Source organism: Xenopus tropicalis, chromosome 8 (assembly GCF_000004195.4).
Source record: "Xenopus tropicalis strain Nigerian chromosome 8, UCB_Xtro_10.0, whole genome shotgun sequence".
NCBI classification, from domain to species: Eukaryota; Metazoa; Chordata; class Amphibia; order Anura; family Pipidae; genus Xenopus; species Xenopus tropicalis.
In genome coordinates, this window is record NC_030684.2 from 87,376,027 (window position 1) to 87,494,619 (window position 118,593).

Consider the following 118,593-nt stretch of genomic DNA (forward strand, 5'->3'; position numbering starts at 1 on the left):
AGTTACAATTGTATCTAAGTGCAGGTTTAGCTTGTTTAGTTTTCTGGGCTCTCTGCCAAAAGCTACTTTTTTTAAATAAGGCTAACGTCAGACCAGGCGTATGGCGTATATTTTTGGCAAGCTGAAAAACGCTTGCAGAAAACCCCGATACGTCTCCTACCTGTGCCTGCACCGGAATGAATAGAATATGCTCGGGTGCAGGCACATTTAGCCGATATCCGCATAAAAACACAAGAGATTGCAAAAATACGCATTTTATGCGTATTTTGACTACATGTGCCTGCGCTAGAGTGTATTCCATTCATTCTGGTGCAGGCACAGGTAGGAGGTGTATGGCGGGATTTTCAACAAGCTTTTTTCAGCTTGCCGAAAATATACTCCATACACCTGGTCTGACATTAGCCTTAGCATTCAGTGCAGGAGATCAGTGCAGGAAAATTATTACATTACATTAACATTTATTTATAAAGCGCCAACATATTCCGCAGCGCTGTACAATAAGTGGGTTACATACATTGGACATACAGAGTAACAGGTGAAGAGGGCCCTGCCCAAAAGAGCTTACAATCTACAAGGAGAAAGGGTTGAGACACAAGGTGTGGGAATGGGCATGACCAGAGTTGTGAGAGGTGGGGCACAGGGTATTACTTTTCAGTAAGAATCCAGGACTGCGGGCTGAGCTGTTAAAATTGGGACTGTCCCACAAAAATCTGGACAGTTGGAAGGTATGCCGCTCGTACTTTGCAAGCGTGGAGCAGAAGAGAGGGAGCAGAAAGCTCAGGCTGCAGCAGCCCCACGGCACAGGATCCGGTGTGTGCACAAGGAAAGAATAAAGGCAGGAGATCCAATGTGCACTGAAAATTTTTTATTTAGCAAAAGATCCACAGCACATGGTACAGTAAAGACAGAGTGAGACATGGTACATAACAAGAATGGTCTAGGTACTGAATGAACAAGGATAGGATTATAATGTGAGAGATACAGGGGTAATTACAGGCCCGGATTTGTGGTGGGGCCATAAAGGCACCAATTCCCAGTGCTTCGTACCTGACAAAAGAAATTTGCTCATGCAGGGTCGGGGCAATGTGCCGAGATGAGTACCTAGGGGAGCCCAATATACAAAGCCTGGGTAATTATGCTCCCAGTGGTCTTAAAGCAGGTGCTTAGCAGAGCCTCCTGTTGGCTTCCATTTCACATATGGGCTGCCAAATAGCCAATTACAGCCCTTATTTGGCACCCCTAGGAACTTTTTTCATGCTTGTTTTGCTACCCAACTCTATATATATTTGATAGTGGCACATGTGTAAAAACGATTTGGGACCCTTCACATAAGTGGTATTTTCTCTGTTGGTGCTTTTTTTTTTTTAGAAACATTTCTATCCTGCAGCTGGGCACTACTAAGGAACTGAACCTGCTACCTCCCTCTCATTTCCAGTTGGAATTGCCTGACATAGGTATAGGTCTGATTCTCTAAAGATGATGTTAGGCAGTTTACATTGGGTAGAGCTTATTTTATTTCAGTGATTAATAATGAAGTATTGACATTGTTTGAGAATATTGTATATAAAGAAGTGAAAAAGCTTTGGGAATGTGTTAGAGTCTCCAAAACAAGGTATAATCTTCCTAAAGATGAATTTAATGTGTGAATGCTTTACAAAATAACCATGAAATCATAATTAAAAATAGCAGACAAAAGGGTGCTGTTGTTAATGAATAACAATGATTACAAGACTGAAGACCTTAGTCAACTTGATAATTGTAACAATTATAGGAAAATTAGTTATGATCCTGGCATGAGGTAAAAAAATAGTATAATGAAAGTATACATTGAGTATTGAGTATTGAAGAATCTCTGTTTAAATTTGTCCCACCCTTTTTTTGAATTGATTGTTTAAATTACCATGGAACATTCAGAAACAAAAATTAATTTTCTAGATTTGAGATTAAAAAATTGGTCAATATGTACCCACTTACATATTGATAGTTTTCATAACCCCAATGTTTTCAAAGCCATACCAAAAGGTCAGTTCTTTAAATCCCAGAAAATTGAATCCACAGACTTGAGTTTTGAGGATGCACCATTTCCAATTGAGAGCACTATTGCTTGTTCTGCACTAAAAAAATGGAATTTTTAAAAAATGGAAATGTGCCTCTTTTATGTTAACAGAGGTCATTTTTGATAGAAACTAGCCACTCACTACAGCCTAAAGGTGGCCATACACGCACCAATAATATCGTACGAAACCCCTATATAGTAGGAGGCTGCTGATATCAGTCGACTCGCCGATCGGCCAGATTAAAAGATTTTGATCGGGCGCCATAGAAGGCACTTATGCCTGTTTAAACGGTGTCTGCTGCTCCTCTATCATAACAGGTCCTACTGTACAACATCCCACTAGAGGCCATAAGCTCAAGCCTGAAATGCTATTCCACATGTAACAGCAAACAGGTTATTTATATGTTACAATACACATGTGGACAGGTATATGTCAGTCAGATGTTAAGACCTATAAAAGAGAGGATATTTTCTTCAGATACTTCCAGTGTCGGGCTGGCTCACAAGGAAACCAGAAAAACTCCCGGTGGGCCCAGCTGTCAGTGGGCCCTCCTGTTTCTAACTATTTGGCCTAATTTATGGTCATTTCCTATTTCTTTAGGGGTACAAATTGACTAAATATAAAGAAGAATAGATTATAGTATGTAAATAAAAAAACTAGGAAAATATAGAGATTGAATGAGAAGGGGATAAAAAATATTTTGAAGAGTGTGGGTCCATGGTCTAAGGCAGGGATCCCCAACCTTTCTTACTCGTGAGCCACAGTTGAATCTAAAAAGACTTGGAAAGCAACACAAGCACCATAAAAGTTCATGGAGGTTCCAAATAAGGGCTGTGATTGGCTATTAGGCAGCCTCTATGCACACTATCAGCTTACAGGAAGCTTTATTTGGTAGGAAATCTTGTTTTTATTCAACCAAAACTTCCCCACAAGTCAGGAATTCAAAAATAACCACCTGGTTTGGGGGCACTGAGAGCAACATCCAAGGGGTTGGTGAGCAACATGTTGCCCCCAAACCACTGGTTGGGGATCACTGGTCTAAGGTTTTCTGGTGGGCCCCTGGCATCCAAGTCTGACACTGGATACTTCTTTCAGTATTAATACCATAGCTCTCAGTTGAAGTAGATGGTGTTAGAAACTGTGGAGAAGCACCCCAGAGAGGGTGACACTAGGTTAGCTCTACTGCAGAAGGAAGCTAAATGGATCAGCATTTTAGACTGTCTGCAACAAAAAGGAGTAAATGATTACTTAAGTTTGAAATGTTTCTTTTGACTAACATGTTTACCTTCTCAGGCTTTAAAATTGGTTAGAATATGGATCACCTGCCCTGAAATGAAAGAGTACTGGAAAATTGAGGCAGAAAGTGAGTATGCCCATGACCATAATACATTTTGTCCTGCATACTGTGTCTTTAGATTACAGCTCCTGACAGGCTGTTAGCGGCAGAGTCAGTAATTTTATTGATTAATAGGCATTATTTTGCTTGCAGTTTCTCTTTTTTAGGGAAGACATGTATCCTTATGGAACGGGCTTTACTTAGACTGGTCCCCTTTATGGGCTATATGGACACTATCACTTTAAGAATGGACTCTGGTGTGCTCAAGGTGAGAAAGGGATGGGGGGATAAATACTCTGTATCACTGGAGTTTTGATACTTAAAAAAAGAGCTCGGTCTCGAAACATGTTGTGTAAGTTGTCCAAATAAAGAGAATTGCGGTTTAAAAGCACTGCAGGGTTTTGCTCATTATTGGTTATTAAACAGACCTTAGCGGTGGGGCTGAAACTTCGTGTATCACTCAGCCCTTTTCTGGTAATAAACTGTTAACCCCTGCGCACCCATGAAGCAGCGGAGCAGGGGCTTTTGCTTGGCTGCACTGATTGGCATGTGCAGGAGCATGTAAGTGGGTGTGTGTGTGGGAGGAGGGGGAGGAGGAGAAGGAGGAGGAAGGCGCCCTCCCTGCCAGGGATGAGAGCTCTGTGCGCTGGAGGAATAGTGAGTCTCACTGGCACTAAGCCGAGCCCTGGCAATGCTGTGTGGGACTTTACATTGCACCTTGCGCTCAGCTGCCTCCGGCTGCCCCGGGAGATTGCCCTGAAGCCCATTTCTACTCTTCATTCCTGCGTGTGGTATCTGGCGTGTGGTATCTGGCTGAAACATGAGGGACAGAGGCGCGGGCATGTGCAGCCAAACCGGGACACAGCCTCCCAGGTTTGGGAAGAGAAAGAGAAGGGAGAGGATGCTGCAACAGGGCACCTTCATCTGCTCCCTCCTGTTTGCTGTGTGGTGTGTCTCCCGACTTCTCCAAGGCACAGGTACAAAGCTTCATTCTCTCTTGGGCTCTGAGGCTGAATCTCTTAGCAGGTGCACAGTGGCTACTAAACACAGGGCTCTGGCACAGAATGAGGGCGCCAGAAGGTGGCTGGGGGTTGGTAGTCTGGCACATTTTCTATATTCTCTGCCACTATAATATTAATGGCTTCAGCCTCTAGTCTTTAACATAAGCAGCACTGGTCTGGCTCTCAAACATTTCTTGTTTAATGCAGTCCAGATATTCAGTATTGGCACCTGTGCCCAGGAGTAGATGCTTAATATGGGGAAGATCAATTTAGTATATTGATCTGGAATTCCCTTTTCCCTGCAGCACCAAGAACACTCAGTGAATCTGATTCTAGATAGATAGATGATAGATAGATAGATGATAAATAGATAGATAGATAGATAGATAGATAGGTAGACCGTACCTGTCTTTTAGTCCAGAGGGGATGCTGTACCATTGTCATTCATAAAAAGAACTATTGCAAACTTGCAGATTGTGACTTGGAAACATGTATTTGTAGCCTATATTTTACCATACTAATACATATATGTTTATAGTAGTTATATGACGAGTGTAGAAATAAGGAAAGTATAAAATGTAGAGAAAAGGTGAGAAAAGAATTGCCTTACTCTGAGGAGCCATTCTGTTTTTATGCTAGTGACTGTGCTGTCAGCTAGGCAAAATATAACTGTAGTAGTGAATGTAAGTTAAATAAAGGAGGAAATGGAGGAATAGGTTCTGAACTGGGTCCTTGTTTCACCCCCATTCCCCTCCACCACCATTTAAAAGAAAAGAATCATGTGATATGTGTCTTGTATATACAGGGAATATACAGAAATGGAACCTGCATCACTGTGTGCTAGGAAACTTGCAGACTCCAAAGGTGTATTTTATGTTTTTTTGCTGGATATTTTTACTTATCTGCAGAATTACTAGATGTTGGTTGATTGTAGGAATACCAAGACCCTGTATCATTTTGTAAAGGTTAATGGTTATTAGTGATTCCTCTCTGAGCCTCACGTTTTAGATCCATGCAGAGAGTGGAGGCTCAAACATAATTAAATGGCATTTGACCTTCCTGTTATGTAATACAGATTGGGATCTCTGTAAAACCTTTCTCTGAAGTCACGGCTTGTCCCTGCCAATACAGACAGAGCTGGATTAACTTTGTGGCTTTGATTCAAATATGAACTCAAATGAAAATCCATTCACACCATTCGTGGGAGCTGTTGTGTGCACTACTTGAACTGTATGAACATTCCTTTGTACTTGCTTGTTGGAAATTGCACCTTCGCATTCATTTACAGAATATTAGATGTATTAAAATATTATACACTATTATTATACACTATATTGCAATGCAATTTGCTTCCACAGTGCAGCAGCTAATGTGTTATCCATAACCACCTTTATGCAAAATGTAAGTGAGGTTTCAGAGACTGCCTCTTATGAAATCTTACCAAAAAAAAATCTACATTGGTGGTTTCTTCCTCTAATCCCACATGTAAAATTTGTTTCTTTGCCAGAACCAGACTGTTAATTAGATAAATGGAAAGAACAGTTAGAGAAAGACACAAAATACTAGGGAAATCCCAGGCTAGTTTTTGTGCTATAATATACACTGTAAATGTTCACAAGCAAGAATGCACTGAATCCAGAGTTGTGCTAGGGATTCAGCCAGAGCCCACCTTTTTTATAGGATTCAGCTTTGGGTAAAGCCTTAGGGGCAGATTTACTAAGACACGAACGCTTAGAGTGTTCATTCGAACGCTCTGAGCTTATTTTCACCGAATTTTTCGTCGCCTGTGCGACTTATTCAATGCCTGCGCAACTTTTTTGTACGCTTGTGCAACTCTTTTGTACGCTTGCGTGAAAAAATCGGCAAGGTTTTCCTGCTGTTAACAATCGTTCGGTACGAAAATTTCGTGCCTTTCAGATTGCCAATACGATATTATCGTGACTAATACAATTTTTTTCGGAAGCATTTTCGTGATATTTGCAATCTTCAGAAAGAAGATCCAATCCGAATTTATCCCATTCGGGATTCGAACTTGTGATTTCATGAATCTGCCCCTTAGTGTTCAGGTGAATCAAATCTGAGTCCTTAGCCATATGACTTTAAAGTACTGGCCAACTGAATGCTTCATTTATTTATAGATTTGTTGAGATTTACTAAGGTTTGAATGGATTCAGTATGATATGTGCTAATTCTTTCTGGAGCATTTGGTATATAAGTGAATCTAAAATATATAGATCTCTATTCACAAGGATTTGGAGTAGCATTACAAAATAAAGGAGGGCATTTATGCCCATCAGTTAGCCCAGAGGCCCTTATGTGCAGTTGCTGCCCCATGCAGTGGCCCTGTAGCTATTGTTGAATGACATCCCAGAGTATGTTACAAAGTGCAAAAAATGGAGGGCTGCCTTTATAATAGTACTGTACAAATATTTTTTTATTCCGACATTCCCATCCAGTATCTGTAAAAATACAAATAATATTTATAATTATTTTTAATACATATTTTTGATACTCCTTTTTTTTTTTTAAATCTATCTTTTCTCTCTCTTTAGCATGCTATTGCTCCTAATCTGTACTTATTGATCACCATTAAGTGATATGTATGATGTCTGTAGTAATTAGTGTAAACTGGAAGATAGGATGTGACAGTCTGAATTGAAAGGGTAAGGGCTAAGCTGGGATAAGTTATCTGCTTTAAATGTAATCACTTGTGCGACACATTACAAGCTTCCATATGGGAAAGTAAGCAAACATTTTGGTTTCTTTCACGTGAGCAATGATCGTTGCATTTTCCATCACACTTCTCTAGAGGGCACCATAAAATATTTCTTTTGATAGTAATGAGTTATTTCTGCAGATGAGACTTTTATTTATGAGCGTCCAGGTAAAGCATGATAATTTATAGTGTGACTGAGAAATATTTTGATGTAAATATCGAATGTTGACAATTTTTACCTACTTATAAAGTATTATTATCAGCTTTAGAAGAAACTGGTTTGATATGTTATCAATATATGAAACTGTCTTTAAATAAAAAGCTGATGGCAGGTTTTGACAGGTATTGCTTTGTCCATTGTGTTTACATATAATATTCCCAGATGAAGTGAAAAATTAAGCACATTTTTCAATTTAAAAGCAACTACTAATGTCTATATATACACTAGCTGCTTATAACTGCTATATACTGCTTATAACTGGTAACTGCATTAATTGAGGCGGATCCCCGTTTATCACATCAAAACCTTAAATTACATGTATATTACAATGCGTTGCTTGAGAGGGCTGTAGGGCAGCAGGCACAACATTTTCAGTGCTTGTTACACCATGATTTACACCACGTTTTAAACTTATACTGACTTGTTTCTTGCATACTTGCTTGGCATAAGGCAGCCAAAGCCAAAGTGGTACTCACTTACCAAGGCTACTCATTAAACCAATATGCTTTTAAGGACTGGACCAGATAAGCTCCTTTCTTGTGGTATTTATCCTTAAGAAACAGCAGCTGTTATGTACTAAACACATAGCTGCCAATGTTTAAAAATAATTTTCAAGGAAAGCTTTTTGTGCCATATGAGAATTACCCTAAAAAAAGTTGCATAATGTCCCTGCCATATATACCATGCATAATAGTTATAGTAATATATATTTAAGCATATGGTGTGTAAATACAAGACAAAAAGTCTGAAAACTTTTGCCTTATTGGGATATAAACATTATCTGGGTGTTGAGGTCATGGGGTTATTACTCCAATCCAAGAGGATGGTGAGGAGATAAGGTATAATATCATTGTCCTGGTAATAGTGAGTCCTGGGGACCACCACACATTTTCTGTTCAATACATAGCTACTTGCATGTGTTTTACACAACTGTGTTATAATTTTAATATAGTTACCAACCAACCATTAGTACTAACTGATGAATTTTAAGACTGACAGAATCCAAATACTGATTGGTTTCTATGGGTTACAGATTATATATTACATCTTCTTTGTAACCCCCCCACCCCACCCCCCACCCCCCAGTGACAATCTTTTTAAATCCTAGGATATATTAGGCTGCAGGATTTTCTCACAATATATTTAGACTTCAAAGGCTTTTTGAGTATGCCACAAAAAGTCATATCCAGGTAGCCAGGGAAACAGGTATCTCTGCCCTTATGCAGTTCTCTCTCTCTCTCTATATATTATATATATATATATATATATATATATTTTACACTTTTTATTTTACAAAAAGTGACTTCATTTTTCAGCCTTTCATTTAATATATTTATAGAACAGTAAGAAATAACCGATAAAAATAACTATGCTGAATGAAAAAACATTATTTTGTTAGATCTTGATCTTTAAAATAGCATAATGCAGCTTAAAACTTCAGTGGGTAATAGGAGGTTAACATTTGGGCATGGTAATGCCCCACAGATGCAAGGTGAAAGGCACTCACAAGATGTCTTAACTGAGAATTAATCACGTAATCTTTGTGCTGATACAATTACTTGGAAAGTGCTGGATAATCATGTCCCTGGGTTGAAGGATGACAATTTTCCCTGATTTGTAGGCTGGATTTATAGTCTATTTACCAAAAAGGGAAAATACACCCAATTCACACAAAGTTTAATCTTCAATTTATTTTTTCTTTCAAATAACAGTAAAGTATGATGATAAAGTTGTGTATATTGATGTTGCATATATGCCTGCATATATGCTGCTATGTACTGTATATACGTAGGTTGGATATTTGATAAGCTTTGGTATTATCATCTATAGCAACATACATTGTAGTGGCCATGATTAGGTGTTCTGGTGTAACTAGAAGTTACTGGGCTCCACAGCAAAATCTGTTAGGCTTATCCAGTTCATACTCCTGGGGTCCCCAGCAGCCACTCTGCCTGCTTGCCTTTTGTTAGGACCATGAATAGATAGCACTTTAGAGAATTAGAGAATATTTAGTCAAGGTTGAAATGTTAAGTTTTGTTCTCAAATGAATCACCTCTTGGATTCATAAGTCCTTTGAGTACAGATTTCTTTTGTATACCAGCATCAGTTGCAGAACATAAGTAGAGGGGATCTTGGAAGAAACTGTTTCATTTAATTTTCAGACATTTAGTTGGTTTGCTCTTTGTTTTTATGTGGTATAACTATGCCTATAATGAAAGAGTGTTTGCAAACTCAGTATTTCAATGTTTTTGTTGAATTACAATACCGTTATCTTTATATACTGTTTGAATGAAGATCAAATATAGATATGCCAAAATATGTTAAAGGAGCAGTAACACTGTACTGTTGCCCTCCAGTGGTAAATCGTGTGTTTTTTTCAGAAAGACTACTATTGTTTATGAAAATAAGCTGCTGTGTAGCCATGGGGGCAGCCATCAATCTAACAAAAAGAGAAAAGTCACAGGTTACATAGCATATAGCATCTACAGATAGCTCTTTAACTATAATACAGGGGGCTCAAACTCAATTTACCTGGGGGCCGCAGGAGGCAAAGTCAGGATGAGGCTGGGCCGCATAAGGGGTTTCACAAAAAAAAGTCCATGAAGGCTTGCATTATCGGATAATGCAAGGCACGGCGGGCGGGAGCTGCTGATTGCGGAAATGAGATGGGAAGACGTTCTGTGTGCACAATTAGCTGCTAACTAAGGAGCTAATTGTGCACACAGAACGTCTTCCCATAATAACTGTTATGATGGCATAACGTCATTTCCGCAATCAGCAGCTCCCGCCCGCCGTGCCTTGCATTATCCCTTGAATTGCAATAAAAATCGTGATCCATTCATTGATTTTGCGAAGGCGTTGGTGCGGGCCACAAAATATTGTACAGAGGGCCGCAAATGGCCCGCGGGCCGCGAGTTTGAGACCCCTGCTATAATACAATGGGTTTAGGTACATAGTCAACCACTGTTAAATCTTGGCTTCCTGGGTGACTAATTTCCCTGAAATGCTTTTCCACCTGCAATAAAGTGAATTGCCTGTGGGAAGGCATATATATTGCTCTGTTTTCCAAAGTTACACAAAGTTTCAACTGCAGGAAAATGAAGCAACGTGTATGCATCTAATGCAAAAAGATGAAAGTGAAAAGTAGTAAACAAAATATAGTAACGCTTTTTCCAGTGCGAGTATAATCACTTTATGTCTAACTATACCTAACTAGGTAACTAAACACAAACAGACTAGTAGTGCACACAAACCAGGCAGTAAAGCTAATGCCACAAGGGGCAGATTTTTGGCCTGTAGATAAATGCAGGCTGAGAATTTGTCCCTATGCTTTAAAAATCTGATTGTTGTGCTGAATTCCACTTTGTGAGCCTTCACGCGGCCCAACGCAGTGGGTCTTGGTGAAGCATAGGGGTGAATTCTTGGCCTGTGGATAAACGTTTGGAATTAGCCGTAAAGGGCACCTATCACCCCTATATTGTCTCCTCCACCATTGGTGTGGGCTAATAGAGCCCGTACTCAAGTTGGGGGCTCTTGTAGACGCCAGCGCTGGGCTACCTGCACCGGGAGGGAGCTCCCGGAATTGGCTGCCATGTTGGTAAGCTATTGCCCCTGCTCTTTTACTATGCGCATGCACCTGACATAGGAGCGGTGAATGTAAATTCACTCGCTCATTTTGCGCATGCGTGTGCCCCAACATGGCTGCCTGCGCTGGGGCTCATTCCCGGTGCGGGTAGCCCAGTACTGGGAGGGGCAGTTTTTTTTAAAAGAAGAAAACTATAGTTTCCCCTATCTGGAGTGGGGACTTTATTAGCCGGCACTTATAGTGGGGGAAACAATATAGGCGTGATAGGTGTCCTTTAAAGATCTGTGCAAAAGAAATATGGCGAATAAATCCACATCTGGAAATCCCACCACCCATCCCGTATGGTGTCAATATTGTTTCTGGTAAAAAAAGCCAATTATGGCTTTATACTTCCACCACTCCCCAGACTTATATATATTCACAAGAGATCCATACATTTTTATTGTCAAAGAACTTTGAGCTCATATCCAATGTCTGTACTGGAGCCCTCTGCTTACTGCAGTGGTCCAATAAAAGTTTTTAATAAAAGTCCCTGGGTAACAAATGAGCCACAGGCTAAGGAGTTTCTCTAGATCAACAAAGTATCCAACTAATAGGCTAAAGGGCTGCATTTAATAGTAAACTGTTGTATATACAATCTCTATGCTGTAGTAAAATGATTGTTATTGTTACTAACTTGCCTCAAATTATTTTTGTGTTGTAGCAGGGGGCATGTTTTTGGGACAAGAAAAGCTTGTGTCTGATTGGAGGAATAGAAGGCTTTTGGTATCTGATAATGGAACCCAAGCAAAAAACTGCACTGAGCCAGGTAAATAAAATATCTTACGTATACACACTGTCTAAGCATACATAGATGATAGACAGATAGATAGGATGATAGATAGATAGATAGATAAAATGCATAATTATTATAAAGATCAATGTTTGGGACCTTTCAAGGACTAGAAAAAGGTCTTGAGGAAGGTCATTGAGCAGACAAGTCAGTGTGCTGTCATCTATATATTTACACAATAAAATTCTTGCAACTATACTGAGGAGACTGAGCACAACCATGTTGACATTGTATGCATGCATAGATAAGTATGTGTGAGGAGGCAGAACTTGTGATGTGGTAGGTTTCTATTTGTGATAATACAGTTCTGTGTATGGATAGAAATGTAGTGGGCTAATATACATTGGCCTCTTTAATCCTCCTTTTCACAGAGTGTGCGTATTTCGTTCTGAACAAGCATGGGATCAGCTATGTCAGTGTTTATAAAGTATACATTGTATAGGATTCAATTAAGCCTAATAATTAGAATTTAGTTCTAAGTAATCTGTAAAATTGCCCATGGCAACATGGACAATGAGGGCAGTTGTGGTTTTGTGACCACCTGATTTGTGAAAAACAAAGCTTGTGATTTTTTGTAGGATTGCATATTTCAAAATGTTCTATGTTATTAGGCATAAGCCAAACTAATTAATGGGTTCCTCTGTAATACACATAGTTATTTGTGGTAACACAGGTCTGTGTATGAATAGAAACTAAATAGGCAAATTAACATTGGCCTCTTTAGTCCTCTTTTTCACATGTTCTGCCTTAGTTCACACAAATGTGTGCATTTCCTCATGAACTCACAAGTTTCACTATGTCAGTGTTTATAAAGTATACATTGTATAGGAGTCAATAAATCCTGATAATGAGAGTCTATTTCTAAATAATGTAGAAAATTGCCCATGGCAACCTGGACAATGAGAGCGGTTGTGGTTGTGTGACCACATGATTTGTGTAAAACAAAGCTTGTGATTTTTATAGGATTTCATATCTCAAGTGTTCCATGTTAATAGGTATAAGCTCAACTAATTAATGGATTCCCTTGTAATACACATTTCTATATCAATAAACTGCAGATTTTAAGACTGTCACAGCAGCTAGTAAAACTAACATTAGAAGCATATAAAGTGCTTCTTTCTCTATAAAATGTACACTTGTTACAATGGGGAGCTTAACCCAACAACAATTATATATTATATATAATATACTACAAAAAAAAACCAGGATCACTGAGACTTCAAGTACAAAAACAACACGAATTGCGGAAAGGCCATCTTCCATAAACTCCATTTTAATCAAATAATTCACATTTTTAATAATGGTTTCCTTTTTCTCTGTAATAATAAACAGTACCTTGTACTTGATTCCAGCCAAGTTAAAATTATTCCTTATTGAAGGCAAAACAATCCTATTGGGCTTAATTACTGTTTATATCATTTTTTTTTTTGCAGACTTAAGGTAGGAGATCTGAATTACGGAAAGAACCCTTATGTGGAAAACCCCAGGTCCCGAGCATTCTGGATAAGGGGTCCCATACCTGTATATTATATATATATATATATATATATATATATATTAATATACACATATTGCTTAGCGTGTTGCAGTTCACATTAGTTTTCTCTTATTGTAAATGTTTTAATTACTAGCAGTTTTAAGCTGTTGATATCATAACTTTGCTACAGCCGAGCTGCTATGCCAGTTGGCCAGTCAGCTGGCAGCCAGAGGGTTACATGACTGATGTAGGCAGCGTCTCCAGGCAATACATTTCATAGTTCTTTCCCCCTCATTTACATTTTAAAGCTGTCTGAATATCTAAAAGAGTGAGGGAGAGAACTGTGCAGAATAGCATCTGCATGCACCAGTTATTTAACCCTCTGGTGGCTGGCTAAAAAGAATTGAAAATTAATTTAATTTGCAAAAGCGCTCAGAAGAGCACTTTGAGAAACTATGAATTAATTTTAGAGGGTTTAAATTCCCTTTGTTCATGTGTATGCTTTTCAGGTACAATAGCTCTATAATGTGTCTTTTTTAAGATTTACATTTCCTGCAGATTTCTTAATGAATAATCATGATAGTATCTGTTTGTAATAAACTGCTGTACTGTGACAAGAGCATATCCCCTGCTGTGCTGTACTGGGCTAAAAGAAAATGCCCAAAGGGACCTTGACTTCTTTGGCTTCTGGTGCTGTCTAACAAGCACGTATGTGGTAATGCAATAAAAGGCTTGCCCAGATCTAGTAACCCATAGCAACCAATCAGATGTTTGCTTTTATACAGATGAGGAGTAAATAGATCTGCTTATTGGTTGGTATGGGTTACCAGACATGTACAAAACTTCGGTCCATTTGTTAGATTACCCTATAAATTCTTAAACTGACCATTCTGTGTTAAATGTCATTGAGACAATTTACTTCCCCTGCTTCACTAAAAAGAAGCACACCCATATTTTAGTTAGCTAATTTAATACATGGTAACATTCAATTTCCTAGTCAGATACACACCTACTTATTTTTATTTTCAAAATCTGGTTGCCCCAGCTTCCATCTTACTAATCAGACAAATTCCCACATTCGAATTTGCTTATCACATATATACCCAAATTTTACTTTCCCAATCAGATACACACCTAATAACATCTGTTTTCTGCTCATATTCTAATTTCATGGCCATATTGAGATTCACTAATTAGATCTTTGCATTCTGATTCTCTAACCAAATATTTATTTGTTAATCTTTTTTTTTAAATGTAAAAATGTAAGTTTAAATTGTTATAGACTAGAATTATTTCCACTCCACTCTGTCAGTTTTTTTTTGTCTCTTTCATCCTTCAGTCTTCTTCTATTTTGTCCATCTCTTCCACTTTCATTCTACTTTTCTTATTCTACTTTCTCTCCCTTTACTGTTCTTTACTGTTTGATAATTCCCTTGGGTACACCTCCTAGTGGCAGCTTACAAAAAATGAAACATTTTCAGTATTGGAGCCTTTTAGATCAGCTCCAATTATCAGAACTGTGTGATTGCAGAGGGGAGGGCAGAAAGGAGAAATTATTTTGTGTCTAATTGTGTTCTTGGGAGAGGTTGGATTGTGTGTAGGTGTGAATATTTAGACTGAGAGGGAACACTCCCTCCATGACAAAATGTTTAATTCCAGCTGGTTCACGCTAACAGATTTATTTAGCTCTTAGGTTTTCTCTATTACTTTTTTAGTTTTAGAGTTTCAGGACATTTGTTAAGATCTGTTTTGAGAAGAACCACAAAATATCCTGAACGTTTCAGGACCGGAACGTTTCACCTTTTCTGTATATTTATACTTCAGATTTACTGAATGTAGTACAGGTATGGGATTTATTATTTGGGGTTCTTGAGACCAAGGGTTTTCCATAATTTGGATCACCACAGTCTACAAAAATATTTAAACATCAAATAAATACAATAGGATTGCCACCAATATAAATTTTTAATAGCCCAGTTACCATCATGTACAAAGTACTGTTTTATTTCTATAAAAAGGAAATCATTTGAATAAATTGAATAATTTGCTTAAAATGGGAGATAGTCTTGTAATTTGGAGCATTCTGTAGTACTCTTTAAAATATTACAGATATGTCCCAGGGTTATTTTATGATAGTTGATACTGTATTTACTTCTCTTGCACCTGTTGACAGGTTGTATTCTGTTTTGCTTGAACGGTACAGGAAGTTAGGTATTCAGAGGAAATCACTCACTGGAAACAGTATGCACAGTATATTATGTCTGCATTATTTTCATTATATTCAGAGCATTACATAAAATGACTGTTACTATGTACTTTCATGTAGGAATGCTTTGTGCATGCTTCTGTTTAGCCATTTTAACATTTTACAATATGTGTTGTATTTGTCCCTTAGGTCCATTAAAGGTGTCCTCAACCCTAAAACTATTTTTCACATAATGAGTGTAACCCCTATTTGGCTATGAAATAATTAAAACCCGGGCTAGTATGGTTAAGAGCATGGGGTATATGCGACTCTCTTAGACAGGATAGGCCTTTGCTATATGGAACAGACCATGTGGAGCAAGGAAGTAGTGGAACTACAACTCACTGTGCAGTGCAGAATAGCAAAGATGGACGCCAGAAGGTTCTTGCAGTTGAACTATAGTACAAGTTTATTGTCCAAGACAATTGAATCAGGAGGGTTATACTCACAAATGTAGATGCAGATGTTAAATGATAGTAGTACTCTGAGGACAACAAGGGAGGATGCACACTGGTTTATCCCACCTCTTTTGGAATCTGGGCACGGTAAATGCACCTGATCAGCTTGGCACCCCTTTGGAAGCAGTCAGGATAGATACCTCAGTTCTCAGGTTGATAACCCCTTGCTTGAGAGTCCTACAGCTGACTGTTTAACAGGGTTGAGATACTGCCTGTCTCCTATGTCTTAAACCGTGGCCCTATGCTGAGGCAACAGTGCCTCTATGGAAGGGTACTTCCTTTTCTACTTTCCTTGGTGGAGCTGAGCTGCTCTTGCTTCCTACCCTCTCTATCTCACTCTCCTAGAGAGTGCTCTTACAAGAGTAACTATCTAACTGGTCCTCGTTCATAGGGTCCCTGTCCCCAACTTCTCTAGAGTATAGGATGGGTACTCTAGGGCAATAAGGCTTTACTGGGGCCTATTCTGATCCCAGGCTCAGAGAAGACGTTCCTTGAGATCAAAGGACAAGGAAAGGCTAAGTCACTTGGGGGTGCCAAAATGTTAGGCACCCCCAAGTGACTTTAATTGCTTACCTTGTACCCCGGGCTGGTGCCCCTGTTAGGAGAAAATTGCACCAGCCCGGGGTACCTGTAGCGAGTGCTTTTTCCTTCCGTATTCGCGATGCCGACAAATTCCTGGGACAATCGCATGTGCAGTAGAGTGAAAAAACGACTTTATAGTTTAAGTTTGGCTTTTTCACTGTACCGTGCATGCGCCCGCAAGCGAAGCCGGAAGGAGGAAGCGCTGCAGGTACCCCGGGCTGGTGTGTCTCTGAACAGGGGCACCAGCCTGGGGTAAAAGGTAGGCGATTTAAGTCACTTGGGGGTGCCTAAGATTTTGGCACCCCCAAGTGACTTAGCCTTTCCTTCTTCTTTAAGAAGGCAGCCAAAGAAGAAGCCACACCTCCTTGCATATATATAACCTCCTTGCTTATATATAAATATATATATTCTTTTTTTAAACTACTGAAGCACATTCATGTTGTGCTAATTTTTAGCAGCGCAGTAAACCTTATATTTAAGCACACAAAAAACCCTTTCATGTCTTGGTACTGACAGACACAGCTTATCAACAGCTGGATGTGAGTCAATAAGCACCTGATGCAGTCATACTATGTTTAGGGCAACGTGGATGCAGGATTAAAGGGATATCAAATATTCTTGGCACTATCTATAAATAAATAAGCACTGAGATGAAAGAATTGTCTCCTTCCTAGTAATGTTTGGATATATACTTTATTTCACTGATGGGAATACCTGGCATTTTAATCTATGGTTTTTCCCACTATAAAAACATCATCAGATATAGAGTATTTTGAATCTCTAATGTTGTTAATTAAGAAATTATCATTTTACTTTTTAATCTTCCCCAGGCAGATTAACCTTGAAAGAAGTGTATTTTTACACTTGTTAGTAAAGGGCCCAGATTTAATTTGGAAACACATGGATAGAACCTCCTGATCGTACCAGTGGGTATATGGACAGATAATTGGTTAGTACTGGCCACGCACAAATTGGCCAGTGTTGCCTATTGGTTATGTGCACATTATAGTATGATTTTGAATTTTTCATGTCTAATTAAAACATGTTTATTAAATATATTAATAAAAATCTGATTATTTGAACCCAAACTCAGAGGCAAGCCTGGTCACAGGTGGAGGGGTTTACACCATGATGTAACAATGCTGCGAAAAAAAAAACTTTGAAGGGGTCTGGCGCACACCTACCCAGCCCTCCCTCCACCTGCCCGCCTGCTTGTGTCCCCCACTCCCTGCCCGCTCATGCTGGGTACGAAAGAGAGTGGCTTGGGAGGGAAGCTTCTTACAGCTATAGAGGAAGCACATCCTGTGACTGCAGGGTCTGTGCCCCCCCTTCAGCATTCTCAGGATCTGCTTCCTTGATAGTTACATCCTGCGTACCTGAGATTGATTGGCCAAACTGATCAAGGTGTCTCTATTTGGTTTAATTGAAATGTGACATATTTGTTGTGGTTTAGCTGTGCTATGCTAAGGGAGATAAAACAAATGGAAGTGTTTACACATGGCTCACCTCATAAGATGAAATGTTAAGCAGGAATCCTGCAGCTTAGTGTAACTTGTGTGACATGGATAAACTCTTGTTCAATTAGAAGATTAGCCAGAGTTACAGGGTGTATTGCTTCCAGCTTAGATTCATGTGTGCCAGTCCATGTGCTGTGCCATAGCTGGAGCTTACTCAAGAGAGAGAGCATTTTATTGATCATTCAAAAAAATAATCATTCATAATAACTCACCTTATCTGATTTCTGGTGGTTCTTTTGCTCTGTTCTGCAGTACAGCAATAGTGTATCAGTGTCCTTCTGCCTTAACTAAGAAAAGTATTGGTGGGGAACAAGTTCTTCTCACAACACTTGCTGTCTTTAGAAGAGCCAGAGGCATGAGTACAGCATGTTGCAGTCATGCCCAGATCGCCTGGGAACATTCTGTGTATATAGTTAGTGCCTCCACACTGTGCTCAGCCTTATGACTGAAAGACACTTAAAAGAAATCAGATTTTAAATCAGCCACTTGAAAGGAGGGAGTGTGTGCAAAGTGACCTTAATGCAAGAAAGACACACTAAACATGAAAGGTTTTCATTTTTTGTAGTCTTTTTAATTAGTTAGGTTTTTGTTATATTATTGGCATATTAACTGCTCTCTGGTTGCTAGGGTCCAGTTTACTCTAGCAACCAGGCAGCAATTTAACTCAAATGCACAGTGTGTGCACACATATTTGCAATTTGCGATTATGCCATATTTTAAGGACAATTGCATTGTGAATAAAAATTTGTATTATGTTTGGACATTAAATGCACCAATTTTGTCCATCTTTAGAAATATAAACATGGTCTGGGCAAATATATTTACTAAGTGAATCATTCTGCACTGCGCAAAGTTTATAAATGAGCCCCAGTGTGTGTGTCATCAGTAGTGTATTTCCCTCATATGTAAACTGGAATTGAATAGGAAGAGGCTACCTGCATATAGTTTCAAATTTTGGTGACTGCAGTCCTCCCTGAGAAGACCATAATGATTAAAACTCCCATATGGCATGCACCAGAGAGTTTGTGCAACGCTTCCCCAGTTGGTTCTATAGCATCCCAACATTTGAAAAATGCAAAGAGGGACAAAAAAAAAAAAAAAATGCTGCGCGTAGCCCTGTGACATTATTTGACCATGTCTATTTTTCTGACCACACCCCCTAAATACCACCTCCAATTTCGAAAATTGCGTGAGTTATGTATGTTTTAGACTAATGCCACACGAGGCGTAGGGCGGATATTTTCGGCAAGCGTAAAAGCGTTTGCTGGAAATTCCGCCCTACGCCTCCTACATGTGCCTGCACCCGAGCGTATTCCATTCATTCGGGTGCAGGCACATGTAAGAGGCGTAGGGCGGCGTACGCCTCGTGTGGCATTAGCCTTATGTGGTATTACAGTTTTGCTAATGACGGTGAAATTGCCCTTTAAGAGGCAAGTCTCAGTTCCCCCAAGAGACCTGTTTATCTTATTAGTCACAACTGTATCTGAGTGCAGGTGTTGAGTATTCTGACTCTCTGCCAAAACCCTACTTATCTAATTAAGTTTGAGAAACTTTGTATCTTTTTTGGCATTTAGTGCAGGAGATCAAAGGGAAGTGAGGGACTTTTCAATAAGAATCTGGGACTGGGGGCTAAGCTGTTAAAATCGTGACTGTCCCGCGAAAATCGGTACAGTTGGGAGGTATGCATTACTGTGTTATGTCAGTTACGAAAGTGCAATGCCAACAGCAACAGCTTTTCAGTTCACTCCAGCAGAACAGATATGCGTTTCAGTTAGACAGGTAATAGGTGTCCCCTCTGTTCTGGGGCAAGCATAACTCAGTCTGCAGTAATCACAGGATTTGACTGGTGTGTGCAGAGCCCAACCCAACATCCCCCCAGTGTCCCCTGCCACCCGAATGCTATCTAGCATTCGTACATAAACTTTAGCGTGATTGGGGGGCCCCTGCAGCCCGGCCACCCCCTCCGGAGCATGCCTACATATTACTAAACTTCAGGGTGATCACTGGTGGGAGGTCAGTGGGGGAGCAGTCTAACTCAAAGTAATAACACCGTGCAGGAGTCTTTACCGTGCACTGGTAAAGACAACACAACCCTCTCTTTCCTGAAAAATAACATTAATGTTTCTGTTTAGGCAAATGATGCACTGTATTCCACCAGTAATTATAAACAGTAAAAAAAATGGCAGACCTTTCCTCTCAATTTCTTGTTTAAGTAACAGCTCCTATATTTGCTATTCTAATTATTACCGAAGAGATTGTTCATAATTTACATCAGTCTTTTCCACAATGGTGCAAACAATCTAAATTCACCTTCAGCTTTATTGGGAGCCAGTTAACTTTCCTGTATGTCATTGGAGTGTGAGAGGCAACTAGAGTACCACTGCAGACACAGGACCAATATACAAACTTGTTGCAGGTAGTTCCCAGGTCATAATCAGGACCTTAGCGCTACAAGGTGGTCTGGCAAGGGGTGCATCTCTTGAGGTCACAATGTTTCAAGATGGTTGCTCAACAAATAACTAAGGCTATATGATATATTGTAGAAGTTCAAAGGCTTAAAATTAAACAAAATAAAGTGTCTTTTAGGAGTGGCTTGAGGAGTTCACTGCTGTTTCCTGATGATAGTGTGTGTGCCTTACAGTATAAGACAAATATGGGTGCTTTTTTTAAACTCCCCTCTGAAAAGTTGCTGAATGCGAGTTAGTCTAATGTTTCACCATGAAAGTATACTATATAAATATGCATATACATTAGAACCATCATTTTAGGAAAATCTAGGAAATCAGGGAAATGCACAATGCGTTATATGTTGGTGGGACCTCAAAAAAAGTGTAAAATGAGGAAAATATTAAAATCAGAGTATGTAAAATTGAGGCTTTACTTTAAATGTATATATATGTACATGTCAGCACATGATGCCATAATACTGGAGTTGGCACCAAATGTGAAATAATTAGATACAATATATACATTTATTTGAATAACTTATTTTCTCTTTAGAGATAACACATGCAATAAAAGTGAATAAAAGTTAGGGCTATGTCACATAAAAATGTAATTCCTCGTCATTATGTTGCATCGATATATTACAGTATTATGGGGATTTATGATGGAATTACTACAATAACACTATGCCCTTTATTCAGGCCCCCACATTCATTGTAGGCTTTTTGCTCTGAGTCATTAAGCTAGTCATTACTGATATAAGCATGTATTACTCAATTATACACTGATATAAATAGTTAAAGGAACTATTCAGTGTTAAAATGAATCTCATAAAATAGATAGACTGTGCAAAAGAAAAAATGTTTTCAATATAGTTAGTTAGGTAAAAATGTAATCTATAAAGGCTGGAGTGAGCAGATGTCTAACATAATAGCCAAAACACTTCTCCTCCTTTACAGCTCTCTAAGCTGTTAGCAGTGAGTAACCAATTAGTGATTTGGGTGGGGGGGTGCATTTGGGACATAACTGTTCAGTTAGTTAGCTTTGAATCTGACCTGCGTGCTCACAAACTAATTGGACAGTTCCAATTGTGTCCCATGTGCTCCCCCCCCCCCCAAAGTCACTGACTAACTTAGAGGTTAGAGAGCTGTAAAGAAGGAAGTAGTATTCTGGCTATTATGTTAGGCATCTGTTCACTCCAGCCTTTATAGATTACTTTTTTGCCTAAATAACTATATTAGAAATATTTTTATTTTGCACAGTCTATCCATTTTACCCAGTTTTATTTTTACAATGTGATATTGTGGTGGTTTGGGGAAAAGTAGAATGAATATGGGTAATTTAGAAATAGGCCTGACTGCTAGAGGCCAGTAAAATGCTTATAATTTCTGTTACATGTGTAACTAGGCCTGAATGTATCAGAAACTGCTAATCAAAGAGTCCCTTGTGCCCTGGGGGACCCTGGCGGCACAGACCCAATCCCCGCAGGGCGCTCCACTGATCCGCCTGGCTCCCTCCCCTGACGTGCTTTGGGGGGGGGGGGGTGTGAAGGCGGCGGGGGCCATTGGGGGTGCAGGGGTCCCTGAGGCAGAAGCCCTGGTGGGTTGATGCACAAGATGCCTCCGGTAAAGCATAAAGAGTAAATATTGCTGTTGCTCAACCTGGTGAATCCTATACTAAACTGGATTATCTGCATTTGGCCTTAGCCACATACAGTCCCAGGCATTTATTATATTTATTAGGACCCATGGAAATTGTAAGACAAACCCAAAATGCTGAAAAGAGAAAGCAAAAAGGCATTCATATCAGCCAGGCAACACTGCATTTCTATGTTGTTGCTACTGTTTGGCCAGAAATTATGTGGTTGGTTTTGGAGCCTGAAAGCACTAGGATGAATTTACAGCTTTGCAGCTAATTAGCCACTGTAAGGGAAACCTTAGATTCCTGTGAGAGACCCACTGCCCTTGAGTAGCTATTGGTCATTTGCTAATCAAGGTAGAAACTATATCTGTGGGCACTTTTTTGCAGGAGGAATGAAGATATGAGCTCAGGTAATTGAATCAGTCTTTGTGGTTTATCTAACAATTACCCAACCAGGCAAAGGCGGGTATTAAGAAACTCATTATCACTGCATGCCAGCTGGAATTCTCTAATTGAAAAAAGATACATTTCTGCTAGCAGTCTCCCTGCAAGTGATTGGCGCCTGATTTCTTTCCTTTATGGTATCTTTAAAATCATTGATTTCCTCCATCCCAATGTGAATCTGTAACCTGTTCTTACTGTTGCAAAACTGCATGGGGCCAAATAATTGCTCTGGGCCAAATAATTATTCGTCCAAGACATAAGCTGAGAATTGGGAAATTATTTTGCAGTTAAGGAGTGCTTGCTCCCAGCAAATAATATCCTTTTTTAATAATCTAATTCAAAGGGGCAGTTCACAGTATTCCAGCTGCAACTAACTGAGCTACATTAGTTGAGGGCATTTCTCTGACACTAAGGGGCACATTTACTAACCCACGAACGGGCCGAATGCGTCCGATTGCGTTTTTTTCGTAATGATCGGTAATTTTGCGATTTTTTCGGCGTCTTTAAGATTTTTGCGTAAAAATGCGAGTTTTTCGGCGTCTTTACGATTTTTGCGTAAAAACGTGAGTTTTTCGGCGTCTTTACGATTTTTGCGTAAAAACGCGAGTTTTTCGTAGCCATTCCGAAAGTTGCGCAAAGTCGCGATTTTTTCGTAGCGTTAAAACTTGCGCGAAACGCCGCGCCTTTTAAGTTTTAACGCTACGAAAAAGGCACGACTTTGCGCGCAAGTGTTAACGCTACGAAAAAATCGCGACTTTGCGCAACTTTCGTAATGGCTACGAAAAAGTCGCGACAATTTTCCGAAAAATCGCAGATTACCGATCGTTACGAAAAAAACGCAATCGGACGCATTCGGCCCGTTCGTGGGCTAGTAAATGTGCCCCAAAGTATAGCATTGGTGTTAAATATATTGCCTATTGTTTTAAGAAAGAAATATCTATGTTTTTGATTTATGCCATATATAGTACTAAAAGTTAAAATAACTACTTGGTTCTTTGGTTGTTTTAACTTCTGGGTTCTAAACAACTTGGATTTTTGGTTCTTTTAATTTGTGGAAGGAGAGTACTAGAGTTAGGATAGCACAGGGAGGCATACTAAATAAAAACTGATAACGTTTAATTACATTAAATTTTTTAAAATGTGTTGTTTTTAATTAAAACAATAGGCAGAATTTATTATTTATACACGTTCAATGTATGTTGTTTATGCTGAACATATAAAACCTAAGCGAAATACACTGGACATCTGTACATGGGTACTTTAGCAGCTTTACAGTCACACGTTCTGACATCTCATAAATAAGTATTAAAGCTAACATAATTATGGTATTTGACAGGGATGTGTCAATATAACTTCCCTTGATATTCTTTAATTACTCCCAATCAGTCATTTAATATTAATGTAAGGGCTCATTGAAGAATGCAAATGTGGATTCTCTGAAATGCATGCAATAGAGAGCATATATTAATGCAATTCATTGAGGTCCTTGTGTCTAGACATGCTCCTGCACTTTCACATGGTTGCCAATGTGTCTATCCTTCTTCTGATAAATGATGCATAGCTGTTCCTATTGACAATAGGAAACCTTGAGCTACCACCACCCTAAACCTGGCAGCAGCTTCAGGGTTCCCACAGTGGGTTACATCAATAGATAGGTCAGATGCAAACACTGTTTTGACTGCATGCTGCAGAAGTAACACACCCCCCCAACATGCAGTTGTGTCACTGTGTCAGTATGTATGTATGTATGTATGTATAACTTTATTTATAAAGCACCACAAGGGTGTGCAGCGATGTACAATCTTACAAAATACAAAGCGAAAAGACTTTGCAGATTTAGTTTATAAGGAATTTAAAGCTGGTACAAATTAAAATACAACAGCAGGTGTAAAGAAAATTTTTAAGTAGCTGTCAATATCACTTTAAAGAGAGTTAGTGAGTGTTCCCTACGAAGGGATTCAGGGATAGAGTTCCAGAGGTAAGGAGCAGCGAGATAGAAAGGTTTAAGATGAGAGAGCGCAGTGGGTGTGGATGGTGTAAAGAGATGGAGGCTCTGAGAGGAGCGGAGGAGATGACCAAGAACGTGCAGAGAGACCAGTGAAGAAATGTGGTGAGGAGCAGAGGAGTCACACTGAATTTATGGGAAATGCTGCAATATGGGTAGAAAACATTTTGTCCTTTTGTACACAAAATGCACTTTGCACTCTGCACATAAATTAAGTAGCCTTATATTGCAGTCTGTGCTTTGTGTTTGTTGTTATCAGGAAGTACTGTGAAGTTAAGAATTGAATATAAGTTTTATCTCATGGAACTAAGATGAAAAATATAATGAATTAAAAATTCTGTAATGTTACTGAAATGAGTAATTCTTTACCATTCTGACTTGATAAGTCTATGTTAGCTTTAATATAGTAATACAATATAACACAAAAAGAAAAATTGCCAAGAGGGCATAAGGGAAAAAGAAGCTGTTCTTTGTACCATCACTGGGCATCCCACACTCACACAGAGCATGCACATTCTCTCTCAGCTTAATGTCCATTTCAAGACAGCACACTGCTCAAAACTCAGTGCAGATATTGACATTGAATTTCCTAGAGAATGAATCACACTTAATTTAGAAATGAGAAATGTATGATCTCTCTCTGAGCCTGTATAGAGCTGATATGAGTCTTTCTTGTGGCCAAAAGGAGTGTAACTATTGTCTCTTGGACCTAATTGGCCTCAGGCACAAATAATAAAATCTTCCATATAGGGATACCATCCTTAATAAAGATTTGTACTAGCCTGGACCTATAGGCACAGGGACAGTGATACATTGTAGGAAGGGATTAAGGCAGATGAGGGGGCAGAGAATAGGTGGATTGGATGATGTCTATTGGGTCAGGGGTGTAATTGGATGGATTAGTGTAACTAGCAATTAAATTAGCAGCAAATTTGTAATACCAGTCCTGAGTTTATGACTGACCAGCTAGGCTGACTTTTAACTAACCCCAGCAGCCTGAAAACTATTTCTCTGCGAGCCCACAATTTTATTGTTATTGTTACTTTTTATTCTTATTTTTTTGTTTAAGTTCTCTCCTATAAAAATATTAGTCTCTCATTCAAACCACTCCCTGGTTGCTAAGGTAATTCAAACTAGCAACAAGGTAACTGCTGAAATTCCAAACTGCAGAGTTCCTGAAAAAAGTGAAATAATTGACAAAAACACGAATAATAAAAAATGAAGACCAACTGCAAAGGTGAACAACCCCTTTAACCAGTGCTCATTAATTTCCAGCACCCCAACCCCAAAGAGTCGGGGCCAGGGGATATGCCTCTGCTGCCCAACCATGAAACAAGCCTGTATCCTTTGTTTCTATGTTTGACACTGGTATTTGTTGTAAAAAGCAATGGTGCATACACCAGGGAAACAGCAGCAAGCCTTATGCAAGTATAAAGACATTTGGTTTAATAAGTAGAAATCATGTTGACAGGGCAAGCTAGGATTCAGCATATGAGACACTAGTAATGCTTTTCAATGAGAACAATTAATCTCTTAATTTGCATATCCAATCAGAAGAATGCTATCATGCCAGAAGGACAGATGGTCATTTTTCCTCATTGTCTCTTCCAAAGATATTGCCTACTTCCATCTATCTGCTCTTGTCATGTAATTGAATGGGTGCCAAAATAAACGCTAAAGGTTACAAGTTTGGCTTTCATCACTGTTTTTCTTTTCTTCAGAGTTGTTACAGGGTTAATGCAGAAGATTTGTCGTGATGCGATTGAAAAGACTTAGAGGCAAAAGCAACTAATCACAAAAAAGAGGCATCTTATTTATGCTTAAGGAAGCTATAGACAAACTGTTATTAATTTTCTTGGTCATTGTAAACCTTTTCTTCTCTGTAGTATTATGATTTAGTACTAACGGAATACAGTTTTAATCAATTGCTTAAAATTTCCATTTTACGAAAAGAATCCATATTAAATAGATTTCTGTTGCCATTTTGATGTCAGTTAACAAATAATAATTAAAACACCTGAACATTCATTTAATTCTTATACCAAATATACTCTTTGCACAGACAGGTGGGTTAAGAATCCTGTTAAATTATGTAAGTGCACAAAAAATTTCTCCACAACCATTGTGCACAACCATTCCTACTACTCTTATGGGTAGCAATAGGTTGTGTTCTTTATCAATAACAGTTAATAAGATTGAGAAAGAAAACTTAAGATGTATCTCACTGAAAGGTCCTGAAATAACATACCATTAGTTAAACACATTATTCAGTGAAATACACAACTATTTATTGGTTCAGAATTTAAACACAAAATTCAAAAAAACAAAACATACTATACCAAATGGAAAGGTACATCCCAATGCCACATGGCACCCTCTCTCCTTCCTAACGCGTTTCGAACACTAGGTGCTTCAACCAATAAATGGTTGTGTATTTCACTGAATAATGTGTTTAACTAATGTTGTGTTCTTTATGCAGACTTCCTTGCCCATTTGGCCTGTGATTGTTTTTAAGAGGCAATTCCAAATCAGTGAACTCCATTTTATGCATATGTAATGGGATGAAATAAATATTTTTATTTTATTAACGTAAATAGTTGAAGCAATATTCAGGTTAACCAGTAGGTTGCACGAAGTCTTCCTGTAAGCCTTTATAAGATGCCTTTTGGCATGAGAACATAAGAGGCAGCAGCAAGACCTTGTGGCCAGATCTACTGGGGAAGTTAATACCAAGTGAGTTCACTTTAGGGGTGAAAGGTAGAGAGGGCTAGTTAGCAAGGGCAACCTGTTGTCCCAACAAGGAGTGCTTAGAAGAGGGGTAGAGCACCTGAGTTGAAGAGAGCCCCTGGAAAGGCTAGTGGCACTTTGCCTGTGCATCCATATGGGACAGGGGTCCTGGAGGCTTCAGTGAAAAATGTTGGATGTGTGTGTGTGCGAGAATTAGATAGAGAGAGAGAATCCACAGTTATTGTATTATATTATTGTCATCCTTTGTCTGGAACCAGAGCCCAGTCTTAAATATGCCCCCCCTGCAAGAAGTGGCTGTTAATAAAGTTTGTTTGAGTTCACTGCAATTGTGTGAAGATGCCTACTTCTTTCAGCAAAGGCCCTGTATGCAATTGTGACAACAGTAAGTGGCTGCCAGCCACGGGCAGCAGCCTTACACACAGGAAACCCTGATATTTCAACTTTCTATAGAAAAGGCATTATTACAAAAGCCCTGCATCAGTTTGTGCTCTATTTACTAAACCTTTACCTGTGTCTGGTATACACTAGTTACTAACTGAGCTACAGAATGAAAAAGGGCAGTAGTGGTATTTCATTCTAAGTAAAGGGCACTCAGTTATCAAACCATCCTAATAACTAGTCTGAAAGCCTTAACAGCTGAGCAGTGTATTTACAGTGTGCAGTCTTTATGGGTTATTTACTTACTGCACATGGAGGTGACACAACTTTTCACAAATGTTAACATGTCTACTGAAACTGCACTTGGTACATGTCCCCTTGAAGCTGGAATTATGTAAAAAAAAATGGAGATTGTGCCTAAATTTGCATGTTGCATGCTGCAAAATAAATTACCTCCGTCTCCCATGGATTTATGTTACTGAACAACTGTTTGGCAAGTGTTCACTGGGCCTGTAGAGGGTACTGCAAAAGATATGCTAGAGCAGGCAAAAAGGACTACATAGAAAAAGATGCAAACTGTGTTTATTGACAAAAGTGCAATGACTCTTAATGAAGTGTGATAATAAAACTTGGCACGTGTAACAAAATTTTCAGCTGATTGTGCATAGTGCTTTTCTCCAAGATCTAACATACCCTATAAATCCATAAAAGAGGTAACTGATGTGGCCTTGCACCCTATACATTAGGGTCAAATGTAAAGGTTGATTTGCCAGTAGAAAACCAAAAGTAAATATTCTGTATCACAAAAAAGGATAAAGGATTAACTTTATAAATAGGGTTCTGACATGTTGAATTGCAGAAATACAATATACAATAATGCTGGTTTAAAGGGCATGTCAACCCCCAAAATATTTTTTTTGCATAATAAAAGAAAACATAATTCTAAGCAATTTTCCAATATGAAATAATTACAAATTTGTAGCGCTTTAAAAGTTATTTGTAAATGTAATTGCTATCAAAAGCAGCATTTGCTGAACTCCTGGTTGTTACTTTTTAAACAATGTTGCAACTGTCAGTCTCCTCCAGCAAGTCAAGTCTGTGAATCTGCTGCCTTGTGTTACATTGTTTCAACAGTCAGAGCCACCAGGGCAGAGAATAGAAAAGGACAGGCAAACACTGCTTTTAATAGCAATTATATATACAAATAACTCAAAAATCATTCTAATTTTGTAAATTTGGTATGAAAAGGACCATTTTGAATTTGCCACAGGACCAAAGACATCATACCATAAGGTCACCCCCACAGCAGCTTCTTGTATTAAAATTACATGGTAGGAGATAAGGGGTTTATAAGGAGCTTTTGACCAGCCTGCAGGTTGCTTAGGCAAAGTTTTGGTGGAAACATGATAGCTCTTGTTCTATAGTAGCTTCCAGCACCATCAATTATGATGAAAAGCATACACACCTTTACTTCAAATCATTTAGAACTCAAAGAAATCCAACATTTTAAAAAAAGTTTTCCGTATGAAACTAAAATTTATCTGGATTCCATTTTATGCACAAGGTTTTAGATTTCTCTGAAGACACATTAATGATGTAAATGGTGGCACTTGTACTTCTTGTAAATCTTGTGAATTGTGTTGGTCTTTAAATAAGTAATGAAATAATGGCAGAAACTAATTTTAGTTAATTTGCTTTTCCAAATATTATTTTTAGGGATGTACCGAATAAACAATTCTTAGATTCGCATGACCATCAAATCGTCCACCAAAGATTTTACCAAACTGAATTCCAAATCTTTAGTTTGCCTGTACGAATATGAGTAACCCCCAAAAAATCCTAAATATGAACTGATTTAAACTTTCTTGGGTATTTGAATTTCTTATTTTTAGTGGTTTCTACAATATTTTCTGTTTAAGGCCATTTAGACTGCTAATACCAGGCTTTTAGCTAAACAGCTCGCTATTAAGATGAGAGTGTCTGTGACCCTGCCTATGCATTTTCTATGCAGTTCCTGTATAGTTGGAAAAAGCTAGGGTTGCTGACCGTGACATTCAAGAGAGAGTTGCAAAGCGGAATGCCTGGTATTAGTAATCTAAAACTGCTAATATTGCAGAAACCACAAAAAAAAAATATTGCAAAAGTGCACAGGAAAGCAATCTGAGTGGAATGTGACCTCCAAAGAATTTGGGTCTACATATAAGCCAAATCTGACCTGAAGTGGAGGATTTCACATTGTGGCCACTTGCCCTGCAAAAAACTGCCCTTGGCTGGTGTGATTTTTGTTTAGTAGAGTGCAATACTGGGGTATGAGGAACAGATTAAAGTCTCTGAGGGGGGTTTCTAATAAACTGACTTTACATTTCCTTGTCCTTTAAAGCAAGTGTGTAATACCTAAAATTAAACATGATTGGATACAGGCATGCTGTTGGAACGCCAATGGACAATACGCTACAAATCTTCCACCATATAAAGTGAATGGGAATCTGTATGATCATGCCTTGTCATGTCTAGTGAGATGTGCATTGTTCAAAAATGTGCGGCCCTTCATTTTAAGCGATGCATGTCTGTTACTAGACAGGACACAGTGTAATAGCAGTGTTTCCTATTAATTTTGAATGGGGGCAGATTTGTAGCATTTTGTGCCCCTTCCACAGTATGACAATATGCTGCAAATCTCCCCATATGCCATTACCCTAATAAAATAATTTTCGTTGTAGAGGTGTAGAGTGCACAAACTGTTGTTCATTACACAATTTTACTTCCTCCTACAAATGCCTCTAGTATTACTTACTGTAATACATTTATATATTAATGTAAGAGTCAAAGACTTTGAAAGGGTAGTTCCCCTATAAGTTAACTTTTAGTATGATATAGAATGGCCTGTTAGCAATTTTTCAGTTGTTCAATAGTTTTTGAATTATGTATGTATGTATGAATTATTTGCCTTCCTTTTTTTTTACTCAGTTTTCAAATGGGGGTTACTGACAACAAATGCAATTGTATTGTTATTGCTACTTTTTATTGCTTATGTTTCTATTTAGTCCCCTTGCTATTCATGTCCCAGCCTCTAATTAAAGCCATAACTGCGCATTGATAGTTTTTGACAAATCAAATACAGAGGCAATGTGTGTTTCTTCTTTCATTTTAAATAACATCTTTAAACCTATGTATCAAGCATTTGGGACAACCAATTTCCCCCAGATGTAGGTCAAGGGCAGGTGGCAGGCCATATTAGCCCCCAGGCCCTCACCAACCTTTCTAGGTTGCCCCATCCCCACTAATGATGTTGCAACACTTACTTATATGCTCATCCCATGCAGTGGCATCAGAGATGGGGCAAGAGATGGATTTATAAACGAGCGTGGCAGGTTATTCACGAGTTGGGTTAGGGTGGGTTAAGGTTGGCCACAGGTCAAAAATCTTCTACCGCCATGTAACCAGTGGTAGTATACTACACACCAGACACAAAGTAAGCACTTTGTAACACAATGTTTTTTTGTTAGGAGGTAACGAGGTAACAAAGTACTTCATATGTTTTTTCACAAGTCATTTCCTTTAAATCACTAGTGTCACACAGTTTGAGTCACCTGCAAATCTTTTAAAGGGCTAGTCCACCTTTAGCTTACATTTTAGTATGTTATAGAATGTCCTGTTCTTAGCAATGTTTCAATTGATCTAGCACTTTGAAGATTTCGTTTAACATTTTATATGATGTGAAAAGAAAGAGGGAAAGAAGGTGCAATAAAGGGCAAGCTGGAGAAAGAGAGGACCTAGGCAACAGAAAGAGTTAGGCATTTTCATCCAATCAAAATTTCCTGGAAATCCTTTTACCTTTGAAATGTTTTCTTGCACAGAGATGTATAAAACATAAAAGTAAGTTATTATAGATTTAAAAAAAAATGTGTTCTACTGCTTCTTGTGCTCTCGTTTCTATTAACAACACTAAGATATAAAAGTAACTAAAAGGCAATTCTGAGCTTTAGCTAGTCCAAGTCAATTTTGCACTTGTTGTTACTGTACCTACATCAGCCTACAGCAGCAGTAGTATTAATAGTTTTCTCTCAGCTTTCCCAACTAAAGTTCCAGTGACATAGCTAGAACTGAACATTAGACTGATTAAATTATTCGTGCATGTTATTAACTGGTCAGTGAAAATGTTAATTCCTTCAGCTGTAGAGATGATTAAGTGCCAATGTTACATTATGCCCTCTCTTGTACATTGGTTGTTATTACAAATAATTATGTACTATATGCTCCAATGAGTCCCTGACAGCTAGCTGTTTGTATACAGATGTATACGTGTTTGGTAGGATTTCTGAAGGTTATCACTCGACTAGCATCATCAGATCTGCAGAAACATCTCTTTGAGTTGGCTGCCTGGCTGTCATTTTCATGCACAGCTAAAAAATGCCTTTCTTCTTCTAATGAGCTGCTGCCAACATCCGCGGGCTGTTTCACATTTTTACTACTGGTTACTGCTTTGTCAGTCATGCATTTTTTTTACAGCCTTGGATAAAGAAACAAATATTACGCAGAATTTAAGCTAGGCCCTGAGGAAACCTTCATGAATTTTACATGTGTCAGGGAGCTGAGGCTGATAAACAGAGAACAAGAAGCTTTTTTTCCAGGAGCTGCTACAGCAGCCTCAAAAAAACTGAATAAAACATGGTTATTATATAATAATTTTCAGTCTAATTCCTACCAAGGGAATGAACCCCTTTCCGTTCAGTCAATTGCCCGTTAAATGCCTTTGTAAAATATTTACATTTCAATTGAAAAGTGAAATGGCGTTCTGAAACATCAACAAGGAGAAGAAATATGGAACCTGGCCCAAATGTGTAGAATAGCAAACCAAAACTTGCTTGCTGGTCACTTATGTTTATGGTGATGATCCTTATTCTAGATGACAAAGCAGATGGTCATATAGTTAACTCTTTAGTGTGAGGATGGAAAGCCTCCTTGACGTGAAGCTAAAGCAAAGTGAATGGAGAAGATTTGTATAATCTTCTCTAAAATTAGCAAAGAGCAAAAGTACTAATTATCACCTGATTTCTATTTAACCTCCCTCACTTGCCCTTTGCGATGCATCTCAAGTCCCTGGGCCATTAATAGGATTAGTGTCACATACTTGAGGTATTAACACATGTACCGCATAGTGGCTGCAGGATTTTCTGCTAAGCAATATTGGCATGTTCCCATAGAACACAGAGGTTTAAAACTTTGTTAAGACCTGTACAGTCACTGCCAAAAGTAAAGCTGTAAATCTTATCTAGCTGTGGCTTTGTATGGTTTATGCAGGTCTGGACTGGGATTAAAAAGAGGACCATACAGCCCCCCACCAGCCCAATAAATAGTGACTGTCTGTGGCATCTTACAGCAGCCCCTCTGGCATTTGCCAGAATCCCAGATTACATGTCCAGGCCTGGCTCTGTTGCATTTGGGGGGGAAATTTAATTGATTGAACTGAAATAGAACGCAGTCAAATATGAGACTTACACATGGATGGGTACTCTTAAATATTATAGCATAGGAAAAAGTGAACTGAGAAGATATAAAGGTTTTGTAGGGAGTTGTTTTGGAAAAAATGTTTATATTTATATTAAACATTTCAACATGTGCTTACATATTTCCTAGTACACATGGGCCTTATACTTAATTTCAGTCATAAAAATAATATTACAAAAATATTATAAAGTGAGTGTAACACACTACACCCCGCTACAGATACCTTGTGTTGAGGTCTAGTTTAATAATTATTAAACTCCAGAGTGTCCTCTTTTGTTGTAGACTCTTCAGAAAAGGTCTTATGGGGTATAAGCTTAAAGAAAGAGAAAAAAAAATTGTAATATTATCAGCACAACATTAGAATCATTGAATCAGTTTGCAGTATCTAATAATAAAGTGACCACCAATTTTACATTTAGTTCTTATAACAATCCAACACCCTTAGGGGCTGATTTACTAATCCACGAATCTGAATCCGAATGAGAAAAATTCGGATTGGAGAACGAACATTTTGCGACTTTTTCGTATTTTTTGCGATTTTTTTCGTCGCCGTTACGACTTTCGTGAATTGTCGCGACTTTTTCATTGCCATTATGCCTTTCGTGAATTGTCGCGACTTTTTCATTGCCATTATGCCTTTCGTGAATTGTCGCGACTTTTTCATTGCCATTATGACTTTCGCGAATTGTCGCAACTTTCGTATTGAGAGCTCGAAAAAGTTGCGACAATTCGCGAAAAAGTCGCAAAGTACCGATCATTACGAAAAAAACGCATTCGGACGTTCGTGGATTAGTAAATGTGCCCCTTAGTGTTAATTCATCAGGTAAAATTCAATAGTGCCACTTTCCAAACACAAAGTATATCCTTCTCCAACTGTGCATCTACCTGCAGACCAAATTTAGTCATAAAATGCTCATCAATCCACCGGTAAAACTAAAGCTCTCCTTTCCTCCTCCACCATCAGTAGTTTAGGCTTTACTGCAGAATAAATATGCATTGATGTAAAATCTCCTCCAAGTTTTAATATCCGTATAATTTAAAAGAAACACAAACATCTTAAGTGCCTTTCGAGAGTCTCTCACTTCCTGGGCTTGCAAGTATTGTTTGCTCTCTCCTGGTGTCCAGGCTTCTTTCGAGCAATATAATTCTGGTTGGAAAGTGGCACTTTTGAACTTTAAATATTAGCTGATGGATTAACACTAAGGGGCTGATTCATTAAAACATGAGTTCGGATCCCGAATGGGACAAATTCGTATTGGATACGATAATTTCTGAAGATCACGAAAATGCTTACGAAAAAATCGTATTAGTCACGATAATATCGTATTGGCGATCCGAAAGTCACAAAATTTTCGTACCGAACGATCGTAAAATGCAGGAAAACCAGGAAATGCAGGAAAAATGCAGGAAAACCTCCGACTTTGATCCTTCTGTGCATGATTTTGGAAGCCTCCCATAGGACTCAATGGCACTCTGCAGCTCCAACTTGGCCCAAGGAAAGTCACGATACCGAAGCTTGAAGGAATCTGAAACTTTCGTACTCGGCGCGACAATACGATTTTGTCACGAAAATTTTGGCGCAAAGTATGAAAAAGACGTGAAAACGGCGAAAAAGTCGCGCTAGGTATGAGATTGTCGCAGAAAACATGATGATTACGAAAAAAATGCATTCGGGCGCATTCGGAGCGTTCGTGCGTTAATAAATCTCTCCCTAAGGGTGTTGGATTGTTAAAAGGACTAAATGTAAAATTGGTTGTAACCTTATTATTAGAAATTGCACACTGATGGTGATTCTAATGTTGTGTTGACAATATTACACAATTTTTTTTCTCTCTTTTTCTCTTTTTTCTTTAGGCTTATACCCCATAAGACCTTTTCTAGAGATTCTATAACAGAAGAGGGTGCTCCAGAGTTAAATAATTGTTAAATAATTTCAGTCATGCTGGAGGGCCATAGTATGGATAGCCCTGATGGTGTAACGATAGGGGGTACAAAACCTAGAGGGGGGGAGAGGACCCAATGAGAATATGTTTTGTTAACAAAGAAATCTGAATTCCTTCACCCATAAGCCTGTGCCTGCATACCTCCCAATATTTGAAAATCAGAAAAAAGGGACAAAATGGTCTGACCACACCCATTTTGTTTCCGCAACCCCTAATACCATTACAAATTTAGAAAAAACACAACATTTTCTCTGCTGCAAGTAGCAGTACCAGATGCATAAAATGCACTTGTGTTTTAAGACAAAGTTCATACCTCCCCGCTCTCTTGATTTTTACAGGATGCTTTTCATGCCACATCCCATATAAAGCCAATATTTAAAGAATTACTCTACAGACATCAGAAAATGTCTGCAATACGACCAAGTAAAGTCCCAAGGGCTGAGAGGAGGGAGGTGGAAACAATACTGAAAGCTGAAGAAGTGTTAAACTGCTTCAAAGAGCAGCATGTTTACCATTAAACCCCCAAGGCAGTTGCCATGTTTTGCTCAGTAAGAGTGAGAATAGTGTAGTTGTGTGGGAATTGTGAGCACTCTTTTCTTTACATCAGTGACCCTCAACCAGCGGTTTGTGAGCAATATGTTGTTCACCAACCCCTAGGATGTTGCTCTCAGTGCCCCCCACCAGTTATTTTTGGCAAGTTTCGGTTGACTAAAAACAAGATTTACTACCAAATAAAGCTTCATGTAAGCAAAGTGTGCATAGAGGCTGCCTAATAGCCAATCTTAGTCCTTATTTGGCACCTCTATGAACTTTTTTTATGCTATTGTTGCTCTCCTGCTATCCTCTATGCTTTAGTCAAGATTTTTCCCATGTAAAATACCCTCTCTGACCTTTTTTATAACAGGCCCTTTAAAAATGTACATTCCTGAATGTAGGGTGTCATTTATAATAGGAAACCTTATTGTGGAATTTAATCACGTGTAACAATGTTATGTTATGTTATAAATTTAAAAGAATTCAATCCTTTTAAGAATAAGATTATAGTCTTCCAGCTGCTGTAGACATGATTTTCAGTATGTTATTTCCCTTATCTCTTTATTACATTTGCAGTAGAAATATCTGGTATATTGTTCTGTACATCTTATTAGGATCTTTTATTTTCTGAATACTGGCACATAAAAATCTGGGGCAGGTGTCATAAATCAGCAAGTGAGAGGAAAAGACAATATTCTCGGAACAGGCTCCAGACTGTGCTGATAAATGGGTCATAGTAGGAGAGGGAGGAGAAAAAAAAGATGGGGTTACCGGGAGCTGAAATGTACCTGAGAACTTTTTAGAGTTTACATAGCTGCCCCTGAAATCTTGGCAAGTATTAGTCATCAAAGGCTAGAGCAGAGTGTCCAGTTTGGGCAAATGCCACACCAGGCATAGGGCGTATATTTTCGGCAAGCGGAAAAACACTCGCCGAAAATACCGCCATACGCCTTCTACCTGTGCCTGCACCCGAATGAATGAGATACGCTCAGGTGCAGGCATATGTAGCTGATATCTGCATATAAACACAAGAAAATACAAAGTCTCACGTTTTTATGCATATTTCATAATATATTTCGAAATATGCATAAATAAAATTTCTTCCTGTGCTTCCCTGGGGTGGTGCACTCTATTCTTTCAAGTGGGCTGTACTAACACAGGCACACGTAAACGCTGAATATAGCATGTTGTGTACCACCTGCATTCACCACTTACGTTCCCTGTGTTAATACAGCCCCATTAGAAAGAATAGGATGCAGTACTTCCTGCGCTCCGATGTGGTAGAATGCAGGAGGATACCACCGCAGAGGAACACGGAAAAACACACTCATCAGCACGAGCCCTCACAAGGAAAATACTTTATTGAAGAAACCATTCTAATCCATGTTGGGACAGAAGGTGAAGTATTGGCCACTAAGTGTGATGTAAAGACTGCTATTCTGAGACAATTTGCATTTGGTTTTAATTTGTTATTATTTGTGGATTTTGAGTTATTAAGCTTTTTGTTCAGCAGCTCTCCAGTTTGGAATTTCAGCAGCAAACTGGTTGCTAGGGTCCAATTTAACCTAGCAACCAGGCAGTGGTTTGAAAGAGAGACAGGAAAATAAATAGAGGAGGGCCTAAATAAAAAGATAAGTAATAAAAAGTAACAATAGCAATGCAAATGTAGCCTCACAGAGCAATATATTTGTTGGCTGCTGGGGTCATTGACCCTCATTTAAAAGCTGGAAAGAGTCAGAAAAGGAAGGCAAATGACTCAAAAACTATAACAAAAAGTGAAGACCAGTTAAAAACCTACTAAGAATAGACCATTCTTTAACATACCAAAAGTTAACCTGAAGGTGAACAAACCCTTTAAGAACAGACAGAAAGACTTAGGGGGGAATTTACTAACATTCGTATTTATTTTTTTATTTTTTTATGTTTTAAGCCTGTGACAAATCTGAAAGTAAAATTACACCATCTAAAAGCTGGCAAAATCATGTATAAGTCAATGGCAGCTGTCCTTTTAATTTTTATAATCTTTCTTTGCTTTGTGGTTTTAGAGATTTTTGGGCAATTTAATTTGTGAAAGCAAAAAAAAAGTTGATTTTTGCATTTCTACTACTTTTTTTCCCCATGTTTTTTTTAAAGGGTTTTTTTTTATAAATCACTTGACATTCATGGTTTTAGAGAAAGTGACTTTAATTGTGGTTTATAAAACCATAGTGGGAGTATACAGAGAGCTGTAGTTGGATATACAGAGAGCTATAGTTGGAGTATACAGAGAGCTGTAGTTGGAGTATACAGAGAGCTGTAGTTGGAGTATACAGAGAGCTGTAGTTGGAGTATACAGAGAGCTATAGTTTTCTCATGTTTTTTTAAAGGGTTTTATATAAATCACTCGACATTCGTGGTTTTAGAGAAAGTGACTTTAATTGTGATTTAAAAAACAACTAAAACCACGAAAATTAGAATTTTGATATGTGGGCCTCCCCAAGTGATTTGTGATGGTGAAACTGTTTAGGGAAGGAAGAGAAATTACAAAATGACCTAAGTACTGTACATTGCTAAAAATTTGTATTACTAACCAACAGCCCTAGCTGGTGAAATACCTGCTGAGTAGTGACCGTTTTGCAATTAATTCAGGGCAAATAATAGACATGCACTTGGGAGGGGGCTAGGGGGTGTATGCACTGGTAACCGCTACACCACGGGTCTTTACTTCCCCTTTAAACTATAACTGTAATATAACATTTAAGTTTAAACATTCTCAGAAATAGGACATTGTCCTAATTGTGTTTATCAGCCTCCCAGATGCAGAGATGTTATATCATTGTGAATGAAGCTAAACTGCTGTTATTAATCACTGCTAAAGTGCTGTGAGGTTTTTGTCTAATAGTTTCTAAAAATTGCTCCATGTGACATTATCCATAGCGTGTCACATGACTTGTCTAATCTCCAGGAATCTAATCTAGAAAAGATTTCAGTCCTCGCAGGCAATGGTAGGTCTGTTGTATGTAATTAGAAGTAAGAAGCTAAACAATAGAGCCACTGTACTGTAATGCTAGGGGCCATTGGCATTAAACACAATGTAGCTCCCCCTTCTGTATGGTTTGCGTTTGCCTCCACTACGCTTTACCTTTAACCCTTTATTCCATACCTATCCTGTGTATCTTAATTCTGCCAAAGTTCATTAAGACAGGAACTGATTTACAGTCTGGCATAACCAATGGCAGGCAGAAGAGGCACCCACCTAGGGCGCAATGGTGAGAAGGCACCTGGCAGGTACCTCTCCTGCCTACCCCCAGTCTGCGCACCCTTGTCATTGCCCTCACCGTTTGATTTAGAAAACAATATATGATTTGTACCGCAGCTCTTCCAGATTAAAACAAGGATATTTCCCTGCATTAGTGATGATGTGTTTTTATTCTTGATTCAGGTTTTGCTTAAAACACACAAGTTGCCCACTGTGCTTGCTGAAATTAATGAGCCCCTATGTGCGTATATATATTTCTTATGTTTTCAATAAAACCTGAGCACAGCTGTGCCAGACAATTCCCTCCATCATATGGTGCAACTCCAAAGCTATATCACTGCTGAATCGTACCATGCCCACCGCAGACATGATTGTCTGTCTGGTTCTGCTCACAATATACACACATATCCAACTGTCCTGATTTTCACGGGACAGTCCCTCTTTTGACAGTTCAACCCGCAGTGGATTCTTACAGAAAAGTCCCTCATTTCCCTTTGATCTCCTGCACTGAATGCTAAAAAAAGATATGAATTTAATTAAGAAGTAGCTTTTGGCAGAGAGCCCAGAAATCTTAACAAGCTTCACCTGCACTTATAAACATTGTTTCTCACATATAATTTCATATGTGGGCTTTTGGCAGAGAGCCAACAAAAGTGTAATAACACATAATACAAGACCCCAACACCCCCAGAAATGTGATCAAACTTTAAATAACCTGCCAAATTTAGTCAAATGGGAGTGGTATTTAGGGGGTGTGGTTGCAAAAATGGGCGTGGTCAAAAAAATTCACGGCGCTACGTACAGCATTTCTTTTTGTCCCTCTTAACATTTTCAAAATGTTGGGAGGTATGCATATCTGTGTTTTTTATAAAATGTGTTTGACTTTTAATTTGCATGGACTGGAGATCCACTGCAAATGTATTGTTGTTTCCTTTCAGCCTAAAGGAATGAGACAGTATGCAGTCACACACCACAACTTCTTGCAACTATCACAGCCAGACTTGCTTGTGGGAACAGTTCCTAAAAGGGTTGTTAATCTTTGAGTTAATTCAAAGGGTAATATTCCTCAGTGGTAATATTGGCCCTCATTTCTTATTTGCGTTTTTTTAATTATTTAACTTTTTGTTCAACAACTCTTATCTTAGCAACCAGGGAGTGGTTTGAATGAGAGACTGATGAATTTATAGGAAGGGACCTTAATACAATAATAACAATAATAATAAAATTATAGCCTCATAGAGCAATAGTTTGGCTGCTGATGAGGTTTAAAAACTGGCTGGCACGGGAAAAGATTTTTGCTTAAAAATTTGTTTTTTTCAGTGCACCAGTGTTTTCTCACTTTGTCTTTGAGAAAGGCTGCGGATGCAGCCGAAATGTTAGATGTTGATTTGAATAAACACATTTGCAATCCACTAAGACCTGTAAATGCGGAACACCTTCTTCAGCTATATATATATATTTAAGCTGATCACTTAGCTCCCTGGCACAATGCTAGCCTTTAATTTATAGAACTTATTTTTACATTTTCTGGGCAGAAAGCAGCTCCGCATTGTCAGTATATGATTTGATCACCTGGGGGGCAGGGCGATCAAGGAGTAAGTGTACAAGCAAGCAAGAAACTAATAGCCCCCATTCTCGACAAGGTTATTATTTCTTTCTTTCTGTGGCTAGTTGTCACTACAGTGACTATAATATCAAAGCCTAAGAAAAAGTGGTTGGTTGACCTTTTCCCTGAGCTGGGCCCTTATGAGCTAGGCTTGCAAGGCTGGATGGAGGTTTCTACACAAAGGGATGGGCTGTGGCAAAAGCATAGTAATGTGTACGGGAGCAGCGACAGGAGCAGTTTGGCCTTACCTGGGCATCCACAATGTGGAAGGGCTGCTACAGAAGCAGCATGGTGGAGTGGTTGGTTGGTCTTACCCTAAGAGCTGCGGTAGTGTGTACAGGAGCAGCGAGTGTACGGGAGCAGCGACAGGAGCAGTTTGGCCTTACCCTCAGAGCTGGGGTCTCTGAGCTGGGTCTCCACATGCGTGGAAGGTAGAGATGTAGCGAACTGTTCGCCAGCGAACTAATTCGCACGAAAATCGGGTGTTCGCAAGTTCGCGAACTTTTAGCGATGTTCGCAATTTTAGGTTCGCCTTAGCTGGAGCCAAATTTTGACCTCTCACCCCAGAGCCAGCAGATACATGGCAGCCAATCAGGCAGCTCTCCCTCCTGTACCACCCCCGGACCACTCCCTTCCATATATAAACTGAAGCCCAGCAGCCATTTTACATTCTGCCTGTGTGTGCTTGATGAGTTAGCATAGCGAGAGAGCTATGCAGGGGTTTGAGGGACAGTTTAGGTAGCTTTGCTGACTAGTAATCTACTTTCTACTGCTCTGTATGTAGCTGCTGGGGACAGCTGTCCTGCTGATCTCATCTGCCGTAACCCAATAGTCCTTGTAAGGACTGCTTTTATTTTCTGATTACTGTTACTCTTCTTTTCATTGTGTACTGCAGCTCCGTCTGTGTGTGTTGGACACAGACATAGTAGTGCACCAGCACCAGCCACACATTCACATCATTTTTTTTTATTTGTGTTTTTTTACTTTGCTACTGTAATTTATAGAGCCGAGTGCTATTAGTCTAGCTGTGTTGGGGACTGGTGTGCTGCTCCTAGTAGTTCACCCCCAGCACCAACCAAACACGTTACACATAGTAGTGACATTGCATTGCAATAAAATCACCTGAGCGACGTTTTTCCACCAGCAATAATATTTTCCGTATCCACTACTGCGGCGTTTTGTCTTTGCGTGTGAACCGGCTGTAACCTTTACACGACTTGATTGGCATGTAGACGCCGGACGTTTTAAAGCAGTTTATTACACAAGTTTAGAAATGTAGGGTGATTTCTGCCCTTTACAGCACAAAACGCAACGCTGTGTCAACAACGTATTTTTCAGAGAAATTTCTGCCCTTGATCCCCCTCCGGGAAGGCCACTGTCCAGGTCGTGGCACCCTGTAAACAACTTTAAAATCAGTTTTCTGGCCAGAAATGGCTTTTCTAGGTTTTAAAGTTCGCCTTCTCATTGAAGTCTATGGGGTTCGCAAAGTTCGCAAAAGTTCGCACTTTTTGGCAGAAGTTTGCGAACGGGTTCGCGAACTTTTTTTGTGAGGTTCGCTACATCTCTAGTGGAATTGCTGCTATGGAAGCAGCATGGTGGAGTGGTTGGTTGGCCTTACTCTCAGAGCTGGGGTAGAGTGTACGGGAGCAGCGAGTGTACCTGAGAAGTGACAGGAGCAGTTTGGCCTTTCCCTCGTAGCTGGGCATCCACAACGTGGAAGGGAGCAGCATGGTGGAGTGGTTGGTTGGCCTTACCCTTGGAGCTGGGGTCTCTGAGCTGGGTCTCCACATGTGTGGAAGGGTTGCTACGGAAGCAGCATGGTGGAGTGGTGGTTGGCCTTACCCTTGGAGCTGGGGTCTCTGAGCTGGGTCTCCACATGTGTGGAAGGGTTGCTACGGAAGCAGCATGGTGGAGTGGTGGTTGGCCTTACCCTCAGAGCTTGGGTCTCTGAGCTGGGTCTCCACATGTGTGGAAGGGCTGCTACGGAAGCAGCATGGTAGAGTGGTTGGTTGGCCTTACCCTCAGAGCTGGGGTCTCTGAGCTGGGTCTTCAAAGTATTATTAATAGAAGTGCAAGTTTGGTATCCAGGATGGAATCAGATTGCCTTTGAAAGGTCGTGTTTGCATCCTAGTCTACCACATGGGTAGAATATATGGTAATTTGCAGCAAAATAATGCTACAAATTTTTAGGCAAGTCTCTTGGCCAATAGATTGCTCCAGTGGTTTTGGTTTTTGTGCTCATCAAGTCCTTTAGCTGACAACTATTTGGGCTGATATGCCAGGCATCCTAGTGGGAAGTTTTGCCTTGCTGTAACGTGTCCGAAAAATATACATCCATAGCTGGCCATGTTGGTAATTGCACATGGTCATAGATTTAAAGGTATTTCAATAAAGGAAAGTATTTATTTATGTTTTGCATACATATGATATTTAAAAAAAAAAAAAATAAAAAAAAAAATATATATATATATATATTTATACCATAGAGCTAATGGGCAATTTTATTCCATCCTGTAGTACAGTATGTGTGATACAAAAAGAAATGTTTTATAACATAGTTATACATTTATGGTGGGGACGAACCCAACTGAAATTTTTCAGTTGGGCTCGTTGTGGCGGTAGGACCTTGCCAGAGTACTGCACAGGAAATTTTAGAAGAAGTCTCCTTTGACTGCACGGTGGGTTGATTGATACAGATGCTACTACTGCTTGTGCTAGGTGACAGCCTGCTTGGATTTCCTATCATCGAGGCACTGCAGATTCAGGACCGGCAGCAGGGCTGCTGAACTTCTCTCATGGTGGGAGATGCAGCTCCTGCTGGTAGCAGAGTTTGGGGCCATCCTCTCTGTAGGTAGAGGCAGCCTAATACTCAGTGGTGGATATAATGACATAGTGCTAATCTCAAGTCTTCAGTAAGGAACAGCAGAGTATAGCAGCAATCTCTTATGGAATTCTGGCCTTGAATATTGCCTTGGGGTGAGGCTGGCAAGGTCCTATTTATTTAATAAAATGTAAATAAATGCTGTGGCCTCTTTTTACCCATTTCTGGCTGCTGGTGTTTTATTAAGGTATGTAACAATGGAGTTCAGAGGGATGGCTGAAAGGGAAGGGCAATTGAGGAGTCCCCTTGTCATGTAAAATCAGATAGCTTGTATAGAATGTGGTAATGACAGAAAAACACTATATCACTATGTCAATAGTAAAATAATACTTCTGGCAAGCTACCACAAATGAAAAAGGTATTATTTATGGCAAAAGCTTGGCTAACACACAGAATGCGTCTGCATCTTATCAAGGACTGTGTTAATTTGTTGATGGGGTTCTAGTTGGAACACTTGCTCCCTAAATTACTTAAAGCAAGTGCAGGGCTAGTTTGGTGCCATGCACATATTTCCTTTATTAATGTGGCTCAGGCACAGTATGCCATGGTGAAAGAGATCCCTGTATGCTGCATCTGACACTGACCAAGCAGTAAGTTTAGGACTCCTTTTGCGCATTGTGACCATGTCTGTTTTCTTTGTGTTTTCTTTGAGAATGTGAGATTATGTGCAATTGATGAACATGTAAAGGTACAACCATTCCCCACCCAAGTGGTGCCCATATTTAGATGAGTGCAATATTTGCAAACATTTACAAATTTTGTGCAGAGTGTTCTAGCATTATGTGCAAAATCTTGTGGTGCCTTTCAGTGGCTACAATAAACACTACATAGTGGAAAAAAAATTTAAATTGTGCTGACATATGCAGTTTAATTAGAAACCAAATGTGGACCCTCTGTATTTCTTCAGCTGATGTTTTTGAGATCTACCCATTATAGCTGTTAAGTGAAGTGTGATTTCATTCAGAAGCATGGAAACATTTGCAGAATTTTTAACACTGTACCACCTTGATTTACCTGTGAGAGTAGCAGAGGTCAGTGGTGTAACTATAGAAGAAGCAGATCCCGTGGTTGCAGGGGGTCTATAGTCATAGAAATACCCACTCTGCAGCTGCTCTTACCTACACCGGGCAGGGAACAGGGATGTGATCAATTGGATGGGCATTGACTCAAGGGATGAGAACATATTTTTGCCGCTTTATAGGTCCCTGGTAAGGCCTCACCTTGAGTATGCAGTGCAGTTTTGGGCTCCAGTCCTTAAGAAGGATATTAATGAGCTGGAGAGAGTGCAGAGACGTGCAACTAAACTGGTAAAGGGGATGGAAGATTTAAGCTATGAGGTTAGACTGTCGAGGTTGGGGTTGTTTTCTCTGGAAAAGAGGCGCTTGCGAGGGGACATGATTACTCTGTACAAGTACATTAGAGGGGATTATAGGCAGTTGGGGGATGTTCTTTTTTCCCATAAAAACAATCAGCGCACCAGAGGTCACCCCTATAGATTAGAGGAACAGAGCTTCCATTTGAAGCAGCGTAGGTGGTTTTTCACGGTGAGGGCAGTGAGGCTGTGGAATGCCCTTCCTAGTGATGTGGTAATGGCAGACTCTGTTAATGCCTTTAAGAGGGGCCTGGATGAGTTTTTGAACAAGCAGAATATCCAAGGCTATTGTGATACTAATATCTACAGTTAGTATTACTGGTTGTATATATATAGTTTATGTATGTGAGTGTATAGATTGGTTAGTATAGGTTGTGTGCTGGGTTTACTCGGATGGGTTGAACTTGATGGACAATGGTCTTTTTTCAACCCTATGTAACTATGTAACTATGTAACTATGTATGTACTATGGGTGGGTAGTGGAAGGAGGGCCAAGGTAGGAGATTTTGTGTGTGGCGGGACTCTTATTTTTGCAGGGGGGCCCAGTGTATAGTTGTTATGCCACTGAGCAGGTTATTATTGTAGTGAACTTTTGTATATATATTTATCAATATATAGCTAAAGTGTGTATGAGCTTGGGAGACTGTGTATAAGGATATACAGTACTATAGAGAGAATGCCTGACCCTAAGAAGTACTGGAAAGCAGTGGGAGCTGAGCACTGCCTCTTTAGGCAACAGAATGACATTAATCCCATTCTATTTTTTTTTCTCTGCAGCAATTAATGAGTTTCCGGATGATTTATTTAGCATTAAGGAACGGCAGAGAGGAGCAGTCCTTTTTCATATATTTTGTGTAAGTATTTATACTTGCTGATTACAATGTAAAGTGTTTTAAAGTGTTTTTTTGGAAGGATGAGTGACTTTGCACCGTAGCTTACAATATTTTGCCTTAGGTATAGAGACCCATAACAATCAGATGCTTGTGGTTAACGAAGACCTGTAAAAATTAACTGGTGATGGGCTGCTATGGGCTTCTAGACATGGAGCAAATCTACACAAAATCACAAATAAATGAGTAGTAAAGTTATTCTATCGGAATGTCAGAATGACCAAGGACCTCAATGAGCTGCTCTAGGTGCATAGTGAATCCCTAGTGAGTGTGATAACAATGAGCCTAGGCCCCTAGAAAACAATATTATTCTTTTCCATGGGAAATATAATGGTGGCAGTGTCAGACTGTGGTGTCCGGGCCCTCAGTTACTGCTGGTAGTAGGGGGGACAGCGGACCTGGGTATTGGCAGGGCCCACTAAGACCAGGGTTTGCCCTGACTGACCCTGAATGGTGATCATAACACTGCCATTGCCCTTATAAAGATTGAGTATGGTGCAGCCATTTATCACCTCACTAGCATGTAGGGTCATGTGAGAGGGCAAGATAACAGTTGCCCAGCAGAGCAAAAAAGAGTTGGTACCCCAAAGCTGCAACAATGAGAAGCCATTTATTAGAACATGTCTGGTTTACTTTGCACTTCTCGTTTCAGGAGTGCCATCTGCACATACTTCCTTTTTTGCATGTTTTAATTAACATAATGAATGTAAGCTACCATATTGCCTTTAATCTTCCTGCAAATTTCAGTTGAACATCTGCAGTATAGCACTACTTAGTGATTTGAAAAAGATGGTTTAAGCAGTCTCTACTGAGAATACTACAGATAGAATTGACTGGATACTGTCATCAGATAATGGCTCAATTATTTAATATTTTTTACACAAGCTTTAAAAATGTCCTTTTTATATTAGAGGTTTAGACTGGTCAGATTAAAGGTGTATTTATAGGATGAGTAAATGCAATGCCTCTGTTACCATTTCCCCACTAAGGGGCTGATTTACTTACCCACGAACGGGTCGAAATGAGTCCGATTGCGTTTTTTTCGTAATGATCGGTATTTTGCGATTTTTTTTGTATGTTTTGCGATTTTTTCGGATTCTTTACGAATTTTTCGTTACCAATACGATTTTTGCGTAAAAACGCGAGTTTTTCGTAGCCATTATGAAAGTTGCGTAAAATCTGGCGATTTTTCGTAGCGTTAAAACTTGCGCAAAAAGTTGCGCTTTTTTCGTAGCGTTAAAACTTACGCGAAACTTTGCACCTTTTAAGTTTTAACGCTACGAAAAATGCGCAACTTTTCACGTAAGTTTTAACGCTACGAAAAAAGCGCAACTTTCGTAATGGATACGAAAAACTCGCGTTTTTACGCAAAAATCGTATTGGTAACGAAAAATTCGTAAAGAATCCGAAAAAATCGCAAAACATTCGAAAAAGTCGCAAAATGTTCGTTTTCAAGTCGGAACTTTTCCAATTCGGGTCGGATTCGTGGGTTAGTAAATCAGCCCCTAAGTCTTATTAGTTACTTCTCTCTCAAAGTTAAAGGGGCAATATGTCATGATTATGCCATGCAAAGGTGTATATTAATAATAAGTATTCCAAGGAGAATTGTTCTAAATGTTTGAGCCATTTAGATAAAGAGTATTTATTCCTGCTTTGTCTCAGAACAGCAGCTCCGAGGCAGGGATTGTATCTTAAAGGAACAGTAACACTAAAAAATAAAAATGTTTTAAAATAATTAAAATATAATGTACTGTTGCCCTGCACTGGTAAAAGTTGTGTGTTTGCTTCAGAAAGACTACTGTAGTTAATAGAAACAGCTGTTGTGTAGCCATGGGGGCAGCCATTTAAATTGAAAAAAGGAGAAAAGGCACAGGTTACATAAGAAGATAACAGATAAACTGTGTAGAATACAATGGGAATCTGCTACTTATCTGTTATCTGCTTAGTAACCTGTGCCTTTTCTCCTTTTTTCAATTTAAATGGCTGCCCCCATGGCTATACAGCAGGGTATTTATATAAACTGTAGTAGTGTTTATGAAGCAAACACACAACTTTTACCAGTGCAGGGCAATAGTACATAATTAATTAATTATTTTTATTCACTTTCATTTCTTGGTGTTACTGTTCCTTTAAATTCTGCCATAAAGCAAGACACACTTCTGTTTACCAGATGAGTAGCAGGAAGTATATTCATTTGCCCTGTTGACAACAGTATCCCTTTAGATACTGTTTGCTTTGCCTTTAAAATCAGTTGGCTTTATTTATTAGTTTTTAAATTGTAGGCAAATCAAACCTGCAATTCTGCAAGGCATACCGTACACAATACAATTCTAGATAACACAATGTAAATGAACTTAAAATGAGGTCACTGGGTTTAATTCAATTTATTAATCATACACATGCTGTATACAATTATCTGTAAAGAGGAAGGGAGAAGTCAGCAAAGTAATAATTATTCCACTGAAGCGCAGTGAATCGAGCATCAGAGAGATAACGGATACAAATGCTTCTCTGTGGCTTCCCTGCAGGCTGCATCGGGCTGTTAGAAACTGGCTCTCTTTCAATAACTTTCATTGTTGTTCAGCTAGGCATTGTGGGTATCTGTCCAGTCATTACCAGCACTCAGGGTTTTTATGCCCCTACACTGTTTTGACAAAAGGTAGTTTCTAGTTTTATTATTAGAGCAAAGATGAAATAAAAAAATTGGGCATGCAAAGGTGTAAGAATTCTGTATTTATTACTATTTGTCCTTGACACAAAAACAAAAAACAAAAAAAACTTTACTAACAGTCTGTGAGTAGCCTGCATATTGAAATATATCCCCAGGGTCCTTATAATGTCAAATTGAGAGCAGTGTTCTCTGTCAGGGCACCCTCAGGTGTCTGGAAGGAATATAGAATGTATAGCCCCCATTTTCTCATGCTGAATAACATTGTTTTACTTGCCTGTGAGTCACTGCCAGCAGGTGAGTACCTATAAAAGACACACGCACGTGGATAGTGTGACATGCTGAATGCCTGTACACGCAATTTTGGGGGAATTAACATTGGTAGGCAGGCAGGCATGCAGAGGATCTGGAGCATAGAGACAGGGACACCAAGTCTTCAGGCAAAACTCAGGTTTATTAACCCTTTAAGTGCCAGCCGAATTCGTCATTTCGGTTCCCCCCAGTGCCAGACGTTTTTTAAGCATTTTGTACTCATTCACTTTAACAATGTTTTTTGGTAGGAAAACCTCCACGAAACTAGGGAAATTATATATCGTTTTTTTCGTCACTAATTGGGCTTCGACATACATACCAAATTTTATAACTTTTCTGGAGATATGATGTGTATTTTGGGTGAAATATGTAAAAAAAAAATAAAATTATGAAAAATTTCTGTATATTTTGAGGTTTTTTTCCATAGAAAAGTTAATTTTACTCACTTTTTTTTATTGTTTGTAAAAGCCCTGATACTCCCAATTCCAACGATACCAAATATGTGGTGGTACCCCACAGTTCCTGTCCAGAAGTAACCCCCAAACTAAAGCAATACTTAGTACAATATCACACCAGAACAAAGCAGAAAAGCGCTTGTAACAGTTAATGCAGCATAACTTATATGTAAATCTAAAATATCCCCTCATGTTTGGTATCTTTAGAAACTACAGACCTTCAGGTTTCTAGGTGCAATGTAGTTTTCACTCAAAAGCCAAATACCTTTTGTCAGTGCATTGTGAAATTTGGAACTTTTTATGACATTTTTTTTTTTTTCTAAAACGTAAACTTGGACGCATGATCAAATGTGGATTTGACAAAAAAAAATCTCATAAAAATTTTCTAACAAAGGCATATTTGAAAGACAAACTTCTCCTGAATAAAATGATGCCCCATATGTATGGGTGCACATAAAGACATGGGCACCAAACACTCCAAAGCAGGGGCAATGCACAAGGGCAATTACAGCTAAAAATGTGGGGGCTGCGCTCTATGTGCACTTCCTGCAGTTTTTCAGTGTTAACCCCCCCTACCTGTGAAATAACCCCCACAAACTATATATTTCTGAAAAGTGCACACCTTCAGCTATTCAGAGACACCACTCTTCTCTTTCTACATGGAAAATTGTGGCCGCAGTCCCTTGCAGAAGTAAGCGCTTTGGTCAGAAATCAAGGAAAAACCAGATAAAAAACCTAGATTTCTCCCCAAAATCTCCATGGCAACTACCAAAAACTTACTAAACATCGATCTGCAAGTTCCCCTGAATAAAACGATACCCCATATGTATGGGTGCACATAAAGACGTGGCCACCAAATGCCCCAAAACAGGGGCAATGCATAAGGGCAATTTCTGTTGAAATTTTGGGGGCTGCGCTCTATGTGCACTACCTGCAGTTTTTCAGTGTTAACCCCCCCTACCTGTGAGATAACCCCCACAATCTATATATTTCCGAAAAGTGCACACCTTCAGCTATTCAGAGACACCACTCTTCTCTTTCTACATGGAAAATTGTGGCCGCAGTCCCTTGCAGAAGTTAGCGCTTTGGTCAGAAATCAAGGAAAAACTAGATACAAACCTAGATTTCTCCCCAAAATCTCCATGGCAACTACCAAAAACTTACTAACCATCAATCTGCAAGTTCCCCTGAATAAAACGATACCCCATATGTATGGGTGCACATAAAGACGTGGCCACCAAATGCCCCAAAACAGGGGCAATGCATAAGGGCAATTTCAGTTGAAATTTTGGAGGCTGCGCTCTATGTGCACTACCTGCAGTTTTTCAGTGATAACCCCCCCTACCTGTGAGATAACCCCCACAATCTATATATTTACGAAAAGTGCACACCTTCAGCTATTCAGAGACACCATTCTTCTCTTTCTACATGGAAAATTGTGGCCGCAGTCCCTTGCAGAAGTCAGCGCTTTGGTCAGAAATCAAGGAAAAACCAGATACAACCCTAGATTTTGGTCAGAAATCAAGGAAAAACCAGATAAAAACCTAGGATTTCTCCCCAAAATCTCCATGGCAACTACCAAAAACTTACTAAACCTCAATCTGCAAGTTCCCCTGAATAAAACGATACCCCATATGTATGGGTGCACATAAAGACGTGGCCACCAAATGCCCCAAAACAGGGGCAATGCATAAGGGCAATTTCAGTTGAAATTTTGGGGGCTGCGCTCTATGTGCACTACCTGCAGTTTTTCAGTGTTAACCCCCCCTACCTGTGAGATAACCCCCACAATCTATATATTTCCGAAAAGTGCACACCTTCAGCTATTCAGAGACACCACTCTTCTCTTTCTACATGGACAATTGTGGCCGCAGTCCCTTGCAGAAGTTAGCGCTTTGGTCAGAAATCAAGGAAAAACCAGATAAAAACCTAGATTTCTCCCCAAAATCTCCATGGTAACTACCAAAAACTTACTAAACATCAATCTGCAAGTTCCCCTGAATAAAACGATACCCCATATGTATGGGTGCACATAAAGACGTGGCCACCAAATGCCCCAAAACAGGGGCAATGCATAAGGGCAATTTCAGTTGAAATTTTGGGGGCTGCGCTCTATGTGCACTACCTGCAGTTTTTCAGTGTTAACCCCCCCTACCTGTGAGATAACCCCCACAATCTATATATTTACGAAAAGTGCACACCTTCAGCTATTCAGAGACACCACTCTTCTCTTTCTACATGGAAAATTGTGGCCGCAGTCCCTTGCAGAAGTTAGCGCTTTGGTCAGAAATCAAGGAAAAACTAGATACAAACCTAGATTTCTCCCCAAAATCTCCATGGCAACTACCAAAAACTTACTAACCATCAATCTGCAAGTTCCCCTGAATAAAACGATACCCCATATGTATGGGTGCACATAAAGACGTGGCCACCAAATGCCCCAAAACAGGGGCAATGCATAAGGGCAATTTCAGTTGAAATTTTGGAGGCTGCGCTCTATGTGCACTACCTGCAGTTTTTCAGTGATAACCCCCCCTACCTGTGAGATAACCCCCACAATCTATATATTTACGAAAAGTGCACACCTTCAGCTATTCAGAGACACCATTCTTCTCTTTCTACATGGAAAATTGTGGCCGCAGTCCCTTGCAGAAGTCAGCGCTTTGGTCAGAAATCAAGGAAAAACCAGATACAACCCTAGATTTTGGTCAGAAATCAAGGAAAAACCAGATAAAAATCTAGATTTCTCCCCAAAATCTCCATGGCAACTACCAAAAACTTACTAAACCTCAATCTGTAAGTTCCCCTGAATAAAACGATACCCCATATGTATGGGTGCACATAAAGACGTGGCCACCAAATGCCCCAAAACAGGGGCAATGCATAAGGGCAATTTCAGTTGAAATTTTGGGGGCTGCGCTCTATGTGCACTACCTGTAGTTTTTCATTGATAACCCCCCCTACCTGTGAGATAACCCCCACAATCTATATATTTCCGAAAAGTGCACACCTTCAGCTATTCAGAGACACCACTCTTCTCTTTCTACATGGACAATTGTGGCCGCAGTCCCTTGCAGAAGTCAGCGCTTTGGTCAGAAATCAAGGAAAAACCAGATAAAAACCTAGATTTCTCCCCAAAATCTCCATGGCAACTACCAAAAACTTACTAAACCTCAATCTGCAAGTTCCCCTGAATAAAACGATACCCCATATGTATGGGTACACATAAAGACGTGGCCACCAAATGCCCCCAAACAGGGGCAATGCATAAGGGGGGGCTGTGCTCTACCTGCAGTTATTTAGTCTAAACACCCCCATACCTGTGAAATAACCCCCACAAACTATATATTTCTGAAAAGTGCACACCTTCAGCTATTCAGAGACGCCACTCTCCTCTTTCTACATGGAAAATTGTGGCCGCAGTGCCTTGCAGAAGGCAGCGCTTTGGTCAGAAATCAAGGAAAAACCAGATACAACCCTAGATTTTGGTCAGAAATCAAGGAAAAACCAGATAAAAACCTAGATTTCTCCCCAAAATCTCCATGGCAACTACCAAAAACTTACTAAACCTCAATCTGCAAGTTCCCCTGAATAAAACGATACCCCATATGTATGGGTACACATAAAGACGTGGCCACCAAATGCCCCCAAACAGGGGCAATGCATAAGGGGGGGCTGTGCTCTATGTGCTCTACCTGCAGTTATTTAGTCTAAACACCCCCATACCTGTGAAATAACCCCCGCAAACTATATATTTCTGAAAAGTGCACACCTTCAGCTATTCAGAGACGCCACTCTCCTCTTTCTACATGGAAAATTGTGGCCGCAGTGCCTTGCAGAAGTCAGCGCTTTAGTCAGAAATCAAGGAAAAACCAGATACAAACCTAGATTTCTCCCCAAATCTCCATGGCAACTACCAAAAACTTACTAAACCTCAATCTGCAAGTTCCCCTGAATAAAACGATACCCCATATGCATGGGTACACATAAAGACGTGGCCACCAAATGCCCCCAAACCGGGGCAATGCATAAGGGGGGGCTGTGCTCTATGTGCTCTACCTGCAGTTATTTAGTCTAAACACCCCCATACCTGTGAAATAACCCCCGCAAACTATATATTTCTGAAAAGTGCACACCTTCAGCTATTCAGAGACGCCACTCTCCTCTTTCTACATGAAAAATTGTGGCCGCAGTCCCTTGCAGAAGTCAGCGCTTTGGTCAGAAATCAAGGAAAAACCAGATAAAAAAACCTAGATTTCTCCCCAAAATCTCCATGGCAACTACCAAAAACTTACTAAACCTCAATTTGCAAGTTCCCCTGAATAAAACGATACCCCATATGTATGGGTGCACGTAAAGACGTGGCCACCAAATGCCCCAAAACAGGGGCAATGCATAAGGGCAATTTCAGTTGAAATTTTGGGGGCTGCGCTCTATGTGCACTACCTGCAGTTTTTCAGTGTTAACCACCCCTACCTGTGAGATAACCCCCACAATCTATATATTTACGAAAAGTGCACACCTTCAGCTATTCAGAGACACCACTCTTCTCTTTCTACATGGAAAATTGTGGCCGCAGTCCCTTGCAGAAGTCAGCGCTTTGGTCAGAAATCAAGGAAAAACCAGATACAACCCTAGATTTTGGTCAGAAATCAAGGAAAAACCAGATAAAAACCTAGATTTCTCCCCAAAATCTCCATGGCAACTACCAAAAACTTACTAAACCTCAATCTGCAAGTTCCCCTGAATAAAACGATACCCCATATGTATGGGTACACATAAAGACGTGGCCACCAAATGCCCCCAAACAGGGGCAATGCATAAGGGGGGGCTGTGCTCTATGTGCTCTACCTGCAGTTATTTAGTCTAAACACCCCCATACCTGTGAAATAACCCCCGCAAACTATATATTTCTGAAAAGTGCACACCTTCAGCTATTCAGAGACGCCACTCTCCTCTTTCTACATGGAAATTGTGGCCGCAGTCCCTTGCAGAAGTCAGCGCTTTGGTCAGAAATCAAGGAAAAACCAGATACAACCCTAGATTTTGGTCAGAAATCAAGGAAAAACCAGATACAAACCTAGATTTCTCCCCAAAATCTCCATGGCAACTACCAAAAACTTACTAAACCTCAATCTGCAAGTTCCCCTGAATAAAACGATACCCCATATGTATGGGTACACACAAAGACGTGGCCACCAAATGCCCCCAAACCGGGGCAATGCATAAGGGGGGGCTGTGCTCTATCTGCAGTTATTTAGTCTAAACACCCCCATACCTGTGAAATAACCCCCGCAAACTATATATTTCTGAAAAGTGCACACCTTCAGCTATTCAGAGACGCCACTCTCCTCTTTCTACATGAAAAATTGTGGCCGCAGTCCCTTGCAGAAGTCAGCGCTTTGGTCAGAAATCAAGGAAAAACCAGATAAAAAACCTAGATTTCTCCCCAAAATCTCCATGGCAACTACCAAAAACTTACTAACCATCAATCTGCAAGTTCCCCTGAATAAAACGATACCTATGTCTGGTTGCGCATAAGTACATGGCCACCAAACCTGAAAATGCATAATATTGGGGCTGCACTCTATGCACCCCTTTTTTTTTGCCTGCACCCGAATGAATGGAATACGCTCGGGTGCAGGCACATGTAGCCGATATACGCATGAAAACGCGTGAGAATGCAAAGTCTCGCGTTTTCATGCGTATATCGGCTACATGTGCCTGCACCCGAGCGTATCCCATTCATTCGGGTGCAGGCACAAGTAGCAAGCGTAGGGCTGAATTTTCGGCAATCGTTTTTCCACTTGCTGAAAAAATCAGCCCTACGCCATGTGTGGCATCAGCCTAACCCTTGGCAATAGAAACTACCAGAACAATCTTAGCACCTCTGGACCTTTCTAGAACAACTGAAATCAAATGAAGTTAAAATGGAATAAAACCACTAAAAGCAATCAAAGAACAATAGTTGCAATGAAATCGGTGGTCAGAGCCCTGGATCCACCAATGTCACTGCAAAAGCAACCTTTTAGGGGCACTAAACACACAAAGAACAATGCAAAGATAAAACACCATAAAATCAGTAAAATCCAATAAAACCACCTAAACCAACAGAAGAACAATAATTGCAATGAAATCGGTGGTCAGAGCCCTGGATCCACCAACGTCACTGCAAATTCAGCACCCAATAGCAATAAAAAAGTTACAGTGCAATAGAATAATTCAAAAACAGAAATCAATTATGAAAATGCCAAAAAAACACTAAAATGCAACCAAATAAATCAGATAATTATAGAGCAAGATCAGAAATAAAGTTTTAGTAAAAAAAAAAGACTGCCAAAGAAAGCAAAGAAAGAAAGAAAAGAAAAGAAAGAAAGAAAAAAAAAAAAAAAAATTTTTAGACAGTTGAGATAGAAATAAGCAAAATAAACAGTGGTAGAGAGTTGTAGTTCAGCTTACCCAAGGCAGGCAGGCGATCAGAGGCGATCAGGGTCGATAAATCCAGCAGGCAGGCAGCAGGGGAGCTCCATCCGGTCCAACGTGCGCAGCAGGAGTGAGGGAGCCGACAGTAGGCGGCGCTATTTAAAGGGACAGCAGTGGACACGTCATCAATGCGTGTCCACTGCTGTCATTGGCTGGAGCGACGATCGGTGCGGCTGGGCGACCGGATCGGTGAGTATGTCCTTATTCGCTCGTTGCCTAGGGGGTTGTGAAGGCTTTACAAGCGCTGCGCTGCTTTAAAAGCGAGCGCAGCGCTTGTAAACCCGACAGTGCCATTGGACGTAGATTCTACGTCCCATGGCACTTTGGTCCCTTGGTACCTGGGACGTAGAATCTACGTCCCTTGGCACTTAAAGGGTTAAGGGCCCATTCTTCCCAACAGAAACATAAAGACAATAGTTCATACACAGTTCAGGGTTTTGAGATGTCCCTTCTTCAGGGTTCTCACCTTCCAGAGTTATTTTCCACGCTCCGGAACCCTCAGGCTTCCCACTAAGCCTTGCTGAGCCCTCTCAGCACTCATTCATTCGGTCAGCACTCCCTCTGCTTCCTGGCAGTGGCAGGTGGCACCCCCAGCTCCTCTGGGAGTTCCTCACACAGGCAGCCCTCCTGCTCTGTGCCCTGCTCTGAGAGTGACCTTCACATAGTCACTGTTCAATCCCAACTCTGTAAATCACACAACCCTTTTTATTGGCTGCTCACCTGCAGCCTAATCAGGCAGCTCCCTACAGCTGGCCAAATCAAACCTTAAAGGAGATTTACTCCAAAACAGCATTACCTGCTGTAAAACCAGGTATTTTACCTTGAATACTGGTGGAAATACACCAAATAACGCTCTTTCCCATTGCATCTCTTACAATAGTTATAGCAGAATCCTGGGCTGTTGAGATCCCTAACTCATTATTACCATTGCTGATAACATGTTTTTTTTTTTAATTGCAGGCTCTCTACATGTTCTATGCTCTGGCTATTGTCTGCGATGACTTCTTTGTGCCATCATTAGAGAAAATCTGTGAGGTATGTGGCTGTGTTCTCCGTAGCTCTCCATTCAACAGGCTATTACTCACTGACCTACAGAAGGCAGGCATTATATACCATAATAGGAGTATGAATGCCTGGGTGCCAAGTGTAAAGAAAACAACATGTAAAATCGATATTTCGATCACAAATTCAAACCTTTCTCAAAAGGAAGGTCTTGAGAAAGTTCTATGTAGGTGACCAAAATGTTAAATTTTGGATTTTTATAATTTTGAAATCAGTCCTGTGAGTGTGGTGTTTTCTCCATTTATATATATATATATATATATATTGAAATTTAAAATCTGTGCTGAGGTCTTTTTGATGATTGTATCGGTAATACCTGACTGTATAGACTGTATATCTCTTATTCTTTTTTAAAGGGGAAGGAAAGGCTAGTAAAGAGTTAATCTCAAGCTGCAGGCATACCTTCAGTTGTCTCAGTAGTGCCCTTAGGCCTCCCCATATTTCACCTGTTCAGAAGATCTAAAGCCAGACAGGAAGAAAAAACACTGAGCTGTGTAAGGAAAGTTCCCATAATGCCTCTCTCCTGCACAGACACCCAGAGCAACTGAACATGCTCAGTTAGTTAGAATATGAGTCAGCTTCCTGCTGATTGGCTCAGATCCACATTCCTAAGGGGGGGAGTGAGTTCTTGTGGGAGGGGGGAGCAGGAGAGAGGAGAAAGCTGAAAGCTGTGTGTCTGTGGCAGAGGAAAACAGACACAACTAATCTTTTTACAGAGAACTCAGTACAGCGTTTCTGTGAGTGCTTATGGCTGTATTTACATAGACCTTTCTGATAAAGCTTACTTAGTTTTTACCTTTCTTTCTCCTTTAAGTCTTTTTCTGTTTTCTTTCTCTTTCCTTTTTCTGTTGTTTCCTTTTTTGATTTTTTCTTTATACTTCCCTTTTCCGGTCTCTCTATACTTGTTTTGGCTCTCTTCATTTTTCTTCTTTAGACTTACCGTTTCAGTCCTTCTTTATATTTCTGGCACTATTTATTTAATTTTCTGGTCCTCCTTGAGCAGGCCATTATATAATTAATGATTATTTTTATACACCTGTATAACCCCTTTTACATTTTCTGATACCCATCATGTGTGCTTTGTATAAGTTTAGGTGAATGTGAAGTTTATGAAATTAGTTTATGTGAACAAGTTTGGCAATTATTCTGTCCAACACAGTATTATAACAAACCATTATGTGAACAAGTTTAATGTTTATTGTCTATGGCAACATATTGTCTATGGCAAAGATTTTTATTAAGGTTGTAACAACATATAGTTAACTAGTAACACAATAACTAACAGGCTGCCCATGAATTGAATATTTATAACTTTGATATCTTTTACTTGGTTTCTTTGTATCTTTGTGCATATTATACTTTCTAAAGCTGGACTTTTTTTAAACATTTCTTAAGATTTGCATACATGATAAGATGATGTGGTTAGGGAGTGGATCTTTACCTGAATTGCCCACCAACATGTGGGCTGAAAACAGGATTAGATCATAATGGGGCCTAAGGCAACCTGACAGGAGACTACTGAGTCAATGTGCCAATGCAGTTCTCAGATACGGTCAGGCAGGCTTTTGGGAAGCCTTATGGTTTTAATAGCTTTTATCTGGCCCATATGCCCAGCTTTATTTAAATGCAGTCACTAAAGTGTTGCCTGAGTGTGACTGATGCCATTGGTCACACACTACATACACAGACTGATTTAATACTCAACGAGTGGGGCTTTTGACGGGCCTGATATGAATGTACAGTGGTGTCAAAAACTATTTGCCCCCTTCCTGATTTCTTATTCTTTTGCATGTTTGTCACACTTAAATGTTTCTGCTCATCAAAAACCGTTAACTATTAGTCAAAGATAACATAATTGAACACAAAATGCAGTTTTTAAATGAAGGTTTACTTTATTAAGGGAGAAAAAAGACTCCAAATCTACATGGCCCTGTGTGAAAAAGTGATTGTTAAAAAATAACTTAACTGTAGTTTATCACACCTGAGTTCAATTTCTGTAGTCACCCCCAGGCCTGATTACTGCCACACCTGTTTCAATCAAGAAATCACTTAAATAGGAGCTACCTGACACAGAGAAGTAGACCAAAAGCACCTCAAAAGCTAGACATCATGCCAAGATCCAAAGAAATTCAGGAACAAATGAGAACAAAAGTAATTGAGATCTATCAGTCTGGTAAAGGTTATAAAGCCATTTCTAAAGCTTTGGGACTCCAGCGAACCACAGTGAGAGCCATTATCCACAAATGGCAAAACATGGAACAGTGGTGAACCTTCCCAGGAATGGCCGGCCGACCAAAATTACCCCAAGAGCGCAGAGACAACTCATCCGAGAGGCCACAAAAGACCCCAGGACAACATCTAAAGAACTGCAGGCCTCACTTGCCTCAATTAAGGTCAGTGTTCACAACTCCACCATAAAAAAGAGACTGGGCAAAAATGGCCTGCATGGCAGATTTCCAAGGCGCAAACCACTTTTAAGCAAAAAGAACATTAAGGCTCGTCTCAATTTTGCTAAAAAACATCTCAATGATTGCCGAGACTTTTGAGAAAATACCTTGTGGACCGACGAGACAAAAGCTGAACTTTTTGGAAGGTGCGTGTCCCGTTACATCTGGCGTAAAAGTAACACAGCATTTCAGAAAAAGAACATCATACGAACAGTAAAATATGGTGGTGGTAGTGTGATGGTCTGGGGTTGTTTTGCTGCTTCAGGACCTGGAAGGCTTGCTGTGATAGATGGAACCATGAATTCTACTGTCTACCAAAAAATCCTGAAGGAGAATGTCCGGCCATCTGTTCGTCAACTCAAGCTGAAGCGATCTTGGGTGCTGCAGCAGGACAATGACCCAAAACACACCAGCAAATCCACCTCTGAATGGCTGAAGAAAAACAAAATGAAGACTTTGGAGTGGCCTAGTCAAAGTCCTGACCTGAATCCTATTGAGATGTTGTGGCATGACCTTAAAAAGGCGGTTCATGCTAGAAAACCCTCAAATAAAGCTGAATTACAACAATTCTGCAAAGATGAGTGGGCCAAAATTCCTCCAGAGCGCTGTAAAAGACTCGTTGCAAGTTATCGCAAACGCTTGATTGCAGTTATTGCTGCTAAGGGTGGCCCAACCAGTTATTAGGTTCAGGGGGCAATTACTTTTTCACACAGGGCCATGTAGGTTTGGATTTTTTTTCTCCCTAAATAATAAAAACCCTCATTTAAAAACTGCATTTTGTGTTTACTTGTGTTATCTTTGACTAACAGTTAAATGTGTTTGATGATCAGAAACATTTTGTGTGACAAACATGCAAAAGAGTAAGAATCAGGAAGGGGGCAAATAGTTTTTCACACCACTGTATGTATGAATGTGTATCTGAATGCAGATTTGATATTTTTTGCCCCATTGGTACAAAGACCAGTGGAGTGCCAATTTAGTCAAGAACAGTTAAATCAGCATCTGATATCTGGCCATGTATGGGCATATTCATTTCACAGGTTTTTAATCCTACTGTATCACACAGTTTGTCATGCTTGGAGTTGTCACATTTGCATATTAAATCCAGAGGGAACTAACCCAGTTTAACAAACTGGTCCTTACAGTTGCAAACACTCCAGTTAGTTTCGATCCGCTCATTTGGCTAATTCAATTTACAACAGTGCCATCAGATCGGTGACCGCATCAATGAGCCAATGTGGTCCTGATTTGAAAACTCAAACCTGCCAAACAACACCTCCTGCACCTCAAAACCTGCATTTATTTGATCTTATCTACTACATAGATCAATGCCCAAAGAAGGCAGTATTTTAGGGCATTTTTTTATGATTTTAATGTGCACCCTGTACCTTGCCTCTTATGGGGGCAACTGAGGAGCAGAGGCAATGCAGTGACTTGCCACCATTGTGCACTGCATTTATCGCTCATCCCATTGTCAGAAAGCCTAAACAAGGGGCAGACAGAAGAGGTATGTGCATAGCACCCCTTTTCCCACAGAGTTGTGCACCAGGCAAGTGCCTCTTCTGCCTGCTTCTAGTGCCCTTTCTTCCGTATCTTCATATTTCTTTATGCACTCATCCTACCGTCTGCTTTTTTGTAACGCTCCGCTATCCTCTCTAGTTTGCCAGATACTACCAGTTAAAGTGAAACTGTTGGACAGGCCAGTTTGATTGTAGATACGTTTATTTGTATGAATAGAGTATACAGACAGTCCTGACGGAGCTGTCTCGAAGAAGATACTCTTACTATTGTCACAAAACATGCTCATATTATAATATGCTCTGAAACACTCTTATCAGTAGTTAGCCCTGTTATCTCTAAAAGCAGAACAGACAGTGGGGCCCAGGTGGCCAACACGCACCGGGAGCCCCTTGTCAGGCAGACTTAGCAAAACTCATAAAACATAGCTTTTTAACAGAAAAACAACTTAAGCATATTTCAAAACCCTCTAATATTAAATGATATGAACAAGATGGAGTTAAGAAAACAAGATGGTTTCTGTTTTCTTTCACACCTCCCTGCTCCCTCTGCCATTCGCCTGTCCTCCATGCTCCATCCTCCATCCTCTGCCTCATCATCCACTCTAACGCTTTACCTAACACTAACCCTAAAAGTTCCCTTTTATAGTTAGGGTTACAAAGAGCGTTAGGGTGAGTAGGATTGAAAACAAATGTAGGAGGGCTGACAGCGTACGGAGGGAGGATGGAGAAGGACGGAGCATGGCAGTAGGACTCTTATCAGCTGATACTGATAACTGGGAGAGAGCAGAACAGATCACAAAGCAGGCATATGCTTCAGGTACACATGGTGTAATAACGGAGACCTGGCACAGTGAAAGCCACATGTGGGATAAACTAATTTCCAGATACACCATAGGAATGCTGGATTTTGCTACCACCATGCTGGGTAAACCAACTGCTTTCCCTGTTTGCATATTTATTTCTTCTTTTCCCTTTTTCAAAAGGTGACATTATAGGGCAAATTTATTTTTAGTACCTTGTTTCTTTGTGTACCAAGAAGCTTTGGGCCATTATTGACTACATGGAGGGGCATTACCTAGTTAACATGTTGAGATTTCTTATTTATCATTTATTTACATATTTTGGTCATACTAAGGCACTTGACTTCAAGATCTAGAGTGAGAAGTCAGAGGCCAGAGGGCTGCTATAATTTTTAATGAGCACTACATCTAAGGAATGTTATGGGTAAGCTAAGTTGGGGCAATGGGAAACTTTATCAGTTTATCAGATGTCCCATCATGGGTAGCCACGCAATGGGTAATGGAGTGAAGTCAACAGCTTATTACTGATGCCAGTTAGCTAGTATTTGTGTTGAAGAATGTCCATTCATAATGGCTTTTGGGGGTGCATTGTACAGTTAACCATAGTAAAGGAAGATATCTAAGCACGGTAAAATGCAATGTAGTACTACAATAAAACCTATATTTCCAAATATTAGGTTCTGTGCAGGCAAGCTTCTAGTAAAGGTAGCAGAGCTTAAAGTACACTCAAAACATGTCAAAACGTATTGGAAGCAACTTTGACTCTTTTTTTCAGTTAATGGACATGGCTGTTTGTGAACTAGAAATAAAATCTGCAATTTAATGCATAACAATGTTAATTTGACAGACTGGTCACTAGAGGGTGCAAGATAAATGCACTTAAAACACACACGTATATTCTTTATTTGATCCAAGAAAAATTGGCCAATTTACACACGTTTATTGATCCATAGGAATTAAAGTAGAACATTCACAGATATCAGAGGAAATCCTTCCCTTTCTATATATTATATATAACTCTAAACAATATACTTATTATTTAACTTCTTGCAGTAATTATTTTATCTGAAAATAAAATTTATTTTAGCAACTCCCATTATAATATAAATATAGAGAAGGAAAGTTATTTTGGCATTTTACAGCCAACTGATTTGCCACATTAGTGCCACCTAGAACAATATATTTATTCTGCAGAAAGCATTAACATAACTAACTAAAGAGCTCTAGAAGCTTTCTCTGTTTCTTAAGACAGCAGCTGGCATTTTAAGTAGTTCCCTGCTGTAGCTCCAGCAGTTGGTAGCTCAGACCACACATTCCTAAGGGTGGGGGGAGTGAGTTTTATGAATTTTTATGGGAGGGGGGAGCAGGAGAAGGGAGAGAGGAGAGAACTGGGCAGACTCTGGCCCCAAGGATTTTTCTGAGAGAGGAAGTCAGATACCCTAAGAACATGTTTACAAAAAAGGAGACAAGAAATCCTATGTTATTTTGATAGAGGACTCAGTGCAGTTTTTCTGTGAGTTTTTATGACTGTTTTTATGACTGATAAGGCTTACATAGTTTTTAACTTTCCTTCTCCTTTAAGACCATATAATATATATAGGCACCCAAGGATACATGCCTGGGGTGACCTATGAATTCTTTCTGAGGAAAGATGGACTTGTAGGTAAATCTGCCAACTGAGTTTGGGGGGTGGTAGGCACGGACTTCCAAATGCCCATTCTTCCTTATCAGTACACACACACAAGACTGCCCTGCACATGCACCTATTGGGTAAGGGAGGGATGGGCGCTGTTGCTTATAAATCCATCATTGTAAACTGTAAGAGATTTCAGGTTAAACTACAGATTTTCAGGTTAAACTTCATGGTAAAAAAATGTGGTAGCCTTTATCTAAGGGGGTTTAGAAAACTTAAAAAGTTAAAAAAAAACATTAAAAGTTTGAGGCACCAGAGTAGCATTTGTCTGGGTAGGTTCATATATTTTTTTTTTTAAATTGACAATTTTTTATTTTCGAATTCACAGCAATAAACATGACAATAATCAAATAGCCTCTATACATATTGTCGTCTACAGAATATTACTTCAAGGCCAATGGTATACAATAATTATTCCTTACACTCTTTAAAGGAAAATCAGAAAGCCGGGAAGAAAGAGGAAAGAACAGAGAGGGAAGGAAAGAGAGGGAGAGGGGAAAAAAAAACCAGGGTAGGGAAAAAGGAAAGGGAGAATGGAGACTTTAGTGAATAGAGACATATATGGCAATAGGGCAAGCTTAGTAGTACTGACATGTATAGACTCATCATTCAGGTAATATTGAAACTTCTCCAAGAGGACCATTTCTTATGGTGGTTTCTTAGAGAGTTTCTGTTTCTAGCATCAAAAAACTCAAATTTTTCAGTTAAGTCCAGAAAGTTTGTCATTTCCGTCATATTTGGAATTGAATCTGTTTTCCATCGTTAGGCAATTGACAATCTGGCTATTTCCAGGATGTGGACCGTTAATAATTTTTGGGAGAATTTTAGGAGGTCAAGGTCCAGATTTAAGAGTGCAGTAGAAGGTGTTGGTAGGTTCATATTTTAACTACTAAAAAAAGCTTACAAAATATTGGTCAATATGTAGTCTGCTGTCCCAACCACAAGCAATCAGCATCTTATGGCCCCAAACTACAGCCTCCCCTACTGATAGCTGGATAGTGTGGATGTGGTCCTTTCCAGAAAGCTTTACACAGTTCCAGCATCTGATCTGATTTTTTGGGCCAGATAGGGTTCAGCTTCCAGTTACTGAAGTAACTTTTATGTGAAAGGGTTCAGGTTATAGGTACCAGAGGTTCACTAACTGAAGAGGGGTCATATTACAGGCAGGGCCGGATTTGTAATCCCGCCGCCCCAAGGCCGGCCCAGTCCGTCTTGCTCCGCGCATGCGCAAATGCACCATCGGCACCCCCACGCATGCGCAAACGCACGATCGGCATTCCCCGCACGCATGCGCGATCGATACAGCGTGTAAGCATTCGCATACGGAGCAGTTGGGGAGAGGTCCCCACTGCTCCGTATGGGCGAAAAAGCTTTAGATTGCGGTGCGGCGGGGCGGCATGCCGCCCCCAAATTTGTGCTGCCCTAGGCCCGGGCCTTTGCGGCCTCTCCGCAAATCCGGGCCTGATTACAGGTACTATAGTTATAGTAACAGTTTTAAAAGAGGGTTCCGATTACAGTGGTAGGGAACAGATTACAGCTTCCAGTGAAGCACATACCTGAGAGTGTTCAGCGTACTGGCATCACAGTAACATTTATTTGGAAGAGTTCAGATTAAATGTATCAAAGATACTAGATATCTGGAATGCCTGAGGTTTTAAGTACTAGACCACAGGTGTCAGACACAAGGCCCGCGGGCCAAATCCGGCCCGCCAGGCCTTGCAATGTGGCCCGCACCGATCTCGCCGGCCGTACTTGCTATCTATTATGCATACGCATAGAATCTATGCACATGCGTATTAGATAGCAAGTACGGCCGGCCATAGTAGAATCATTCTATGGCATAGCCGGCCGTACTTGCTATCTATTACGCATGCGCATAGATTCTATGCGCATGCGTAATAGATAGCAAGTACGGCCGGTGAGATCACAAGCCACAAGTCAGGAAAGATTCAGGAGGCGAGTGCTAAAGAGCTTGTGTTAAAAAAAACACAGGAGAGCGTATGGCCGTATGCTAAAAAATACACAGGAGAGCGTATGGCCGTATGCTAAAAAGTACACAGGATAGCGTGTGCTAAAAAGTACACAGGAGAGCGTGTGCTAAAAAATACAAAGGAGAGCGTGTGCTAAAAAGTACACAGGAGAGGGTGTGCTAAAAAATACACAGGAGAGCGTGTGCTAAAAAATACACAGGAGAGCGTGTGCTAAAAAGTACACAGGAGAGCGTGTGCTAAAAAGTACACAGGAGAGCGTGTGCTAAAAAATACAAAGGAGAGCGTGTGCTAAAAAGTACACAGGAGAGGGTGTGCTAAAAAATACACAGGAGAGGGTGTGCTAAAAAGTACACAGGAGAGCGTGTGCTAAAAAGTACACAGGAGAGCGTGTGCTAAAAAGTACACAGGAGAGCGTGTGCTAAAAAGTACACAGGAGAGCGTGTGCTAAAAAATACACAGGAGAGCGTGTGCTAAAAAGTACACAGGAGAGCGTGTGCTAAAAAGTACACAGGATAGCGTGTGCTAAAAAGTACACAGGAGAGCGTGTGCTAAAAAGTACACAGGAGAGCGTGTGCTAAAAAATACAAAGGAGAGCGTGTGCTAAAAAGTACACAGGAGAGCGTGTGCTAAAAAATACACAGGAGAGCGTGTGCTAAAAAGTACACAGGAGAGCGTGTGCTAAAAAATACAAAGGAGAGGGTGTGCTAAAAAGTACACAGGAGAGCGTGTGCTAAAAAGTACACAGGATAGCGTGTGCTAAAAAGTACACAGGAGAGCGTGTGCTAAAAAGTACACAGGAGAGCGTGTGCTAAAAAATACAAAGGAGAGCGTGTGCTAAAAAGTACACAGGAGAGGGTGTGCTAAAAAATACACAGGAGAGGGTGTGCTAAAAAGTACAGAGGAGAGCGTGTGCTAAAAAGTACACAGGAGAGCGTGTGCTAAAAAGTACACAGGAGAGCGTGTGCTAAAAAGTACACAGGAGAGCGTGTGCTAAAAAGTACACAGGAGAGCGTGTGCTAAAAAGTACACAGGAGAGCGTGTGCTAAAAAATACACAGCAGAAGCTGCCAGTTCCTGGCATAAAGTGCAGGCATAAAAATCAGAATCTGCTATCTGTACCCAGCCAGGCATTTATTGACTGACTCCATCTGCCAAATCAAGCTATCCCTGTGCAGTTTTCAACTTTTTCCTTCTAACACAGATTTCCAATAAACTACATCTTTTACTGCCAATATTGATCCCAAAATGTCCAGGAAAAGAAAAGTTGACGGTGAAGGCAGACAATTTAATGACAAATGGGAAAATGAATACATGTTTGTGCTTAGAGAGGGCAAACCAGTGTGTATATTGTGTTATGAGACAGTGTCGGTGATGAAAGAGTACAATATACGTCGTCATTTTGACACAAAACATAATGTTAAGTATGGCAAATATACTTTGGAAGAAAAGCATAAAATTGTTAAAGAACTAAAAGGCAAACTACAATCACAGCAGCAAATGTTTACAAAGGCTACAGCGAAAAATGATGCTGCAGTGAAAGCAAGCTTTATAGTGGCTGAAGAAATTGCCCGTACTTCAAGGTGTTTTTCAGAGGGTGCCTTTTTGAAGCAATGCATGCTAAAAGTGTGTGAGCAAGTATGCCCAGACCAGATACAGAGTTTTCAAAATGTCAGTTTGTCAAGAAACACCATTGCAGACAGAGTTCAAGAACTCTCAGGAAATCTATCATCACAGCTGGCCGAACAGGCATGCAGTTATCTCGCTTTTTCACTTGCTATCGATGAAAGCACAGACAACACTGGTACAGCGCAGCTGTCCATCTTTATACGTGCTACGAAGACCGACCTCTCTGTCACTGAGGAACTTTTGGATGTATCTGCCATGCATGGGACGACGACTGGTAGAGATATATTTGAGGCTGTGGAGAAATCTATAAATAATTTTAAATTACCCTGGGAAAAGTTGGTGGGGCTAACTACCGATGGCGCACCTTCAATGTGCGGAGAAAAGAAAGGCTTGGTTGGACTAATGAAGGAAAGAATGCAAAAAAGTCACTGCCACACACCCTTGATTACTTATCATTGCATTATCCACCAAGAGGCTATGTGTGGAAAAGTTCTGGACATGAATGACATAATGACCACAGTCATTAAAACTATTAACTTTATAAGGGCACGTGGCCTGAATCATCGCCAGTTCCAGCAGTTTTTACAGGAGGTGGGTGCAGAGCATGGAGACGTGCCATACCACACAGAAGTAAGATGGCTGAGCAAGAGCGCAGTCCTCAAAAGATTTTTTCAGCTCAGAGAAGAAATTGCTCTTTTCATGGAAAGTAAAGGAAAGCCCTTGCCTGAACTGTCGGATCCCTCCTGGCTATGTGATTTTGCTATGATGTGTGACATATGCGAGCATCTCGCCCAACTAAATCTGAAGCTGCAGGGACGCAAACAAGTCATCACGAAGATGTCTGACATGATCACAGCATTCCAGCGTAAACTTCAACTATGGAAGTCCCAACTGGAACAGGACAATCTTGCCCACTTTCCCGTTTGTTTGAGTATCTCAACCACTATTTCTGGTACTTTTCCTTGCAGTCGGCTGGCTACCAAAGTTAGCCGTTTACTAAGTGAATTTGAGCGGCGCTTCTCTGACTTTAGAACACAGCACTCAGGCTTTGACATCTTTGCCAATCCTTTTACAGTTGATGTCAACAATGTGCCCCATCACCTTCAGATGGAGATAATCGAGCTTCAGTCTGACAGTGGCCTGAAATCAAGGTTTCAGGATGTTGAAATTGAGGACTTCTACCCTCTACTGCCCCCTGACTCAATGCCAGAGCTCCGACTTCATGCTGCCCGTATTCTATCCATGTTCGGGAGCACCTATCTTTGTGAACAGATGTTTTCAATAATGAATCTGAACAAAAACAAGCACAGATCACGCATTACCGATGACAACCTCCATGCTGTTTTGCGGGTTGCTACAGCCCAAGAAATAAAACCGAACATTGACTCATTGATCCGGGGAAAACGGTGTCAGACATCTAGCCAGAAAACAAAACAATGAGCATTTTAGGTACATTCCAATATTACTGTTTTGCTTGATAGCATGTGAGTTGGTTAACAGCACTGTTAAGGAAAAGATTGTTCCACTCATTTTAAATTCACATTTCTGGTTAACGTTGTCAGTTTATGACTGTTCAGTAAACCATTCGGCCCGCGATTTAGGCTGGATTTTAGATTTTGGCCCCTTCTCTGATTGAGTTCGACACCCCTGTACTAGACTAAACAATATCTGTGAGGGTTCAGACTGCAGGCAGCTTAGATTTAGTAATCTGGAAGAATTGAGGCATAATGGCAAATATACATGGACCTGCTTAGTAGCAGCTACTTGTCACGGCTACTAAATGCCAGAAAATACCCTGCCATAGACAATACTGAGAATTGCCTCTACCATAACACCCATAAGACAATTATCAGTAATGATGAGCATTTTTGTAGCCGTGACATGTAGGTGCTACTAGTAGCTCCGTGTGTCTTCACTCTAAGGGCCGTGACAGACGGGCAGATTAGTCACCCACAACAAATCTCCCTTGTCACGGGCGACTAATCTCCCCGAAATGCCATCCCACCGGCTAGAATGTAAACCGCTGGAGGAATGGCATACACAGCACGGCGATTTGCCAAAATCACGAAGTTGCCTTGAGAGGAAACTTCAGCAATTTTGGCACGGCGTATGCCACCCGCGATTTACATTCTAGAAGGTGGGATGGCATTTCGGGAAGATTAGTCGCCCGTGACAAGGGAGATTTGTCGCGCGGCATCTAATCTCCCCGTCTGCCACGGCCCTAAGGCTTCACCACAAATCTGGGCCTGTACTCAGATGTGGTCTTTCAGATGTGGTCTTTGCTGGCAAGATTTTTAAATCCACCCAACTGACATCTGGATAATTTCCAGTCAGATTTTTGTAGGGTAGGCCAATTGGAAAGTACCATATATAGGCCTAAAAGATGCTATATTTTATAAATCTGTGTATGGCCATCATAACAGTTATTTGGGGAGGTTCACATTGCATGTGAGTAATACTTTGATAATGATAACAAATTGTATTTACAACATACAGTATATGGCTAGTTAAGATTAGCTTCATAGATTTAATTCTTCATTTTCTTTCTGTCCTTTAAAAAGTGGCACATCAGTGCTCACAAGATCTTATTCTCCAATAAAATTTAACTGTATCAATCATTTAGCAATGAAAAAAATTAGTTATGAACGACTTTACCAGGAATTCATGCTCATACAGGCGAGGCACGGCATTGCTCAGGCTTTGACATCTTTGCCAATCCTTTTACAGTTGATGTCAACAATGTGCCCCATCACCTTCAGATGGAGATAATCGAGCTTCAGTCTGACAGTGGCCTGAAATCAAGGTTTCAGGATGTTGAAATTGAGGACTTCTACCCTCTACTGCCCCCTGACTCAATGCCAGAGCTCCGACTTCATGCTGCCCGTATTCTATCCATGTTCGGGAGCACCTATCTTTGTGAACAGATGTTTTCAATAATGAATCTGAACAAAAACAAGCACAGATCACGCATTACCGATGACAACCTCCATGCTGTTTTGCGGGTTGCTACAGCCCAAGAAATAAAACCGAACATTGACTCATTGATCCGGGGAAAACGGTGTCAGACATCTAGCCAGAAAACAAAACAATGAGCATTTTAGGTACATTCCAATATTACTGTTTTGCTTGATAGCATGTGAGTTGGTTAACAGCACTGTTAAGGAAAAGATTGTTCCACTCATTTTAAATTCACATTTCTGGTTAGCGTTGTCAGTTTATGACTGTTCAGTAAACCATTCGGCCCGCGATTTAGGCTGGATTTTAGATTTTGGCCCCTTCTCTGATTGAGTTCGACACCCCTGTACTAGACTAAACAATATCTGTGCTGGCAAGATTTTTAAATCCACCCAACTGACATCTGGATAATTTCCAGTCAGATTTTTGTAGGGTAGGCCAATTGGAAAGTACCATATATAGGCCTAAAAGATGCTATATTTTATAAATCTGTGTATGGCCATCATAACAGTTATTTGGGGAGGTTCACATTGCATGTGAGTAATACTTTGATAATGATAACAAATTGTATTTACAACATACAGTATATGGCTAGTTAAGATTAGCTTCATAGATTTAATTCTTCATTTTCTTTCTGTCCTTTAAAAAGTGGCACATCAGTGCTCACAAGATCTTATTCTCCAATAAAATTTAACTGTATCAATCATTTAGCAATGAAAAAAATTAGTTATGAACGACTTTACCAGGAATTCATGCTCATACAGGCGAGGCACGGCATTGCTACTGCTATTGAATAATTAATACCTCAGCTCGGTGTGAGGGGAGACTCTAGATTAAGTAACACTAGTTTATGTAACATTCAGTACTGAATGGCAATGTTTACTACATTATTTAAACCTCAAGACAGTAGCCATCCCTGCTAACGGGACATTTTTGCAATGATTAAATCCAGGAATGTTTTAATATTTTCTTTCTAGTGTACAGGTTTGCAGGTTGGCACTCCAGCCAACTGAACCAAATGCTTAGTAGGTCAGAGGCAAGCACAAAAAAGCCAAAATGCTTTTAATAATAAATGGTTGATTTAAAATATATATGTGTGCGCTTATATGGTTCTGAAATTTCTGTTTGTGGCTGTAAATAGTGTAAAACATTCCTTTTTTCCTTAGTTCAGGCCAAAAACTTGCACAATTATAACATCAGAATGTACTTCTCTTTACTTCATCATCTGCCACACACTACCAGTTTTGAAACCTGCCTGACTGACAAACCCACTAATATTCTTATTACAGGTATCGGACCCCTTATCCGGGAACCTATTATCCAGAAAATTCCAAATTACGGAAAGGCCATCTCCTATAGACTCGATTTTAATAAAAAAATTTAGATTTTTAGAAATGGTTTCCCTTTTTCTCTGTAATAATAAAACAGTACCTTGTACTTGATCCCAAGTAAGACATAATTAATCCTTATTAGAGCCAAAACAATACTTTTGGGTTTAAATACTATTTAAAAAATTTTTTAGTAGACTTAAGGTAGGAGATCCAAATTACAGAACCTTATCCGGAAAACCCCAGGTCCCGAGCATTCTGGAAAAGGGGTCCCATACCTGTACTTAGATATTGGTTGGGACGATCTAACCAGCAAAACTTCATTTTGTATGATTTTATTGCTATATGTACATATCCTACAAACATTCAACAAACTGCCAAATGGATAGTTATGCCAAGCTAAATAGGATATCACCTTGTACCGTTACTTTATATTATATACTAAAATACATGCCCTAAAGTGAGAGATGAAATGATGGCACCAAAAGCTACAGCAGTAAATTGCCTGACCTTTGTGTGAGCAGTCCCTAAGTGAACCCCCTCATCAGGGTCTTTGGGACCATGTTATACATAAAACCGCAGGATGATGTATTTGGGACAGGATGAAAAATGAACTTGCAAATGTTACATGGTATAAAACCTGCTCAGAACAGCTTTGTTACCTTGTATAGCATGTTGTCTGAGTGACAAGCTACTGTTGAAGGAGCTAAAATCAGTCTTCTGCTCTGCACCGACGAAATGGCACATTATGAAATAATGACTGCGTCTTCTCTTTAGCATAACTAATATATTGAATTTGTTTCAAAGCTAGTGTAGGTGACAGAAGCGGCTGCTTTCCCAAGAGAAATGGTTTCGTTTTCAGGTCGGTAAATTTGTATTCTGTAAGCACTTCTCCCAGATTTCAACAACAGACGCAAAGGAGAAAGCGGGGGATTTAATGACAAGAGAAGTGCTGGGGAAGCGCATTATTATTTTCTGATCCTTCTGCAAATCTGTTGGTTGAATCTCACTTCCCCCAAACACCTGCAGATTGTGAGCTCTTTGAGCTCTTCCCTGCTAGCAATGCTCTGGATACTTTGTAATGCCTAGCATGTGGTCTCCAGCTTCTGTTGAACTCTGTCCCCCCAGGATCCCCAGTAAACCACTAACCTTTTTCTCCATGGTGTAGATAAACATATTTTGTTTTGTTTGTGCTTCTGAGGTGAATGCAGTTATTTTTATCACATTCTGTTTTCCTTCATGTGGTGCACAAATATTTTCCTTTGTTGCTTGCTGTTAGTTGTGAAACATATGTATGGCTTGACATACTTGTTCCGCTCAATCACCAGCTTTTACTGGTTCCCGAAAAAAGCTGTTATTAGGCTAGATCCCCATATATGACAGTAGAGTTATGTCTTAGAGAATTAATTGGAAGAAGAGCCATTAAGGATCAAAGGACATTGTGGGGCAGTGCTTATCAAATTGAAAGGAAGATTTCAGTGTAATGTAAGATTGCTGGCCATCAGGTGGCATTATCACAAAATGGGTTGGGGTACACAAGAGGGAGGTCAGATGTACATCAGATATTCATTATCACAGTTATCCCCCTAGCTACAGCATGTGATTAGTGCATTTGAAGGTATGGTATTAAAGTTAAAACTACACCTGAGTTTGAGACAGTTCTGTCTTCACTCCAAGGCTGATGGGTCATGGAGGGAATTAGTCGCCTGCAATAGATGTCTGCTACCCCGGGTGACTAACAGCTCCAAAATGCCTTTCCACTGGCAACAATGAGAGTCGCTGGTGGAAAGGCCTACGTATTGCTTCGGCTTTCCAAATTTGTTCAGTGTTTCCTCCTGAAGGCAGGAGCAGTAGCAGAGATCCATCACAGGTGACTAACTCGCTCCATGGCCCATCAGCCTAAGGATGATGGCACATGGGGAGATTTGTCGCCCGCAGTTACATTTGTGTTACCACAGGTAACATCTTGTTGAAGAGATAAATATAGATATATCTGGAGGGCAGAATACAGTCAGCAGTTTAACATTTATACAAGAGGCTTCAGAGTATCAGAGAAAAGCTGTCCATGCACTGATAGATGCAACCTTTTTCCTAGGTTTGCAAGTGGATCTTTGCCCAATTTGACTGCCTATACAGTGGGCTAAATTGGGCTGATGTGACTATTTGTTACCAGGACCAACAATAGGATCATATGGAACAACATACTGATTTGTTGGAAGACCATCAATACTCAGATGGTCTTTGCTGGCTAGATTTTCAAATTCACCCAATTGACATCTGGTTAATTTCCAGTCGGATATAGAGGCTGCTAAGATGCTGATGCTGATATATTTTATAAATCTGTGTATGGCCATCATAATATTTATCTGGGGAGGTTCACATTGCATACTTTGATTATGGTAAGAATTTGTATATACAATATATATGGCTAGTCAAGATTAGCTTAATTGAAGTCTCCTTGACAGTTATGGGGCTAAAACTTCAGGTATATATTTTTTTTTTTTTTACCTCAGGGAGGTTTGTGTTTAACCAGTGGAATAGCATGACTAAATAATTCCCATCTGTATAATTATATGCCCTTTCCCTCCCTGTGCTGCATGGGCTGTCAAGCATAATAAATAGAGAGGAGTGGAGTTCATTATGCAGAGAAGGATTTCACCCTGCTCAGTGCCATGAACCACTAAGCTTTCCAATGGTATATGAAAAAGAAAGTTAGTGTAATAAGTACTTTGGTACAGTGTGTATGGAGTGTGTGTATATACATATATATCTATATTGTAGACATTGTAATAGTGCTGTTAATACATATAGACAATGCAATCATTTGCTACAACTGCTAACCTCCCTTACTATTCAGAATGCCTAGTTATTAGTACGATTACTATCCTTGCCACAGTAAATTTCAGTATTCCCATTATAGTATGAGGAAATAGCTAAGTGCCCACAGAATATTCCTGCTATGAATTTGTACATGTGCTGTAGCTGCCATATTGCTTGCTTATAGGGCTGGGCGATATACCGTTTAATACCGAATACCGGTATTTTTTTTTTTAAACTATATTCATTTTTCAGATACCGCAATACCGGGGTGTCAGGGTACTCACCCGTGCAGCCCGGTCTCGCGCGCCTCCTTGCGTGCGCGCACGCGTCCCGTTGTCCGCGGGACGTTGCGCACGCGCGTCAAAGCGCACGTACATGTCAAAGCGTGCACGTCCGTGAAGCTATCAAACGCCTCCTCCTGTGCTATGTTGTCTGCGGCCTTGCCTGGGAAACTAAGTCTGCCTGATTTACCTTACGACTTTCTGTTGCCGATCCTTCGCTTGCCTGACTCTGATTTTCAATACTGCAGTAATTATTCTCTAATTTATTAGGAAATGGGGTTAACACCTAATCATGCATGGAAAAAAAAATACCGTCAAATACCGTGACACCGATATAATTTTGAAAAATACCGTGATAGAAATTTTTGGTCATACCGCCCAGCTCTACTTGCTTAAGCATTTATCTACAGTATGTAATCAGCACAACATGAATATAATAACCTATGCTCTCATTATTTATTGTCTATTAAAGCAAATGCTACGTTCTACTTTTCAATAGATGAAATATCTCTTTTAACCAACAATTAGTGGGGAGGAAAAACCTTTATTAGCTTTGCATGACAGCAAGTTGAGACATATTCTCTCTGTGGAGTTGGTCAGTGGCAACAAAAAGTCAAGGCAACTAGAGAATGCGCATTTACTGAATCTGACTGACTATATCTGACTGGATTGTTAGTGTGAGGAACCCACCCATTGCACATGCACTTCATTACTGGCATCCAATCAAAGCTGGTAAACAGCTTGCCACTTGCTGCATGACTTCTACAATAGAAAATAAACAGAGATTTGACGAATGAACAGCCATTTCCAGTATCTGCTCTGCATTTACTTCAAGCATTGTTGACCGCTGACCTGTGTCCTAACATGCCAGCAATTTATTTTCTGCCAAAGTTTGAAGCCCTAATCTTCTTGGCTCTTCAGCAGTAAAGAGACCTTTCAGTAAATACCAAAGCGAATAATTATGAAATCTGCCATGTGGATCCAGAGCCAATTCAGAATATTAACTGTTTATCTTGACATAACAGAAGCTGCTTCTGCATGCATAATTGAATAGCATATGTTCATTCCACCAACTGGTGCTTTCCTTACACTGTATCAGTCACGTTGCACCAGAGCTAAGATTCATGTACAACAGCAGCCCCTTCTACCTGGGGAAATAATCAGGTCCAAACTGAAAAGCCAGCAGGTAGTTATTATAATCAGTGCCTGTTGATATGACCAACTTTCTAAATACTGAATTCTGTATTACAGAAGCTGCATTTAAGTGAAGATGTAGCAGGTGCCACTTTTATGGCTGCTGGCAGTTCTACCCCCGAGCTTTTTGCCTCCGTTATTGGTAAGTTCATACTTGCTACACTTAATTACTAGTTTTTCAAACCATATATGACAAACTCTGAAGTACAGTGCAGCCATAGAAGTGTACAGGTTAAAGAAGATTGATGTCATCCAGAGCTGTCCAACAGCTTAAACGCTAAATAAACTGTATGGCATCAGCACTACGAAGTATATTACCCCCTAAATATTTGTTATAAAAGAGACTTCACACACCATGTAAATCAGTGATCCCCAACCAGTGACTCGTAAGCAACATGTTGCTCACCAACCCCTTGGATGTTGCTCCCAGTGGCCTCAAACAGGTGCTTATTTTTGAATTTCTAGTAAGGAGGCAAGTTTTGGTTGCATAAAACCCAAGTATAATGCCAAACAGAGCCTTCTGTTGGCTGCCAGTCCACCTAGGGGCTATTAAGTAGCCAATCATAGCTCTTATTTGGCACCCCCAGGAACCTTTTCCACGCTTGTGTTGCTCCCCAACACTTTTTTCATTTGAATGTGGCTCATGGGTCTAAAAGGTTGGGGATCCCTAATGTAAATGATGCAGTGGTATAAGCTTTAATGGCATATTATATAAATAGGACTTCAGTATGTTGTGTTTATTTCTTCAATTTATATGCAATTGTAAAGGCTACCTTATTTACTTACTCTCTCCATATATATATTATATTCAAATATCCTCATTTCGCTCTGATTTTAGGTGTATTTATCACCCACGGTGATGTTGGGGTTGGAACCATTGTAGGTTCGGCAGTATTTAATATCCTCTGTATAATTGGTGTGTGTGGAGTTTTTGCAGGACAGGTGAGCAGTTTTTGAAATGTTTTTGAATGCTTTCTGTGATCAATTGAGTAATAATACAGAATACATTCCCAGTTATCTTAGCCTCTGTATATGCGATATAAGTAACCCCATTTGCACTAAAGAGTTTCTCCTGTGTTTTAATGCCTATGGAGTCTTGTGTACTTATGTCCATGTTTAGATAACACATAAAAGATCTTACAGAAGTGTTTTCTCTCACATCCACCCCACAGGTGATACAATTCTGGAGACCCATTTCTTACTATTATTCTTCTATGCAAAAAAAATACCATTACAATGCATAATATTCCAAAAGTGACTTAAAAAAGAAATCAAAATAATCATAATGCTCTACAATGAACTTCAGTGAGAACTTGCATGCTTTGAGACTTGTACCATCTTTCTGTTCACTTTTGCAGGTTGTTCGCCTGACCTGGTGGTCCCTCTTTAGAGATTCCATGTATTACATTATATCAATATTGGCACTTATAATTGTAAGTATGATTTACCTTTTAGTTTGACAAAAAATGATTGTTATGATTGGGGGAGGAAATTAATCTAAATAGAGCGTCAAATCCAAGTATCTACAGATCCTCTAAAAAAAGGAGCTGTCTTAGACTATTTGGCTTTGTATGGTGCCCATAACTTGACCAATCCCACCAATCAACCCACAGGTGAAGTCAGCTCTGGACATTTTAGTTGCATCTATAGGCTGGTTATATTTATTGTGTATGGGCTCAGAGGGGGCTGTGATTGGATTTCCAGAGTGCCCCCCTTTTTCCTTTTTTTTGTTCCTGCTCAGAGGGGGCTGTGCCAGATTTCATCACCTTATCTGGACTCCATAATAATTATGTGATCTATCTGTTTCTTTACCAAATAAAACTAAAGTTAATGTTTTTTTTCTCTTTCCAGTTTATATATGATGAAATCATAGTTTGGTAAGTTTAATATAAGATATTTCAGCAACTGTGTAGTTTCATCTGTAGAATAACTGGCTGTAGAGCCATAGCTGTATTTGCTTACCTTCATCTGACATTATTTACTGTATCAATAAAAGCCATTGATATGCCTTGTCCTGCAGAGTCAATTTTTATCAAAAAATGTCTGGTCCCAGAGCAGTGATTTATCTAGAGGCCAAAGAACTCCAGTGCTGCCAAAATCTCCATGCTCCTGGTTTCTTTGAAATATAAACCCACCCCTCCTTTTACCAGTTTTTCGAAACAGCTACTTGTAGGACTGGGTGTTGCATCAGTACCTGTGATACAAGTACTGATATAGTTGCTATCACAAATATCACTTTAATTCTCAAATGCAAAATGGCAAGTTTCTTTCACTTATCTTATAACGTGTGTATTTTTTATTTACAGGTGGGAAAGTCTTATACTTATAGTTATGTATTTCTTTTACATACTTATTATGAAGTAAGTCCCTTTTTTCTGTTCTGTTTTATTCTTTTCCTGTACAATTAAGTAATTATTGTGGCCCCTGTGACTAGAAAATGTGTTTCCTTACGCTTCACAAAATGAATATGCCCTTTGAATGTGAGACTTTCAAGTCCAAGCCTGGACTAGGTCTAACTTAACTTGATTTTTAGTCAGTTCCCAGTATCAAGTTGAGCTAGATAATACAATGGCTTTAAGACCATGAAACCATTTTTGACAAATAATAGGCACAAAGATTTGCATGGGTAGTAAATTGAGTACATTTTGGCAAATTGCACCCACCATGTAAGAGGTGGTATGTTGGGCAGGACATCAAATCCATTTGCATACACCTTACTTGATGTTACAAATACATAGCGGAGGTATGCATTAAACTACTACTCAGGGCAGATATTAAAGGAGACATATCTGATAAAAATTATGAATGTACCTGTCAGGTATCACGGTAGTCAGATGAAAACTAGCCTCCCCTGCGCTTCCCATTGAACCCGAAAACTGGATAAAATAACAGTAACAGGCCCAGCTGAAGAATAGCAGAAGTGTCGTAGGTACCTTTGAGCAGGAAAGTCTTTATCTGCAGGAGGGTACACAAAAACAGGCACCGGTTGCAGAAGGGAAGGTCAAAACAGGCCGGGGTCAAAAACAGGAATCAGCGTCAGAAGTCAAAGCCGAAGGATGAACCAAAGAGTAGTCAGGAAACAATGCTGTAATCAGAAATCCAAGGATCAGATCAGAAGTGCAGGAACGCTCAGTGTCAGTCAGAGAAGATCACCTCGCACTGGATCGTAGGCCTCAGCGTCTATTTACGCTAGTTGCGCATGCGTCAGAAACTACGCACGCTCGAACGTGGGCTTGCGCTGAAGTATGCGCGTGTGAACACGTACGCACGCGAGTACTGCCGCGTATGCGCTTGACAGTGAGCTTGCGAGCTCGTGTTTTAACGCGCATGTGCCGAATCTTGGCTGCAGGAGAACTCTGACAGTGCCAGTGAATTATACTCCTCTAAATATAGAAGGAATGTGCTTAAAAATGTCGTATTTCAGACTGATTTATTGAGAAATTCCACCAAAACCCCACTAGTCCCGCCCATCTGTTCCATTTCCAGCTGGCTGAATTCTCTGGATGGGCAGGGGAGCCTCTCAGTACACTAAACTGTAGGATAGGAACCAATCAGCAGCTAGACTGACCTGATAGGGAACTGAAGCCTGTCTGTGCTTGTGTGAGTGCAGGGGTGTGATTGCCTATCCCTCTCCTACTGTGCTTCTGGCAGGGACCGTTAGGACACGCCCACTCTTCATTTCAAACATGGACAGAGAAGTAATAGGATCTATAGGGAGCTCCAATAAAGGGGCCATTTTTACAGATAGGATTAATGTTTAGCCCAAAGGGAAACCAGCACCATATATTATTCATAATTGCCTACAAAATTAGGGTTTTTCCCATTTATCCAATATGTCTCCTTTAAGTACCTTGCGTCCAAACATACTACAATTAGTGCCTCAGTCTAAGCCAAGCCCACCACACACAAGGGTACAGCAGGCCTCTGGTAAATAGAATTGGTATAGATGCAGTGTTGCATGCATTAATACATCTAGCACTGGCACTTTAGTATATGAGTCCTTGAGTGGAATTTTGCAAGAAAATATCCAGTCGTAGAAGGAGTTTGGCAGCTTTGCATGGCTAGTGAGGGATTGTCCAATTATGAGGGATTGTCCAATTATGAGGGATTGTCCAATTTGACTTTTTTTTTTTTTTAAATCTTTATTTATATTTTTTATAACATATTAAACAAAGCATTGCAATTCTATAGATTACTAAATAAAAAGTAGAAAAAACAAAAACTACATAAACAGAATATCAAAGGTTCAATGCCCGGGGTCAATTTTTGCTTTATCAGAGGTAGTCCTTTTGGGGTGGGTGTTAGCTCCCATTAAGTTAGTCCTATATATTTGAAACTGGTTGGGTGATTTTCCATTTAAAGTGGAGGGTCTGAGATAATCGGTTGTCCAATTGGTGGGTGTAGCAAGTCCCATGATAGCCAAACTTTGTTGAAGTTCATGATTTGGGATTGGTGGAGGGCTGCCAAATATTCCATACATCGGATGTCCTGGATTGCCATTTCAAGTTCTGTTTTTTTTGGTGCGGTTATTTTTTTCCAGTTAGTAGCTAGTAGCCTTTTGGCCACAGTATTAAGTTAGCCAGTTTCTGGACATTTTTAAGCTTTGGGAATAGAAGGACCAATAGAAATGTTAGAGGGTCCAGTTGCAAGTTCCTTCCCTTTAGTGGTTCTATGAGGGCTAGTACAGTTCTCCAATAATCTCTTATGACAAGGCATTTCCAGAATATATGGTCTATTGTTCCTTCTTCCCCGCATTGTCTCCGGCAAGTGGTGGAAGTGTTTGGATATATAGTGTGGAGCCTTGTGGGAGTCATGTACCAGTGCATTAGAATCTTATAATTTGTTTCCTTTTGTATGACAGAAACTGAGGCTTTTCTGAGATTGTCCCATATCTCAGTCCATGGGGGAAGTGGTAATTCTCTTTCTATGATTTGTTCCCATTTAAGCATATATGCATGTTTCGCAAAGTGCTCCTCTGGGGGGTTATTGAGCGAGAGTTCCAGTGGCAGTTGGGTTCCTCCTGATTGTTGGGTGAAGTAATGGATCTGAATGTATTGGTAGAATAGTGTGCTGGCAATATCAAATTTTGTCTGGAGATCCTGGAATGTGTATATTTTTTTTCAGGTTCTTGCGTCATAGAAGTCTCTTAGTTGTGGTAGGTCGTGGCTTTTCCAGACTGTGGAGTAAGATTTAGCAATGCCCGGAGGGAAACTTGGATTTCCAAACACTGGAGATAGTCTATATGGCTTCTGTATGAAGTTATAAGGACTATCTGCATATTTCCATATTGAAAGAGTCAATTTTATGCAGCTGAGGAGCCTCCCTTTATGTCAGAGGGTATATGTGCATTCCACAACAGGAAAGAGATATTGTATGGTGATACACCACTTTTCCAGAGCCATCCATTTCCCACACTGTACTTGGTCTGACCATGCTTGGCGATGGTCCGCTAGATAATTTTTGTGCATATCAGGGGCACCCAGACCCCCACGTGAAATGGGGGAGCTTAAAGGAGAATGCAAGTCAAAATTTAAAAAGCATACTGCCCAATAGTCCTCCTATTGTTTAGTAAAAACGCCACACTTTTGGCTCACCTAATCAAATATTTACTCAGTCACACTTACTTCACATTTTCTAGAACAAGCAGCCATCTCTAAAAAGGTATTCTCCCTTCCTTTCCCTCCTTGCTTTATTCTGCACACGTGTTTCATTCCCTCCCCCCCTCCCCTCTGCCAGATCCGCTTCTGATTGGCTGGTGGGTATGTGTAGCTCAGAACAGGAGACAGGATCAAGTTACACACATGCTCAGAGAATAGGAAGGCTGCTGCTGGCACCTACAGGAAGGGAAGAGAGATTTCAGTGATGTCACTGTAGTCTTCACACTGCTGTAGGCTGCCAGCACCATATCTCAGAGAAGCAAGCAGGGATCTGGGAATTTAGATATGCAGCAAGTACTTAAAAAAATGCCTTTAGACTTACTGTTAATTTATATTAACCTTTCATTGTCCTTTAAGATTTTGTGGTTGATTCTGTGCAATTTGGAGCCCCAAATAAATGTTGTCAACCTCTTTTGTATGATTTTAAGTATGGAAAGGGGGACTTGTACTGGTAACCTTTTGAAGTAGTAGAGGAGTCTAGGGACGGTAACCTTTTTTCTTGGTATCTTGGTTATAAGGGGGGTGTAATTTTCTCTATATAGGGAAGTATAGGCGGGGGTGAGATGTATGCCCAAATATTTCAAAGAGTCTTTTTTCCATTTGTAGTTAAAGTTAAGCTTAAGTAGCTTTATCTGTGCCTGGAGTAGATTGATTGGCAATGCTTCTGATTTGTCTTGATTAACTTCGTGAATGGATAGTTTGCTGTTTTTATCTAATAGTGTATGTAGATTTGGGAAGGAAGTTAGGGTTAGGGTTAACAGTATGTTGTCTGCAAAAAGAGACGTTATATTCCTTTTCCTTATATACAATTCCAATTAAGTCTGGGGAGTTTCTGACTGCTATTGCTAGTGTTCATAAAATATTTGGAGCATATGTCTAACTGGGTTCAGTGGGCTGACTGATATTTTCTAGCGTAATACACTTTTTTGAGTCCAGCAAAATAGGCATAAATAGTGGGTGATAGGGGGCAACCTTGCCTTGTCCCATTTGCTATTTTTATGGGTTGTCCCTTTATCTTAACCACTACAGTTGGGTGAGAGTATAGGGCTGAAATAGCTTTGTGGAATGGTCCCTCAAGTCCCATAAAGTCTAGTATTGTATTCATGTACATCCAGTTCAGGTGGTCAAAGGCTTTTCTGCATCCAAGCTCAAGGCCAAGATTGGAGTTTTAGCAGTGTTTGCTATTTCTATTTTCATGACAACAAACTTCCTTTGGTCTTGTGTGGTGACATGGTGCAGGGTGCCATTATTCAATATCCTATTGCAACCAATCAGTAATAAGATTTAATTCTAGTGTTCATAAAATATTTGGAGCATATGTCTAACTGGGTTCAGTGGGCTGACTGATATTTTCTAGCGTAATACACTTTTTTGAGTCCAGCAAAATAGGGCATAAATTATGGGTGATAGGGGGCAACCTTGCCTTGTCCCATTTGCTATTTTTATGGGTTGTCCCTTTATCTTAACCACTACAGTTGGGTGAGAGTATAGGGCTGAAATAGCTTTGTGGAATGGTCCCTCAAGTCCCATAAAGTCTAGTATTGTATTCATGTACATCCAGTTCAGGTGGTCAAAGGCTTTTCTGCATCCAAGCTCAAGGCCAAGATTGGAGTTTTAGCAGTGTTTGCTATTTCAATCAATATTACTTTTTTAGTGTTATCTACCGCTTGGCTTCATGTGATAAATCCCACCTGATCTTGGTCAATCAGCAAGGTTATAAGGCTAGTTAATCTATTGGCCAATATTTTACTGAGTATCTTAATGTCTGTATTTAACAATGCAATTGGGTGATAGCTGGAGCAAGACTGAGGGTCTTTTCTGTCTTTCAGGATTAAAGTAATGTGTGAAAATAGCATGGAGGAGGGCAAGACTGTTCCCTGTAGTATTTGATTAATTATGTTTAATAGGTGTGTTATAGAATGTTTTGTAATAAAGGTAAGTGAGGCCGTCTGAGCCAGGGGCTATTTTATTTGGTGAGAATTTCAGCATTTGTTTCAGTTCCTCTTCTGTGATGGGTTCATTGAGATGGGATAATGCTTTTCCAGTGAATCTTGGGAGGGCAGCAGGATTGATTGCTTGAGGGTTTGTGTTGTTTTTAGTGAAAGCGATAATAGGTTGTACAGTTTTATAGTAGTCTTGAAAAGCTTCAGTTATCTGATCTCTAGTGTGTACTGTGCCAATTTGACTTTTAATGTTTTTCTGTGAGGATCTGTATGTACAGTATATTAGTATTGTGCACATAACTGTGTAACAGACTTTCTATTTTCATGACAACAAACTTCCTTTGGTCTTGTGTGGTGACATGGTGCAGGGTGCTATTATTCAATATCCTATTGCAACCAATCAGTAATAAGATTTAATTCTAGTGTTCATAAAATATTTGGAGCATATGTCTAACTGGGTTCAGTGGGCTGACTGATATTTTCTAGCGTAATACACTTTTTTGAGTCCAGCAAAATACTTCTCTATACAAGATCTTTTTTGTTAGAATCTATGCAGCTTTCTAAATGCATGAAGCCAGAAAAATGGCGTTGGTTTACTCTGGCTGTAAGATGGTTACTAATAGCCAAGAAAAACACAGGATATAGGAGAGATTAAAGCATGACAAAATGCTAAGGAGATGTGATCCTGCATTCAATAGCACTATATAATAACAGGCAAAAAATAGAATGTGTGTAAAGCTGAACCTTTGTTTTATATCAGTGCGCATAGATAGATGGTTGTCACCAAAGAAAAACTATTGCTTGCACAGCATGACTTGCTGTATCAATCACTTCTGCTCCTGTATGGACAGGAGATAGAATTATTATCTGTTGCTGCTGCTCAGGCATGGCCATTAGGGGATTTTATTGCATTTGAAAAGGCCAGTTTGTGTTTGTGATACAGACAACTGGAAGTCCTTGAACACCGATACTGTCTAAAAGAATGGATGTGGGTTTTGTGCCTTCCAGTTATTATGTGTTTTATTTTTACAAAAACTCCTTTATATAAAATGTTGTGTTTGCAATCTCTTCCACAAAAAATGAATATCACAGATTTCTGTTTTTTGAGAATTCACAGCTATTACACATAGCAATAACACATTTGTAGGGTTATTTATATTTATACATACAAAAAAAATATACATTTTATATTTTCCAAATGTGATATATAATCATATTTAAAATACTATATTATGCAGTGGAGCTTATGGATGATACAAGAGGCTACTGAAGCCATTAAAGAACCAGGGAGAAAAATCAGCACTGTGCCTTGGTTGATATAATTGTCAGTTCTGCCCAGTTTCACAACCAGGCCCAGACTGGCAATCTGTGGATTCCAGCAAATGCCAGAGAGGCTGCTATAAGATGCCATAGAAAGTCACTATTTATTGGTCTGGTGGGGGGCTGTTTGGACCCAGAGCTAGGCCCAAAACAATTGCACTCTCTGCACTAGCAATGTGCCCCTCATAAATGTAAGTATTGGGTTGGCATTAAAAAAGGCCACCTCAGGGCGACAAGGACCCCAGAAACATCCCTGGGTGGCACCTATGGTATGGCTGACTTTCTGTTATCCTGAGCCTTCATGCAAGGAGCATACAAAATCTGAAAAAGAAGTAAAGAGGGGCTGTGGCTTTTCTGCACTTTATCTTTTGCTAAAGCACTATGCACCTGCTGACAAGGTGCATTAACAGTTTAAACCCACCTCATCCCTGAACTAGCTGATATCCATAATTCTTTCATTTCAGTCAGAATAGGCAGGCCACCATACATGCAGGTAATTGCCATACAGGTAATTGTAAAAATAATTTAATCCAGACCACATCTAAACTTTCAGGGGCTGAATGACTGTACTGATTAATAGGGTCATGAGTAGTCATCTTTTGGCCCAGGTTTATTTAAGTCTGAGAGCTATTCTAGAACAATATGGCGGGTGTTAAATGAAAGTGAAACCCTCCCTCCCACCCCAGCTTTCCTCCAACAACCTTCCTCCCCAAACCATCAGTTGGTCTAAAAATTATCTCTCTCATTGTACGTTCTAAAAAATATGCAGTGGGGTAGGCAGGCACCACCTAGTGCCAATTTAGGTTCTCTTCTGTTGGAGATCCCCACGGGATAATGCAAAGTTGAAGCCCATATGTGCAACATATGTGCACATTTTTAGATTGTCTTTAGTTATTAATAATTAAAAAAAAAAGTTAAATTCTGAAGTAAATTAAATATTTGCTGAGTAATGTAATATTTTAGTAGGGGTGCTGTTGCTATTCTCCTGAAATATGTAAATGCAATCAAAATAAATGTTCATTGCTAACTATGTGAGACAATAAGATAAGTATCACTCAAAACAAAGAATATTTAAATTTAATTTTGCGTTACAAAATAAAAAAGGCAAAACAAAATGTATGTCCTGTGTGCCCTAAATGCAAATCAACCCTTTAATTGCTGAAGTGCTTGGTGAATTAGAGGAAACTAGCCTTCGACTTGTGTGACAGTTTGTAGCTTCTCTAAGCCCAAGTAAGGCAGGTGGCAGCGTTTCAGGGCGTCAGGGCTTTGTTGCAGTGTGATTGTGCTAGTTTTTAACCTGTGTTTAATAAGGTGGATGATAGACTGAGTGTCTAACCCCTTGTAGTCACAACTAACATCATGTGCATCTGAGGTGGCAGATGGCAACTGACCACAGTACTCAACTGCATTTATACTGGAAAATGTAAATACCAGTAGAAATAAATACCATGTCTAAGTACACTTTAGCAGGTATCCTGTCCTTATGATCTCCTTCTTGTACTTGGCAGGTATAATACGAAGATGCAGCGTCTGTTCACCATTAAGAAGAATGTAGGAAATGGCTGCCCAGTTGGCAGTGAGCTGCAAGATGGTAATGTGTATAGTGACTTTGTCTGTGACGACCCTTCTGTGCCCTTGTTGTGGAAAGGTAAGGCTAAGCAGACAGGATGGGAGCACATGTTTGTTCAATGCGCTGTATAAAATATATCTCACCAGAGCCACATAAAAACTAATGAGCATGATTCAGAGGTCAGGCAAAGCATAATCTCTTGAGCTGTACCCCTCAACATTCTGCTGCCTGGAGATGCTAGTTGTTTTATTTTCAGTTTTGAACCAGAAGCGATTCTGGCCCCTGAGGTGGCTTCCGCTGTGCTGCCCACCTCACCCCATGTGCTAACCTTTACTGTGCCGGGGGGGGCTGCATCACTAGTGCACTCTCTTCACTAAAAGACCAAAATGGTTTAATAACCAGGAATTTGTCTCTTAAAGGTATCAGGAGAGGCTTTTTGCCACCCCTGGTAACTTTTGGGGTGCCGCTGCCTGAGCTAAGGCTGCAATAAGTTGGAGCACTAGCAGAAAGTGACTTTCATTTGGATTTTTACCAAACCAGTCTTCACAGATCATATGAAGCAGCCTTTTGTTACTTTTTGATATGGTTTATGGGCTTTAGGAACCCTTGTCAAGGGAGTGGATGTAATATTGAGAATAATGTCTATTATAATATTTTTTATAAGACTGACCATTTGGTTATCTTACACAGACAATTTTAAGACTCCAAAGCTTTCAAAGCTGCAACTATTTTCATACATTCATATGTATTTGGATTGAAGTATTAATATGATTTTTCATTTATATCTGTGCAAATTATAAGTACATATATTGATTGAGGAAATTAACTCTGTGTTGTATTCCACAGTTGTAGATATTGAAACACCAGTATTTGCAAACCATTTGGGTGAAGGAATTTACCCAAATTGGGGTCCAACAATGATACAGGCATCTGATGAAAGTAGTAGTTTTGAGCTTCATCATAATCAATGGCAATACATTTTTAAACTGTGTAGGCAGGTATCTAATTCTCTAACCAACCATGATATCTTCCAGCTTTAAATCATTGATTGATTGTAGCATGGATTTTGGCATAGCTTTTGGCAACCATTCTGTTTGATAAGGTTTATTCTTTAATTTAGTGAGAGCCAAAAATCACTTAATTGTTCCTAATTTTAAAGATTTGGTAAATAATGTTGCACTCTTCAAGGCAAAAGACAGTACAGAGATATATATATATATATATATATATAACATAATAAGGAGAGGGCACACACCACCAAAACAAAAGATGCCTGGGTGCCAGGTAAGGTAGCTACCATGTAAAGACTCAGCACTCACATGATTTGTAGAAAAAAATCTAAAAAATTATTTAATGTGCAATATCAATGTTTCGGTTTGCACATTAAATATTTTTTTTCTACAAATCCTGTGAGTGATGAGTCCTTTGTTTATATATATATATATATACTTTGAGAAAGGCTGTGGAAACGGCCGAAACGTTAGATTGACGTTGAATCACAATAAAGGTATACTTTATTTTTTCATTAAGTCCTGTGAGTGCGGTATCTGTTCTAATTTTGTATATATATATATATATATATATATATATATATATACAGAAAAGAACAGAGCACACCCTAATGGTAATCAAATGCCCCGGGTGCTTGCAATAACCATGTGTATAGCAAGACAATGAGCCGCACACACAGGGACTTTGTTAGAAAACAAAAAAATATTTAATGAAAAAGATCCAACGTTTCGAGCACCAACTGTGCTCTTCCTCAGGGACAGGTTATATCAGTCCTGATGGTGTCTGCACTCCAAGGCTTTAATATTCTGTGGGGTGCACAGCCAAAATCTGAGTATTTAGCATGAAATAATCCATGGCCGGCACACCCTTAAAATTAAAAAAAAAAATTTTTTTGAATTTTAAGGGTGTGCCGGCCATGGATTATTTCATGCTATATATATATATATATATATATATATATATATATATATATACAAACAGCTGGGAAGCTGCACACCATAAGAAACGATGATACCTGGGTGCCTGTGCAAAAATAATTATTCAGGTAGGCATGAAATGACAGCACACACAGGATTTTTACACAGAGTCACAAAGTAGCAAAATAATAATCAGAGGTTTATTGTGATACAATAAACCTCTGATTATTATTTTGCTACTTTGTGACTCTGTGTAAAAATCCTGTGTGTGCCGTCATTTCATGCCTGCCTATATATATACACCCAAGGCATTTGAACCTAAATAGGGTGTTCTCCACTCTTCCTTGTATATATATATATATATATATATATATATATATATATACCCTTGATCCACTCTGTTTGCTCCACCATCATCGGAAATGATGATAAAGGTCAACCCTGCCTTGTGCTTCTGTAGATTATTCAGGCAAAATCCTACCATGATTGAGATATCAGACTCCTCGTTGAGGGCTTGCATCTATTTTATGGATTTAGGCCCAAACAGATCCACTTTATTACTGACTGGATTTACTGTTGTATCCAGTGCACACAATTTAGCAATCATTGCAAAAGCTGAAAAGGGGCATAGCATTATCTAGTAGAATTTAGCTTAAAACAACTGGACTCTTCTGAGTTTTCTTGAAAATGCTTCCTCACTCATCCAAGTGGCTTCTTCAGTTAAATAAATGCATAGCATTGTGTGCCTACTACTGCTCAGTTAAGCTTACTGCATCTTTACCTTTGTTTAAAAACAGAAACATTAGAACAATTCTAATACAATGAAAGTAATATAAATAGAAAGATAAGAAGGGAAGTTGTTATTTTTAATACATAAGGAGAACCTGACCACAATCTGCATCATGTAACACATGATCTTATGTCAGTGAGTAATCCACTATTTTATGCACAACAATGTGAATGTGACTCATGTCACATTTTTTGCCCACTACATGAGTTTCTGTTCCTATTCGTTTGCTCCCAAGACCAATCCACACATAACTATCACATTTGTTAGCAAGAACCAACTCTAAAGGTGGCCATACACGAGCAGATCCGCTCGCTTGGCGATGTCGCCAAGCGAGTGGATCTTCCCCCGATATCCCCACCTACGGGTGGGCGATATCGGGGACCATTTAGGTAAAAAAAATAATAATCCGATCGTTTGGCCCTGGGGCCAGACGATCGGATTATGTGGGCGGCAATGGGGCAGTCGGATCGGGGACCGCATCAACGAGCCGATGCGGTCCCCGATCCGACCAGATTTTCTAACCTGGCCGATCGAGATCTGGCCAATTTCAGGCCAGATATCGGTCGGCCAGGCCGCTCTGCTCTCCCCATACACGGGCCGATTAGCTGCCGAATCGGTCCAAGGGACCGATATCGGCAGCTATAGTCGGCCCGTGTATGGCCACCTTTAATGGAAATGACAACAGATGTTGAGGCTGCTTACACTGTATTTGATCCTTAACACTGCACTTTTTGCTGGGTTTTGGGTCAATACATGTGTCACCCAATCTGAGTGAATTAGACAGTAGACCTGTACTGCGTGTACAACAAAGATAAGCTAAAACATACAAAACAGAGTGGGAGAATGGCACCATTTTGCACCTGTATAGAGACCTCTTACTGTTCGGTATGCAGTGATAAACATGTGTGCAGTGGTGTAACCTGTTTTAAATAGGCCTCTGTAGGCCTGGGACCTGTAAGGACCTGCATTTCACAACTTCCTTCTGCGTATCTTAACCAAGTTCCAGCCAGTGCATGTCTGCTGGCCCGGATTTGTGGAGAGGCCACAAAGGCCCGGGCCTAGGACGGCACTAATTTAAGGGCGTCATGCCGCCCCGCCACAACAAAATTTTAAAATATTTGCTCTTATATGGAGCAATGGGGACCTCTCCCTACTGCCCCGTATGTATGTGCATGCATGCATGCTTGCGCCCACAGGTGAGGGGAACCCCGAAGACAAATCCAGCATGGATGTAGCATCCGGGGGGCCCGAAAGACAAATCCGGCGATACATGTCTGTATCATAATATCTACTCAGGGGTGGACAACCTGTGCAGCTGCAAGAGGGCCCTTTTTATTTTTAAAAATACTGTTGATTCCCTGGTTATTTTAGCTTCCACCATTGTGGCATGGAAGAATATATTCCTCCCACCCCCTGCTGTTTCTACACAAGGTTTCTGTTCTAAATGTGTCCAATAGTTAATCTGCATAAGTGTAAATCAGGGAATTATTAATATAGTATAGAATATAGTTATGTAGGATGTTCACGTGATACTAGAGGGAGAATGAAATCCATTTAGCTGAAAACTCATGTTCTTCTTTTTATACTGTGTACATAATTAATAAAAGAAAAGATGTGATTCAAGTACAGAATTAACATTATTTTTTTTAAATTAATGGGGAAGGAAAGGTAAAACTAAGTAAGCTTTATCAGAAAGGTCTATGTAAATACAGCCATAAGCACTTACAGAAACGCTGCACTGAGTTCTCTATTAAAGGAAACAGGATTTGTTGTCTCTTTGTTTTCCTTTACCAGAAACACGCAGCTCTCTCCTCTCTCCCCTCTATTGCTCCCCCCTCCTTTAAGAATGCTAAGAACTCCCTCCCCCCCTTAGGAATGTGTGATCTGAACCAATCAGCAGGAAGCTTCCTCATAGTCTTACACACTGAGCATGTACACTGGTCTTGGTCTTGGTGCAAGAATGAGACATTATGGGAACTTTCTTTACAGAGCTTAGCGTTTTTTTTCCAAAGAGGCTTCTGATAATCTGAACAGGAGAAATATGGGGAGACTTAAGGGCACTATTGAGAGAACTGAAGGTATGCCTGCAGCTTGAAATTAACTCTTTATTAGCCTTTCCTTCTCCATTAAATCTACAAGTAATAAACCAACATGGTAAAATCAATGGCCAACATGGTAAAATCAATGGAAATGCATGGAATTGATGTATAAATTACAAAAACTGAAATTTATTTCTGATAACCTATTAATATAATGACCAGTAGCAAGAATCTTTTTCCAACTAAGCAAATTTAGGAATGAATATATTATCTAATGCAGCTGCAGGCTGCCTGAAGAAATGGGGCAATCTAGAAACACACCCAATCATAGGAATAGTATGCATGTGATAGCCCAGTATAGTAGTACTAGGGGGTAGGATAATGCAGCATATAGAAACACTGCAGGCTTGTAAGGATATTGGCTGATGCATTCTGCACTAATCTAATAATCCTACAGTTATGTACTCTATATACTTGGGAGTAATGAACGCTCAAAGCAGTGATTTCTGGGCAGTATCTCTATGTATGGATTCAGAGGAGCCCTGAATACTTTAAGATAAATAAGGCAAATAATGTCTGTTTTTCTGACCCTCTACTAATAACATTTTTATAGAAATTCTTGTTTCTTTCAATGTGTATCTCTAACCTCAGTCTGCTCATTTTTCATATTTCTCACATGCTTAGAGTGGCTATTATTTCACTACCTTCTACTTACTGTGAGTAATACTCTCCAAACCATACATCTGGCTTGAACTACTAAACCAGTTTTGTCCCTATAGCTGTTGTTGAACTACAGCTGTTAGCTGTCGAGTGATCATTGAAGTTGTAGTTCCACAACAGCTAGAAGGCTGTCCTGTGTAAAACTAACCATGTATCCACTTGTACGTCACTTACAATTCTGATGTGCTTGCTCACAATACTGTGGCACTGCTATAAAATGCTTCCTCTGTATAACTGTGAATATTCTCACATTTTGTGCTTCCTGTCTGCTTAGCCCTTGTGCTGGTTATTGCTACAGTATTTCCTGCTTAATAATACATGTTTGTTTGTGCTTGTGTCCTTATTACTAATATTTATTTTTCTCCTAGTCAGCAGCATAGATTATACAACAAGCTATTGTTGGCTACAGAAACAGTTTGCATTTCTACTTTAAGTTCAGTCCTTCTGATATGTCTGTTCCTAAAGCCAACTGAGTGAAAACATATAGTCACAGAGATTCCACATGAAATACACTTATTCTAGGCAAAAGGGTTGGTATAAAATCAGTTTTAGTGCTGTTATTGGGGGTCTTATTTAATCTGTGATAGGGCTAACATGGGAAGGTAAACAATTATTGCTCGGTATGTTCAGTTCAGTTCAGAAAACCATAGAGAGAGAGCAAAAGAAATGTCAGTTATTTTACTGGGATTCTATTACATGACATTTTATTGTGCATGAATTACTAGATATTGATGACCAAAATAGAGTTGAGACTTATTTGCTGGTAGTTATGCCACTTTATCTGTCCTCTTCTCACAGCCCCTCCTTTTCCTCACACCACCCCTTTTTACTGGGAGAGCCATTTGTTACACATTATAGTGGAACCAATAATATTTAGGGTTCATTTTACTCCACATTTTTTAAGCATTACTCAGTTTGACCCAACAGAAATATAACATGAGTATTTTTACAGTACTTCATCTCCATAATCTACTTTTTGTATATAATTCTTCTTGTGTGAAACTACTGCTTTTATTGTACCCATACATTTAGCTGTTGTTTGAAGAGAGTAGTAAAAAAGGGTATTAATCCATAGTAGTAGTAGTAACTCACAGCAATGAGCTATGATTGGTCATCTGCAGTCCAGCTAATGAAAATATGTCTGACTATAGTTGAATGGTTGGTTACTACACAGGAGTCTCCTCTTTGTAACATGTAAGGTCCATATTTGACTGCCCTGGTGTGAGATATTGGCGATGTCTAATTTGCTGTTGAGCATTACAAGTTATAAAATACTTATTCTAGACAATGTTAACCTATGTCTTTCCCATCAATAGTAAAGGCAAGCCAGCAGTATTACAACAGGAACTCAGTGGTGATGGTGGATGAGATCATATGTTCCAGTCCCCCCAAGTATCGGTTCCCAGAAGCTGGCTTACGAATAATGATTACCAACAAGTTTCCCCCAAGAACTCGTTTGAGAATGGCCAGCAGGCTCATAATAAATGAGGTGGGCTTCTCATTGCAATGTTTAATATGAATCAGAGGGAGGTACTGTTGTCTTCAGCTTTTGGTCAATTCTAAGGTCTCTTTGTAAAATTTTTGTTGGAAGCACTGCAATGCCTTCAAGCTTTGATCTCCTTAAAGCTCCAAATTTATTGTTCATAAACAGTAAATATGTGCTATTAATCTGATGCCTAACACACTTGTTGGTGCTTTGTAGATACTTGTTAATAATAATATTTCCAATATGCATAGTGAATGCCAGCCAGCAAGAAGCACCAAAGGAAGTAAATGGTGATGTCAATGTTAGCATCAAATGAGGCCATAGAACTTGGTCAACAGTGTTTAAGCCATGCGTCTTTCTAATATGCTGTCAACCTACATAAACTGACTGCTTATTTCTTTTTCATGATTATTCTCAGCTATGTGTGTTCTATAGATTATTAACAGTTTAAAAAATAATTTTGGAATTTTCTATTGGATATGTTTGGTCTCATTGCCATTTTCAGATTCAGTTTGTGAGAAGTTGAAAACATGCGGCATTGCCATTAGTTACCCTATATTAATGATGTGCAGGTCAACAAAAATTTGATGTGCACCTGACCCTAACCTGGCGACTTATCGGAGTCTCTGTATTAATAGACCCACACCCACTCTGTCCCCTCTGACATCACAAAAGGGGCAGGACATGTGGACACAAAGCTATAAAAACTGACATCAAAAGGAGGAAGCAGGGCATTGTAAGCAGGGCAGAACTGTGGCTTTGGGGCCAACTCCCACATCACTACTATATATGTGGCTTTGTATTAAAGGAGAATGCAAGTCAAAATTGTTTAGTAAAAACCCCACACTTTTGGCTCACCTAATCAAATATTTACTCAGTCACACTTACTTCACATTTTCTAGAACAGGCAGCCATCTCTAAAAAGGTATTCTCCCTTCCTTTCCCTCCTTGCTTCATACTGCACATGTGTTTCATTCCCTCCCCCCCTCCCCTCTGGCAGTTCTGCTTCTGATTGGCTGGTGGGTATGTGTAGCTCAGAACAGGAGACAGGATCAAGTTACACACATGCTCAGAGAATAGGAAGGCTGCCGCTGGCACCTACAGGAAGGGGAGAGATATTTCAGTGATGTCACTGGAGTCTTCACACTGCTGTAGGCTGCCAGCTCCATATCTCAGAGAAGCAAACAGGGATCTAGGAATTTAGATATGCAGCAAGTACTTAAAAAGAATGCCTTTAGACTTACTTTTAATTTATACTAACCTTTCATTGTCCTTTAAGGTTAGATTATCAGCTGCAAGCCATAATTATTGTTTCTGCAGCATTTTACAATCTGTTTATATGATTGTGCTAATATTTGTCTATACATACATAATATTTTTTTCAATTTTTTTGTAAGCAAAGAAGAAATTACCCATGTGACTTGACTTCATGCACCTCGTGTTCCTCTAACTTACGGATTCTTTCTGATCTGGCTACAGCATGTTCTGTTTCATATATAAATTGTACATATTGAATGTGTTATACAATGCTATAAATGCATGAAAATTGCAGATGTGGCTTACAGTTCCATTTCTGTGTATGGTAACTCTTAAATGAATCAAATAAAATTATTTTTTTATTATTTCTCCCCAATGAGTTGAAATGTAATGGAAATTGCATTTAAGGGTTAGTGACTGAAACTGCCGTGCCTCACATCTTAGTGTCAGGAGCAGTTGCGAGGGGGACCCAGAGCCTAAAGCATTTTGACTGTAAAAGGAAACAGATGAAAGGGTACTTTCAACAGAACAGCAAATGACCTTCTCTGTCAATAATACAACTATGAGCAATGCACTCCACTCAAAGAGGAGGTTTGATGTTAAGGATAAGAGGGAACACATCCCTGATATGGAGGCCTGGGATTCTGGGAAATCTCCAGAGTTTAAGAATCTGTAGCTGTACTGTGTTTTTTACTCTTACACTATATATACAAACATCATCGTCATCATAGGCCTAAAGGTAACAGTCAGAGCTTACATGCAAAAATGTCTCATATGTCCTCTCATATGTCCTTGATGGTCTTTTGGTCTTGTTGCTGCTGTTTTCAGTTTTGTTTTTGAGTGGCTTTTCCTCTAACCTGTTGTTACAGATTTAACTTCCCTTTAATCGTGCCAGACTCACAAGTCAGCAAAGAGAGTAGCTGGCTACTATGCTGACTTCTGCATCCCCCTCACTACCATTAGCCAGTTTTCTAGCCATTTCATAAGATTTAAGAATGGGACCAACCTCATGTATAGCCTTATGAAAGGGACTTGCCCTGCAATGATATGACAGCTTCTTACCCACTGTTCTGCTTTAAAGGAGAACTAAACCCTAACAATGAATATGGCTAAAAATGTTATATTTTATATATTGAACTTATTGCACCAGCATAAAGTTTCAGCATTTCTATATAAGCAATGATCAGGGCCTTTCAATTTGTCACAGGAGCGCCCCTTATTGGATTTTGGTAGGAGTGTCTGCTACACTCACATGCTCAGTGAGCTATGGGCAGCTGTTGAGAAGCAAAGCTTAGGGAATGTCACAGCTAATGGGCTGATTAATAAATTCTGATGCTAACTGCATTGGTCAGAGCTGCCATATAATGTGACCCTGAATAAATTACCAATAAGGCTTATATTGTAACATTTATATTCTATATATACAGTATATTGTGAGTCAGTCCCTAAGCTCAGTAAGTGACAGCAGCACAGAGTATTTGCAGGGAATCAGCAGAAAAGAAGATGGGGAGCTACTGGGGCATCTTTGGAGGCACAGATCTTCCCTGCTAAAGGGCTGTGGTTGCCTGGGGCCAGTACAGAAGCACAAAACATAATGTACAACATTTGTGGCCTACTTTTTTAGTTAGGCTTTAGTTCTCTTTAAAGTTCATCTTTTCACTGCTTCTTGTCAGACAATTCAAATGTTTAAGGTAAAAAACGAATATAAATATATAACATATAAATATATAATATTAAAAATATGTATATGTTAATGCCTTTTAGTGCTAGTTCCTTATAATCTTTGGTTCTGTACTAACTAAACGGCACTCAAGTGAAAGAAACCCTTTGCCAACCCTCTGACAATCAGAATGACAAAACTATTAATCATATTAAAACCATATCATTGATCTTTAAATCCTGCATAGCCTTATAATTTTGGTGGGAGGGTCTGCAGTTTGTGATGTGAATGGCACTTTTAGAATTTACAAGTTCCTGCAACTGGCATTGGGGAGCTGATACAATATCCTGACACAGAGTGGTGCAGTGTAGCTTTTCTGGATGCAGAACATTCTAGGCCATATTAGAACAGTGAATTTCCCTAATGCAATCTCTCCTCAGCTGTTAGGTATTTTAAGCACATCTGCTGCTGCCTTTCTCCCACTGAGTGGGTAGAAAGAAGAACAGAACCTACACATTTAAGGTGTAGCTAAAAAAGTATTTTAGATGACACAGATTCCTATTCAGTTAAAATAAACATTGCACATATTTCCCATCAGATTTATTAGACATGTAAGATTTTTTGCTAAAAATGACACAGAATATGCTGTTTCTTCCTGTGGATCAATTTAGTTTAAAAATATACATTGTATTGTATTCCTTATTCTCATGTTAATGAATACTTTTAATTACTTTAGTGGGTCTCATCCATGGCTTCTTTGTCATTTGTGAAATATCATGGAGGTTTTTCTTCCTCATACCTTCAGCTTGTATATAAACCTAAAACATTTGCTCCCTGCCACAGGGAGGGTCATTCAAAAAAAGTGATGTAGCCAAGCTTATCCAAGATGGCTGAGAGTTCTTACCTTGTATGCTTTTCAGAGCCGTAGGTACAAGAGTTACATATGGCTACCTTAAATAAATGATTGTAATAATGCATTCAATATTAGACAATTCTGTTCGTCATGTATATTGATTGTATCCATTCTGCATGCTAGGTAGACTAGATATTTTATTTTATGTAAATTTCTGGATGCTTCTGCACAGCAGCTTTCTTGAATGCAACCAGAAGCCCAGGGATTAATAGAATATGGCCTCTAACCTGCTCTGCATATCCCATGCTTTTCCCTCCAGAATTTTACAGCTATGCTAACAACCAGACATAAAAAGAACCACTCTCCTATGGAACAGCATTGCTATATAAATGACCCTGTGACATTGGGTTAGGTCTGGTCTGTGATTCATCATAGACTCACATTTTTTTCAAAGTTGGCATGAGAAACAGGTTCATTTACACAGCTGTGCTGTCCCAGTCCTGCTTGACCACTACTAGCAGTTACAGGGCATTTTCCCTTTCGCATTTTTGCACTGAAGTTGTTCTTCCATGGTATGAAACAGTGAAAGCACCCAGTGAATTGTGGTTTAATGTCATTGTGTCTTCAAGAGCTAGATTTCTTCTGGTAATTAAAGCAAAACAGATATTGGGTTTTTGTTTGTTTTGACTGAGAAAATAATGTAAAATTATACTTTCTGTGCACAGAGGCAGCGGCTTCTCCATTCTGCCAATGGAACGAGCACCACAACACTGGACGGAAAGCAAGAACTACTGGAGAATGGAGGCCTACACGTGGACAAAGCTGACGACTATCAAGAAGAAAATGAAGCTAATTATTTGGTCCCTTTTTCAGTGCCCAGTAAGACTATATACATTTAAACTGTGCTGAAATGTGAGAAATTGTAAATGGCAGAAATTGGTGTGCTCATATGGCAAAACCTCTAAACTGCAGAAATTGCAGGATATAATTAGGGTAAAATAAAAACGCTGGCTTTGATATGGGCATGTGTGTTTGGGTGACACAGAGGAGAGTCCAACAGCACAGATTTTGCAGCACTACCTATGGGCTTCAATTACATCACTTTATACAGAAAAGAATAGATGCCTGCTTTCACCCAGCAGCTAATTAAGTGAATATATCAGCCAGTTGCATAGTTACAATTACCCCTGCAAGCTGTTTTTACTGTTAATTCCTAATCATTTGTGACAGAATACCTTCTGAATGATGAAATATAACCATATTCTTCCTGTGTCCGCCACTTAGTGCCTGTACACTCATCCACGTACCTCTTGTTCCACAAGGGCCTTATTTAAGTTTGTTTGTATTGCACATATTTTGGCCTGCCAAAGAACCCTACTGTTTACCATCTGATATCTTTCTTTCTTTAGGTGGTTGTGCCAACATATTTAAGTGGGCTTTTTCATGGCCCTTAATATGTATACTCTATTTCACCATCCCAAACTGTAGCAAGCCACGCTGGGAAAATTTCTTCATGCTGACGTTTATAACATCCACGCTGTGGATTGCCATCTTCTCATACATTATGGTTTGGATGGTGAGTAAAGGGTGTGTATTCTGCTTCATGTACACATGGCCCTGTGGGCTGATACACATAATGGATTACATGCACATGTAAATATATGATTAAATTAAGTTCTGGCAGCCAGTAATAGGTCTCCAGGGTAAACAGACTCCTTCAGAACATTTCAAATTTCTGTCTGTTATTCCTTTGTTTAGTTTCTGAAACACTGGACTTAACGTTAACAAGGAATTATTCTGACCCCTAAACAAGGACATAAGTAGCAGTGTGCAATGGAAACCCTGGAGGTATTGCCACTTCATGATTCCCCTGTGTGGGGCACTGTGTGATTCACCTGAACAGATTTGTGGGAAGTACACAAAGCAGCTTTGGGCCCAAGCACATATTTTAATAAATGGTATCAATTCATGGAAGGGCTAAAATGCATTTGTGCTTCATAAATGAGCTCCATAGTACTGTTATTTTAAATGTATTCTTATTTCTGCAGCTTACTGTATGAAGCTGTAAATAGATAGTAAATATAAGCCCCAAATTGTGCGAGCTAGAAAATTTGGAGGTTTTACTGCACCTTCTACTGCAATGATGAAGTTATTTCTGCCAGGGAATTATCTAGTAACTGAATCAAGTAGTATTTTACAGACACCCATTGGTAGTTGGTTTCAGCAGTATAATGTAGTTGTAGTAACTAAAAGAAAAAAGTTTGGTTGCTAAGGGTTACTTTACTTGCAAACTGTAGCATATGCTAGTATAATGCTGGGAATCCAAAGTCTCTTGATTATGGCTAGAGGTAGAACATGGGTCATCTTAAAACCCCTGACACTCAGGATGGGCCCTCTCTAATGTAGGCATTGTATTGGGAGTAAGGCTATGTGGTGCACTCTGAACAGCAATAGCAGAGGTGTATTGGAAGCCAGTGCTTCGTAATCTGGTAACTATTAATGAACAGTCAATAAAATAATAGAACTGTGGTTCAATAGGGATTAAGTAGGACCAGAATTAGTACTAACAAACATATGGAGTGGGGGTACAATACCTCTACCTCGGAACCTATCACTCAGGTCTCTATATGGTGTCCTGGTAAATGGGGTACCAACCCATGTGTGCTCTTTAATGGACCTTTAGCACTAATTTTGCTGTTGGGTCCAGTAACTTGTAGTAATGCCACTGAACCTAGCCCTGCTAAAGCTAGCTAGTCAATGAAGCCCACACTGTCCTTGAACACTGACTGACTTCCTCAAGGGTAAATTACTCCCTGCTGTTGCAAACATAAATCATCAGAAGAGGATGGGATGATAAAAGGGTTAAGGTTATAGCATTGGTGTCTTTTTGGTAGCAAAGTAACGCACAAGGTTACGCAGTACTCATGGCCAGAGTTCTTCATTTTTCGAAGCTATGAAAAGAGATGAAAATAGAACAAACATTATTCACTGGATCCATTTGTGTGCTTTAAACAAAAATGTGTTGTTATTCCCTAATTTAAAATGCCTGTGTGTATATGGATGCTTTGGTTGTGGGATAAACCACAAATTCCATATGAGCTCATTTAAATTCCCTTTTTTCCATTTGGATTTGAGACATTTTACCCTGCAATAATTGCACATGGAATAATTGCCAAAGAAGTCCTGTGGAGTTTTACAGATGTGTCCCCATAAGCGTCTCTAAGCCCTCCTGTTCTGCATTAGTGTTAGTGATCATAAATATGGTATGTAGGGTTGAAGACCTGTGCATGCAGCTCTTTTCTAATCCTCAAGTAGAAGAAAAGTAAATAATTTAAAAAATCTGAATATAAATAAAAAGAATTGTGATTTTTTATTCAGCTCCATACTAGTTCCAGTGGGTTCTACCTGACTGGATATATCCAATGCTTAAGCCCAGTATGTGAGAGCAGTCAACATTAGACAAACCCCCTTATGTAATGAACACTAATAAGATGTTTGCTTTTAAACTGGTAACCAATAAGTGATTCCTGGTCATTAGTTGCTATTAGGTGGTTAGACCTAACTTTGCACCTTCAGTTACATTTCCCCATTAGTATTAAATGAGAAACACTTTTGGTTTATGCCCATGACATACAGGCATTTGTGAGAGGTGCCCAGAATCACACCAATCAAATTTCCATTCACTAAAGGGGAGATAAATTCTGCATTGAACTGTCACTATCACTGTCAGTCAGGTATTGTTTACAAGCATGAAAATAGGGGGCCATTTACTAATACTTTAATTTGTTTTTTAATCCATTTCAGAAAAAAAAACAAAATCCATCAATTCGCCATCTAAAATTGTCAAGATCATGTAGAAGTCAATGCATTTGTCCCTTTCCTTCCCTGGAGGATTTTTCTCTGTTTTGAAACTGTAGAGGTTTTTGAATTTTTTACATTTTTTCAGTGTGTGTATATGCTGCAGTTTTGTGACGTTTTCATGACTTTTTCATTTTAGACTTTTTAGTAAATTTGAATTTTAAAATAAAAAAAAGTGGGAAAAAGAGTTTTACTAAATCTGCTTTAGCCATCTGTAGAGCTGTAAGGGGTCATATATCTAGACCCTGAATGGAAGTGCAAAAATGTTTGCCCCATAGTGCTCATTCAAAGAGCAGGGTCTGGCTGCACTCATGAATATCAGGTCAAGATGCAGAGCACAGAGCCAGTGGACACAAAGCAAATACAGGGCCCTACAAGTGATATTTACTATTTAATTACTAAACAAAAAAAACAATGTTGCTCTTACAGTATTATTATTTCACTTTGCATTGACAGCTGTTGTCATATTTATATGCACTATTGGGAATTTGTATCAGAAATAGCATTTCCTCAAGTTATCCCAAACTCTAAAAGCCAAAATGAATGGGGTTCATATTATTGGATTTTTTGGTGAATTTTCCTCCCACTCCAATATATAAACCGTGGTGGCAGATTTATCAAAATCAAAATTTAGAGCTTAAAACATAAAAATCACCCACATTCTATTCATTCCTATACATTTATGAAAGCATATTTATCAAAAGGTGAGTTCTAACTTTCACCCATTGGTAAATATGCTTCTAGAAATCACATAGGAGTGAATAGAACGTGGGTAAGTTTTATGTATTAAGCTCTAAACTCTCATTTTGATGAATCTACCCCTTAATGTGCGTGCACGCTGTTTTCTTATGATGGACTTAAAGTAGATACATACATGAAGCTGGTCAAAAAGATTCACTATGCTCTTTATTATTTTCCGTGTTAATGTAATGCCTTTCTCGTAGCAGTTTAGAAAACTGAGATTCCACTGTATATTATTACCAGATACAGATGACTTACAGGTGTACCACTCTCAGAGCTTTGTAATCACGCAAGCTTTATATGGCTGATTCCAGAAACCAGATGGTGCAACCTGAAAAATTCTATCTGATACAAAATCAGGGAGCTCCAGGTGCTGCTAAACTGCAATTCTCAACAGATGGCTGACAGCTGATGCTGGGAGTTTTGGATTAGCAGCAGCTGGAATGCCACAAGCTGAACACTGCTCCTATATTCTGTGGTAGGAAGCTGGCTGCTCTTGTGCTGCTGAAATATACACATCTACTTTATCAGCCTTCTATCTAGCCGGTGGCTAAAATAAAGAATACATAACAGTGTTGGACACCACAAACTGTGGCTGTGCCTATAGTGGGACTAGGAGAAGTGCTGCCATTCTCATTGCTGTCTCTTATTGTACAGGTTACTGTGATTGGATACACGCTCGGAATACCTGATGTGATCATGGGCATTACGTTTCTGGCTGCAGGGACTAGTGTTCCAGACTGCATGGCAAGTCTAATAGTGGCCAGACAAGGTACCATTCCAACTGTATTATTTTCAGATTAATTTTATTTTACTTGGTGTTTTTGATGATATAATGTCTTAAAGGGGACCTGCCATCCTTTTCTATTGGGTTAGTCAAGCATAATAAACTTCACTTACACTATATAAATTATTTCAATCTTGTTTCCTTCAGTCTTGGAATTATACAGCTAGCAGGCAAACACCATTTTGTTACTAAAGAAAACAAAATGGAAAACTCGTGCCTAATGCCCTTTGTATTACTTTTACCCCTCTTTAAGTCTGCAAGGTGAATCTACATATTTCTCCATTTCTTTATCTGAATTTGTGTAATTTTCATGCATCATAAATAAAAAAAAGCACAAATGTTGCCTTATTTATGAAAAGATCCAAATTAAGCACTTCAATATTTTAGATGTTTACGGCAGCTGCAAATAAAGACTTGCACTGGTGTCAGATTATTTGGCCTAAGTGTCCCATGTTCCAATGCTTTCCCATTTTTTCCAAATGGCCAAAATTAACCTTGGGCAAAGTAGCATCAATAGGAGCCTGACACTCACATGACATTAATATTGTATGGGTAATGACATTTAAGCAAGGAGACCTGCTCATTGGAGGTAAGTGCAGTGGAATAGATTGATTGTCCATGACTTGATTTATAAAGCACTTGTCTTGGGGTTTATTAGCTATGGTATATGCTTCTACTGATTTTCAGTGATATTGTGTTCAATACTGGTGGACTTTATTGTTTATAGGGGTTGAACCACAGGCAGAAATACTCTCATATTTCTCATAGTCTAAACAAAAGCTACTAAAACATTGCATATTACAAAGTGCAGACCCCCACTCTATACTTCATTTAATTTATTTAAATAAATGTAAATAGTGATGTATTTATTTATGTTTTTTGCTAATTAAATGTTTGTGTTTCAGGACTTGGGGACATGGCTGTATCAAACAGCATCGGAAGTAATGTATTTGACATCCTTGTAGGGCTTGGAGTACCATGGGGGTTGCAAACAATGATTATTAACTATGGATCTACAGTAAGTAATATACATATCTTTGTGATATACACATATAGGGATGTGCAATGCTCTTAAGTGTCTAGCCCTTACAGAATAAACAGCACTGTGATATAATAGAGCAAGGATTTGCGTTACTGTCAGCTTCACACTGACCGTAGGCCTTAGGCGACTATTTATTATGCTGTGTAAAAATTAGCTGAAAAAAATGGTGAAAAAAGCTGTGAAATAAATCAAGGTGAGTTTTATTTTACGCTGTCCGAATGCAAGATTTGACACAATTATTTCCATTGGAAGTTGCTCTAAGAAAAGAGGCCTTAAAAATTAATTTATGCAGCGAAGCCAGGCGATGTGGGGTGCATTTTGTCGCTGTTTTTTACTCCGCATAATATATCTGGTCCTTGCGTTGTACATTTCTTTGATTATGACAAATAGGTAGATTTATCAATATCTGAATTTGTGTAATTTTCATGCATCATAAATAAAAAAAAGCACAAATGTTGCCTTATTTATGAAAAGATCCAAATATATAAAGCACAAACGAATAAAGACGCGGAACAAATACAAATAAAAATTTAAGAACCTTAAAATCGTAATTTTCATAAGAATTTCCTTGTGCTTATAAATGAAAAAAACCCCGAAACCTCTAAAACCATACATTAAATAAAGATTGTTACAATTTGCCTAGGACAGCTCCTTCGTCATGACCTTGACAGCTTTTAGATGGTGTTGTTTTATGTTAATGATTTTGGTTTTTACACTTGATAAATATTGAAAATTTGTGTTTTCAAGTAATTATTTATATACATGATTTAGTGCTAAAAAGTTTAGGTAAACAAAAAAAATGTGAAGGTTAATAAATTTGGCGTGAAACATTACTGGTGATGTTTCTCATAGCAGCCAATCAGATGCTTTGCTTTGATTTTCTAACTGTTGAAATCTAATTGCTGATTTGGTTGACCTGGGCCACATCACCAGTAATGTTCACTCCAATTTTTACACAGCATGATAAATATACCCCTTAAGGTTCCATGTACTAACGGTCAGATTTTTTTTTTTATTCTGATCTGGATTTTATAGCACGTAGTGGCATAGAAAAGAGTTGCGACTTTTTCAAGATTTACTATGCGACAAAACAACTAAAAGTCCAAATTCAACAATTCGCCAGCTAAAACTTTTTGAGATCATGTACAAGACAATGACAGATATCCCTTCCCTGAAAGATATTTTTTCCTTCGAAAAGTTTTGAGGATTTCATATTTTTTATACTGATTTTTGTGCAACATTTTGAAAAAGTTGCAGTTTTCTTGCAACAAGTCGAAAAATTCAGAGTTTTTGTGACTTTTGCCACTCATGCTTTTTAATTTTAGATTTTTTGATTTACAATGCGACAAAATGGCTTCAAATCCGAATCCGACAATTCGCCAGCTAAAACTTGTCGAGATCATGTAGAAATCAGTGGCAGATGTCTCTTCCCTTCCCTGGAGGACCGTTCTTTGTTTTAAAACTTTTCAGATTTTTGACGCTGGTTTTTTGTGTGACATAAAAACTCACCCAGGTTCTATTAATTTCCATGGGATTTTTAGAAGCATATTTATCAAATGATGAACTCTAACTTTCACCCATTGATAAATACCCTTCTAAAAAATCCCATAGGAATGAATAGAACCTGGGTGAGTTTTTACGTATTGAGCTCTAAACTCACATTTTGATAAATCTGCCCCTAGGGGTGCATAAAGTTGTGTGCATAATGCTGTAAAGATGTAGAGTGCTATTTGTATAAGGCTGTGCACTTCTGTGTATAAAACTAAAAGCATTCAGTGCTCTGTATGTGCAGCAGTAGAGAGGTGGGGTGAATGGTATTTAGCAATATATGCTCATGTATCTTCTCCCTTTCCAGGTGAAGATTAACAGCAAAGGTTTGGTGTACTCAGTCATTTTGTTACTGGGATCTGTGGCCCTCACTGTAAGTTGCTTCAGTTCTCCTATATAGATAGATATAGATAAAACAGCAAACAAAACCCAGTGAAGATTTTTTGCCTTAATAAATGTTATTATTATTATAAGTCAAGCTGTGTTGTATATTTATATTCAGTGCATAATAAATCTGGTATTATTGCACCACTCTTTTATACACAATACTTTTGTTCCAAGCTTGTTTTACTTCTTAACCACCCAGGTGCCATGAATTTAAGGTGGATTAGTCTACCATGTCATTTTCTAATAATGACAATGTGTATCTGTCTGTCTATCAGTGTCTGTCTGTGTGGATATTTAGTTCCAGACATACCTTAGATAATGTGAATCACAGATACACCAGCTGAGTGTGCCTGTTTTGGAGTTGCTTTGTGGTTTGAGGGGCTGGCAGCGCTGAGTTCAATCCTGCTGATTTTCTAAGGTCTTCACAGGTTAATGCATTTTATCCCGCATTAAAAGATTTAACTTGAGCAGGAGTTATCAACAGATCAGTGCATTATCTTTCAGTGGACCTTAAAGAACAATCCCTATTAGCTGTTGAGTAACAGGCCTAATATTATTTTTTCAAATTATTTCCACTGTTAGTCCAACCTATTTAATACTACACTGTGTTTTTATGCTGCAGTTAATTATTTTTTATGACACAGTTCCCTTAGGTGCAGCAGCTAAGGAACCCATGATACCTTGCAAAATAATGTAGCTTCAGGAAGCGACTTTAATTGATTGAAGGCTAGTGCTCTCACTTCTGCCATGGTACGCAGAGCCCCATCAGCCATTCATCAAGGCAGAAGGGTTTTACAGCACAAGCTTCCTGCATAAATCAGGAATATCCAGTCTGGGGAGTACTACACTTCAACTCCATAAACATGTTTTTGTCTGTTGATAAAATATTATATATTTTTGTTATGCTTAATTTATGTGGTGCCAACATATTATGCATTGCTGTTACAGAAATTATACATCAGCCACTGCCCCAATCTAGGTCCCTTTCACATTCAGACACACCATAGTCATTTTTATCAGAAGTCAATTAACGTGAATTTATGTTTTTGGTGTAGGAAAATCATACAAGCTCCTAGTGCCCATTGCGCCACTGTAAGATGCCACATACACCCAGCATCCATATTACAATATCTTACATTCAATAAAATAGCAAATACTTTGTAATGTGTACCTTTGCCTAGCACATTCCATGGTGAGATGGTATGTGCATTAAAGATGTGAAAAGAATCCACCAGAGCTCTCTGGTGGATTCCTTTCACATTTTGATCCATTATTTTGTAAGTGGTGACCCCAAACCACTGTACAGAGAGCTATTATACAACACTTAACTGCAGTAGTCCCTGTGGATATTTTTGGACTGTTATGTGCATTCAAGGTTGGTAGTGCAGGACACTCTGCATACAATAAACCCTGAGATTTTATGGAAGGCCTTTATAGGTTTAATATGTTACAGTGTTCAGGTGGGACATTGGAGATGCAGAGAACAGACTGTAGGAGCAGGGATGTGTCTGTGCACCAATAGAAATCAGGCTAATTTGATTGACAATTCCTAGCATGTACCCTTAAATCTCTTTTAAGTAGGAGTAATCTTTAAAAAGTTTATGGCTACAATTGCTGTATTTCATATACTGAACTTACTGTATCAGCTCAGAGGTTCAGAAACCCTATAATATTAATGATCCATGCTTTTGGCTGTTTGCAAGCTAGTGGCCCAGAACAGGCTCATTGCTCTCTGAGCTGCTGCTGAAAAGTTAAGCCTAGGGGTCATCAAGAATTATATAAAGTATTTATTTGTTCTCATTAAAACTGAGTATCAATAAGACTGGCACACAGATCTCTTCTGTGAGTGGAAACTGCAAAACATTGTTTGAAACGTAGCCTAAGCTAATGGGAAATTCTAGCTTGTGTGGTGACTGTGACCCATGAGGAGTATTGAGAACAGCAGGAAAGACAGAGAAGGTCTTTTCTACAGCACTATCAGGCCTTTTGTTTCATTAATATCATTATCAGTATGTAAATAATGTACTCACATTGGTTTTTTTTTTGGTTTTTTTTTAAATATGTTTAGACTTATTTTTAAAATCAAGAACAAAATCTGTGCAGAGCAAACATTATCTGGACAAAACATTGTAGGGGTAATTAAGCACAAGTGTGGTTGCTGTTGCCGGCCCTGGCCTCCCCCACCTCCAAAGGTGGTGCTAGATTCATGATTTCCACAGCGACCTGCGCCAATTAAACACTGTAGTTATGTCCAAAACTGCACTTTTCACACTACAGATCAGTGACCAAAGATGACTTGTATGCATCCAACCCTCTGTAAAGCATTGTAAATATTTAATAAGACTAATAAGGTGGATACCCAACCACACATCATCCCTAAAATCAACATCATAGACAGAAAGCCAAAATTGTGGCAAACAAGTCCCAAATGACAGCTGCCAAACAAACAGAAAACAGGGGAATTTCAAGTCCAGAGCCACTGGTTAATGACTGTTTACACAGATGTTATTACCAGCTAACCCAAACATCCAATCATCCAGCCAACTGGTCTTTATTCTTTTGAATTATTTAGCTTTTTGTTCAGCAGCTCTCCAGTTTGGAATTCAGTATCTAATCAGATTGCTAGAGCCTAATTAACCCTAGTAACCAGGCAGTGGTTTCAGTGACAGACTCAAAGATGAATAGAAGAGGGTGTGACTAGAAAGACAGTTAACAAAAAAGTAACAAAAACAATAACATTGTAACTTTGTAGAGCAGTTGTTTTTTGACTATGGGGTCTGTTTGTTACAGAAAGACTACTAGTTTATATAAACAAAGCTTCTGAGTAGCCATGGGGGCAGCCATTCAAGCTGGAACAAAGGAGAACAGGCACAGGTTACATAGCAGATAACAGATAAGCTCTGTGGAATACAATGGTGTTTTATTGGTTATCTGCTATGTAACCTGTGCATTCTTCTTTGAAAGACCGCCCTCTACTAAGCAATAACAACCAAAAAGCATTTTTGTATTTTTTTTTTATTTATATTATTTATATAGAGTAAGTGAAGTTAATTTTGCTCAACTAACAATATAGAAAATAATTTGGAGTTATTTCTTAGGGTGACAGGTCCCCTTTAAGCACAGTTAAAGCACAGAGATTCGGCATGTTCCCTGTTATATCACGCTGGGAGGTGTGAGATCACACTCAGCCCATGACTCTAGGTTCTGCATGTAATTTTATATTGTATAAATTGTAGGAACATTACATTGTATGCAGAATAGTATTCTAATATTTAAAATGTAAATAAGAACATTTATTATGTATTAACATTTTATAAACAAATGTATTAATAGATAGTTATTAATCAATAGACCAATAAATGAATTAGAATGTAAGCGACATATTAGTTTATATTAAATAATTTTTTATTAAATGCACAGCAAAGGTTAGATTAGAATAAGATGTATAACAGTAATATTTGCCAGTTGTTCATGTTGTGCCTAAACAAACTCTGTAGCTGTGTGATTAGAGACAAACCTACCTTGTGTTTTATTCCTGCAGGTGGGCGGTATCTATGTAAATAAGTGGAAACTTGACAAGAAATTTGGCTTCTATGTGCTCTTCCTTTACGCCATCTTCCTGTGTTTCTCCGTTTTGATAGAGTACAATGTTTTCACTTTTGTCAACTTGCCAACGTGCCGTGATGACTTTTGATGCCAGCAAACGTACAGGCCAAAGCTACAAGAGATTCACTTTTTTTTGACACAAGATATAAAACATCGGGGGGGATTTCTGTCGCCTTTCTGCAAATTTGATGGGAAGCCTGAGATCTCTTCCTGCTACACCTGGATTGGTCTGTTCCACAAGAATGTAAAGGAAAAGTAACCCCTTTAGTGCAACAGGGCCATCACACATTTAAATGGCCCTTAAAGTACTGTCAGGGTTAAAGTCTTCCGAAGAAGCGGAATCCAAACATGCTGCTCTTTTTTTTTACAAGAATCAAGTCTTTTATTGATGGGTGCATTTTCTTACTGCTTGTTATGAAGACATTAAAATAATGCACCCTCTTCTTTGGGTGTATAGCAATGGAATGTTAACTTTTTTGAGGGTATTTAAGAATACTGCATATGCTGCACATGAGAACAAACAAAGGAAGTACTCTTCATGTTTACCTACTGGGAGTAATATACCTTTGGATATTTTTAAAACAATTGGCTGTGTGTAGTTTGCACGCAAAGGGACAATGATGGAGGCTTCACATCTGCCCCAAAACCTTTCCCTGCATTGCATTTTTGTACTATCTTAAACTAGTAATGCAAAGTCGATGTCCATTCAGGATTCAGCCAGAGTTGGATTTCTGTTTTTAAATCAAGTGATCCTGGAGATAAAAAATATACACATAATATTGTCCTTACTGACCTCTTAATTAACATTTATTAACCTCAGAGGAACTAATGATTCCATTTATTCATGTTTAAAACACAAAGCACATTTTTAATAACAAATTCAACCCACTGGGTGGTATCCTAATGGATTTAATATTATAGATTTATTTGTAATTGTGTTTGCAAGATATTTATTTGATAAAGAGTAAATCTAAAGATATTTAATATTTATATGCACAACATGGACAGAAACACATCTAAGCACTGAAATGAGAAAAGACTGCATGTTATTTTGTTTGTTTATAACTTTTGGTACTAATTGCTAATTCCTCACGCCAAACACCGTCATACTCTACAAAGCAACTTAAAGTAGAATGAAACTTTTGTATAAGTTGAATTATAGGCATAGTAAAGATTATTGATAGGCTGTTCATGCTACATTAAGCGTTGAAATCAGTAAAAGGCAGATCCTTTCCAATAGCTGCACCATTTACAAAACCCTGAGCACACCAGGTACCCAGGTATAGGAAGCCTCATCTAAAATAGGCAACATCTCCCCAACCACTGATGTCAGATATATTCAGGTCTGAAACTTTCACATATACATTAATTTTTGTGCACTAATAACTGAACCATACCCCATTGCTTTATTGTACAAAGCTCTGAAGGCACAGCCTGGGTGGAATCTTATTACTGGTGTGAGGTTAATTTCTGACATATACTATGAATATGGGAGCAATCACAGATAAGCTGCAAATGATATGAGAATATAAAAATGGAACTTATAAAAAACATTCAAAATAAAATAAAGGCAAGTTGCAGACAATGAGTACAAGAGGAACACCAGACACCCAAGCATGATATTATATTAATGCATGTGCTGCCTGCAATTTGATATAGTCTGCTCATATTTCAAAGAGCCGCCTGTAACAATGACACTTTGTAATACTGTTTGTATCTACTTCATCACTGGCTGCCTTCCCATGATTCAAGTCTTTTTATAGAAGAAAAATGTACAGTTTATTTATACTAGGGTTTTTCTTTTCATGTGATCCTAAAGGGCCACTCACACAACAAAAGGAAAAAGAGCTTGTATTTTTTTACTCTTGTACTTATTAACAAGGTCCACTATATAAACTGGGGGCAGACAGGGCCACTTTAATAAATGGGCAAAAGGCCATTAGGACTGGGGGCTACCGTGAGACCTTTGTCTGCTTTAGCTTTACATGGCAGACCTCTCATTTTAATCAGCTGTCTATGCCTAAACATAAGCATATATTTTTATTGAGGGGTCTTTCTAATAACAAGTTGAAGAGGTTTTTTCTGTGATGCCCCATGTAAAGGTGGGCTGTAAGATTCTGCTCATTTGTTTTCCATCAAGGAGCACAGAAGAAAGAGATCCATGGGTTGTTTTTTTATTGCTTCCCTTCAAGTTCACCTTCTTTTGCATACCTCCCAACTGTCCCGATTTTCGCAGGACAGTCTCTCTTTTACCAGCTCAGCCCGTAGTGCCCGATTCTTACTGAAAAGGCCCTCGTTTCCCTTTGTTCTCCTGCACTGAACACTTAAAAAGATACAAACTTAATTAAAAAGTAACTTTTGGCAGAAAGCCCAGAAATCTTAACAAGCTGTACCTGCACTGAGATACAATTGTAACTAATAAGCTAAACATGTCTCTTGGGGGACTTGCAGCTTAAATGGTAATTTCACCTGCATTAGCAAAACTGTAATAACCCTAAAACCCCCAGAAATGTGTTCAAACTTTAAATAGCCTGCCAAATTTAGTAAAATGGAGTGATATTTAGGGGGCGTTGTCAAAAAAATTTCACCATGATATGTGCGCCATTCCTTTTTGTCCCTTTTTCCGTTTTTTAAATGTTGGGAGGTATGCTTTAGTGTAGTGCCACCAAAAATGTCTTGGGACAGCTGCAGGGACCCACCAATGAGATCTTTGCCCTGGGCCTTCTGGTTCCATAAAATGACCATGGGTGCAGGAGAGGCAGATGGAGCCTCTAACTGCCTGAAAATCATGCATACTGTACTTAGTCTGTACTTTTAAATTTGCAATAGTTAAATATTTTAATTCAAAATACCTATACTTTTATTTTGTAGTTTTTTTCTGTCCCCAGGTGTCAGGTGAGTGGCTTTGTTTGGGCAGGAGACAAAAGATGCCTGCATGCGTAACTGTTAACAAAAACATTGCAGTAAATACCTGCACTTTATTTTTTATAGCATTTTCCTTGTACAGTGTCATTGGTCAGAGGGTTCTAAACCATCGGGTACTAAGTAACGTGCTATGCATGCAGGAATATACCAGAATATTGCTTTATGTACATATAATTTGGGTGACTTTTGTTCTTCATAGCACACAATTTCTAAATAGCAGTTTAAACCAGAATATAGAAAACATATATCTTTAAAAAAAAATCATCACATTATCTGAAAGAGATATTTGCAGCATTTACTATTACTGTATATGTCTTCACAACTAGGATAAACTCAGCATTAAGGGACAAATACAATTTTCTTGAGCCAAGGGTAATGTAATAATAAGTACAATAGTTGCAACAGGTCTGGTGTCCAATCAGCAGTTAGCTTAAAATCTGCTGCTTGAAAGCAAATATCTGATTGGCTGCTGTGGTTAAGAGACCTGGTACAAACTTTGCATGCTATTATATTACCCCACAAACCCAGTACATATTGTGCTGGGTACACAACAGAAAACCAGACTGAGCTGACTTGATGGCAGCAATTGCTTTCTGTCAAATCAGTTTTGGGAGTTTATGCAATTTATTTTCAAGTTAAAGAGAATCTAGTGTTTTACCTATAGTTTCCCTATAAGTGCAGCCAGCTTTGCCAACAGACCTTGGAAGCTAAGCTGGGGCATGTGGGTTTAAAGCAATATCAAGCCTTCAAGTAACCAAGTGGGACATGAGTGACATGACAGCAGGTTATCAAATGTACAATACAAGGATATGTATTCATTCCTGACTTGAATGTGGCTCTGTTTCCAGCTCCTGCATCTCTGATGTATGACTAAACATAAAATCTCTACTGCCTGTGTCTGTGTGAACTTTATTTATTTTGGAACTCCAAGTCAGCTTTTAATACACATCAATAACCACCAAGTAAAACAAGGATGCAATAAAATCTATTGTAAGGTACGTAATCCTTTTGCTGTTTCAGTACTAAAAACCCCAGCACACAAGACTGAAATAAGAAGATCCAAAAAGTAAAGGTGGCCATACACGTGGCGATCTGACGATGTTTCGTACGACCATCGATCGCACGAAACATCGTAAGATCCGCCACACACCATTCAGGGCTGAATCGGCAGGTAAGGAGGTAGAAACAATAGGATTTCTACCTCCTTCTGCCGATTCAGCTCTGAAGGGAGAATTTTGGTCAGGCGCCTTCTATGGCGCCCAATCAAAATTTTCAAACTGGTCCGATCGGCGAGTTGTCCGATATCAGCAGCTTCCTGCGATATCGGTCGACTCGCCGACATGCCATACACGCACCGATTATCGTACGAAACGAGGTTTCGTACGATAATATCGGTGCGTGTATGGCCACCTTAAGTCCACTCAATACATACATCGAGGAAGATTTATCAGCATTCAGATTTTAGTGGTTTCAGAGTTTTTTGAAACTACAAATAAACTCATTTCCACTAAAACCAAGAAGGTCTAGTCATGTAATACAAGATCTGAATGAAAAAACATGAACGAAATAAAATGCATAACGAAAACAAAAATTGTACAAATTTTCATGCAAAAAACAGCTCACACTGACTTCTACAGCTTTTAGATGGCGTATTTTTACATTTGTATTTTTGTGATTTTGACACATAATAAATGGTAAAAACTTGCTAAAATAAAAAGCCACCCATAGGGGCAGAATTAATAAAAACTCACTTTCGATTCATTCCTATGGGATTTTTAGAAGTGTGTTTATCAAATGGTGAGTTCTAACTTTCACACGTTGATAAATTCGCTTCTAGAAATTCTAGAGGAATGAATAGAATGTGAGTTTTTAGGTATTAAGCTGTAAACTCACATTTTGATAAATCTGCCCCAAAGGGGCTGATTCATCAAAGTACGAGTTCGAATCCCGAAATGGGTAAAATTCAGATTATTCGATAATTTCTGATGATAGCAAATATCACGAAAATGCTTATGAAAAAAAACATACTAGTCACGATAATATCGTATTGGTGATCAGAAAGTCACAAAATGTTCGTATCCGAACAATCGTAAACGGTGGGAAAACTTTTCTGACTTTGATCCTTCTGTGCATGTTTTTGGAAGCCTCCCATAGGACTCAATGGCACTCTGCAGTTCCAACCTGGCCCAAGGAAAGCCTCCCATAGGGCTCAATGGCACTCTGCAGCTCCAACCTGGCCCAAGGAAAGTCTCCCATAGATCTCAATGGCACTCTGCAGCTCCAACCTGGCCCAAGGAAAGTCTCCCATAGATCTCAATGGCACTCTGCAGCTCCAACCCGGCCCAAGGAAAGTCTCCCATAGATCTCAATGGCACTCTGCAGCTCCAACCTGGCCCAAGGAAAGTCACGATACCGAAGCTTGAATGAATCCAAAACTTTCGTACTCGGTGCAACAATACGATTTGTCACACAAAATGTTGCGCTTTTTGACGCAAAGTTTGAAAAAGTCACGCAAATTAACGAAAAAGTCACAAATAATACGCACAGTATGAAAATACGATTTTTTTTTTATTCAGAAGCGATCGTACTTTTATAAATGGGCCCATAAGAGTCTAACAGAGGCAATGCCACTAATTACTATTAAAGTGTATGTAAACGATTGACCAATAGGAAATCAGATATGACAAATAAAGCTGAAAAAGAAATAAATCAGTCTCAAAGCTATAACTTTAAAACATTACCTCACAAAGAAATAAAGTAGATACCATATTTGACTTACAGGAAATACTTCTTTCTTCCACTCAGGCCAGTTACACATGAAAGACTAAGGTAAGTATATATTAACACTAAAGACAAACAACCCCAGTGATGTTACTCACAGCAACTAATCAGCAATTAGCTCTAGCCAGTGACGTGTGTCTCCAACGTTAGTAAATACACACGTATCATTCACTGTAGCCCTATTTGATACAGAAAGTCCCAGAAAGTAAATCAAATACCATTACTTCTACACTGGGGCCCAATACCATCACCTTGCGAATCCCTCTGATGTGCCCAACCCTGCCTCAAGTTGCCCAAGCTTGGCCTCATCAGAAGTAAGCTTCATAGGCTTTACCTTAGCTCATAATGTGGTGGTATTAGTCAGCTTGCAACCAGACAGGGGGTAAATTAGGATTCACCCTAAGATTTCATTCTAACTAGCCTTCAAGCTAACCCTCCCCCTCCCCCCACACACACACACAAGTTTAGGAATATGCTTGCAGATTTAGCAGTACTGAAAAGCTCTCCGGTTTCCATTTATGGAAGGACTACATATTGTTTCATTTGGAGAATGGATTGTGGTTGCAGTGCATCAGAAAGAAATCTGCACAGCATGCTGCAGACTAAAATAGAAATAAACTTTGAAGCAGAGAGGAGGTAAAGAATTGTCCATGCACGAATTTATAGTTGACTGCAGTGGGCAAGCATTATGCCCTACAGTGCCAGATGGGAAATATGTTAAAGAGTGTGTAACTTTATAACATATAGAACAGTTCTTCAGAATCCCTCTGGCTCATATCAAGACCACATTTAGACACATTCTGCTTCTGGTATGTGGCATCTTCCCTGGACCTCCCCCATTGCCATTGTATTTGTGCATATTGACACATATTCATAAGACCTGTACAGTTTAATCCACCAGTCAGACTTAAACCCATTGGCAGAGTAATACAAACAAAGCTAAATACTCTGCATGTTAGTCTGGCAGCCCAGAGGCAGTGATTTCCTTACCCTATAAGGGATAGCATCCCTCAACACTCCAGCTCTTAGAGAACTTGTATGTAACGTCGTTGCCATATACCTAACAACAAGTCATGCCTACTCTGCCAGAGACATAATAACAGTAGTGGCTTTTGGGGGGGGGGGGGGTGCTGGAGTCCAGCCTTAAAGTGCAGTGTCAAAACATGTTTGTGTAACAGGACATGCCTCTAAAAAGATTACACTATGGGCTCCATCTGGTACCCTGTTATAACACTGCTGGTGCATGGTAAGGAGTGGCCTTTATTTAAATCAACCCTGGTAGAGGGATCCCGCTGGGGGTCATTTACAAAATGACAAAAAAGGAGTTTGGAAAACCTGTGTTTAGCAACCCCTTTATAACATGAAATAGCTAAAGGACCAATAATAAATAATAATAATTCTGTCTTGATTTTCCACCAAATATGTATATTCAACCACAGTTTGCAAATAACCCCTTTTTACCCCATTCTGGTGATTATTTTACAGTGGTGCAAGCACTGGTGCAAAAAAATGCAATAGAAAGGTGACCACTGCAAATGTATATTTTTGTAATAAATTTAGTAAATTTCTTGTTTAAACAGTAGTAGAACAGAGCCACCAAATTGGTTAAGTATTCATAAGTCAACTTCTTAAAATCACAGGGTCCTTTTTCATCAGCAGCAGAACAGTCACACTTTCCCTTTAATAATGTTTTATATTTTCATTTTCAGTATAAGTCAGAAGACTATAAATATTGGCGGTTTCTAAAACCAAAATAGACTATGAGCCGGAAATGGCTTAATGTGGTTTAAAAGCCAGCCCTGTGAACTTTGCATTTTATAGAAGGTGTGTATCTACCTGATAGGGTATGTGTGGTTATCCCAATGTTGGAGCTGCTTTGCACAGCATTCAAAAGTGGGGTGGACAAATGATATGTAGGTATATTTTATTTATACAGCTCAACTCATTTGTATGTAGAATTGTAAATAAAAATAATACATAAATAGAACAGAGAGGAGACAATAAAATAATAGAATATAAATAAATATGTAACACAGTACCACTTAAGAGAGATTTAAGAGTTAAGAGGAAGGAGGTCCTTGCCTTGTAGAGCTTGCAATCTAAATTGGTTAATAACTTACAGACATAAATGAGAGGGTGATAGGTTCTGCACTTTATAGTGGTTGTGGTATTACTGCCTAAAGCTGGGCATACACACACTGATATTGTTCCATACAATTTTCGGACCTCGCATGGGCTTCAAATGATTGTACCATGGCAATAATTTTCATAACATGGCGATCGATTGTTAAGTTAGAAATTTTTTCCCAGATAAGGATAAAATCTGTGCATGTATTGTGTATCTGACAATATCCTGGGACCTACAATGCATTTTCAGGAAGTCACTTTTGTATGATTTGTGTCTGCCAACTATTTCATGTTCAGAACATTCTCCAATTTGTTATTTTTAGGGCTTTATCCTGCAATTTCAGTCTGAATGTTAGTTTAGATTGTTGCATTAAAACCTAAGATCGATATCCAAATGTTCATTGGAAGAAGAGTGAAATCTGAACACATATGGCCACCTTAAAGCTGGCCATACACGTGGCGATCTGACAATGTTTTGTGCGACCATTGGTCGCACAAAACATTGTCAGATCCGCCACACACCATTCAGGGCTGAATCGGCAGGTAAGGAGGTAGAAACAATAGGATTTCTACCTCCTTCTGCCGATTCAGCGCTGAAGGGAGATTTTGGTCAGGCGCCTTCTATGGCGCCCGATCAAAATTTTCAAACTGGTCCGATCGGCGAGTCGGCCGATATCAGCAGCTTCCTGCGATGTCATAACATATGTAAGTATTATGTAATTGGCTTGAAGTAGGTAAACTCCAAGGAATTTATATAGTGGTGCATTTGTATGACCCTGACTAGACGCCTGCTTTGTAACCTTCTGTGGTTGTTGGCCAGGCAACAGAATCATGTAAATATTCATCTCTACTTGTGACTACCAGCTTTATTTACATGCACGGGGGTCACAGTGAGTGCCAGTGTGTGTGTGTTTTAAGGTGGCCAGAACTTATATATAATACAGGAAACCAAAGGCTTCAACCTGTTTGGCAGATGGCTAAATTCACAGGATAATGCAAGCCTGATGGAAACACATTTCCCAGCAAGTCTAGGGGGCTGATTTACTAACCCACGAATCCGACCCGAATTGGAAAAGTTCCGACTTGAAAACGAACATTTTGCGACTTTTTCGTAAGTTTTGCGATTTTTTCGGATTCTTTACGAATTTTTCGTTACCAATACGATTTTTGCGTAAAAACGCGAGTTTTTCGTATCCATTACGAAAGTAAGTTTTAACGCTACGAAAAAAGCGCAACTTTTTGCGCAAGTTTTAACGCTACGAAAAATCGCCAGATTTTACGCAACTTTCGTAATGGCTACGAAAAACTCGCGTTTTTACGCAAAAATCGTATTGGTAACGAAAAATTCGTAAAGAATCCGAAAAAATCGCAAAAAATACGAAAAAATCGCAAAATACCGATCATTACGAAAAAAACGCAATCGGACTCATTTCGACCCGTTCGTGGGTAAGTAAATCAGCCCCTAGATGTTCTAGCGTTCAGTGCATTCATGTGCCTGTGTTAGTACAGCCCCATAAGGATAAATGGGATGCGTTTCTTCCTGCACACCCCTGCGATGAGCAAGACAACGCCACCGCAGGGGACTTCATGATCCTCCTCAATGGGTCAAATGTTGATCTCAGTTATTGATATAACACTCCAATGTTTTGTTCATTAGAGCATATTAGGCATAATATTGATTATATGCAGTACAGGTATAGGATCTGTTATCCGGAAACCCGATATCCAGAAAGCTCTGAATTATGGAAAGCCTGTCTCCCATGGACTCAATTTTAATCAAATAATTCAGATTTTTAAAATTGATTTTTAAAGTTTCCTCTTAAGGCAACTTCGCCGACTTCGAGGCACTGCGTATGCCATCCCACCGGTGATTTACATTCTAGCCGGTGGGATGGCATTGCGGGGCGACTTCAGAAAAACTAAGCATCGCATATGTTTTTCTCACTGGCTATTTACATTATTGCAGGTGGGAAAGAATTTTCAGGCCCACAATAGTGCAGATTTAACCAGGGGTGTCAGATCTCCCCAGGTGCCATCACCCCAACATTGCAAGCTGTGCGGGTCATCACAATCGCTATATTGCTATAAATTTTCCACTTTTTGAGCTTGCCTCACACACTGGGCTTCATTTATAAACTTTGTGCAGCGCATAATTTTTTTCATGTTTTCTCCTAAACGCTTATGCACTGCTGTGCCCATCCTTATTTATTTATTTTTTTTGCGAATTGCAGTGAAGTGCAAATTGCCAACAAAAAATCACAAATAAGTGCGATT

The 118,593-nt window shown here is 39.4% G+C and overlaps 1 protein-coding gene across 2 annotated transcripts; it reads left to right on the forward strand.

Moving 5' to 3' along the window:
• Positions 1-4,001: 4,001 nt before the first annotated feature.
• On the forward strand, positions 4,002-112,308 carry slc24a4 (solute carrier family 24 member 4). Of its 2 annotated transcripts, none has more exons than XM_002933226.5 (17): positions 4,002-4,370; positions 11,620-11,724; positions 45,548-45,624; positions 56,539-56,613; positions 75,352-75,436; positions 76,133-76,236; positions 76,653-76,727; positions 77,146-77,171; positions 77,601-77,654; positions 85,723-85,862; positions 92,578-92,750; positions 97,243-97,396; positions 97,927-98,093; positions 101,774-101,888; positions 102,809-102,921; positions 104,801-104,866; positions 108,422-112,308. In XM_002933226.5, exons 1-17 carry the CDS (start codon positions 4,214-4,216, stop codon positions 108,572-108,574), a joined length of 1,839 nt encoding a protein of 612 aa, XP_002933272.2. In that variant the 5' UTR covers positions 4,002-4,213; the 3' UTR covers positions 108,575-112,308. The 2 variants fall into 2 exon arrangements, with proteins under 2 accessions (XP_002933272.2, XP_031747325.1); XM_031891465.1 differs by having other exon boundaries at positions 4,003-4,370; positions 85,723-85,805.
• The last annotated feature ends 6,285 nt before the right edge of the window (positions 112,309-118,593 follow it).

Coding starts and splice junctions, on each gene's coding strand:
- slc24a4 (XM_002933226.5), top strand. CDS start 4,214: ATGAGGGACAGAGGCGCGGGCATGTGCAGCCAAACCGGGACACAGCCT. Junction 77,655..85,722: donor TTTTACATACTTATTATGAA/GTAAGTCCCTTT, acceptor TGTACTTGGCAG/GTATAATACGAAGATGCAGC. Junction 92,751..97,242: donor GCAGGCTCATAATAAATGAG/GTGGGCTTCTCA, acceptor TTCTGTGCACAG/AGGCAGCGGCTTCTCCATTC.